This window comes from Eleutherodactylus coqui, chromosome 13, assembly GCF_035609145.1.
Source record: "Eleutherodactylus coqui strain aEleCoq1 chromosome 13, aEleCoq1.hap1, whole genome shotgun sequence".
Classification (NCBI taxonomy): Eukaryota; Metazoa; Chordata; class Amphibia; order Anura; family Eleutherodactylidae; genus Eleutherodactylus; species Eleutherodactylus coqui.
In genome coordinates this window covers 51,307,271-51,451,449 of record NC_089849.1, presented here as the reverse complement: position 1 = coordinate 51,451,449, position 144,179 = coordinate 51,307,271, and the positions used below count along the sequence as shown (strand labels likewise).

The 144,179-nt window shown below is 45.5% G+C and overlaps 3 protein-coding genes across 4 annotated transcripts; 1 reads left to right on the top strand and 2 right to left on the bottom strand.

Moving 5' to 3' along the window:
- Positions 1-31,028: 31,028 nt before the first annotated feature.
- Positions 31,029-77,266, bottom strand: MYBL2 (MYB proto-oncogene like 2). 2 transcript variants are annotated; one of them, XM_066588091.1, is made up of 14 exons: positions 77,163-77,266; positions 67,386-67,479; positions 65,546-65,617; positions 64,493-64,585; positions 64,175-64,395; positions 61,632-61,776; positions 59,719-59,937; positions 58,083-58,445; positions 57,826-57,965; positions 51,440-51,539; positions 44,178-44,291; positions 43,936-44,049; positions 38,427-38,801; positions 31,029-33,243 (listed from the first exon to the last, which is right to left on the bottom strand). In XM_066588091.1, the coding sequence occupies exons 1-14, from the start codon at positions 77,180-77,182 to the stop codon at positions 33,115-33,117; spliced, it is 2,199 nt and encodes a 732-aa protein (XP_066444188.1). In that variant the 5' UTR covers positions 77,183-77,266; the 3' UTR covers positions 31,029-33,114. The 2 variants fall into 2 exon arrangements, with proteins under 2 accessions (XP_066444188.1, XP_066444189.1); XM_066588092.1 differs by lacking the exon at positions 43,936-44,049.
- A 9,515-nt stretch (positions 77,267-86,781) lies between these two features.
- On the top strand, positions 86,782-87,582 carry LOC136587365 (uncharacterized). The gene has a single exon (XM_066585934.1). It carries the CDS (start codon positions 86,800-86,802, stop codon positions 87,580-87,582), a length of 783 nt encoding a protein of 260 aa, XP_066442031.1. The 5' UTR covers positions 86,782-86,799.
- Positions 87,583-94,799: 7,217 nt separating this feature from the next.
- On the bottom strand, positions 94,800-119,279 carry IFT52 (intraflagellar transport 52). The gene is made up of 14 exons (XM_066586330.1): positions 119,008-119,279; positions 115,366-115,478; positions 114,537-114,624; positions 113,506-113,635; positions 111,261-111,336; positions 107,827-107,898; positions 107,209-107,335; positions 106,515-106,601; positions 102,666-102,734; positions 102,412-102,566; positions 102,212-102,299; positions 100,183-100,291; positions 97,711-97,856; positions 94,800-95,003 (listed from the first exon to the last, which is right to left on the bottom strand). The coding sequence occupies exons 1-14, from the start codon at positions 119,050-119,052 to the stop codon at positions 94,959-94,961; spliced, it is 1,350 nt and encodes a 449-aa protein (XP_066442427.1). The 5' UTR covers positions 119,053-119,279; the 3' UTR covers positions 94,800-94,958.
- Between the last annotated feature and the right edge of the window lie 24,900 nt (positions 119,280-144,179).

Sequence of the window (144,179 nt, the reverse complement as noted above, 5' to 3'; positions counted from 1 at the left end):
CAGATCACTGACTGTTTCATAATTATCATCTTTGCAGAGTAAAACAATATACAAACACATATCCCAGCCATAATGCTGCAAGGCTTTCTACTGCCAAAAACTAAGTATTATAAGTGATTATTTCTCAATTATGGAATTATAGTTGGAGAGATGCAAATTATTCTTTAAATGTTCCAGTGGGCCAAAATACATCAAGATCTAATAGATCATAAATGAACTCCATAAAATAAACCTTCTGCACTAGTATATTTCTCTATGAATGAAGCTGCACCTTAATAAGAGCCAAGCACATATGTACTATGAAGATAGGCCCCTGTGCCTACAATGGGGAATGGAGGACTCCATCTGTGGTTGCCTTCTTCTCCATGAGCATAGTCAACCTTCCAGACAGATTGATTGGCAGGTGTCTCAAAAAATTATATCAGGCAGATGGATGTGGATCAACCTTGCCACATGCCTTGACTTTGGGTTATTAAAGGAAGCAGTACTTGGGAAACCCTGGCTTGCACCCTTGACTGCTCCAAGAGGGATTTGGTCTTCGTTGAAGAGTCCCCAAGACTTTATTTGCAGAGATAGTCTCAGTTGTGCGGCTAATGATGCTGCTCAGGGTCGGGGCGTGGTACCTAATGGTGTGAACTGAGATTTTCACGTTTAATTAGCACTGGTAGAAGCACAACTTCAGGAACTATATGCAGGCAAAGATGAGGGCAGGTAGCAGGTAAATCACAAAGTCCAATAACATGGCCGAGATCAGGAAAACAGAAGTCAAGATAGTCAAGAAACAGGTGTAAGGGTGGGGGGGGGGGTAGCGTTGCCCTGCACCCCCCTATACTGTTAGGAGCACCCCATCTGCTCAGATTAGCAGCATAGCTGCTTCTGAATTAGCACCCTTGATAGTTACACTTCAAGGATACAGAGGAATATCACACTTGATAGTTCTTTCACAGAGAGGCACAGTTCTTGTAAAACCTGGTTTACTGGGCCGCAGCTCCCGGGCATTTGGTACAGAATTGACTCCTACTATAACAAGGTCAAGCTAGGTAGCCATACTGTGCCAGTGGCATAGAGCGAACCTTTCCTATTGCAGATCCTGGTTTTGTTAACTCTGTCAGACCAGTGATAGTTCATCCACATTGAGGTCCATTCCACAGAGGGTTTAGCATTGGGTCACACTGAGTGTGTGTTACATGCCAATTATCAGGCCCAAACATTACTACGAATGCTTGTTCACCCAACAACTGGGCCGTGAAAAAGGATGAATGTTTTAACAATCAGCCAACAAACAGGCAAATGCTTGTTCACATGCTCATTGTGTCACTTGGGTGAGCAAGAAAATGCTTGCTGGTCGGCTGCACATCTCCCCAATAACAGCCGGACGAGGACGAACTATCATGGTAACAAACAGAATACACTGTGCATATACTTTTAGATATGTTAGATATACCATGTATTCTTCATGGGGCAACCCAGGTGGAAATAACTCTATTGCGTTATATGTGTAGTTAAACGCTGCTAAAGAGACATATCTCCAATACTATAGTTCAGTGGTGATGACTATAGCATCATACCCCAGCACACCCTGAATTACGTATACTTTGGAGCATGCATAGAAACAAAGAGGTTAGCCAATAGCTATTGATTACTCTCCTCCTTACTGCTATGATCAATATTTCCCACAGATAGTATTCACTTAGGCAAAATACTAGCGTAATGGGTTGAAGAATAAAAATGATGGCAATGTAGCAGTTTGCCCAAAAGTAGGGCTATCCTTAAAATAATACCTACATTTTCAGATGACTTTTGAGAATAAGTTGCAGTTTGAACATGAGGACTAGCACTATTTCTGGCTATTATAATGACTTATATTCTGCTTTTTCTCCTCTGTGGGCTGTATTTCTAATTTTGTCTAGGTTTTTTATACACATGAAGAAAACTGCAGATTCTACTCCATAACTCTCTGTCGTGCATACACACAGAAATAACATCAGCATGTAGGATAGTGTACAGCATACAGCAGTACTGAGCAGTATGAATGCAATTCCAGTAGCTGTAAATCACTCACCATTAGCTTCAGCAGCCACATCTATGTGAGTCTCTCTCCCTCTTCCTCCCCTCTGACCTCTTCATATATTTCTATGGACAGCATCATCTTTCTCCACTTATTGTTATCCGTGTTGTTACCTCTGTTACTAGAGACAAGTATCACTTGACAACAGGCAGTAGACAGCAAATTAGAAAGTGGGGGGATAACTAGTGGTCAGCACTTTAGAGGGATTTTCAGTACAAAAATATCATTTAAGTTAAAGTGACTTGCATTTTTGCTAGTGATCACATTGCGTATCATACTTACACAAGTTGTCTCAAAGTACGATGACCATTTACAGCTAGATATATTATTTCTGTTCATTGGTTGTACAGTCATAATATACACATCTTATATATTGCATAATCTCCATTTGTATTAAATGGTGGAATTTATCATAGCTAGCTAGATAGACAGATAGATAGCTAGCTAGCTAGATAGATAGATAGATAGATAGATAGATAGATAGATAGATAGATAGATAGATATGAGATAGATAGATAGATAGATAGATAGATAGAGCCCACTGTACAGCAGCATGCAAATATTACCTGAACCCCATTCGTAGATTTACAGCTGCTGCATTCTACATACACTTCAATGGAAAGGTGACTGCATTTGTGTGCGACCTTGTCTCCATTGAAGTATATGAAGAATGCGGTGAGTGGGTATTGCTCAACTCCCATTCACCCAATAGATGCAGATTCCAGAGTTGACATTTATGAAATACTAGTATGATACAACCTGTAATGGCCACAACATGATGGAAAACTGTGGCCAGGTTGTGTGTCTATATAAATAGATCAACTACCCAGTTTATTATATAGAGATATAGGCTGGCTGAGATGCTGTACACTTCCTATCTGTATATACAGTTGCACATCTTAGGCATTGTGCCATGCACTGCTCGTGTGGGAAGCTGGGAGCCCACTCCTGGTTCAGTGTCCACCGAAGGGATTCACCTATTCCCCTATGGACCAGTCCGAGACTGGGTAGATAGATTCAGAGGAGGAATGAGTTATTTCTATTTGGTCTAAGCGTTGGATAATGGACAAGGAGGTTTATTTTAGTGCGTACCATTCAGTCCTAGATTCAACCAGTGATCTATGGAGTGATTTTACTACCTCCCTCTCGGTGTAGCTAATGCTTCTTCCTATACAATTTAGTATCCTGCTGGTTTTCCCCTCTGCTTTGCTGCACTGCTTGCTTAGCTCTAAGTCATCTGAAATAATGGCTCCCTGGATCCTTCCTTCTGTAGCAGTTGACATTATAGAGCCATTAATTCTGAATTCTGGAATTTTATGACCCAAGTGGAATACTTTGTACTCTCTATACATTAGCCTGTAGTTGCCGCACTCTTGTCCGTATCTCCATATTCCCATAAAAGAAGTTCAATCACAATGGCTGACAATCATCTCTTTTGTGCTAACGTTTAGATTACCCTTAGATCATTTTTAAGAATGTCTTTCATCTAGTCTCAGCCTGTGGAAATGTTCTTTGGTTCATGATGAATGGAAATCACATTTAACCACTTCCAGAGTTCATCCAAATAGATTAGGCTACCCTTTGCATCTCTGAATCATACACTAAGCTTATCTATAAAAGGCATTCGGATATTGTTTTTTATGAAGCTTTAGTGGTCATTCCTGTAGAAGCACATACAACAGGACCTTCCAACGTCCATTTCATCCAACTTGTTTTTTTTCTTGAATGAGGCTGATTTGCAATACCCGACACAGCCAGTGAACAAGATGGGCGCTGTTTCAGCAAAGAATCAAAGTCTTCCTTTATACTTCTATAAATCCCCAATAAAATAGTCTTCTAGATATTTTTCATAGACCAGCAAGCTTTTAAGATCATTGAATGGCAGATTTAAATGAAAACAGTTATATTCATGCTCCCTATGTGCTATTCAAATTTGGCTACCGTTCTAGATAGGCCAGAGTCAGCAGGGTGGCTTAAAGCCTACCATAAAAAGTAAATTAAAGGGGTTGTACAAGAATTACAAGTTATCCCTATCCATAGGATAGGGCGTAACTTGCTGATCAGTGGGAGTCTTATGCTTGAGATGCCAACTGATTCTGAGAATGAAGGTCCCGTATCCCACTCTTCTCAACACTGTAGGGATGCAGTGTGATGCCACATTGAATGGAGCGTTGGACGATCATGAGCAGTCGGCACCCCATTCATTTTGGTGGGGCTGACGGAAATACCCAATCTCTTACACTCAGCTATTTCCGGTAGGCCCATTGTAAATTAATGAAGTGGCGGCGAGCTTGCCTGACCAGCATGCCATTCAATCTCCTCCTCACTGCGGGGATGCAGAGAGCCCACAGTGTTCAGTATGGTGGAAGGGGTCCCAGGTTCTCAGAATTGTTGGGGGTCTCAGCGGTGAGATTCCCACCGATCAGAAAGTTATCCTCTATCATATCCTGTGGATGGGGGGAAAACTTGTAATCCTGGTACAACCCTTTAAATGTTGATGGCCCATGGACACTCTAATGTGTATGGGGGGCTCCTGACTATCCCCTGATGATATGAGAAAAGAAGATTGGGTATATTGGATTTCAATATGCCCAATCCTTTCTTGTGCCGAGAGATAAGCATTGTAAGTCAAAAGTGTTTGGAATCGGCTTGACTCTGTCTGCCCTAATGAATAAAGCGTTAATTACCCATATGCAGAACTGGGTTACTTTTAATGCAGAACTCTTAAAAGATGTGGCTAAAGTGCAACACCACAAACAAAAGACAGAAAAAGTTTGGGCTCCCTTACCCGCCATTCAGCATCGTTCTGTGATGCAACCTGCCCAAAGATGTCATTACACCGCCTGCATCACTCTGCAGTATCCAAGCGCCGGGCCTGCATTGCTGGATGATGGGATTGGAACTGGGAGAGGTGAGTATTTCCTTTTGTTCAGGGTGATATCTCATGCACTATGCAGGGGTTCTATTATCTTTCTGGTGGATAATATTTGGTATTTATCTTTCAGTGGGCACTATGTATGACACTTCTCTGGAGATAGCCCCTGTATAGCACTGTTGTTTTGGAGAGTGCCATTTTCATGGGGCACATTGTGCGGCAATATTAAGTTTCAGAGAACAGGGATTGTGACATTTATTTTTCATGGGGTACAGTGTGTGGTGCCATAATATAAAGGGCCCCAAGCGTGTGCTGGTATTATATACAGGGGACACAGTTTGTGGCAGTATTTTCATGGGGCAGTGTGTGGCATTATTATATTCAATTGGCATAGTGTATGGCATTATTTTCAGGTCACAGAATCTGGCGCTATTATATTCAGGGGACCTAGTGTACAGCACTATTATATTCAAAGGACCTAGTATAAGGCACTGTTATATTCAAAGGACCTAGTATAAGGCACTATTATATTCAAAGTACCTAGTATAAGGCACTATTATATTCAGGGCACCTAGTGTACAGCACTATTATATTCAAAGGACCTAGTATAAGACACTGTTATATTCAAAGGACCTAGTATAAAGCACTATTATATTCAAAGTACCTAGTATAAGGCACTATTATATTCAGGGCACCTAGTGTACAGCACTATTATATTAAGGGGATCTAGTGTACAGCACTATTATATTCAAAGGACCTAGTATAAAGGCACTATTATATTCAGGGCACCTAGTGTACAGCACTATTATATTCAGGAGAACTAGTATAAGGTACTATTATATTTAGGGGACCTAGTATAAGGCACTACTATATTCAAAGGACCTAGTATAAAGGAACTATTATATTCAGGGGATCTAGTGTACAGCACTATTATATTCAGGAGAACTAGTATAAGGTACTATTATATTCAGGGGACCTAGTATAAGGCACTATTATATTCAGGGCACCTAGTGTACAGCACTATTATATTAAGGGGATCTAGTGTACAGCACTATTATATTCAGGAGAACTAGTATAAGGTACTATTATATTCAGGGGACCTAGTATAAGGCACTATTATATTCAGGGGACCTAGTGTACAGCACTATTATATTCAAAGGACCTAGTATAAGGCACTATTATATTCAAAGTACCTAGTATAAGGCACTATTATATTCAGGGCACCTAGTGTACAGCACTATTATATTAAGGGGATCTAGTGTACAGCACTATTATAGTCAGGGGATCTAGTGTACAGCACTATTATATTCAAAGGACCTAGTATAAGGCACTATTATATTCAAAGGACCTAGTATAAGGCACTATTATATTCAAAGGACCTAGTATAAGGCACTATTATATTCAGGGCACCTAGTGTACAGCACTATTATATCAAGGGGATCAAGTGTACAGCACTATTATATCAAGGGGATCTAGTGTACAGCACTATTATATTCAGGAGAACTAATATAAGGTACTATTATATTCAGGGGACCTAGTATAAGGCACTATTATATTCAGGGGACCTAGTGTACAGCACTATTATATTCAGGGGGCCTAGTGTACAGCACTATTATATTCAGGGGACTTAGTGTACAGCACTATTATATTCAGGGGAACTAGTATACAGCACTATTATATTCAGGGGACCTAGTATAAGGCACTATTACATTCAGGGGACCTAGTGTACAGCACTATTATATTCAGGGGACCTAGTATAAGACACTATTACATTCAGGGGACCTAGTGTACAGCACTATTATATTAAAGGGATCTAGTGTACAGCACTATTATAGTCAGGGGACCTAGTGTACAGCACTATTACATTCAGGGGACCTAGTTTACAGCACTATTATATTCAGGGGGCCTAGTTTACAGCACAATTATATTCAGGGACCTAGTATAAGGCACTATTATATTCAGGGGACCTAGTGTACAGCACTATTATATTCAGGGGACCTAGTATAAGACACTATTACATTCAGGGGACCTAGTGTACAGCACTTTTATATTAAGGGGATCTAGTGTACAGCACTATTATAGTCAGGGGACCTAGTGTACAGCACTATTATATTCAGTGGACCTAGTGTACAGCACTATTATATTCAGGGGACCTAGTGTAGAGCGCTATTATATTCAAAGTACCTAGTGTAGAGCGCTATTATATTCAGGGGACCTAGTGTACAGCACTATTATATTCAGGGGACCTAGTGTACAGCACTATTATATTCAGGGGACCTAGTGTACAGCACTATTATATTCAGGGGACCTAGTGTACAGCACTATTATATTCAGAGTACCTAGTGTACAGCACTATTACATTCAGGGGATATGTGAGTGACATTACTGTTTGCAGTGCATGCACTGTGCTCCACTATTAATTTGAGGGTCAGAGTACATGGCCCCGTTATACAAAGGGAAGTAAAAAAATGATGCTTTGGTGTCTGTAACATTTTATCTATCCCAGTGACTGTGAATGACTATGAATGATGTTATGTAGGTGTCGCTGCTCTACTGATACATGCTTTCCTTTTTCACCCGGAGTGATTAGAACCACGGATCGGAGGCCAAAACAAAGAGCTGTCATTGAATTCCTGGTGAAAGAGGGGTGTGCACCTAGGGAAAACATAATCAGCTGAACATTAGCAATGTGCGGCATTGGGTGAAGAAGTTTCAAGCAGGAGAAACTAAAATTGCAGATAAGCCAAAATATGCGCAAAAATCCAAAATATGCAAGAAATACTCGTATTTAGGTCGCATATTATGTGAGCAAAATACGAAAAGCTCGTGTGAGTGCTTAACTGCAGCCACACCACAGCCGTGGGGATGAGACCGCCGGGCACCTTTACACGGGCGTATTTGCACATGCAAAATTTGCGGAATACTTAGGAAACAGCGACCTTATTTACATGGGCAGCTAATTATTTTGCAAGCGCTGATTGTTAGCCTTTTATCTATATACCTTTTGCATTACTACTACCTATCATGATTCTGAAATCACTTCATTCAAGGACCCGCCAAGGTAGTTTACAGGACATTCGAGGCAACATCGCTGGTACAAAAATACATCAGTGAATGAACTTGTCCTTTATGTATTCTGCATTTCATATAAAATGAAATTATTCAGAGCCATCAATGCGGCAGAGTAAGTGGTCTCTTTTTAATAATTGGTTTGGCTGCTACAAAGGAAATTTTCAGGGTCTGAAAAAGTGCCGTGTGATTCAGCTGTCTATGGGGAGATCAGCTTGTTTTTAAGTGTACACAAAGTTTCTGCATCACGATTTGAGAATGGGAACAAAACATTCCCCCGCACAAAAATGTGCCCTTATGTGAAAGAGCGAGGCAAGTATGGCAAGCCGTAATCTGTGTATAAAGTAATAACGCATTCAGCTGGGGCTTTTATATGAAGAGTCATTATTAGTAGCCTGGCTGTGACCTTGTATAGCCCATTCTAATACAGTTCTGGTTGAACTGTCCATACAAGAGTGCTTTCACAGCGGCGTTAGGGTCAGTTCAGGGTTTCCATCTCTCTGTTCTGTCTTTAGATAAAAGAAACTGAAATGAAACTGGAAAAAAATGATCAATTTTTTCCCCCATTGATTTCAATGGGGTTTAAAAAAAGACGAAAAAAGGCTTTCGCTTGCTTCCATGCCGACATATTTTCATTTTTTTTATGGAAAAATAGTGCAGTCTGCAGTGTTATGTCTCCATTTTAAATAATGGAAACTTGGCAGAATGGAAGCAAACGGAAGCCTTTCCGTTGCTTTTTTTTTTTTTTTTTTTTTAAACCCCAATTAAATCAATGGGGGAAAAAATGGATCCCTTTTTTTCAGATTTATTTTAGTTTCTCTTCTCCAAAACGGGGCAGAGAGACGAAAACCCCGAACTGACCCTAACACCGGTATGAAAGCAGCCTAAGCAAATATTAAATAGACTTATTTTTGACTGCTACAATGGCACAGGGAGTAGGATGGTGTTTGCAAATTTCAATATTCTACCACCTATGACCTTGTCTGGCAAGTTTTTCTCAGAGAAGATAGTTCATATTTCCTGACCCAGTTAATTTCAAAGATGTTCAATAAGGTTCAGATTGGGACCAGTCCCATCATGGAACATCCATCTCTTCAGACCAATGTAAAACAGTGTCGGATTTGTGACAAGGTGTGTTGTTCTGTCAGTATTGCTAACCTTTTCCAGAGTATGGCCAGATTGTTGCAGCACATTTATGTTTAGAATGACCAGGTACACCTCCATCCTCATGGTTCCTACTACTACAACCAACGGACTGAGACTATGCCATATAAAACACCCCAGATCATAGCAGAACCATCATCATATGTAACTGTTGGCATAAGACACTGCGGCAAAAGGCATCCCAAGCCATCCTCCACACCCAGGTACGTCCATCTGATCTGAAGATTGAGTAGTGTGGTTTGTCACTCCATAGAACGTTCTTCATTGTTCAACTGTCCAATAATGATGTCCATTCTACCATTGTAGACAGACAATGCATTGTGCTTCATGCTGGACGGCTTGTGTGTAGCGGCATAACCCGTATATCCAATAGTGTTTAGTTCCCGTCACAAGCTATGGGCTTATTCACACGATCATATATTAACCGGCATTTTCACGGGTCGGCTGATATACACTAACATGTGATGTATTAGATTCCAATGCATCAGATCACACAGGCGTATTCCCGCAACGTAAAAGCCCCCTTTCGAGCACTTTTACACCGGGCAGGAAAGATAGTCCTGGAACTATCTTCCTGGCCGGACTACGGCCGCTACCATAGACTCCTATGGGAGCCAGAGACAGTGGCGGGAGAATGGAGGTGGGAGGGAGTTTAGCAGCGTTACTGCTAAACTCCCTCCCCCTTCTCTTCTCCTCTCCGCCCCTTGCCGTTGTTTGCAATGAGGGTGGGCAGGATGGGGATGGAGGGGAGGAAAGAGGAGGTAGGCCGGAAAGGGAGAGACAGCTTAGCAGAGCAAAGCTGTCTTCCCCTTCCCAACAGCAAACATGCCAAGCCCATGCATTACATGGTAGCATATATCGGCCGTCCGTGAAAAAGCTGGCCAATATACGCTCGTCTGAATAAGCCCTATGGCTGACACCTCCAAGATTCTATATCATATGTAGCATGGTTTAGGACATGCAATATGCTAATAAGACACGATCCATTCTACTGACAGGGGTGTCCAAATATTTTTGGTAAGATAGCATACCTACTCATGTACTCAGCACTGGCCAATCATCTTGGCCACCTGGAGGCGGCAAAACTGAAAGATGGCCAACACAATCAACTACAAGTAATGCATCTACTCCGCCCTCCGGTCCGGGAACAGAATTTTCTCTTTGAAACCATAGAGTCGCTTTAACTAGTATTCTGCATTGTGTGGTTCTTCTGTTACTCCACCTGGAAACGTGTGAATGAATTGAAATTTGGGTGTTACCATTCCATTTGTCAATGGCGTGTCCCTGCAAACTAGGAGATTGGCCAATCAATGCTGTGAGGGTCAGACTGGGACCTACCTCATCAATAGGAGAAACAAGAACAACAGAAATGGCCAGTTGTCAATTTATTCATAATTTTCATATGAGCTCTAAGAATAGATGCTCCAGGTTTGTTATTTCATGAAGATTACAAGTATTTACTTAGGCTCTGTTCACATCTGCGCTATGACTCATAATGAAAACCATATTACCGTGCTCGATCTGTCACATGGCGGATTCAGACGCATTCAATGGGCGCCAATGACTGGTAATGAATTCTGTCTGCAAGCTGTGCTCATCTTCTCAACAGAAGTGACTGAAACTGTGAAAGAACTCCCAGTGAAAGGGGCGAATACAGGTGTGAACGTCGTCAAAAGAGCTGACAGGTCGTCTTTAAATATAAGCAAATGATAGAATAACATATTAACCAGCAACCATAAAATAAAAAACATCAAAAATAAAAATTCACAGCTGATTTAGTATCCATATGTTACACATGGTATATACTATGTAAAACAACAAGCGTGATGTCAATGTCTTTGTACTATTTTTATTGAAAAATATGCAAAATCAACAAATAAAGAGAAGTTTGAAAAAAAAATAATAAAAAAATTAAAATTCTAGACATATAAATCCATCAGATCTCTCTACTTCAGAGTTAATTTTTACTACATACATTAAAAAAACACTACAGAGTTACCAAATACACCACAGCCCCTTATTTCTGACCCCCAAAAAGTAAAGTTCTAGAAGGGACCCTCAGTGAATGACACAGATGTTGAAGTTGAACAAACTTTTTTACTTAAATGGAACCTGCCATGTTTCTGCAGCACCATAAAGTAAGTTACAGTGCCATTAGGAGATGTGGCAGGGAGACGGGTGAGGTAGGTTTTATATTTGCTTGCTCTTTGGTTCCTGCAGTGTCTACCTCTGAAGTTTGCGCTGGTACTGCAAACCCAACTCTTTTCACAGTGCCGTGCGTACTCTTCCGGAGACTGGTATAGAAGAGCATGCACACGGCACTGTGGTAAGAGTCGGATCTGGGTAGACCGCAGAATTTATTGCAGTGGTGGGTTTGAGAGCTGACAGTGGGGGAACAGCAGGGAAACTCATATACTCGGACTCAGTGTGTCAACTAACTGGAGTTAAGGGACCTCACCTTATGCCAGAGCTCCCACCAAGTTAAAGTGACTATTGGCTCTCAGCCAGTCCTACTATGCCATTATGGGACCCTCAGAGGCTATTCTCTGCTACAGGCAGCCCCAGCAATACAGAACGTTGTGTCAAGATTGCAGCAGTTACTTCGCATAGGGATTACTATGTGTCTCCAATGGTTTGTGTGGCCGCTACCGCTCAAGGAATCCCATGCTGCCATAGCACCTTACCCCTCAGTCAGTGCCATGTGGCTATTGGCTGTAGTTGCAGGGCATTGACTTCACAGCACACGCTCTCTCTAATGAAGAACATTATACTCTCTTATAACTTATTCCTATTGCATTTGGTTACACTAGGAGGGAGGTTGCAGGACTCCCCTTTATGGGAGGCCTTGGGACTCCCCTTTATGGACTTGAGCTTTCCCTTGCAAAATCAGCTGTTTGCAGAGGATATTGGCACCTGACCAATCACCCAGCTTCCCGCATTCTAAAAGGAGACCGCCCCTTTAAGAAAATGTTTGAATATGTACTTTTATTATGAAAGTGGAGTGGATGAAATGCACAGCCGCTGCCTTTACTATATTGTGCGCATATTATGACTCTTGCTTAAATTACAATTTACTCTTCTTTTAGTTCGCAATGTTACTCATGGTTTCCCTCCTACAAAAGGATCACAATTGATGAGCTCACCCATTAGGAACTGGGAAAATCCTGAGCACATTTTGCATTTTCTGCCCTCTTGCAGTGGTAGTACTGCAGTGATCATCTTCAGTAAACCTCCTCATTTATATTGTACATTTCTGCAATAACTTCCAGTTGTATGCATTTTTTTCTGCATAGCAAATATTCAGTTATTGACATTTTCACATGTGCTGCCATCTAGAGGCCAATCAGGCGGTACTGCAGGAAGAATTTCCAAGTAATTCTACAGAGTGATTCAAAAGTCAGGGCCAAGAAGCAGGATATCTTCTAAATGAAAAGATGTGCAAGGAAGAAACCTTGTACAACACCTAGATGGGTGGGGGGAGAACATTTTAGTTGTACTTGTTAGCCATTTTGGTGGCAGCAATGCCCCGAGGCGTTACTGCTGTGAGGTGGTAAGGGGGTCAGTGTACATCCCCTTGCTCACTGCCTCTGGACTGTACTTCTTGGCTTGCGAAGGGACTGTTCACACAGAGGTGATTATTATTGACAAATGTATATGCGAACATTATTTTTACATCTATGAAGTATTTTGCAGAAAGAAGTTTTGTCGTTTGTTTTTTTTTGTTTTTTTTTAATATATTGTTTGCAAATGTGGAGACTGGAGACTGTGAAGCCTGATCACTCCATATCGTGACTACAGTGAGCGCACAAACTGTCAGGAAACGGATTCCGAAGTTCAGGAAAATTGGTAGTGCCAGTACAAACTGCAAACTTTTGAATCCATATTCTGACAGTTTGTGCACTTACTGCTGGTATTCCTGGGTAATTTATGCTATATGTGAACATACCCTTAAAGGGGTTGTCCAGTCGTAAATAACTGATGGTCTATCCTTAGGATAGGTCGTGAAGACTGGCAATGGTCCTCAGCCCAGAAGCCCACTGAGCAGCAGTTCTCTGGACTGCTGTGTTCAGGCACCAAGCTGATTTCTGTAGGAAGCAGCCAGCTCTGTTCCCACAACAGTGGTCATACTTGGTATTACAGGCAAGGCTCCTATTTGAATTAATAAGAACTTTGACTCTACCAAACCTGGCCATCTGCAGTGGGAACAGAGAAAAGCATCTAGTAGAAGTTGTCGTTTTGCCGCAAAACTTGGCATGCAGTTACATCTCAGGCAGATATGCAAATGATTAGAGTTGTGGAGTGATTACATGAGGCCCTGAAAATGTTCTCGAGGCTCCTTGTGTGTAGTGGACTCTTCTTCCGCTTGTGTAGAGCTTGTTGACTACTAGGCATGACTTTATGGTGCAATTAAAGAGATTTTGTCCAGTTAACAGTTCGAGAGGGGCACATTGTTGAAATATGAGAAGCTGGATGGTCATATCGACGAATTGCCCGCAACCTGGACCGCTCTGACCAGACTGGTAGGAGGTTTTGGGACCTGTAGATGTGTGAAGGCACACACATAAGATGACCGGGCTCAGGATTCCCTCGACAGACCACAACTCCAGCTTTTTCATTATCTGCCCTCCAGAGACAGGTGGCATCATCATTACAGCCCACTGTGTCTGTCAGCGTCATTTCCAGAAGCTTGGCTGAAGGACATTTGGTCTCACAGCGCCCATTACGTGTACTGCTTTTGACACTCACTCACCGTCACATGTGTTGCAATTGTGTCATGAAATAAGAAACTGGATGCTACAGAGTGGAACCGGGTTGTCTTCAGTGACAAATCCAGATTCAGTCTAGGCACCGACAATGGCCACATGCGTGTCTGGAGACCAAAGGGAAAGCACTTCAATCCTGCCTTTGCTATGGAGGGGCACAGTATCCCACTGCTGCTGTGATGGTCTAGAGAGCCATTGCACATGACAGTTGGTCACCCCTAGTAGTTGTACAAGGGACAATGACAGCTCAGCAATAGGTTCAGAACATCCTGCAGCCACATGTGTTCCTCTCATGGCGGCTTCCAAGAGGCATTTTCCAATAGGAATGCCTCTACAACATTGTCACACTTCCGTGGCCTGCCCAATTGCTAGATTTATTACCAATAGAACATGCATGGGACCATCTGGGACGCCAACTTTGACAACCTACAAGTTTGCATAATCTAGAGGCTCAGTTACAGCAAATGTGGACCAATATACCTCTGGATACCCTACAGAACCTGTATGCCTACATGCCCGCCTGTATGCCTACATGCCCGCCTGTATCACATCTTGCATCCAAGCTAGAGATGGTACAACAGGGTACTAGAGTCTCCATGCCCACCTGTATCACATCTTGTATCCAAGCTAGACGCGGTACAACAGGGTACTAGAGCCTCCATGCCTGCCCATATCACTTCTTGAATCCAAGCTAGAGGTGGTACAACAGGGTACTAGAGCCTCCTTGCCTACGTATCACATCTTGTATCCAAGCTAGAGATGATACAACAGGGTACTAGAGCCTCCATGCCCACCTGTATCACATCTTGTATCCAAGCTAGAGGCGGTACAACAGGGTACTAGAGCCTCCATGCCCACCTGTATCACATCTTGTATCCAAGCTAGAGGCGGTACAACAGGGTACTAGAGCCTTCATGCCTGCCCATATCACTTCTTGAATCCAAGCTAGAGGCGGTACAACAGGGTACTAGAGCCTCCCTACAAGTCTTCAGTTTCCCGTAATATATTCTCCTTTTGCTCTGATATGTAATCACTTATTTATCTCAACATTCCAATCACACAGAGAGAAACTTACATTGCATTCTATGGGATGGATTTTTTTTCTTTTTGACAAGGAGTATATATGGCTGGGCTGGTGACACAGGAATGAGAGGAGTGTCCCGGCCTGACTGCGGATATCCTAACCTAAACTCTGAGCATCATAGATTGCTATGATCCTTGGAGTTTGGTTCAAGATACCTGCAGTCAGGCCGAATTATGGACAAATAAAGGGATGAGGTTTGTATCTTTTTAAAAGTTAGCCATGTATCAACCAACATTCTTCAATGTAACATGAAAAGTATCAATAAGCTTTTCTACCACCAAAGATCCAATAGAGAACTGCTACAGCTCACAGGTGTTACTTCATACTGAAACACTAACTTTGCAACTGGCTGCATGTAAAACCTCCGTCTTTGCAAAACATTATAGTACACAAGTGGCATTAATACATACATAAAAGTCTACATTTCTCACTCGGGCTCTGAGGCAGCCTGCAGTTTTGTTCATCCCACCTCTATTCTTATTACTGCGCTCCCAAGATTTGGACACACATCAAATGGAATCCTAAAAGCCTACAGAAAAATAAAAGTAGGTTGGCGGCATATGATGGCTTCATAGATAACAGGTGTTCATCTGATCTCTTCTGCAGCAAGGCCGGGTGGGAATTATTTAGAGGTGGGGAGATATTGGCATAGAGTGGACTCTACAATTCAGCTTCTAGCAAGTAATGACACCAATGTGCAGAAATCAGTTGCCTTAAGACAAATAAAAGATTAAAAAGAAACACAAAGTCATAGAACACACAAATAATATATCGTTTTCAGACTGCCTCCCTAATACAACTATAAAGATCATGGAAAAAGACATTATAGAGCTCGTGTGGCTGCAGAAGAGTACACTGACATTAATGCGCCCAACAACGGGCGCAAATCCTTGGAGCAGGGCATAAATCACCAGCTCTAATCCAGATGCATACGGTTTTTCCTAGTCAATTTTACTAAAGGTTTAAAAGTTGAACAAAGCTGCCATCTAGTGGTGGAATATCATAGGTGCAGGGGTGGTCACAATGCAGCTGTTCTCTCATAACTGTTGCAATTAGTCATTCAACCCACATTGCAAATTAGGTTTATTTGCAAAGTTTACAAACTTTCAGCTGTTTGGGGAAAAAAAAACAAAAAACAAGAACAAGTTAAATAACAACACAAATAATATAACAAGCGGTTTCTCCAAATTCAACGCAAGATACCACTTTCACTGACTACTGCAGTCCCAATTATTCAATCTCCTGAATAGCATCACCCATAAGACTTCTATTACAGGAGTGCTACCACTTACATTTTCCTGATAACGGCCAGATTGAACCTGGTGTAGCCCGGCAATTAGCGCTAACACACGACTGTTAACGGGGTGCAATAGCACTAATTGCCAGGCTGCACCTGCACTGATCGCAGAGTTTCTTCCACTTTTTTCAATGGGAGACCTTACATCGCGTGCATCCAGCATGTAGTGCGATGCTGCCGCCAGCCCCTTTGAAAACAATGGGCGCTGCTATGCAAGCAAGATAGAACATGCCGCGATTTGTTTCCTGCATCGCATTGGTGTCATGAAGGAAAACATCGCTCATGTGTATTGGTGAGTTCAAAAAGGATCCAACCTTTATTTTTTGTGCGTAAACACATGAAGCTAGGGAGGCGCGGTTCGGTGCACGTATTTAGGCGAGCCTAATGCGCATGCCAGGATTTTTTTTCCTGCCTGCAGAAGCTGCCAGTCACCGGTAGACAGCCGATGAGTGAGGAAGTGTAAGTGACTAGAGATGAGCGAACGTACTCGTCCGAGCTTGATATTCGTGCGAATATTACGGTGTTCGGGATGCTCGTTACTCGTAATGAGTACCACGCGGTGTTCCGGTTACTTTCAGTTTCCTCTCTGAGACGTTAGCGCGCTTTTCTGGCCAATTGAAAGACAGGGAAGGCATTACAACTTCCCCCTGTGACGTTCAAGCCCTATACCACCCCCCTGCTGTGAGTGGCTGGGGAGATCTGATGTCACCCGAGTATAAAAGTCGGCCCCTCCCGCGGCTCGGCTCAGATGCCGTGTGAGTTAGTGAGGGAAAGTGCTGTTCTATTGGAGTTGCTGTAGGGAGAGTGTTTGTAGTGAGTGTAGGCTTCAAGAACCCCAACGGTCCTTCTTAGGGCCACATCTACGTGTGTGCAGGCTGCTGTTAGCAGTGGAAATTTTTTTTTTTTTTCTCAAAATCGGCAGTGCAGAGCATTGCACCCGGTATTAGGGACAGAAGTGGTGCTTAGGCAGGGAGAGTGTTAGGAGTGAGTGTAGCCTTCAAGAACCCCAACGGTCCTTCTTAGGGCCACATCTACGTGTGTGCAGGCTGCTGTTAGCAGTGGGAAAAAAAAATATTTTTTTCTCAAAATCGGCAGTGCAGAGCATTGCACCCGGTATTAGGGACAGAAGTGGTGCTTAGGCAGGGAGAGTGTTAGGAGTGAGTGTAGCCTTCAAGAACCTCAACGGTCCTTTCTAGGGCCAAATTTAACCGTGTGCAGTACTGTGCTGGCTGCTGTTAGCAGTGTTGCATTTTTTTTTTCCAAAAAATCGTCTGTGCAGAGCATTGCACCCTCCATTGATACTACAGGGACAGAATTGTGTAGGCAGGGCCACAACACAGTTATTGTTCATTGAATATCCGCAGTGGGGCCCTCCCTTTGCAAAAAAGCAGGGAAAAAATTATATTTGGCCTGCCTGTGTCAGTCCTAAGGTCTCCGTGTACGTGTGTGCTGCGTGGAGAACGTACAAAAATCAAATGCAACCAGCTACGGTTTACTGCAGGCTTGCGCCATTGTCTTTCCTGACTGGCAAATACCTGCTCTGCCAGAGTTAATAACTCTGCTACACTAAAGTTGTGTGACACTTTTTCAGGGCCACACCACAGTTATTAAACGTATTGTTCATTGAATATCCGCAGTGGGGCCCTCCCTTTGCAAAAAAGCGAATTCAATTAATTATATTTGGCCTGCCTGTGTCAGTCCTAAGGTCTCCGTGTACGTGTGTGCTGCGTGGAGAAGTACAAAAATCAAACGCAACCAGCTACGGTTTACTGCAGGCTTGCGCCATTGTCTTTCCTGACTGGCAAATACCTGCTCTGCCAGAGTTAATAACTCTGCTACACTAAAGTTGTGTGACACTTTTTCAGGGCCACACCAGTTATTAAATGTATTGTTCATTGAATATCCGCAGTGGGGCCCTCCCTTTGCAAAAAAGCGAATTAATTATATTTGGCCTGCAGGCTTGCGCCAATTTATTTCCTGCCTGGGAAATCAAATCACTGGTAATACAGCATGCTGAGGGGTAGGGGTAGGCCTAGAGGACGTGGACGCGGCCGAGGACGCGGAGGGCCAAGTGAGGGTGTGGGCACAGGCCGAGCTCCTGATCCAGGTGTGTCGCAGCCGACTGCTGCGCGATTAGGAGAGAGGCACGTTTCTGGCGTCCCCACATTCATCGCCCAATTAATGGGTCCACGCGGGAGACCTTTATTAGAAAATGAGCAGTGTGAGCAGGTCCTGTCCTGGATGGCAGAAAGTGCTTCGAGCAAGCTATCATCCACCCAGAGTTCTGCGCCGTCCAGTGCTGCAAATCCGAATCCTCTGTCTGCTGCTCCTCCTTCCTCCCAGCCTCCTCACTCCACTACAATGACACATGCTCAGGAGCGGGAACACTCCCAGGAACTTTTCTCGGGCCCCTGCTCAGATTGGGCAGCAGTGGTTCCTCTACCACCAGAGGAGTTTATCGTCACTGATACACAACCATTGGAAAGTTCCCGGGTCCGGGGGATGAGGCTGGGGACTTCCGGCAACTGTCTCAAGACCTTTCAGTGGGTGAGGAGGACGATGACGATGAGACACAGTTGTCTTGCAGTGAGGTAGTAGTAAGGGCAGTAAGTCCGAGGGAGCAGCGCACAGAGGATTCGGAGGAAGAGCAGCAGGACGATGAGGTGACTGACCCCACCTGGTGTGCAACGCCTACACAGGACAGGTCTTCAGAGGGGGAGGCACGGGCAGCAGCAGGGCAGGTTGCAAGAGGCAGTGCGGTGGCCAGGGGTAGAGGCAGGGCCAGACCGAATAATCCACCAACTGTTTCCCAAAGCGCCCCCTCGCGCCATGCCACCCTGCAGAGGCCGAGGTGCCCTAAGGTCTGGCAGTTTTTCACAGAGACGCCTGACGACCGACGAACAGTGGTGTGCAACCTTTGTCGCGCCAAGATCAGCCGGGGAGCCACCACCACCAGCATCACCACCACCAGCATGCGCAGACATATGATGGCCAAGCACCCCACAAGGTGGGACGAAGGCCGTTCACCGCCTCCGGTTTGCACCGCTGCCTCTCCCCCTGTGCCCCAACCTGCCACTGAGATACAACCCCCCTCTCAGGACACAGGCACGACCGTCTCATGGCCTGCACCCACACCCTCACCTCCGCTGTCCTCGGCCCCATCCAGCAATGTCTCGCACCGCACCGTCCAGCCGTCGCTAGCGCAAGTCTTTGAGCGGAAGCGCAAGTACGCCGCCACGCACCCGCACGCTCAATCGTTAACCGTCCACATAGCCAAATTTATCAGCCTTGAGATGCTGCCGTATAGGGTTGTGGAAACGGAGTCCTTCAAAGCTATGATGGCGGCGGCGGCCCCGCGCTACTCAGTTCCCAGTCGCCACTACTTTTCCCGATGTGCCGTCCCAGCCCTGCACAACCACGTCTCCCGCAACATTGTACGCGCCCTCACCAATGCGGTTAGTGGCAAGGTCCACTTAACTACGGACACGTGGACAAGCACAGGCGGGCAGGGCCACTACATCTCCCTGACGGCACATTGGGTGAATTTAGTGGAGGCTGGGACAGAGTCAGAGCCTGGGACCGCTCACGTCCTACCCACCCCCAGAATTGCGGGCCCCAGCTCGGTGGTGGTATGTTCGGCGGTGTATGCTTCTTCCACTAAAGCACCCTCCTCCTCCTCCTCAACCTCTGTCTCGCAATCTAGATGTGTCAGCAGCAGCAGGACGTCGCCAGCAGTCGGTGTCGCGCGGCGTTGCAGCACAGCGGTGGGCAAGCGTCAGCAGGCCGTGCTGAAACTACTCAGCTTAGGAGATAGGAGGCACACAGCCCACGAACTGCTGCAGGGTCTGACAGAGCAGACCGACCGTTGGCTTGCGCCGCTGAGCCTCCAACCGGGCATGGTCGTGTGTGACAACGGCCGTAACCTGGTGGCGGCTCTGCAGCTCGGCAGCCTCACGCACGTGCCATGCCTGGCCCACGTCTTTAATTTGGTGGTTCAGCGCTTTCTGAAAAGCTACCCTCGCTTGTCAGACCTGCTCGTAAAGGTGCGCCGGCTCTGCGCACATTTCCGCAAGTCCCACACGGACGCTGCCACCCTGCGCACCCTGCAACATCGGTTTAATCTGCCAGTGCACCGACTGCTGTGCGACGTGCCCACACGGTGGAACTCTACGCTCCACATGTTGGCTAGGCTCTATGAGCAGCGTAGAGCTATAGTGGAATACCAACTCCAACTTGCGCGGCGCAGTGGGAGTCAGCCTCCTCAATACTTTTCAGAAGAGTGGGCCTGGTTGGCAGACATCTGCCAGGTCCTTCGAAACTTTGAGCAGTCTACCCAGGTGGTGAGCGGCGATGCTGCAATCATTAGCGTCACCATTCCTCTGCTATGCATCTTGAGAACTTCCCTGCAAACCATAAAGGCAGCCGCTTTGCGCTCGGAAACCGAGCCGGGGGAAGACAGTATGTCGCTGGATAGTCAGAGCACCCTCCTGTCTATATCTCAGCGCGTTCAGGAGGAGGAGGAGGAGCATGAGGAGGATGAGGAGGAGGGGGAAGAGACAGCTTGGCCCACTGCTGACCGTACCCATGCTGCTTGCCTGTCATCATTTCAGCGTGTATGGCCTGAGGAGGAGGAGGAGGAGGAGGAGGAGGAGGATCCTGAAAGTGATCTTCCTAGTGCGGACAGCCATGTGTTGCGTACAGGTACCCTGGCACACATGGCTGACTTCATGTTAGGATGCCTTTCTCGTGACCCTCGCATTCAACGCATTCTGGCCACTACGGATTACTGGGTGTACACACTGCTCGACCCACGCTATAAGGAGAACCTTCCCAGTCTCATTCCCGAAGAGGAAAGGGGTTCGAGAGTGTTGCTATACCACAGGACCCTGGCGGACAAGCTGATGGTAAAATTCCCATCCGACAGCGGTAGTGGCAGAAGGCGCAGTTCCGAGGGCCAGGTAGCAGGGGAGGTGCGTAGATCGAGCAGCATGTACAGCCCAGGCAGTGCAACAGTCTTTAAGGGCCTGGCCAGCTTTATGGCTCCCCAGCAAGACTGTGTCACCGCTCCCCAGTCAAGGCTGAGTCGGCGGGAGCACTGTAAAAGGATGGTGAGGGAGTACGTAGCCGATTGCACGACCGTCCTCGGTGACGCCTCTGCCCCCTACAACTACTGGGTGTCGAAGCTGGACACGTGGCCTGAACTAGCGCTGTATGCCCTGGAGGTGCTTGCTTGTCCTGCGGCTAGCGTCTTGTCGGAGAGGGTGTTTAGTGCGGCTGGGGGAATCATCACAGATAAGCGTACCCGCCTGCCAACCGACAGTGCCGACAGGCTAACACTCATCAAGATGAACAAAGCCTGGATTTCCCCAGACTTCTCTTCTCCAACAGCGGACAGCAGCGATATGTAAGCAATACGTAGGCTGCACCCGCGGATGGAAGCTACGTTCTCTCTCACCATCCAAAACGGGGACATTTCTGCTTCATCAATCTGTGTCTAATATTCCTCCTCCTCCTCCTGCTCCTCCTCCTGAAACCTCACGTAATCACGCTGAATGGGCAATTTTTCTTAGGGCCACAAGGCTCACTCATCTAATTTTTCGAAACAATTTTTATATGTTTCAATGCTCTTAAAAGCGTTGAAACTTTAACTTGAACCAATTTTTCGTTAAACTGGGCTGCCTCCAGGCCTAGTTACCACTTAAGCCACATTAACCAAAGCGATTAATGGGTTTCACCTGCCATCTTGGTTGGGCATGGCCAATTTTTACTGAGGTACATTAGTACTGTTGGTACACCAATTTTTTGGGGCCCTCACCTACAGTGTAATCATAGCAATTTGTATGTTCTTCGCCTGCACTCATGGTACAGAAGTGTGTGTGGGGTTGGCCTACACTTTAGCTACATAAATGTAACTTGGGCCTTGGCTATACTGCAGCTACTGAAATGGAACTAAGACTGCGCTCCCGCTATACTGCTGCTTCGGAATTGTTACTGGGGCCTGTCTTGAGTGCTACTATTGCTGACATGGAACGAAGACTGCGCTCCCGCTATACTGCTGCTTCGGAATTGTTACTGGGGCCTGTCTTGAGTGCTACTATTGCTGACATGGAACGAAGACTGCGCTCCCGCTATACTGCTGCTTCGGAATTGTTACTGGGGCTTGTCTTGAGTGCTACTATTGCTGACATGGAACGAAGACTGCGCTCCCGCTATACTGCTGCTTCGGAATTGTTACTGGGGCCTGTCTTGAGTGCTACTATTGCTGACATGGAACTAAGACTGTGCTCCCCCTATAATGCTGCTAGTGATATGTTAGTGGGGCCTGTCCTAATGCTACGGCTGAAATGTTACTAATTATGGGCTCTGCCTATACCGCTGCTAATGGTATGTCTCTGGGGTGTGGAAACAGAGGCTTCCCAAAGACATGATGGCGGCGAGGCCATTTCCCACCAACGCGGTTACTGTTAAGGTGCATATAACCACGGACACGTGGAGAGGACACGTAGTGCCTCAAAAACATCCCCCTCCTCCTCCAACAGGGAAAACATTCTTGGCAAATGCCTTTGCATTGGTTCGTCTGGTGGCAGTCCAAGAATTTCACCTTTACCGACACTACAAGAGAGCCCCCCCACCATCCCCCCGCCACGGCCCACTTAATCCTGGTCACATTCCGAAAACCAACAAAATAAAACCGCGCTACTAGGTCCGCAGTCACCACCACATTACCACCAACGCGGTTACTGTTAAGGTACATATTACCAGTCTGACTGGGGCATGCAGACACCTTGACAGAATGAATAGTGTGTGGCACATAGGTTCCCCATTGCTATGCCCACGTGTGCAGCTCCTGATGGCGGTGGCACAGGATTGGATTTCTTATTGCTTCTGTACAGCATTGTGGGCTATCGCCCCGCCCCTTTTAAAGAGGGTCGCTGCCTAGCCGTGCCAACCCCTCTGCAGTGTGTGCCTGCGGTCCCTCGTCATGGCAGACGCACTTCTAAATAGACATGAGTGTGGTGTGGCATGAGGGCAGCTGAAGGCTGCGCAGGGACACTTTGGTGTGCGCTGTGGGGGGGAGGGGGGGCGGTTGGTCAGCATGTAACCCAGGAGAAGTGGCAGCGGAGTGTCATCCAGGCAGTGATTGTGCTTTGTTGTAGCTAGTGTGGTGCTTAGCAAAGGTATGCCATGCTAATGAGGGCTTTTCAAAAGTAAAAGTTTTTGGGAGGCGGGGGGCCCACTCTTGCCGCTATTGTGGCTTAATAGTGGGACCTGTGAACTTGAGATGCAGCCCAACATGTAGCCCCTCGCCTGCCCTGTCCATTGCTGTGTCGTTCCCATCACTTTCTTGAATTGCCCAGATTTTCACACATGAAAACCTTAGCGAGCATCGGCGAAATACAAAAATGCTCGGGTCGCCCATTGACTTCAATGGGGTTCGTTACTCGAAACGAACCCACGAGCATCGCGGTAATTTCGTTCCGAGTAACGAGCACCCGAGCATTTTGGTGCTCGCTCATCTCTATAAGTGAGCGCCGTCCGATTTTCCTTTTTTGACAAAATGACGCAAAAACATGAACAACGCTACTGCATTAAATGTTGTATAAAGCTTGGTGATTCCCAAGTGGAAACGATCCACAAGATTCAAAAGGCCCTTGGGGACGAAGCAATGGGCACCACTCACATAAAGGAGTGGTACAACCGCTTCACAAATGGGCGCACATCAATGAAGAGTCAGCCTCTCTATTCTCCCCGCGGCTCCATGGGACTTCTGGAATTTCCATAAGCTGAAAATGCCGAGAAAGGAACCAGATTTCAGTCCAAAGTAGACATCATCCAGAATGCGACGGACCAGCTACGCACCATCTCAAAAGAAGCGTTTCAGCACTGCTTCTGACAGAAGCGTTGGGAGAAGTGTGTGGCTGCCCAAGGGGACTACTGTGAAGGAGATTAGTGGAAGATTGTTGGATCTGAATACAATTTTTTTATGAATAAGGGTTGGATACTTTTTGAAGACCTCGTAGGACCTCACTAAAAAGAATGAGGTTCATATGTGTGTGAGACTTCTGTGTTTCGCAATGCACAAATCTCGCACGATTTTCTTGACCTTGTGAAGGCAGCCTTAGTGATCATATATTACACACACACAGACCTTTTTCCCCCTCACATCACATTGCTGTGCAGGAAAAAAAGGCGGCATGTCCTATCTTTGGGCTTTCCTCGGGAAAACCTCACCCATTAATTCCAGGTGCACGTGATGTGATGTGATGTTTCCCATTGAAAATAATAGGAAGCACTTGCCGATCCTCCCGCTAATTTACACACGGGTGAGTACGATATTGGGCCATAAAACTCCGCTCAATATCATGCTCGGGAATGTGTGATGTCCCAGCGGATGGGAGGCAGCTTTTAGTCAAAATGCCTCCCATTCAGCCATGCCGGAGGATCGGCAAGTGCTTCCTATTGTTTTCAATGGGAAACCTTGCAGCGCACTCGAGTGCACATCGCACGCCGTGCAATGGTTTGTCTGTCTGCATTGAAAACAATGGTTGAGGCATTCTGAGGGAACGCCAAAAGATAAGACATGCTGTGATTTTTTCCCACACTATGATGGGATGCAGGGGAAAAAAAGGCTCATGTATATGACCCCATTCAAAAGAATGGGGTTCATATTCGAGCAAGATTTGTAGGTCTCAACGCACAAATTTTGCGCAGTTTTCTGTCGTGTGAAAGCAGCCATAAGCTACTATTACACTAGTGCTGTTAGCTAGTGTAATAACGCTTACTGCCATGCTACATGTGTGCGTGCTGGTCGGAAAACCAATAGGCAGCTGCTAGCGCTCTTATAGTAGCAGCTTTAGGGACGTTCCACACACAATGGAATATTTCGCAACAGCACTGCAGAATATACCATCCCAGGATTCCGCACTACTAACTGCGGATTTAGATGCGGAATTGAAAGCAGAATGCTACTACTTGAGATTCTGCTTCAAAATCAGCGCATTAGTAGTGCTGAATATTATGCAGGAGGGCATATTCCGCCACAGTGTGAAAGGTCCCATAGGGCTCCTTCACACAGGTGTATTGGGCATGTAAATACATAGCGCATAGAACACATTGATTTCAGTGGGTTCACTCACATTTCCATATTTTGCGCACGCATTTCTGTTGCAGAAAAATAAATGCAGCATGCTATACTCTGTGCATTTGCACACCAAAGAAGTCCATGGGAAGTGCACGCTGCGCTATTTTGCTGCAAAACGAACACATGTGGAACTCATTAGACTATGGCCTCATTCACACAACCGTATATATGAGGCTAATTTAGCCGCGTAAAAATACAAATCGCGACCAATTGAAGCAGTGGATTCCAATGTATTCAATCTGATGAGCGATTTTCAGCCACGTAAAAGCATCGCACCTGGAAAAATCGGACATCGGCGGCAAAAAACTGCGACTGATTTTATATGCAGCCAGAAAAGATAGGCCTTGCCCTTCTATAGAGCTAAAAAAAAGGGGGGGGGGGGGGGACGCTGCAAAATGATTACAACAGACTCTATTTAGCCATTAGAAGGCATTCTGAGAATTTATCCTGACGGAGGGTTTCTGGTTTTCTCGCTAATACACCACAGCTGCCTGTGTGAATGGACGAGAAATCCCGAATTCTGACCGTTATTCGATCGTGGATTTTCCCTCTTCGTGTGATTTTCGATGTGAAAATGCTTTGCTCGTAGGAATTCCAAATTAGCCATTTCACGCAGTGGGTCGTTTGCCACAAGAAAATTATCCTGGACTGAGTGCAGAAAAAGCACAGTAACATATGCTCAAAAAAAATGAATAGCTAAGCCCTTCATGTAAGTGGCTAAGGGCTCAGCCAATCAGCACAGCCCTTTCAGGAGGCGGGATTTTTAAATCCCCGGCTGCCAAAAGTGCTGGACAGCAGTGCAGGGGAGCCAGCCGGAGGACGCGTCTGAGCGGCGGAGAGGTGAGTAAAGATTTTTTTTGTTTTTTTAACCAGCTAGGGATGATTTTCAGGGAAGGGCTTATATTTCAAGCCTTCCCGAAAATAATGCTGCTGGGGTTGCCACAAAACCACTTTCAATGGGGCCGGCAGCAGCGGTGCCGACCCCATTGAAAGCAATGGGATAGCATCCTGGACTTCTGCCACAGCTATCACAGCTGTGGCAGATGTCTACGGTATCCTCCCTATGTTTTCAATGGGGTTAGCGCTGCTGCTGCCGGGCCCCATTGAAAACACTGAGCGATATCGCAGATTTCTTCTCTGCGATGCGAAGCTCTACTGAAACATCGCAAATGAGTATGAAACCATTGAAAATCATTGGCTTCATAATCATCGCTGTCGCATCGCAGGGAAAAATATCGCTAGTGGGTGTCCACCCTTAAACACATTCATGTAGCAAACAGAATAATGCGTTCTGCTATGATTAGTGAGGGGCGTGGCTCATCAAAAAGGGGGTGTGGCTTACATGGCAGCCAAAATGTTGATGCAAATTAAACTAACCAATAGGTGGTATAAAGTTAGACAAAATGTCTAAGAATTACCAATTTCATCATCCGGCATGAGCCACTGTGATAAATGTGTCAATTAGACAGGAATAGTAAATTTGCGAAGTCCACATCTATAGGTAAAACAAGTTTGTGCTGCAGACAGAACTCATTACTAAAGGGGTATTCTGGGCTCAGTTCAACTGATGAACTATCCTCAATAATTGATGGACCGGGGTCCGCCGCTCAGGATCGGCATCCATCAGCTGATTGTCTGGCATGCGGCACTGGACATTAGTTGATAGGGAATGAAGTGCAAGCGCCGGCTTCACTCCCATTGAAATCAATGGGAAACGTGCTGCTATGCTTCCTGCGCAGGACAGGATGATCAGCTGTCGGATAGGGGTCCTGAGCGGCGGACCCCATCCATCAACTACTGATGATTATCCTGAGAACAGGTCATCAGTTGAAACAAGCCCAGACAACTCCTTTAATACAAACTTGTATGGGGCGAACCTGCAATGCCAGACTCAACCAATGGTCAGGAACGGCGCTGTTCTTGTAGTTCCTGCATAGGCTGCAGGGAGGCTGTGGACGACTTTACAACTTGTTCCTACTTGCTGCAGGAATAGTGATCATTATACTAGATAACTACAAATAATGCAATTCCATTGTGCATCTCCAAACACTTAGGCCTCATGTCCGGATTTGCACATTGGAAGAGCAGCGTGCCAATGCGGAAATTATTCTTAAACGCTTGCCAGCGATCGCAGATGCAATTTTTTTTTCCGCATGGATGTACGCAGAAAAAATCTGCAATGCCACCCCCCATATTGATTTTAACCTTCAAATCCGTAATTGTATTTGTAGATGCACAGTGGATCGTCCGCACCCATGGACTTCTATTGAGCCCATCCGCGGTAAAATGAAGCATGCTGCCATTTCTTTTCCACACTTGTCATTAGCACACTTGTTTAAAATTAAAATCTGCAGGTGTTAAAGTGCGGATGCCCCATGCTTCTCTATAAGCGGCTTAAACTGCGGATCATCCACGCCGGTGCCACCCGTGGATTCCGCAATTCAATTTTGCCCGTGGACATGAACCCTTAGGAAGACTATGCTGCTGAGTCCTGCATTGTTCCTAGCCGTCACTAGAAACCATTCGGAAAGCAAAAACAGCGCATTTAATTACAGTGATGAAGTTCCAACGGTGAGAAATATTTCCTTATCAATGTGCGAAAGCCCCAGAGAAATAGCTGCAACGGCACAAGCTGTGCCTGGCGGGATCCTAGCCAAGATTAATACCTACTACACAGCTAATGGAGCAATAACATTTCAATTACTAACTGTCCATCCACAGCATGCAGCGCTACTTATCCGGGCAAAGCAACGGACATCTTGACAGAACCCGCCGGAGCGCGCTGTATGGCTGTATTCACACAGCTAAGTGCCAGAGATTCTCAGTAGCAACTCACATCAGACATCATGCGGACCCAAACCCCCTGATGAAGCTGCCATGGAGCAGCGTGGGAGCTTCTCCATACAGCTACCTTGTCACGGTTGTATTTTGGCACATCTATCCTTATTTCTAAGGGATGGAGAACTTGCTCATATCACTTTGCAACATTGTAACTTTCTGGTTTGGTAGTGTTACTCCCTGGTTTCTACTTTGATTTTGGCTTTTTTTTTCCTGGCCGCACCTTATATCAGGATATAACATGGACAGAGCTTACCTCTAGGGTCGCTGAGGGTTGGGACCGCCTACCAACATATCAGGATGGGGTATGCCATTACACCTCTCATATGACTTACGCCATCCAGGCTGATCTTATTAGTTGGCATCTTCTGTATACACTTAAACAATATGTATCACCCAAAGAATAACATGTGTTAATTGCTGGAGTCCTTAATGAAGGTTATCTAGGTCTGTTCATTAGGTGTGTGTGCGTTTGCATGTTGGTGTAGCTTTTCTTCCGTCATACCTATTATTTGAACACAAGTTGAACCTCCTTTCGGCTTATTGGGTGCTGCCCACCCATGTTGTCTAGTCCCATCCCCGTGCTGTTCGATACCGGCGGGCAGGAAACATTGCACGTCCAATTCATGAATAAGGCCACAATAGGACCTGCTGCAATTTTTTTCCACCTAGACCATTGGTCTGTGTGGGGCACAAAACAGCTCCGGTAAATTGTCCAAGTGCGTCCGTACATAAGAGGCCATTCACACGGATGTATCTTCCCATCTAAGTGCTGGCCATAGGTTTTACTGACTGAATGCAGACAGCAGACTCATGGGGGCAGATTAATGCATCTGGAGGGTCTGTCTTTTTTTTTGCTCGGGATAAAGGACATGCCCCTTCGTTAAGGCCGGCCTCACATGGGCATATGCGTATTTACACGGGCATGAGTGCAGTGTTTTTGTGGAACGGTTTTGTGTGCACATTGTACTTTTTCCACGTACAAGGCGTGGGCATTGGCAGAAGAAAAAACCACTGATTGATTGAAATGGCTAATTACTCTAATGCGTGCCAGATGCATTTCTTATATTTCTTAACATTTTGCGAACATTTGTGCATCCCTTTTGACATCAATAGGGACTTTTGGTGAATAAATGCGCATAAAATGGATATTTTATTTTTTTTGTAGTGCAACCAAAATGCGCAGGAAAATATATGCACATGTGAACTAATCCATTGAAATCAAGGCGTTCTATTCTCTGGGCATTGCGTTCACAAATAAGCCGTGTGGCGCCAGCCTTACTTGCATACCTATACCTGATATGGCTGCAGTATGGAGGCTATGCGTTGGAATAGATAAAGCTCATAATAAATTATATATATATATATAGCCCCCAATAACATTTTTGTATTCTTATGTGCAATTCACGTAGACTATATTGTATATAAACAGGCTGTCCAGAAGAGCCTTTGTGAGTAGCGGAGCAAGCCCAATCAGCTGCTTCTGTAACTCCCATAGACTGCAGCGCACATTCACATCCAGCTCGCACCCACTTTGCATTCACTTAGTGGCCACTGTATGACTTTTACAGGTACACAAGGCTTGCAGACCCCAACCCCATATGACATACCCTTGAAACCAAAACATCTAAATTTCAATTTAAAGGGGTCTTAACCTTTTTATATATTTTGCAGGTTTTTAATACCCCAAGAGCAGGCGGTAACATTTATCTTAGTTTATAGTCAATGGGCTGTTCTATTTGACCACTGGACGCTGATGTAAACGACCCTAGAAATCCACGATCAGAGTCAGTTTGTGGATTTTGCCCACAGCCTGTGGAGGGGTTTTAAATATCTCACCAATTTTTTTGCTTTGGTAAATGCTGTGGACTTTCTGTACAGAAATTTTTGCAGAAAATCAAACAACCTGTGAGCTTCGTGTCTTTGAGCGATAATCGTGTCTAAACCAGGGTTAAGGGGGACTCACTGGCAGTGCGGGGGTGGAGGGGTGGGAGGAGGGAAGGGTACAGTAGTATTCACTGGCTTGTCAACTGGTGAAACATTGCCTTCGGCACACTACCGTAGCTTATTTTAGGCCGTGTGCTGTCCATGTCAATTCAACCGCTGCACATAGCCCTATTATAGCCCATGAGGCTATGCAGATTAACTAATGGTCTCCGTGAGAAATACTCAACAAAGGTCCTAAACTCTGTCCATATCATAGACAAGAAATAGGACATGCTAATGAACGTCTATGTGCCCTGTGTAAATCGCACAGCTCAGGGACAAGTGTCTGTGTGCTGCACAATACAAGCTGCAACTGAACCTCTTGGGTGCAACTCTCACACACGGCAAGCATGCACCCAGCCATGGGCCACAATGGGCAGTATGAGGACACCCACCTGTGTGACGTCTCATATTCACAGACCCACACATTGCATTTCCTATGCTCTTCCACCGATGAGAATAGCACGTGCACCCTCGGGGCTTTCACAAGAATGGCGAGCGTGATACCCAGGGGGGGGGGGGGGGGGGGGGACGACTCAAGGCCCCAAATCGTGCTCGCCACTGTGAAGTTTGCCTTCGGCCCTTCTGCAGTTTTGTTATCTGTGAAATAAGAGAGAACACGGCCCAGATATACAGCCAGAGCTGCTCTTTAAGTGTTTCAGCAACACGGGAAATAAAAGTACTCACTAATCCAAGAACACAAGAGAGTATCAGGCCAGGTCATAGTGAGGGGACAACGCAATTCTGGAAAGAGCACTTTATTCACACTGGCTACTCAAATATTGTCAACTTCCTCGGTCCATGAAGTACAAGTCGAAGGACCCCAGTATAAATAATTTCCTTCTTGGTGCGGACTCCAATCATTAAGCACTGTATGAAAGTGGCTGCGATAATGTAACCTTGGAGAAACCAATGGTGGGTGTGGATTTATGTAAGATATGTCCGAGATCAGAAATAAAAGGTCGCCACAGTCGTGTCCATGGGCAGTGTCTGGTATTACAGACCAAAGCCGGCTTCACATGGGCGCAAGTGCAGGCCTTAGCGCAGCTTTTTTGCGTGCATGTTGGCATAACATACCGTACTTTTTCTACCCGCAGGGCATGTTTATTTGCAAGCTACAGACAAACACACCGATTGAAATTACTAATTAGTTCCAAATGTGCTCTTTTTCCAGCAGAATTAGTGTTTCACGCATCTTCTTTCTCATCTCTCTCCCACCCCCCCCTTATTGACGTTTATGGGCACAAAGGCAAAGATAAAGCATGTTCCATTTTTTTGCACATCTATAAAAACGTGCAAGTGAAATAACCAATTGAAATCAATGGCTTCTATTCACTGCATATTACACATGCAAATACATCCGAGCGAAGTATTAACCCTTTCCAATCCACTGTCTGACCTGTGAAGACATTATGATTTAAGGCTATACAGCTCCGATGTTGGAAGATATCCATCGGGGTACTCTTACTGTATATTGCCAGCCTCTCTGCTGTCGAAGCCTATCCAACATGTCACCTCATGCAGTACTGGCTTTAGCCAGCAGATAGCGCTGTTGTATAACAGCAGTAAAAGAATAAGCCCCCTAGGAAAACCAGGATACAAATTGGACTGGAAAGGGTTAAGGGACCTTTCACTGAGGCGTATTTTCTCTCCAACAGCATACTGGCCCCTTATAGTAAATTGGTGTATGCAGGCAGGCAGGGGTGGAGAGTGTGTTTTTCATTTAAATACACAAAAAGGAGGCTATACCTTCCAGCAAAGTTACTAGCTAGTAGACACGATAATAAAACAGAGACTATTTTTTTTTTAGCGGAGTTGAAACAAAGTGACTTGTGAATTAATTATCACTGGTCACCCTTTGGGTGGCTGTTACTTCCACTCACTTTTTTGACCAACTCTGCAGACAATAGTCGGCCTGTGTAAAGGCACCCGAAACTGAAATACTTGGGGAGGAAGAGCAAGAAGCAGACCTTTATTTCCTAATCCCAGACAACCTTGTAATAGTAATTGGAATCACTAGTAAATAAACATGTGATCCCTAAATGGCGGTCTCCGCCTTGGGGGTTGTGCCTACGGAGTTTGTGTTTCCTGCAATAGCTTTGCTTTGTAAGGATGCATATGTTTACCTAATCCCAGAGAAGTTGTATTAATAGTAAATATAGATCTACTGTTAGTAAAACATCTTTCCTACATCCTCTACTAATCTACATTAGAATTCGCAATTAGGATAAGAACGGGAAAAGAAAAAAAAAAAAAAAGAATAAAAACACAAACCACTTGCACACAGCAGCGTCGTCCATAGCTGCCACCAGATACCGATGAGGCTGAAAAGTAAAGAGCAATCCAACCGGTTGCTACAGACATTTCCATCAGTTTTTATAAATTGCCCCGATCAGCATAGGCCCGGGTCCTTAACACTAATTAGAGGTCAGTTTCAGTCGGGTATTAGCCCTTACTTTGTTTTTGTTTCTCCTTTTAATGGAGTTGTTCAGTATTAGCAAAGTGGGGTCTTTATTTTGCACCTCTCTTGTCCACCGGCTTGTAGCGCAGCTCGTGGACAAAACGCATTTCTCAGGCCAGTCCACCCCTTTAAATAGAGAGACAAACTGAATGATGTGGTTACATAGATAATAGTGGGAAAGCGCTGGTGGGGTAATACTCTTAGCCATTCTTAGCACTTCTGTTGAACCTTTAAAAAACCCGCACAAGCCTGGAGGACGAGGCAACGGCCAGAACCGGTTCTAATTGGAGAACGGGGGGCTTTGTTGCTGCACGGCGAGGCGATTCTTCTACACCCGGGTGATGGACGAGTCCAATGCTTCAGACTATCAGGACATGATGAGAGTCCGTGAAGTAGAGCTGTGTTTGTGCAAGTTCAGGATTGCTCGCGCTTTCTCCTGCATGAGCAGCTGGTCCTGGGAGCCGCCGAAAGCGATGATTTTCCAAGCCGTACTCATCTGGGGAAGAAAGTGAACAGCAAGTGAGAGTCGGACAGAAATGGCAACGTGTGCAAGCCTCTTGGACTTCACCATTCGATAAACACACCACTGCAATAGCAAGTTTGTATAGACTTTTTTTTCTCTTTTACTACTATTGAACAATGAAAACATGTTTTTAAAGAAAAACAGCTGAATTTGTTTTCCCGCATTCAAAGATGACAACATTTTCATTTTCCTGAAAACGGAACTCTGAGGTCGTGTTGTTTTCCGGGAAGAGTTGTAGTTTTTAATGGCTCCATTTAAGGTCCATGTGACTTTTGGATTGTTTTTTTATTGCGGTTTTGGGGAGGTGAACAAAAGAAAAATAGCAATGCTGGTGTTACTTTTTAAAGTAAAGGCTCATTTACACGAGACTATCCGCTTTAAAAAAAAAAAAAAAAAAAAAAAAAAAAAAAGAACACACAGTGTCGTTTGAGCGATCTTTGAGCAATCATCGGCTCGTGTAAATGGGCCTTTATTTTTACTGCGTTAACTATGAGAGCTAAAATATTTTTATTGTCTGGGTCGTTACCAAGGCGGTAATATCTATTATGTGCTGCATTTTCAAAAATTTGGGGATTTTATCCAGTTAAAAAAATAATTAAAAAAAGATTTTTGTAGGAAAATTTTTTAGAAAAATTTTTTTTTATATTTCCCTACAACAACAAAAAAATTCCACAGTATTTGCTGCTGAATCTGGGGGCAGCCGCCGGCCCCGGATTCCGCACATCAAATCCGCTCATGTGCAGGAGCCCTGAGGCAGTTACAAGATACGTAAAGTCTGCTCCCCCGATTACACCGTGTTAAGGTACCTTCACCAGGGACACCCAGTAGCCAAATAATTGCTCGAAAAATCCAATTCGGAACGTGTAAACATGGCCACCAACCGGTCGGCGAGTGGTAAGTCGCTAGTCATTTACCAAAAAAAATAAAAAAGCACTGGCTGATCAAGTGTCTGGTGTAACATCAATTGTTTGTACTTGGACTTGCGAATGAATTTACATGGAGATCTGTCTGTGATCGATATCCCAGCACACTAATGTACCATCATCGCTCTGCTCAGAAAAGTCGTTAAAAGCAAACGAACGGTCATTCATACACCATTTTTTTTTATATGCTGGAAAGATAAATCTTGCAGCAAAGTGCATCCTTCTCCTATTCCATTACTAGATCCCCTTGGATGAAAAGGAAATGTCCGCGGATCAATGGATCCCCCAAATGCATCTACGCTGCTCCTACAGAAAATGTAGCACTACAAGGCTTCCACTAATCTCAATGGGCCGCCATGTAATACTCGACCACGTTTTTCTGGCATCTCCTACTCTTGCCTGCCAGTAATGGTTAATACTATGGAGTCTGTTGGAGACAATACGAGAAGTTAAAGACAATGACTTCCTAGTGCTAATCACTCGCTATCCCTAACCCCTCCTCGTTATCGCAGCAAGAGTCCACCGCGGCGTGCTGTGACATTTTCTTCCGACATTCATTGCGCTGGAGCAGATTCTTTGAATTAAGCCTAGGATCCAGGTAAAACAGTAGGTCTAGACATCAGAGGGACGAGCTTTAAAAACACGGCTGTCGCTTTAAACGATCTCAAAACGGAAGAGGATAATTATTTAAATTCCTCTAATTATGAATCTGTGTGGGAGCCACGGGTGGCATAGTAATAGCGAGATGGATGTTGTTTGGTAAGAGAACACCTGCAGTCAATTCTTTTCTCGCTTCATAATCTGCACAGAAATCAGCGTGTGCGCGTTAACCTTTTTATAGCCCAACTTAATCGCGAAGGTTTATTACCTGGAAGCGGCTACGAATCACTCACTACAAATTGCTATAACAACCCATTCTTCTGTACATCAGAAGGCCTGGAACTCGGACCAGGATGTTGTGTTACGGTGCTATATGCGACATGAACTGCCCATAAAGTTACTGTATACCGAGGCAGCAGAGGTTGGGCCACGTACGGAGATGGCATATGGAATTCTATCAGTATGTGCCGCATCCTTCATCATTACCAGTCCGTGACATTTTCTAAAAGCTATGAAAATTACAGTCAGACATTTCTTGGATCGGTTATTTCTAAGCAGCGAAGTGCCAGTCAAAAGGGGAAAAAAATGGAAATCTAAATGGACCCCATTAAAAGTCAATGGGAAGCCTCATATACATAACGGCTTCAGTAAAAATGAAAGCCTTGATGACGGTGTGAACACGGCCAAACCGCCAAGTATTACAATTAGAGATGAGCGACCGTGCTCGGCCCCGCCCCTTTTTCGCCCGAGTACCGCGATTTTCGAGTACTTCTGTACTCGGGCGAAAAAATTCAGGGGGCGCCGTGGTGGCGCAGAGGGTTGCAGCGGGGAGTGGGGGGGGGGGGGGGGGGGGAGAGGGAGAGAGAGAGGGCTCCCCCCCGCACCGCCGCGCCTCCCCGCCCCCCCCCCCCCCCCCCCCCCGAATCTTTACGCGCGAGTACTGAAGTACTCGAAAATGGCGGTACTCGGGTGCGTAAGTACTCATTACGAGTACGTTCGCTCATCTCTAATTACAATTGAAGAACGTCAGAAAGTTTTGTATCAACAACTGCCTCAGACAGCAAAAGCCAGCAGAGTCTTGTCAAAAGTTTTGTAAAGTGTACTTGTTAAACTTTTTGCACATGTCAGGGCAACATGTCAAAAGTTTGTAGTCAGTGGGGGTCCCACTACTGACAGCGCATCTGATTCCTGAAATACGAGGGCTGCAGCACTCACCCGAGCGCCGTGCCCCTTCGGCAGTCTTCGCTGCCTGTCGGCTCCTCTCGTCAGCTGAAGATAAGTGCATCGAGGTTACTAGACACCTACAGACCTTTGAGCACCCGTTTTCAGTTGCCAAGAGGCATGAAGATAGTCGAAAGGGCCCAGTGCTGCAGCCCTCTTATTTCAGCGATCAGCAGGAGTTCAGCAGTAGGAGCTCCACTGAATCAAAACTTTTGACATGTGAAGTTTGTATACAGTGCAGTTAGGGTATATTTGCATCGCAGACTTCGCCACAGCAGCATTAACAGAAAACAAAGCTTTGTGGTTTTTCGTGCAGATCCGTGTGAGGAATTTTCCCTGTCAATGTCACTTCTTGATGCGGAGATGCAATATTCTGCATCTGAATTCGCAGAGATTTTGCACATTGACCGGACAAATTTCCTGCACAAACAACTGCATTTATTTTTTTCCGATGGAATTTGTCACAGAAAACACACTGCCGTATCTCTCCATGTGAGCATACCCCCCTTACTATATATATTAAAGGGGTTGTCTCACGGCAGCAAGTGGGGTTATACACTTCCGTATGGCCATATTAATGCACTTTGTAATATACATCGTGCATTAAATATGAGCCATACAGAAGTTATTCACTTACCTGCTCCGATGCTGGCGTCCCCGTCTCCATGGTGCCGACTAAAGCTGCCTTCTCCCTGGATTAGATGCGCCTGCGCTGTCTGCCCTCTTCTGTCTGGCTCCGGTGCGCTCGCGCTGCATGCGCAGAAGACCTCTGCAGCGCGAGCACACTGGAGCCGGACAGAAGAGGGCAGACAGCGCAAGCGCGTCTAATCCCGGCAGAAGGCAGCTTTAGGAGGGGTAAGTGTATAACTTCTGTATGGCTCATATTTAATGCACAATGTATATTACAAAGTGCATTAATATGGCCAAACAGAAGTGTATAACCCCACTTGCTATCACGGGACAACCCCTTTAGACGCAAGTTCACACATTGCAGATTTTCAGACGGACCTGTACCAAAATCCACAACATAATCCGTTCTGCGGATCTGGAACACATTTCTCCATTTTAATTGAAGGAGTGACTCCTGCTGTAGATCTGTACTAGTGGTGCGACATTTGAAGCAGATTTTCAACAAAATCTGTGTGCAGAATTCCGATGTGGAAATGCGTTTCTGCATCAAGTCACGTCACTTCTTGATGCAAAAATGCAATTTTCTGCTTTATTTCCACATGCACATTTTGCCAACTGACAAGGCTAAATCTGCACATGGATCTGCGCCAAAAAGACAGATTGAATTTCGACCAAAATTTGCGTCAAACAGAAAAGCGTTGGATTCCACTGTGTGAACATACTGTAAAAATTATAGCAAGAAGTGGCTGGCCCGATTTGTTTCAGCAACTGTAAGACACCTAAATAACTGCAAAAGCAGAGTTGGAGGAGATTCCAGCACCGTAAGTACTTGCCGTCCCACTGACTACTAGGGTACGGCAATATGAGCCATACAAGCTGCAATTTTTAAAGTGCTTTCCATTGAATGTGCAGGAAAAAGCGGATGAGATGTAAAAAACAAGTCTTCATCCACACAATGAGGAAAAATCCTCTGCATAATACAAACGGCAAAACAGACCTGTGATGTGGGTTTTAAACCCAAAGCATATCAAAGTATACTGCGGATTATCAGCATGGATATCACCTTTTGCAAAGGGTGAAATATGTGATAAAGCCGCAGCATTTCTGCAATGAAATCAGCAACAAACTGCACCATTTGGCACGGTGTTCGCCATCAAGGATTTAAATAGATGCTCCGTCAGTAAACTACTGGTGACCCATCCTCAGTTTAGATCAACAGTTGATCATTACAGTCTGCTGCTTAACATCACCGTGAATCAGCCAATTTAACAAGCCGCAGCCTCTTCTCAGGCCAGTGACGTCACATCCATCGATCACAGCCCGAGAGCAGCTCAGTTCCACTCAAATGAATGGGGCCAAGCTGCAAAACCAGGCAGAGACGCTATAAAGCAGCACTGTGCCTGGTATGGACTGAAGTGACAGCAGCATGGTCATCCCAAGCAGCTGACCAGTGGGGATCCCAAGCAGCAAAACGTCGACAATTATTGATAACCTACCCCAAAGGACAGGTCATTAGTAGATTATGCTTTAAGGGTTTTTTCCAGCACTATGAACTGAGGATCATGCCCTTCTGACAGGAGACAGAGGTGGCCTCACGAAACTGGACTACCTTATGAGATGATAGTCCAACACTTCACATTACTCTTGAAGAAACAGCTTTTAGAGAAGGAGTAACGATCACAACAGATTTAAAGTGCCATTTCTTGATGGCAATAGCAATTCAAATAGCTCGATATTCTGCTGACCACATGGTGCTCTCCGGCTTTATTAGAAGGCACTTACCGGTTCTGGAGTCCTGAGCGTTTCTGTTCCTGAGGGTTTCTCAGCATTACAAACTAGAGATTTATCAGCCTTCAAAACGGCTCCTGTACTCCTGCTATAAGAGCTCTTCACCTCCGCAGGCAAGCTTGGGCCAGAGTCTGTAATTAAGTGTAGGGCTGGTTCAGCTTTGACGAGTACACCTTTACCGGTTTTCCGAAGTGATGACTCCTGTGTTTTCACCAGCTCTCCAATGTCAGTATGTGAGGTTTCTTCGTGGATATAGGAGCTGCTGCTTGGCTTGACCTGGACAAATCCCTGATTTAATAAGCTGTTCTCTTTACTACTGCAAGACGACTCATTCAAGGACATGGATAAGAAGCTCTCGCAGGTCTGGGGCTTGGAGAGAGAACGGAACATTATTCAAAAGCCATCAAAACAAATGACAATATGCACTTGAAACAAGCAGCAACAATCCAAACCCCATCAGCACTAATGTCAGATTGCAGTTAAGTCTCCAACTCTGAGCTTATTATACAGAGGCGGGCCGTGATCTCGTTGCGTTGGAAGTTAGCGGATTCTTACCCACCACCAACGCGTTTCAGAATATAACTATACGTATCAGAGGATTTTAATTGTATTTTCTTTTCTAATCCCTTAGACCGCTTTCACATGGCTGAGAAAAATCGCACGAGATTTGCGTGTTGCGAGACGCATAAATATCACGCGAATATGAACCCCATTCTTTTGAATGGAGTCATATACAGAAGTGATTTTTTTTCGCGATTGAAAACACTTGCCGATCCTCCTACGCAGCTGATAGTCGCACCGGAGGATTGCTATTTTATTGCAGTGACTGGAGACGTTTTTAGAAAGATGTCTCGCAGCGGTGAGAAAACACTCGCTGAAAGGACGATACTGGGCTGAGTTTCTTGGTACGAGATCGCACTTGCCTGTGTGTAGGCAGTCTTAAGCATACAACTTTTTTTTTTTTACTAAAACTACTATTAGTTTTTCCTCCCCACTTTCAAAAAGACATTTAAAAAAACCAAAAACCTTATTTTTCCAGCAAATCCTAACTTTATTCCCTTCAACGCAGCTATCTTACTTGTTTTTTGCGAGATGCGTTAGCCCGTTTTCACATGACTGAGATTTGTGCATTGCAAGACGCAAGAATACAAACTTTATTCTTTTGAATTGGATCGTACACAGGAGCAACTTTTTCCAGCATCGCAGCTTACTATGAAACAAATCACAGCACATCCTATCTTCGGGCATGCCCTTGCATCGTGCAAGGTTTTCAATCGGGCACAAAAGTGCAATGCGAGGTCTCTCATTGAAAACCGAAGTGATACAAGGCGGTTTTGATATAACTACGCCTCACATCCACAGGAAAATAAATAAATCACATTTTGGCAAGTGCGATAATCAGATATCACACTCACCTGTGTGAAGTTAGGCTTAGATTAGTTTTTCAGTACCTTATATGATACTTTTCTATGGTACTAAGTAGGCTGCAATGAGGGGGGGGGGGGGGGGGGAATACACAATTTCTTTGCAGGGTTTTTTACGGCACACACTGCGGCAAACACGACATGAAACTTTATTCTGTGGGTCAGTACACTTCAGATACCAAATTTAGGGGGTTTTTTGCGACTATACTTTTAAAAAATAAAAATGCAAAAATATTCTTTCGCCATTTTCTGACTGCCATAATTTTATCTTCCAGTCAATCGGGTAGTGGAAGAGCTCGTCTTTGCGGAACAACCTGCAGCTTCCATTAGTACTAGAGATGAGCGAACGTACTCGCTAAGGCAGACTACTCGAGCAAGTAGTGCCTTATGCGAGTACCTGCCACTCGTCTCAAAAGATTCGGGTGACGGCAGGGGGTGGGGAGCGGTGGGGGAGAGCGGCAAGTTGTGGGAGTAACCGGGGGGAAGGGGGGAAGAAGAGTGATCACCACCACCCCCCCCCCCACCCCGTTCCCTACCGCCACCCAAATCTTTTGAGACAAGCGGGCAGGTACTCGCATAAGGCACTACTCGCTTGAGTAGTTTGCCTTAGCGAGTACGATCGCTCATCTCTAATTAGTACCATTTTGGAATACATACAAATTTTGAATACTTGTTTTGAAATTATTTTCTGGGAGACAGAAATAAATTAAAACAAAAAGAAAAAAAGCTCAATCCTAACATTGTGTATTCGTTTTCTGACAACGTTCACATTCCGGCATAAATGCGTTGTTTTAAAGATCGGACGCAATGTATGCGGCAGTAAAAATGCGTTTTGGGTTTTCAGTTTACATTTTTTATTATAAAAATACAGAGAAAGGTTTTTGGTTTTTCATTTTACCCTTACCATCTTTTATTTATTTTTATTTTTTAATAAAAAAAAGTTTTTGTTTTTTTATTAAAGTCTCTATACGGGACTTGAACTAGTGATTGTTTGATCACTTATACCTGGGCTGCCATGACAACCTAACAATACCTTGCAATCTCATCACAGAGGGCTGCTTGGGACTCCCAAACACCAATCAGTACATTTATATGCCACTGTCAGAGTTGACAGCAGCATTAAGAGTGTTAAAAGCCCCAATCGGCATCAAACACTATTTGTGGCTATTGCGGGTGTCAGCTGTCAGACGGCCGGCACACACCATGCACAAAGCGGGGTCGGTTCATGAGCCCACACCATACAGATCCCTGTCGCTGGTGTTAAAGCTATGTTTTTAAGTACACCTTATCTTTGAACATACAACGAATATAATTCACATAAAAAGTGGAGTAACTTTACAAACACTTCGCATTTCTGCATCTTATGCTGATAGAGCTAAAAACCCGAGTTACATACTGGAGCTCCATTCACAATATTGCTAGTTGACAGTGGAAACAATCATCAAGCTTTCTGACCAACACAACTAAAAGGGGTTGTCCAAGTTAGAGCTTAAGAGTACAACACCTTCGGCATACAGTAAAATAGTCATACGCACCTCTCCAGCTCTGTCTCACGCCGCTGCTGGGTCCTCTGTGCCGCTGTTTACAGGCTACCATCCTACCCAGTTTATGGGACGTCACAGGCACTGCAGCCAATAACAGAGCTCAGCGACTGAGTGCAGCACCTATGATGTCCAGTAAACAGGCTGGGAAAGCCTATAACAGTGCTGTCAGAAGAGAGACCCGGAGCAGAGAGCCACGGGACACAGTGGGAGTGGGGAGAGGAGCGTATATGGCTATTTTACTGCACGCAGAAGTGGATTTTTTCATAAGCTATAACTCAGACAACCCCATTAAAGCAATAGAAAGGTTACTTTATCAAATCATTAAAATACAATGTTTTATACATATATAAAAATAAATGACAAGACACTGGAACAGATATGTCCGCTCTGGAGCCTTAAGGCCACTCTCACACATACCATTTGTTCAAAGGCGTTCCACGGGTTTTTGTTTTTTTTCAAAACACACCCCATCATCACAACGGGTGAGAAGGTGCGTTAAAAAGGGTTGAAACGCATGAAAATAGAGCAGACAGCATTTGAAAATAGCGGTGTTAGAAACGCCACAATCAAACGCTCGTCCGAGAAGCCACAATGGAGGAGTTTTACAGCATTTAGCGTGGAATTTAAAATCTCGCGCTAAACGCTGTAAAACCGGTGTGCGAGAGCGGCCTTAGGAGCCTGGAGTGCAGCTTTCTACTGTAACTTCTATCTGGTGCACAAAAAATAAAGAAAAAAGGAGACTTGACATCTGACACACTTGTCATCAGCATTATAAAGTTGTATAACCATGTGAAGCTCTGAGGAAGGGGGGAGATGGGGCAACACCCTTTATAACCTCCAGTCCAGCCTTTAGCTTGTGGCCAAATAAAGCTATATCCAATACATCTAATCTCTTCACAGATTGAGGTCATCAGTTGTCGGCATGACAGAATTTGGCTAATACTCAGTTATTTAGGCCAACATTTCTCATGCCTGGACCTAGCTTTACTCAATCAAAAAGGGTGTGACGGGTATGCATTTTATTTCAAAACTGTAAAATGGGATTTAAAAGGGTGAAGAAGAAAAAAAAAAAAGGACTTTTCAATCGAGTGATGACTGCTAGGTTTGGCTTCTCAGACCCCTAGCAAACAATTGTGCAGGTGGAAACTGTTGTTGACCGCAAGGAAAATATATTTTAGATACCCCCCTCTCTATGGCTAGGAGCATACGTTTATTGAAAAAAAAAAATTTTTTAAAGCCCGTTACGTCCCCACACAAAAAAAAAAAAAAAAAAACACGACTTTTCTGTGTGCAGCTCAATGTGGGCTCGTTATTCTGTCCTATGTCATCCATCTTTGAAGCCCACAAATTGAATTCAAAATTGGATTTCAAAGGGTTGTTTTTTTTCTGAGTTTCCTAGGGGGCTCTCTATTATATAGTGGTGCCATCTGCTGGCTAGAGCTAGTACTGCAGTATGTGACATGCTGGAGAGGCCCTAATCAACAGGCCGGCCAGTAATCTACAGTAAGAATACCCTGCTGGACGTGTTGTGACATCGGAGCTATACAGCCTTCAATCAGAATGTCTCTAGACGTCAGATAGTGGATTGGAAAGGGTTAAGAGGCAGGAAAAAAAATTAAGAAAACCGGTCAGCACATGGACTGTGCAGATGGCATCAATGCACTGTCCGTTTTTTTTTTTTTCTTCTCAGCCCTGGAAGCTTTCACAAGACCCAAGGCCACTACGATGAAGGAAAGGCCCCCAGCAGTTCCCTTATGGCCAGGTTGATCGTGTAATAAAGGGAGTATTCCCTTCTCTGCGGCAGTTAAAATGCTGCTGTCAGAAATGACTGTAGCATCTAAAACTAAGAGCCACAGAGTTCCCAGATTACAGCCACTGTGGTCGGGTGTCAGTTGTCACAAACAGCCGACACCTACAGCTTATTAAGCAGGCTCAGCTCTTGAGTCCATGCTATATAGGTAAACACAGGGGGGGAAAAAATGGCATAGCCATAAGTCTCACTGATAGCAGCACTTTGCCCATGGATGGGAGTGTCAAGCACAAGTCTCCCTCCAAGATATCCATACCCTGTCAGGGAATATACACAAGAGGCAATTTACTTACCTTGATCCAATTTGAATGCAGTAGTGCTGGTATCTCCACTTCTGGGCCGTTTCCAGACACCGGGTTATGCGATAAGTCGTTCTCCTTTCTTCCGGGATCAGTGATGTCATTGCAGGAGAGCGGGCTGTTCGGCTCATTTCAAGAAGTAAAGCCAAACCCCTTTATCAGAGAGAAGAGGGTTGGCTTTAGTTCTTGAAATGAGCTGAACAGCCAGCCCTCCCGCAATGACATCACTGATCCCGGAAGAAAGGAGAAATACGTATCACGTAACCCGGTGTCGGCAATGGGCCAGAACTGGAGGTGCCAGCACTACTGGCTGCAGACTGGTTAAGAATATTTCTCCAGATAACCCCTTTACAGCTGTCAGTGACCGATACCTTAAAGCAACTAGCATTTTCTACAGGTGTGGATAATCCTAACGTAACATTTTACCTGGACTTGTGGAGAGACAGTTGAAGAAAGGGAAAGTGTAGGAGGCTTGATCTCCTTGTCAATAACATCTAAAGCAAGAGACTTTCGTACCTTCTTGATAGGACTATGAGAAAGCTGAAAGGATAAAATAGAAATGCCAACTATAACTGCGTAAAGGAAACAAACACAATGTATACAAAGGATTGGTCACCTACAGGATGGCACGGACTGTATAAAATGTGCGGGAATGATCTATTACTTACTCCAGGTTTCCGCTTCTGACGTTCATGCTTGGAATCCTCTACAATGACCAGTTCTATACCAGATTCGTTGCGCAGAACTTCTTTCAGATCCTCTTCGAGGTGAGGCGTTGGAGGCTACAAGTTTACAGCATATCAGTCACTACGGTATCTACCAAAGACTACACTGATGGTATTTTACAGCAAAATTAACATAAGCTTTTACAAGTTTTCGAGTTGCAAATTTGGAAGCAAAATCCACACCTTGAAATCTTTGTCCCTTCCCTCAAACAATACCTGAGCACTTTCTGCAGTGTGGTAGGGTGCACTATCCTGCTGAAAGAGGCCACTGCCATTAGGAAATACTGCTACACTATGGGAGGATGACAACTTGGCAGAGGCTGTGACACTGGGTAATGTTCTACTAGGGAACCATGGGTCTGCAACAATGCTTAGGTAGGTGGTACATGCCAAAGTGTCTAAATGAATGCCAAGATTTCCCAGCAGAACATTGCTTCGAGTGCCTCTCATTTTATGCCGTGCCCAGCCGTTGAAATGTTTTTATAGTGGGAAGGACACGGATTACTTACCGGTAGTCCCTTTTCCAGGAGTCATCACGACGGCCCCATTACATATGGAGGTTGCCCTCTGACCCAGGTAGGGACAGGAAGAGTTTAAAAGCACCTCCCTTTCCACCCGTGCTTCAGTGACTTATAAATCATTACGGTGGACAATGTTTACTAAACCAAATTTTACCTTTATTCGGTCATATTTACATTTGAAGAACATAAATTATTCTTAAAGGGGAGGGAACTATGGGCCGTCGTGATGACTCCTGGAAAAGGGACTACCGGTAAGTAATCCGTGTCCTTCCAGAGCGTCATCCCGACGGCCCCATTACATATGGAGTATACCAAATTATACGTGGCCCTAGGGTGGGACTACTGCCTGAAGGACTTTACGTCCGTAACTCAGGTCTTTGTCCGACTGGACGTTAACCCTGTAATGTCGGGTAAATGTATGTATACTCGACCAGGTCGCCGCCTTGCAGATCTGCTCGGCAGACGCCTGGCCTTTTTCTGCCCAAGAGGAGGAAAGAGAGCGAGTGGAGTGAGCTCTAATTTTTCCCGGAGGGTCGAGACCCCTGGCTTTATATGCCTCTTGGATGGCGGTCTTGATCCACCTCGCGATGGTGCTCTTAGTTGCCGTCTTTCCTTTTGCCGGCCCCTGAAATTGAATGAAGAGGTTATTATTTTTACGGAAAGAGCGGGTGGCCTCTAGGTACGCTAGAACAGCTCTCCTAACGTCTAGGTTATGAAATTCTCTCTCTTTCTCGTTACGGGGATTTTGACAGAAGGAGGGCAGAGTGATCGTCTGCTCCCTATGAAATTTTGACACTACCTTCGGAAGGAAGGCTGGGTCTAGTTTGAAGGTAATCCTGTCGTCTTGTATTACCATGTATGGTTCAATACAATGTAATGCTTGCAATTCCCCTATTCTCCGAGCCGATGTTATGGCAACTAAAAGGGTAACTTTTAGTGTGAGCAGCCTCAAGGAGAGTTGTGAGAGGGGTTCGAAGGGGGATTGGCAAAAGCTAGTTAAGACTATATTTAGGTCCCAGGTAGGAAAGGTTTCTCTAACAAAGGGTCGAAGCCGTTCTGCCCCTTTGAGAAACCTACGCACCCAGCGGTGTTCTGCCAAGGGAAAATCTAGATAGGACCCTAGTGCTGCTGTATGGACTTTAAGGGTTCTAGGACTAAGGCCTTTTTCTAGGCCTGCCTGCAAAAATTCCAGGATTACGGGAATGTCAATTCCTGGGATTTTCCCTGGCTCTATTTTACAGAACTCTGTGAATTTTTTCCATATCCTATCGTAGATAGCTATCGTGATAGGTTTACGGCTTTTTGTTAGGGTAGTAATTACATTATGGGAGAGTCCCTTCCCACGCAGTATCATGCTTTCAGCATCCATGCTGCTAGCTTCAATTTCTCGACCCCTGGGTATGTTAGTGGGCCCTGGAGGAGAAGATCTTCTACGGCTGGTAGTAGGAATGGACCCTGGATCGCCAAGGCTTTTAGCAGGGGATACCAGGGCCTTTTGTCCCACATAGGGGCAACTAGTATGACTGACGCCCGGCTGGTTTGGATTTTCCTGAGGGTGCGGGGGATCAGTGGGAAGGGAGGAAAGGCGTAGGCTAGGTCCATGTCCCAGCTTTGGGACAGGGCGTCTACCCCGCGTGGATTGTCTCTGGGGTTCAGCGAGTAAAAGTCCTGGCACTTTGAATTTCTCTTCGTGGCGAACAGGTCTATCTGCGGTTCTCCCCACTGGCAGATTAGTTGGTCGAAGACTCGCTGATTCAGTCCCCATTCTCCTGGATGGATGCTCTGTCTGCTCAGGAAGTCGGCAGCGACGTTTGTGGACCCTTTTAAGTGGATCGCTGAGAGGGACAGCACGTTGGATTCCGCCCAGCGGAGTATCTCTGTTGCCAGTCGTTGCAGGTGCGGGTGTCGCGTTCCCCCCTGGTGACGAACAAATGACAGAGCTGTCATATTATCGGTTAGGATTTTGACATGCCTTCCTTTTATAAGGGGTTCTGCCGCCTGAAGGGCTTCCCAGATTGCCCTTAGTTCTCTGAAATTGGATGAGCGTTTAGCTACTTGGGGGTCCCAAATCCCCTGTAGATTTTGGTCGGCTACTTGGGCTCCCCATCCCGTTTTGCTGGCATCTGTTGTGATGGGTACGGTAGATTCTTGTGACCAAGAGGTACCTTTGCTTAGGTTCCTCTGTGAGGTCCACCAGCGTAGGGACTCTTTGACTCGGACGGACAGGCTCACCTTCTTATCCAGGGATGTCTGCCGTTTGTCCCAGTTGGCAAGGATAAATCCTTGTAATTGCCGGGTATGGGCCTGTGCCCATGGGACTATCTGAATGCAAGCCGTCAGGATGCCCAGCACCTTCATTGTTTCTCTAATGGAAACCGCCGTAGCCTGACAGAAGGATTTTACTCTTTGGGTGAGGTCTTCCTTCCTAGATGATGGAAGCCGGGATTCCTGGATGTGGGAGTCTAGTAATACTCCCAGGTACACCTTTTGTGTACCAGGGTTCAAGTCGGACTTCTGCTTGTTAACTATCCACCCTAAACTGTTTAGGGTGGATAAGACCATGGATAGGTCTATACGCATGGTCTTCTCCGTCCTTGACACCAACAAAAAGTCATCCAGATACGGAAATATGCGGATCTGATTCCGCCTGAAGTAGGCTACCATCTCTATAACGATTTTCGTGAATACCCGAGGGGCGGTGGAGATTCCGAATGGAAGGGCCGTGAATTGGTAATGTTGGATCTTGTCTCCCTCCCGCAGAGCAAACCTCAGGTACTTGTGATGGGCTGCCGTTATTGGGACATGGTAATATGCATCTTTAAGATCTATGGTGCACATTACACTATCTCGATCTATTAGTGGGACGATGGATCTTACTGTTTCCATCTTGAATTTTTTGTACGAGATAAATTGATTTAGGGCTTTAAGATTAAATATAGTCCTAATGGAACCATTCGGTTTTTTTATTAGAAATAGGGGGGAATAGAATCCCTCACCCCTTTCGTAATCGGGGACTTGTGTAATGACCCCTAGGTCCTTAAGTTCCTGAACGCCTTTTATGAGGTTCCCTTGTTCCTGTAGGGACCCCGGGGAGGTTATAAGGAATCTCCTAGGGGGTAGCGAGTGGAATTCAATTTGGTACCCTGCTTCGATTATTCGGAGTACCCAGGGGTTAGACGTTACCCCTTGCCACTGGCTTAGATAGCCCGCTAATCTACCCCCTGTTTGTTCAGGGGAGGGTTGGACTTCCTTACCCCGACCTCCCTTGGGGTACGACCATCTTCCAGTCTTCCCTTTCCCTTTAACTTCGGGAGGAGGCTGGCGCGTCCTCTTCGGGAAGGATGGTTTCCTGAAAGGTTGTCTGTCAGGCAGGGTTTTACTCTTGTCGCCGACTTTTTCCAGGATTTTGTCCAGGACGGGCCCAAACATATATTCCCCTTGGAAGGGGATGGCGCAGAGCTTATTTTTGGATGTAATGTCTGCGGCCCAAGTCTTCAGCCATAGTGCCCTTCTCGCTGAGTTGCTGAGGACTCCGGTTTTTGCCCCGTATCTTACCGTCTCCGCTGATGCGTCAGCCAGGAAGGCGGTAGCCATTTTTAAGAGGGGGAGACAGCTGGCCAACTCCTCTCTGGGGGCCCGATCCTTTATGGAGGCTTCTAGCCTGTTTAGCCAGAGCGCCATGGATCTAGCCACTGAGGTTGAGGCTATGTTAGCCTCGATGGTGAGGGATGTTGCCTCCCAGGCTTTCTTCATTAATCCGTCGATTTTTTTATCCATCGGATCGGATAGCTGGGAGGTGTCCTCGAAGGGCAAGAGGGTCTTCTTGGCCACTTTTGCGATCTGGATGTCCACCTTGGGGGTTTCCCTGTACAGGCGGACGTCCTCGGTAGCGAATGCGAGCCGGTTTCGGATCTCTTTTGGAACAGTGATCCTTTTTTCCGGTTCCTGCCATTCATCTATGATCACTTGCTGCAGCGTCTGGTTGACTGGGAACATGATCTTTCTTCTAGATCGGAGGCCGCCAAACATCTCATCCTGGATTGTTCTCGGCGGGTTATCTTCCTCAATTTGCATTGTTTCCCTCACCGCCTTGATGAGGTGCGCAATGTCGTTTGATGAGAAGTAATATTTCTTCTCGTCTTCTATGGGAACCGGTGGGTCCTCTAATTCCCCTTCGGATAGGAGCTCCAGCGATTCACCGGAGATCGAACTCGCCGACTCGGTCTGTCTAGGTCTTTTAGGGACCCGTGACGGACCTGGCTGGGCCTGGGGAAGGGACGCCATGGAAGCCTGCAGCTCTTCCCTTATCATGCAGCGGATATCGGATTTGAATGCTGCTTTCTCCTCTGCGAGAATTTTCCCCGTGCATCTGTGAAGGCAGAGCAATTCACTGTTATAGCAGTGCAAGCGTTGGATTCAGGAGCATTACTTGCGGTAATACACTCACTCCTCGCATAGGGGTTTTTTATAGCTCTCCTCGAGCCTTTTGTTGCAGAGGACGCATTTTTTCGATTTTTTCCTCGGGTCCATTTTCTTTGGACCCTCCTTATCCATCTACCCATGAAAGTGGGGGAGAGGGGAGACAAGAAAGGGAACATATATGCATCCGCTGTACAAGTGACCATTTGCGCATGTTTTGGCGTATAGCCTACTTACAGTTGGTAGGGTGTCAATCTCTCCCTCACGTGCTGAGCTGTCGCGGGTAGACATACTCACATACACTTGTCTGGCAGTCAGCAGGAACCTCCATGGAGTTTAGCCTGCTTTTATGGGGAGGATTTTCAAATTTGGCGCCATTTCCGGGTTTTCGCCGGTAGCCACGCCCCCTACGTTGTGCGCGTGACGTCAACACGCCGGATGACGTCACCGCTATGCGCCCGAGGTCCAGGGAGGCCGCCGCTGCCGTTCCCCTGCCAGGAGGAACTATCCCATCACAGCAGCGGCGGCCCGAACATGCGATCCGCGCGAGGGAGACCAGCGCTACTGGGCGACTGACGGCTCCGTCGGCAGCGCAGGTCGGGGATGCAGGGACTCTTGAGTGTGCGGCCCCGACCTCTACCCCTCCAGGGGGGCCGCACAGCGTGCGGTAAGTATTTCTTTGCGGTAAGTCTTCTTGCCTCCGCAGCTTCCTATCTCCTGCAGCTCTGGAGCTGCTCCTCTGTCCCACCGTAGGGACAGGAAGACACTGAAGCACGGGTGGAAAGGGAGGTGCTTTTAAACTCTTCCTGTCCCTACCTGGGTCAGAGGGCAACCTCCATATGTAATGGGGCCGTCGGGATGACGCTCTGGAAAAACTCTTAACCCCTTGATGTGTTTGTGAGTACATCTATGCCCTCCAGCTTCAGCGTTTGTATGGAGTGGGATAAGAAGCCAATCATGCTACATACATGGTAGGTTCCAGCTGCTTTTGGCAGCTAGCACCCACAGTGAACAGTTGCGCTCAGCGCAAGTTGATCATCCTTTAAATGCTACTGTCAATTCTGACAGCGGCATTTAAATATCCCAATCGGAGTCTGGGGGGGGGGCCTGTGGCTTGCCTTAATTGTTTGTATTACACTATATCGCAGTCTAACAATTGCAAGTTACCAAGTGGTGGGGGGGGGGAGGGTGAGAGAATGAAAAAGTAAAATAATTTAAATCGGAAAACATTTTTTTTTTAAAAAGTTAACGGGGGTTGGGGAGGGGGAACACTATTCGGAATCGCAGTGACTTTCAGAATAATGCCGTAAAAATAATATGCCCGCAAAGATGGCGAAATCGCTTTTCCCCTATTTCAATCCAATTAGGAACTCTTCAGTACATTATATAGTACCATTGAAAAATATAAACTTGTCCCGCAAAAAACAAGCTCTCAGACAGCTACGTTGAAGGAAAAAGTTACTAGTCTTTTGAAAATAGGGATAAGTAACCAGGGGAGAAAAAAAAAAAAGAAAGACGCAAACTTAGGGGGGTGTTAAAGTAAAAACTTTTATTCAAGAAATTCACTTTCAGGAAAATGTTTCAATATGTTCTTTATTATTTGATGTATAATTTCCATAAAGTAACTGCAATCAGTTTCCTCTCACTATACAGGAACAATATTACTGCGCTTTGCGTACCTTCTATAAAGATAGCGCATTACAAAACCTTTTAGTCCAAGTGAGCACACAATCCCTAGCCCAATAGGAGCAGAGAGGCATAAATTTACATGCAACTTAAGGCTGGGGTCACACCGGGCAGAATTGCCACCGAATTTCCGCGCAGACTTTCTGCACAGAAATTTCGCCGGCAGTTTTAATCCCAGAATATAGCAGCAAAGTGGACGAGATTTGCAAGAAACTCGTCCACACGCTGTAGAGAAGCTGTTGCGGCCAAGCCGTGATGAAAGGGTCATGCTGTGCAAAATTCAAAGCCGCGGCATGTCGATTTTATTGCCGTCTTCGCTGCGGCCCCTCTCCTCTCTATGGAAAGAGACTGCCACAGCAAAATGCAGGTGGCGAAGCAGTTTGAAAACCATGCCAAACGGCACGAGTTTTGAAGCTGCACTTCTGCTGTGGAAATCTCGCGGTATTTCCGTGCAGTCATTCAGCGAGATTTCCGTAGGATTTCCACCCCGTGTGAACCCAGCCTCACCGTTTAAGTCGTACAAATGTCACTGATATCTATATTCCATGCAACAAAATGATTTTGTAATAGAACACTTACCAATGGCTTCAATGACCCAAACTTCTCTAAAGCGTTCTTGAAGGGTGTTGGTGTGTGGGGTGCATTATCCGCCATAAATTTATGATTTGGCGTCACAAATCTGAAAGAAAAAAAAAAGGGATGAATTTTTGCATACATGTGTTCCCATCTAAATTAACTTACAGCAGTAAACGTTATAATGCTCGGACATGTTAAACAATTGAAATACAAGATACGTAAACATCTGAGGATAGTCACGCCTTATTTTGTAGCCGTTGTAGTACCAAGTCTTTAACCCCATCCCGCTCCAGGACGTACATTTACGTCCTGGAGCGTCAGGGTATGTATGCAGAGAGGTCGCAGGCGTCAGCTGTTTACTATAGCTGACACCCGCGGGCAATAGCCGCGATTGGCTGTTCGGCCCATTGAGTCTATTAACCCTTTAAATGCCGCTGTCAATTCTGACAGCCGCATTTAAAACCCCCGAACGATGTTCAGGGGTCCCGTACAATGCAATAAAAAGCGATGAAAAAGTCGTATGTATTCCAAAATTAGTACTAACAGAAAATACAGGACATTCCGCAAAAAATGAGCCCTTGTTGAACTACGTCGACTGAAAAAACGGGAATTTTTTCTTACCGATAATTCCCTTTCTTGAAGGCATCATGACAGCATACATCTGGAGGTTGCTCACCTGATGGGACAGGAAAAGGCAGAGCATAAAAGAAACCTCCCCTCCACCAAACACCAGTGCGTTCCAAATAACCACAGTGACAGAATACTTAACCAGAAGGTGTGTTTTTATTGACCTCACACACCTCAGACAAAGAAACATAAGCATGCATATTACCTCATGTGTTGGACAAAACAAGGGTAACCATGTCGGTAGGGGGGGGGGGGGGGGGAGCCCGTATGCTGTCATGATGCCTTCAAGAAAGGGAATTATCGGTAAGAAAAAATTCCCGTTTTCCCTTCGACATCATGACAGCATACACTGGAGGAATACCAAATAACTGGCATGGGCTTTTTTTTAGGGAGGGTTTACCGCTTGGAGCACCTTCCTACCGAAGGTTGCGTCCTGACTACATTTAAAGTCCAGCCTGTAGTGTTTAATAAAAGTATGACCAGAAGTCCATGTGGCTGCGTTACAAATCTGCTCGATTGACGCGTGCGCTCTTTCTGCCCAAGAAGATGCCACCGCTCTCGTCGAGTGGGCCTTCAATCCTTCTAGAGGAGGGATGCCCTTGGCCTTGTAAGCTTCCTGGACCGCTCTCCTGAGCCACCGGGCGATCGCATCTTTAGAAGCGGCCCTTTCTTTGGCCTGCCCCTGAAATTGAACGAAAAGTTTATCAGTCTTTCTGAAACTTTCCGTTGCCTCAAGGTACGCTAGATTATGGAGCTTCTGCTCCTTTTCGTTTTTGAAATCTTGGCAGAAGGCTGGAATGACTATTGGCTGGCCTCTGTGGAAATCTGACAAGACTTTAGGCTGAAAGGACGGGTCTAAAGAAAATACTATTTTGTCTGGGTGAATAGTCATATATGGGGCCCTTCATGAGAGGGCCTGGATTTCACCCACGCGTCTAGCCGACGTGACTGCCACAAGGAGGGCTACCTTATACGTCAGCAAGGCGATGGATAGATCTCTAATAGGTTCAAATGGGGGAATCGCAGAAGGCCTGAAGGACTATGGTCAGATCCCAGGGGGGTGCCGTAAGCCTTGTAAATGGATGCAATCTACTTGCCCCTCTAAGAAATCTCCTAATCCACCTGTGCTCCGCAAGCGCGAGATCAAAGAATGCCCCCAAAGCCGCAACTTGGACTTTGAGGGTATTCGGACTCAACCCTTTATCCAGGCCCGCCTGGAGAAAATCTAGGATTTTACAGATGTCTGGCTGATGTTACTGCTGAATGTCCTGGCCCATCCACTCCGAGAATTTTTTCCAGACTTTGGAATAGATCTTTTTTGTCGAGGGTTTAAGGCTCTCGCTAATAGTGGAAATTACGTTAGGAGAAAGACCCTTCCCCAAGAATTTTACCCGTTAAAGATCCAGGCCGTAAGCCTGAACTTGTGAACCTCCGGGTAAAGAAGAGGGCCCTGCAGCAATAGGTCCGGTCTTGGTGGAAGGTGGAAAGGCTCTCCTACTGACAGAGATCTCAGGAGGGGAAACCAAGGTCTTTTGGGGCAATAAGGTGCTACCAGAATTACTGACAGGCTTGACCGCAGTAATTTCCTTAGTAGGAGCGGAATTAATGGTAAAGGGGGAAAAGTGTACGCCAAGTCCCAAACCCAGGGGTGAGAGAGAGCGTCCGTGCCCAAGGCCTGTTTCTCCGCGCCTCGGGAAAAGAAAAGCCGGCACTTGGTATTTGCGCTTGACGCAAATAGGTCTATTTCCGGTACCCCCCATTTCATCACAAGCAGGCAGAACACCTCGGGATGGAGTTCCCACTCTCCTGGGTCCACTTTCTTCCTGCTTAGAAAGTCTGCGGCTGAATTCTCGGCTTTTTTTATGTGAAAGGCCGACAGTGACTTGGTTGTGAGTTCCGCCCACTGAAGGATCCTTCCCGCCAACCGCTGCAGTAGAGGATTCCTGGTGGTACCCTGGTGGCGAATGAGTGACACTGTCGTCATATCTGAAAAGATCCTCACATGCTTCATCCCTAAGAGCGATTGCAGGCCACGTAGGGATTTCCACACCACATTAAGTTCTCTAAAGTTAGACGAACCAGATCTCTCATGAGCGTCCCAAGTACCCTGTATATGACCGCCTTCAAAGTGGGTCCCCCACCCTTTGGCGCTGGCATCTGTTGTGATTATTATTGCAGGGTCCAAGTTCCATTCGGATGCCCGTGACAGGTTGTCCGATGACAACCACCAGCGGAGTGAAGCTCTGGCTTTAGCAGAAATAGAGATTGTCTGGTCAAGTGAGGACTGTAACTTGTCCCAATTCTGAAGGATTAGTGACTGGAGACCGCGACTATGGAACTGGGCCCAGGGAACCACCCGAATACACGAAGTCATTAGCCCCAGGATCCGCATTGCGTCTCTTACTGTTACTCTAGATTTTTTAGAGTGGAACATTCCTCTAAAATAAGCTGTTTCCTTAGAGGAGGAAGGGACGAATTTTGGAGACTGGAATCCAGAATGACTCCCAGGAATTTTTTCCTGGTTTCTGGTTCCATGTTGGATTTTAGATCATTAATAATCCAACCCAGGTCCTTAAACAGTTGAAGCGTGGAACCCAAGTGTGACCTAAGAATAGTCGGGGAATCTGCCACCAACAGGAAGTCGTCCAAGTAGGGGGATGATAATACCACGATTGCGCAAAAAGGCAACCATTTCTATCACCACCTTGGAAAAAATCCGCGGAGCAGAGGAAATTCCAAATGGGAGGCAAATAAACTGAAAGTGACAGATTTCCCCTTCCATTCTCAGCGTAAACCTCAGGAACTTTTGCGAGTTGGCGTAAATAGGGATGTGAAAGTAAGCATCCTTTAGATCAATTGTAGCCATTACATTATCCCTGGCAATTAGGGGAGTTGCAGTTCTGATAGTCTCCATTTTAAATTTCCTATTACTCAATGAATTTATACAGTTCTTTGAGGTTAATTATTGTGCGGTGGGAGCCATCTGCTTTGGGAACCAGAAAAGGGGGGGAATAAAATCCCTTCCCCTGTTCCTTCTTGGGGACAGGGATAACCGCGCCAAGATCCAGCAGGTTCTGTACACCTCTCAACAGAGCCTGCTCTAGGGCTGGAGACTGGATTGAGGTTACAATAAATCTGTCAGGGGGGGCGAGATTCTAGTTCGATCTTGTACCCCTCCGCCACCAGGTGTAGCACCCACTCGTTAGTCGTTATGTTACGCCAACTAGTGGCAAAACGAGCCAGTCTACCGCCCACCGGGCACGAAGATGCGGGCTGAGGGACAACAATAAGTCTTACCCCTTCCACCCTTCAGATAAGACCATCTTCCGGTCTTCCCTTTCCCAGCGTATGTAGACGAGGGACGTGGAGTGAAGGGTCTCTTGGGCGGTCTGATGGCTGGCAGTCCCTGGTTCTTGTCAGCTGCTTTTTCCAGCAGGCGATCCAGGTCCGGTCCAAAAATGCGTGCGCCCCGAAAGGGTAGGGTACACAGCTTGTTTTTGGATGTTAAGTCCCCCAACCACTCCTTTACCCAGACTGCCCTTCTGGCGGTGTTGGATAGGGCTGCCATGCGAGCTCCGAAGCGGACCGTTTCCATAGAGGCATCCGCCAGAAACCCCGTTGCCATCTGTAGCAGAGGGATGCCGCTCGCAAACTCTTCCCTGGAGGCTTTTTGGTCAATCAGGGACGTGAGCTGATCCAGCCAGACCGCCATGGAGCGAGCCACAGAAGTGGCCGCAATATTGGATTTTATAATAAGGCTGGACGCGGACCAGGCCTTACGCATGGTCATGTCCACTTTATTGTCCAAGGAGTCCTTTAAGTGGGACGTACCTTCAAATGGTAATCCAGACTTCCTGGACACCATAGCGATAGCCGCATCTACTTTCGACATTTCGTCCAGAAACGCCACCTCGTCTCCCGCAAATAAAAGGCGCTCCTTGAACTCCCTAGGGATTAGCGGAGCCTGATCCACACACTCCCACTCGTTCAGAATTAGTTGTTTGAGTGTGGCATTTACAGGAAACGAAGATTTCCGTTGTGGAAGCAATCCCGCAAACATATCGTCTTGCGCCTTGCGGGGGTTGCTGCACATCTTCCTCCACCTGCATGGTTCTACATACAGCTTTTAAAAGTTGATCCATGTCAGCGGTGGAAAAAAGGTACTTTTTCTCCTCATGCAACACTTCCCCAAGATTATCAAACTCCAAATCTTCCGCCATGTCAGAGTCGGACTCTGACACAGCCGGAGAAGACCTTCGTGTAACCCCTGAGGGCCCAGGTTGGAGGTCCGAGAGGGAGGACTGAACTTCTTCCCGGACAACCGACCGAATTTCGGACATAAGGGAAGATTTTTCCTCCTGCAGAACTTTTGCAGAACAAACTGCACATAATGTTTTGGTGTAGGAGTCGTCGAGTTTGGCCAAGCACACTGGACACCTTTTACTCCTCCTCCTAGCCTCCCTAGGTTTTTGAGTATCCCTGTCCTGAAATGACAAGGGAGAACTCTGTTAGTCAGGAAGTGTATGTAGTGCAGGTGTCTGTAGGTTGGCCCACTGGACCACTTACAGTTTGGAGATTCTCTGGGTCCTCTCTGGCCGACATCCTGCGCTTGTGGGATCAACTCCTGTACTTAGGATCGATTCCCCGGCGTGAAGAAAAAACCAGCCGCTTCCCTGGTGCAGAGGAGCTTTAAAAATTGAATCCGGCGCCAGCCGCACTAGGCCACACCCACTTTCCGATATGTCACGCCCCTTTCACGCTAGGCCACACCCCCTTGCGGAGCGTCTGCCGTCACTGCGTCACTCCCGGAGCTCCGCCAAGGCCACGCACCCCTGAGGAATGCTGCTGCTCGGCCCTGGACCCAGAGATGGCGGCCGCCGCCTAAATGACGGCCGCAGTGGTGCCGGAAAGCCCGTACTTGGACCCAGGCCCACGCAGTTCCCGGTTAGCTCCCAGATGAGGTACTTCCCACTGGGGCAACCGGGGCTGCCAGGAGAGATGCCGCCGCTCACCGGTAAGCCCTGGAACCTCCGGCATGGGACAGCATCGCTGGAGCTCTGCCGCTGCTATCCTGAAGGGACAGGAAAAAGCACTGGTGTTTGGTGGAGGGGAGGTTTCTTTTATGCTCTGCCTTTTCCTGTCCCATCAGGTCAGCAGGTGAGCAACCTCCAGATGTATGCTGTCATGATGTCGAAGGGAAATAAGTTATTGCCCGCAGAAGATGACCACAGAAAGTAATTGAAAAAAGTTAAATGACTGAAAAAAAAAAACCAAACAAACATAAAGTAGTACAGTAAAAAAATAAATAAAATAAATATACACGTTTGGTATCGTAGTAATTGTACTAATCCATAGAATAAAGTTATCATGTCGCTTTTGTTGCAGTTTGTGCGCCGTAGAAACAAGACGCACTGAAAGATGGCGGAATGTCGTTTTTTTCTTCATTTCACTTAGAATTTTTTAAAGTTTTTCAGTACATTATATGGTACATTAAATAGCACCATTAAAAAGTACAACTCGTCCCGCAAAAAACAAGCCCTCATACAGCGGCGTCAATGGATAAAGGAGTTACGATTTATTTTAAAGGGGAGAGGAAGAAATGAAAATGGGAAAAAAAAAAAAAGGGGGGCCGCGTCATTAAGGGGTTTTTAAAGTGCCACATTCTCTGCTCCCTGGCAGCTAGGATTGATAACCATAAATTGACTGGTAGAGGTGTGCAAGAGGAAAGTGTAGCAAACACAATGAAGGTGTTTACAACTTACGCAGAGTTCTTCTGTAGCAGTGGAGTTTTGTCTCGATGGAGGGGTGTGGTTACAACAACTTTTTGGCTACAAACTGGTGTAGAGGTTAGAGATGGGTTTTCCAGCTCCAAAGCATCATGTTTCGACAAAAAATTCAAGAACTAAGGAAGGAAAAAAAAATAGAAATAGTAATTGCTCAAATAGATTTGCTTTTTTCTTATATAAGCTCAAAAGAAGTTGGCTTATAATACCTTTATCTTCTCATTGCGGAGTCATACCTGTGATGGAGAGAAGGGCAGTGATTTAACAGGAGTGCTTTTAGGCGTCATGCTATTTGTATCTGTACTGGAGACACTATTGTTGGCCATGCTTTCTGTGACAGGCGACAATGTGATTTTCCTCTTCTTGTGCTGTTTTAGCAGAGATGGCGGTGTTCCAAATCCAGATTGTGTACGCGGAGATATAGGAATTAACTCCCCCTTGCTACCCTTACTGAGGTCAGACAAGGTATGTCCATCTAGACGATATTCAGTGATGTTGGTTGGCAGGGGCTTTGTGGAAGAGTTAGGACTGCCAACGTCCGTAATTGCAGATTCTTCAGCCAAGTCAAAACTTGTAATGTCACACCAACCTTCAGCATCCTGAATAAGACAGACAATGTAACATCAATATAACGTAAGTTTAAAAAAGGAAGAAAAAAAAATATATATATATTTTTTCTGCACCATAACCATTATGAGCTATATGTATAACTATATGTATAGTCCTAGTGTCTTTGGCATGAAAATCTCTACATGTAGATTACAGGATACTTGTGGATGAGGTGTTCAAAAAAAAGATATTAGTGTAGTGACCCACAATAAGTGACAACCCGTGGGCTCACGTATTTTGGCCAAAATATCAGCTAATACCTCACATCTATCAGTATTTATCTATAACATGCAGTGCAGCTTTAAATCCGGGGGAAGCCCCGGGTGCAGGGCAACTCGCTGGTTTCAGATATGGCGTCACTAATAAGTTGTAAGCCTGCATGGTGCACTACATGTACCATGTGGTCCAACACCCTGTATCTACTTTTCTGTGTAGGAGAACAGCCACCCCCCCCCCCCCCCCCCCCCCTCTCAATATTAAGGAGGGTTTGTGAGTGGCTGCCTCAGTGTCCTTACATGTTTCTTGATTCTCCATTTAGCAGTCTGGATCTCTGCATGTTGGGGGTTACGCGGTGTATATACCTGCCCTCTTATACCAGCATATCAGCGAGCATATGGTCTGTTTCTATGATATTTTTTTGGTCTGTATCTTTCCCTTTCTGTAATTTTAATATGTATACTCCTAGTCACTTTGGCATGAAAACCTCTGTATGTTGATTACAGGATACTTGTGCATGAGGGGTTCAAAAGAGATAGTATCAGGTTAAAGGGATTGACAATTTGTTTTGTAAACATTGATCACCTATTCCCAGGATACATCAATATTAGATTGGCAGAGCTAGGTCATCACCCAGGACCCCTGCTGTTCAGCTTTACTATGTGCAGGTGCACTGAGCAGATTTCTGCAGAAAGCAGACAATTCCGTTCCCAATGCAGTGGCTAGGCAGGGTAATGCAGGTAAAATTTCCAATCATTGCAATGGGAACTACAGTAGGAATGTAGCCATCTGCTTCCTGTAAGAATCAGCTCAGGACACCAGCCCATAGAACAGCTGATAAGCAGGGGTCCGTGGTGACAGTAATCTGCCAATCTACTATTGATGACCTATCCCAAGAGTAGGCCATCCATATAACTTACAAATGGAAAACCGCTTTAAAGAATTTATATTTTCTGGAAGGTTCCCCAAAATTGAGAACTAACCAAAACTTGTCAATACATAAAAAACAGATTTACTGCACATGTAAAGCCCCTGTATGCCTCTTACCGACTCCATGTCATTGCTTGGCACCAGATAGTTTACATACTCCACCATCCATTTCTCTGGGGCAGAGCTCACAGAGGCAACGGCAGATGAAGGGCTGGATCCGGCGCTCTCTTCATCCTCGCCATCACTCAGTTCCTCAGACTTTACCTCAACTATTTTCACTTCCACTATGTCAGAGTTGAGGCCATTTTCTACAGTCTCTACCTTTGACGGTTCTTTCTGCAATTAGAGAAAAAAAATTAGCAAAATCCTCTATTTGAAATTAAAGGGAACCTGTCACGTGCCTTAAAGGGGTTGTCTCGCGAAATCAAGTGGGGTTAAACACTTCTGTATGGCCATATTAATGCACTTTGTAATATACATCGTGCATTAAATATGAGCCATACAGAAGTTATTCACTTACCTGCTCCGTTGCTGGCGTCCCAGTCTCCATGGCTCCGTCTAATTCTGAGGTCTTCTGGCGTTTTTAGACGCGCTTGCGCTGTGCGGTCTTCTCCCTTCGGCTCCGCTCGGCAGCATCGGTGTTTGGCTCCGCCCCCTTGTACGCGTCATCGCGTAGCTCCGCCCACGTCACATGCCGATTCCAGCCAATCAGGAGGCTGGAACCGGCCATGTCATGGGGCGGAGCTACGCGATGACGCGTACAAGGGGGCGGAGCCAAAACACTGATGCTGCCGAGCGGAGCCGAAGGGAGAAGACCGCACAGCGCAAGCGCGTCTAAAAACGCCAGAAGACCTCAGAATTAGACGGAGCCATGGAGACGGGGACGCCAGCAACGGAGCAGGTAAGTGAATAACTTCTGTATGGCTCATAATTAATGCACGATGTATATTACAAAGTGCATTAATATGGCCATACAGAAGTGTATAACCCCACTTGATTTCGCGAGACAACCCCTTTAAGCACTATAAACTAACGTATGGTGCTGTTAGGGCAGGTGACAAGGAGCCGGGGTGCTGCAGTTCACATACTGACCCGCTTCCTGCGGTGTCTGCCTGTGAAGTTCATGGAGACAGATTTTCAACCAGCGCACCGACTTCACAGGCCGGCACCAGGAAGTGGGAGAGTATGAAAAACACACCACCCAGCTAACTGGCACCTGCCCTAACAGCACCATAAGTTAGTTGATGGCGCTTTAGGCAGGTGACAGATTCCCTTTAAAGGGGGTTCTGTCAGCAAAAATAAATAATTATACTCCCCTCCATCCTGCCCTGCATCACTTTATAGTCTAAGCTGTGGAAACAGAAGTTAAAAAAAACAAAGCATACTCACCTAATCCCATTGTATTTCCTCCCTTTCTTGTTTACTTGCCGCGTGAGGGGTTAACTCATCGGCACCCGCACGCTGAATCTTGTGTCTTCCTGTCAGCACCGGTCTCTCAGCGCTGACATACTTCCTGGTCTCGGAGCGATGTGAGGAGAGCGATGTAGCCCCACCCACAGCAAGTCAGTGTAGCGAGGCTGCATAGCCTTACCTCACATGAAGAGACAGGGAGGACTACAATATTAAAATTTACTAAAGACCTCACCAGTGACGTCTCTCGCATCACACCGTAATATGCAGGAGTCGATGGCGAGTGCGCATGCGCACTGGAAAAGGGAGTGCATGCGCACTCAGTATCAGCTCCGGGGGATAGACGCGGCCGGCGTAGGAGTGACGCATGAAGCGTTACATGCCAGCCGCTGACCCGGGCGGAAGTAATTGCCGTCTGGCAGTGGTCGAGGCAGTTGCAGAAGCTAGAACTTTTCCAGCTTCTGCACTGCCTTATACAGCCTGCAGAGGGACACCGGAGGACAAGGAGGTGTCTGATGAACGGCCCAGTGAGGTTCAGGTGAGTATAGAATTTTTTTATTTTTTTTTGCTGACCGAACCCCTTTAAGTATATGTTGCAAGTAATGTATATGAATTGATACCTCTTCTAAAGCAGCTGGATAACCAAAGTCTTCCTTTTCTTCCTTCCCCACTGAGATGCTGCTCTTCATTCCATTCAGATAGCCTCCTGTCTCTACCTTTCGCTTGATAGTTGAATTCCAGTGGTTTTTCACTGCATTGTCTGTCCTGTGGATGAAATGTAAATGTCCATGAGAAGCACAAAGGGGAAGGGGAATAAGCTTGTCAGTTTTACTCCTAAAGAGGTTTAGATGTTGAATTAGAAGTCCCAAAATCTTGCTACTGGATTTAAGTTCATTTTATTTTGGAACCACAAATGCTTGCAGCTGTACAAACATTATAGATGTGATCTGCTGTGGGGATCTGGTTCCACTGAAGTCTTTGCTAACCAAGATGGTCAGAATTATGGTCTCACTCATGTTAGACTTAGTTTTTTTTATAAAAAGCTGCTGCAGGATGTCATCTTGCCATGAAAGAGCACCCATTCACATGCACACTTGGCCAAGAGTACGTGTTCTCAATGTAGAGGGTAGAAAGCCGCCGTCATACAACAGCTTCTCTCCCTTGAAATATGCCATCAGGAGGTCCCCATACACATTTAATGATCGTAGAGTTCTGATCTAAATCTAATGTGAAAAGCCCCCCACAGACCTTCTATGAGCCTGCAGAAGTGGAAGAGAGACTACAGCTGTGGAGATACAGTACTCAACCAAGCACTTCTGCCTTTTCATTATTAGTGGACATTCTATAACCAAGATTTTCATCGATCAATGCTTCTGGCGTGTCGCTGACTCAACAGAAGTTTTTTTTAAACTGATAAAAATCACTTGAAACAGCCCTGTCATATTAGAAATGCTTTGCAATACACGGGCAGGCTATTGGAGTAATGAAGATCAGTTGTAGTTCCAACTGAAAAAGCAGGCAGCTGGGCAAAAAGCGGGCAGATCCCATTATAATCAACGGTGTCCGCCCAGCACTTTTTCGTTCTGCCCAGAAATGAAAATGGTCAGCCGGAGATTCCCCTTTCCTGTTCCCCCGAACAAAGCAGGAAAGTGGAATCCCCAGGACAGATGTAAAAGTACCCTAAGGGATGCTGGGCAGGAATGCCATCTTGTACTTCTAGGTCACCATTATGTCACTTAGGTTTTAAAAAGTATTTCCATGAATAAGAGTTCTCTTTATACTTTTTTTCATTTGCCCACAGTGTAAAAATACACATTTTAGGACTCTTACACGCGCAATAACTGAATAAAAATGCATGATTGTTCTATAAACTAAATGCATAAAAATGCACGGTTCTTAACACATTTTCATCAACACATGTGCATACATCTGGCACGTCCAGCAACCATTGCTTTCTTACCATGGGTACTTAACAGACACAGTCACCTGGATATGAAGGATAGGTGCATGCATTTATATCAAAACGTGTGTCAAAACCTTATACTTTTATGTGGTTTGAATCTAGAACAGCTACATATTTAATATCTGAATAAATGCATGTAAGAGTGCCGAGACACGTTTGTTGCTACTGTATTTGCCGTAGCCATGGTTTACATGCGTCTGTACATGTAATATATTTGTAGGAACTGTTGACTATCTTATTTTGTTGCTGCGTTTGCGTTGAAGTGGCTGTTATGCACTCATCTGTCCTAAGCCTTTTAGACTATATGGCTTGGTATCCTACATTCACTGAATGATGGTCACCTAGATGTAGCAGATGGACCTACATGTTTTGATCATAAGTTATTGTATAAAACGGTTATTAAATCTGTAAGTGCCGAGGCACACTTTTTTGCCATTTCGTTTGTTGAAGTCATGCTTACGTGGACAGGCATATTTCATTTGTAAGAAGTGCCCCCAGTCATGTGTGACTTGTGAAATTATGTCCCTTCTGCGTGTGACTGCAGTGGCTAATTACTATGCATGTACTACTTTAACTTTTTTTTTTTTTTATAGAGTTAATCATTCAAGTATATCTAGTTCCATTCATATGGGCGAGCACGATACTAGGCTGCGAAACGTAGCCTGATATTGCGCTTGGCAACGTGCATTTTTCCCACACAGATCTAAAGCATTTTTCATTCAAAAATGCATCAGTCCTGTGAAATCCAGATTCTCAGGAGCGTGTTTCACGCAAACCAGAGGATTGCAAGTACTTCCCATTGATTTAAATGGGAAACATCACATCGCACGGCATGCAAGTGTCATGCAATATCCTACGGTCCCATTGAAAACAGAAGCAATTTTTTTTCCTTGCAGCTTTGCTGTGGAGGGGTGAAAGTCACTCATGTGAATAAGTCCATTCAAAAGAATATTTGTGCGCGTTTTGAACATCTCGCCCGTGTGAATGTAGCCCAACTTTATAACACGCACACAGAGCAGAGTTCGTCATGTAATGTGTGGGCTATTAAAAGTTACTTTCCTTGCAGTAAATTGAAGTTTCATCTATAGAAACTTATTCTTGCTTTGACAGATTTGAATAAAGTACTAGTCGATTTAACCAATTTATTAGTTTAACAACAAAAGGCATAAAAGAATGTCAAGTGTTAAACATATGACATACCGTCCAGGCAACAGCTTTGCTATTTCTGCCCAGCGATTGCCTAGCAGTTTGTGTGCTTGACAAATAATGCGATCCTCCTCTTCAGTCCATGAGGACTTCTTCACCTCAGGATTGAGGTGGTTATGCCAGCGCTCGCGGCACTGTTTACCCAACCTTCCCCTCAGCTGCTTTGCAATGAGTGTCCAGTGCTTGGTTCCATACTTTTTCACCAGCTCAATAACCTGCAGACACAGGAATTTATGTATTCACAAAAAATAACTATTATGGTGAATGGTTTCAATGGCACCAGAATAGTTGATACTTGGTTCTAACTCTTACCTTCTCATCTTCTTCCTTAGTCCAGGGTCCTTTGACACGGTCAGGATGAAGAACACGGTGCCATCTGTGCTGACATTGTTGCTCTGTCCGTGTCTGATAAAATAAAAACGAGTGAGAAAACTCCAATAACACTTTCCATAAGGTGGTTCAACTAACTGTATAAAAAAATATTTATTAAGACTATGTGGCACATAGAAGCGACTTGTTATTAGTCTAACGCCAACTTATTCCGCAGCACGTTCAGGTAATTTATTACCAAGCTGGGTACTCATTTTACCGACCTCGGAAGGATGGAAGGCTGAGTCAACCTTAAGGCGGCTACCTGAACCACACAGGGATTGAACCTGCAACCTTCAGGTCGTAAGAGCTTAGTCTGCGCCACATGAGGTGTGGTACCACAAATTGAAAAATGCATTATCCCCGCATACATTTATGGCATATCTACAGGATGTGCCACAAATGTCTGTTACATAGGGTCCTTCTATCTCTAGAGCTGCCACCTCTTATCTTCTGACTGCCTTAACCTTTTTTTTTAATTCTTCAATCGACTGTGTGTGGGCACATTTTTTGCAGTACACCATGTAATTTTTATTGGTACCATATTAGAGTACATACAACTCTAAAATTGCTATTTATGAAAATTATTCTTGAGATGGGTTAATAATAAAATGCAATTTCGTGTTGTGCATTTTTTTCTTCTGACGACGTTCACTGTGCAAGACAAATTATGCATTACTGTGATAGATCATATGGTTTGGGGTTTAAAGATATATATATATACACACACACGGAAATGTTTTTTTTTTTACATTTTTCCAATATTTTTTTTTCTTTTAACACATTAAATTATTTTCTCCTTCGTGTCCCCACAGGGGACTTGAACTTGCAATCATTTGATTACTCATGCTGTGTATAATGTATTAGATTATACCATGATCTGACAGACATCCTATGAAGAATGTCTATGCAGGACTTCATTCAGCATTTCATGCAGGATCTGCACCGGAGCCACGTCGCAGATGTGAAAATTAATCAAACCACAAGACTACTCACAGGCATGAGGCTGGCTATGTGTTTCCATTCACCCTGCCCATACTTTTTCACCAAAGCTCGCAGCGTTTCATCCTGGTAAAATAAAAGCAGATATTAGGAGGCTTGTAATTTGCTTAGTAATTTATTAGGTGAACCTTACTTCATTTCAAAACACAATAGGCTTTTAAAAAAGGAAAGGCAACTGATTGCATCCATACATACTACGGTTGTTCAATACCAGTCCTCAGGGTGACTAAAGTCAGCCCTGGTATCCAGGTTTGGCTTACTGCACTTTAAACATTCATCAGCAAAGTGTTTTCATGTATGATTACAATGAGCTGGGAGTTATGACTAACATCTCTACAGAAGAATTCACAGCAGCTGTCAGCCTAGACCAGGCCTGATGTAAATAGTAATGCCTAAGGCCGCTTTCCCACGGGCCAATATCAGCCGCCGTTTTCACGGCCGGCCGATATACCCTACATTGGGGGAGCTATAACTGGTGAACGGACGCAAAAAAATCAACCGTTTGTGCGCCGGTTAAGATGGCATGGGTCCTGACGCACATATGCCGAGACTACCATGCCATCGCCCAGCTGGCTCTCTGCAGTGGAAGGGCGGGACAAGGGCGGAGCTAAGCTCTGTCCCACCTCCTCCCATTGAGAGCTATTGACAAGAGGCGGGAGCTTAGCTCCACCCACATCAAGCCCATTTTGTCCACAGCCAGCAATGGTAGGAGGCGAGGCGGGGCGGGCCGGCGCTTAGCTCTGCCCCCGCCCCTCCCATTGCAGAGAGCCAGCGGGGAGGAGAGGACAGGTGAGCCTACACGGGGAGAGGAGAACAGAGGGAGTTTAGCAGCTACGCTGCTAAACTCCCTCCCATTTGCGGTCACTACAATGGGCTTCCATAGGAGCCCATGCAGCGGCCGATGTATTCCGGCCCCAAAAATAGTTCCAGAACTCTTTTGGACCAGACGTAAAAATGCCCAGCGCAGTGCTTTTCCGTCTCAGAAATACGGCCATGTGATCTGATGCATTGGAATCCAATGCATCAGATCACAGCGTATATCAGCCGGCCGTGAAAACAAAAAACAAAAAAGGTGTCCCATACGATCGGAACACATCGCCCATTGTTTTCAATGGGGCCGGAAAATAAATTGCACAGCTTGAGGTGTTCAAGCAACGGCGATGCGAGGTTTCCCTGTTGAAAACAATGGGAAACACTTGGCAATCCTCTTACACGGCTGAAAGACGCGCTGGAGTATCGCAACTGTACTGAAGTGATGTGTGGAGTTTTTGACACAAAAATGCCTTGCATCTGCGGGGACATTGCATGTGCATGAGCGTGATATCGGGCAGAGTTTCAAAGCCAGGTATCGCGCTCAGCCATGAAAAACTAGCCTTAAAGGCATATATCCACAATTCACTAACCGTCTATCCACAGGATAGGTGATAAAATTTTGATTACTGCAAGTCCCACCAGTAGGACCCTACCAAGGAACAGAAGTCTCACATCTCACTTTCCTCCTTACTGCATTCTCCACAGCAAAGAGGAGCTTGAGTAAAGCGGCAGCTGAACATGTACTCTGCCACTCCACTCATGTCAATGGGACCATCAAAGACAGCCAGGCATAAGCGCTCAGCCATCTCCAGCAGTTCCATAAAACTGAATGGAGAAGCAGCGCTTATGCTTAGCTACTGCTCCAGTCACTTCAAAGGGAGCAGCGAGGAAGGGGGACATGGGACCGTGCCTTCGTGGTCAGTCCGGAAGGAAAGGGGGGGGGGGCCTACTGATCAGACTTATCCCCTGTCCATGGGATAGGCAATAAGTCGATTCTGAGAACACTCTACAACAACCTCACCTCCTCATGCGTCCATTTCACCTTGACTCTGTTCTCCCTGTGCTCTGGAACATCAGAATCTGTGTCTTGATAATGGAAGTCTTCCAGATCGTCACTGCAGAGAGAAACGTTATGTTACAAAGTTGCTTAAAATACAACTAGACAACATGGCCTAAAAATAAAAACTCATTTATTTCACATATTTAGACGATTCAATTCTAATCCTAATTTTCTCAAATGTTAAAACAAAAGTGCCGTTTTCCGCTTGTGCTTTATGCAAAAAGTAAAGCTGGCGACACACATCAGATAGAAGTAGGTTGATTGCTGATCAATTGCCTGGTAACTGATCGTTTTGCGGACGCGGCCGCACATTTTACTCCTTAATGACAGTTACATTTGTTCAGACTGGCCGGACACGTTCAGCGACACCGGACATCCTTCAAAGAAAAATCATTACTGGAGGAAAGATCTTTTGTCCAACTCTAGATGAAAGTGTCAGGCACAGCTGCTTGCCAGACAGGGTCATTGATTGCCCAGAACAATCATTGTTATATTTCACTAGAGGAACGGCTGTTTTGGTTGAAATGATCAAATTTTATCAACTTCCCAACAACCATATGGACCCAGGAAGTGCTCGGTTTTCTTGTGATGCACCAATGCTGCAATGTACAGTATCCTCTAAAGCCACGAGCACCACATGTAGTGGGGCATGACTGCCTTGTGCGAGGTCATCATCCCATCTCATGTGCATGGGGCTCTACTTGATTCAAGAGTTTTGAAGTAGAATATCCACAAATTCATCACACGGCTTAAGAGTAGGTTTACTTCATTAGGATTTCTATAGGAATACAATATAAACCACAAATTTATAAAGTTTTATTTATTTATTTATTTTTTTTTATACACACACCTCTATGTAAGGCCTCCTGCACACGGCCGGATCGGTTCCCGCTGCGAGAATTCTCGCAGCGGGATGTGAGCCGTGCCCCTGCAGTGACCACCGCAGCTCACCCCCTTACGGCGTCTTCTCCGCTCTGCTATGTGCAGTGTCGGCATGTCAGAGGTGACGTTTTTGTGCGGGCCTCTGCTCGCATAGAATTACAATCCGTGATTTACTGCGCAAGTTTTCATGCGGTCAAATCATGGCTGTCTGCATATGATTGCATTAGATAATGCAATGCTACGGCAGTATGCACGAGCGGAGATTCTGGGGGAAATTCTGCCGCGGGATTTCCACCCTTGTGCAGGAGGCCTAAAGAAAAAAAATTAAACAGAACTTGTAAGATCCCCCAAAACTACAGTTCCAGCTTTTCTAAGACCCCAGTATAAGATTTCCAAGCTTAGTTTTCCAATGAATTTGATAACAGTGCAGCCCTTTGTGAGCACAGCCAGGCCGGTCCCAATAGCGCTACGAGGAATAGGTGCAAGCCGGTTTCAAGCGAGTGTTTTAGGGATGCATTTTTGTGCTGTTACAGGGAAGAATCCTGACCACACTGCCATCTACTGACAAAAGGATATCACAGGACTCCACGGCTGGGCCACTCATCCACAATACTGGTGCAAAAAAGCCTCCACATTACGTTTGTGTAAAAGTGGCTCACAAATATTCCGAGTAGCAGTGTTGGTGCGGGCCTTGCCACGTTTACACAGTGGATGCTGAGGGTTGTACTGTTATCGAAGTCCTGTAAAAGACACACATACCAAGAATTAAAGGGGTTGTCCCGCGAAAGCAAGTGGGGTTCAGCACTTCTGTATGGCCATATTAATGCACTTTGTAATGTACATCGTGCATTAATTATGAGCCATACAGAAGTTATTCACTTACCTGCTCCGTTGCTAGCATCCTCGTCTCCATGGTGCCGTCTAATTTCAGCGTCTAATCGCCCGATTAGACGCGCTTGCGCAGTCCGGTCTTCTCCCTGGTGAATGGGGCCGCTCGTGCCGGAAAGCTGGTCCTCGTAGCTCCGCCCCGTCACGTGTGCCGATTCCAGCCAATCAGGAGGCTGTAATCGGCAATGGACCGCACAGAGCCCACGGTGCACCATGGGAGAAGACCCGCGGTGCATCGTGGGTGAAGATCCCGGCGGCCATCTTAGTAAGGTAAGGAAGAAATCGCCGCAGCGCGGGGATTCGGGTAAGTACTAAACGTTTTTTTTTTTAACACATGCATTGGGTTTGTCTCGCGCCGAACGGGGGGGCCTATTGAAAAAAAAAAAAACCGTTTCGGCGCGGGACAACCCCTTTAAGGGTGCTTTCACATGGACAGAAAGTCTGCCCGAGGTCATGAGTGCAGACTGTCAATAGGTCAAGAGGGGTGTCGTCTCTCCTTAAGGAGAGCACCCAAAAACTGTGTGGCGATACCTAGCGGATGAATGGGTCAGGGGAAGGCATAGTCTCTCCCCAAGGAGAGCACCCAAAAAGGGTGCAAGAAGACACCAGAGAGGGTAGTGAGGAGACTTATACAGTCATGCACGCTCCTCTGGGTAATTTATGCAAATAAGGAAGATGGAACAATACCTCTGCAGCGCCACCTTTTGGATGACAGCATTTCTGACATGGATTTGAAGGAATGCTGTCATCCAATAGGTGGCGCTGCAGAGGTACTGTTCCATCTGACTGGCAATAAGCATGTTGATCCGCACTTGTCAATCATGTCTACATGGGTAGATTATCTGCAGTGTAGACAGTTGGAGATGTGCAGCCAACCAACAAAACGTAAATGATGGGACAATGAACACGATGATCAGCGTTAGTTCGTTTGTTGGCTGATCGTTGGCTACTGTGGAGTCAGTAGAAAATGTTCCAACTCTGGCAAGTATATCATAAATATGGTAGAATTAATTCCATGCAGAATTTGTTGCATATTCCTTTTATGGGAATTTAGGAAAGTTTTGAAAAGTCCTAGAAATATACCGTATTTTTCGCTTTATAAGACGCACTTTTTCCGCCTCCAAAGCGGAGGGGAAAAGTTCCTGCGTCTTATAAAGCGAATGTGCCGAAAATTTGTTCAGACCGCCATTTTTAGCGCGGACGCGATTTATTTAGCACGATTGCACGTTAAATTCGCGATCGCACAAACAAATGTGCCATCAGTTAGAAGATTTCTCTCCTCCTGTCAAAAAAAAAAAATCATTACTCACCTCCCCCGGCATTCTGCGGCGCTGCTGCAGGCTGTCGCTCCCTCCTGGTCCCTGGCAGAGCATTGCTTTCTGTACGCGGGGCTTGAAATCCCCGCCTCATGACATCATTGAATGGCTGTGATTGGCTAACACACGTGCGCCTTCAGCCAATCACAGCCATTCAATGATGTAATTGAATGGCTGCGATTGGCTGACGGCGTGTTTTAGCCAATCACAGTATTAGCTTTCTGGAGGCGGGGATTTCAAGCCCTGCATCCAGAAAGCAATGCTCTGCCGGGGACCAGGAGGGAGCGACAGCCTGCAGCAGCGCCGCAGAACGCCGGGGGAGGTGAGTAATGATTTTTTTCTCCCTATTTTCCCGCTCTAAAACGGGGGTGCGTCTTATAGATCGGTGCGTCTTATAGACCGGTGCGTCTTATAAGGCGAAAAATACGGTAATGTTCTATCTAAGCCCCTGTTTATCAAAAACATTGCTAACTAGGATGTGGAGTGCAGGATGTAGCGTGACCATTTTATCATAATGGTAGCCTGATGGTACCACTGTAATACAGTTAAGGTATCATCAGTCATATGAAGGGGTCGGCAGTTGGAAGTTTGGCTTACAGACCCCACGGTCCGTAGCCCCTTAGTGACCGCCCCATTGCCTTCTTACATCCTGACTAAGTGGGCTTTAATCCTCAGGGACGTACGTAAAAACACATTCGCTCTTTGAGTTAAAGCCCCGGGGGCCTGTAGACGTGAAAGCTCCCTGCTAAAATATGACATTTTTGTTTTTCTCCTCTAAATTGCATAAAGAAACCGCGGGGTCAAAATACTCATTTTTTAAAATGGGGTCATTTATGGGGGTATCTATCATTCTGACACCTATGAGCCTTTGCAATCTTGGCTTGGTGTAGGAAAACAAAGTGTTAATAAATTAATGTTAAATTTGTACATCTCCTAAGAAAAAAAGACTCCATATCCACCTCCGGATCCACTGCGTAGCTCCCGCATGATGCCCCGGCACGCATGTGCAGTACACTGCATGACGCACGAGTGGTGTCATATGACGCGGCCGGCGGTGAGCGGGGCGCATGTTCACGCTATACTTCCGCAGTGTGACTCCATTGACTACAATGGAATTCGTCCGTACGTATTGCCGCGGCAAATAGGACATGCCGCGGGTAATTTCAATAGAACCTAATAGCTGCGGTGAAACACCGCAGATTTCCGCCGTGTTTCACGCAGCGGAAATCCGGCCGTGGGCATTAGCCCTTACACAGGCCAACTCTTGGGCGCTTCAATCCCCAACAGCCGCCCCAGCGATAGTTGCTCCTGACGTTAGGATGGCTTGCTGAATGGAGGTGGCGGGCTGGAATGATCTCTGGCCCAACCGACTCCATTCACACTAACAGGCAGTCGTTCATAATGGACGACTAACACGGGACCACTGGCGGGCGGCTCTCTCCCAGCGATGCTCGGTCCCTCTGCTTTTACACAGGAGCGACCATTGCTCAGCGAATGGAGGCAGAGCGGGACGGGGATCACTCCAGCCCAACCGCCTCCATTCCCAGTAAACAGATTAACCCCTGCCTGTTTACACGGGAGAAGCATTGTTTGATTTCTTTTTTCCCCCACACCTCCGCGGTCCGAACAAGAGATGATTAATCATTAATCGTTCAGATTAGTGGTTTCTAATGCCGCAACATCTAAACGCCGTCTGCTACATTTTGGCCCTTTTTAAACGCAGCTCATCACCCATCACATTGATGGGGTGCGTTAAAAGCTGCAACAAAAACGGCACTAATATAAAAGACAGCTTGATTAAAATCATGGTGTTTTGCCAACGCTGTGCATGACAGTAGCCTTCGGCCGCTCATACCGGCCGCTTTTTACTGCGGCGTCTTGAGCGCCACGCTTATCAGCGCTCTTGTCGATTTCAATGGGGCCTCGCATACCTGGGCTCGATTGTCGAGCGCTGTCTGTTTTATTTGCCCCCCACCCACCCAAGACAGTACCCCCCGCAGATAGAAATTTAACAGGGTAATTCCTAACGAGGAAAAACTAACTTTGAAGGATGAGAATTGCCTAATTAACTTGTCAAAAGGTCAAACGCTTATATGGGCAGCTTGTCTGCCCGTCTTAAAGAGGATCTGTCATGGCATAGAACCAGCTGAACTGACTGTATGGTCCTGCTGACGTAGCGCCTGGCTTCATCCCTGCTATCCTTCTTCATTTGCCTCCCTACACCCAGAAATTCCTTTCTAAATTGCATTGGGAGCTAGAGCTAAATGTGTCAAGTGGGCTGTCCCCGTCACTCACGCTCAATGGGCGATGTCAGACTGTCAGGCACACCGAATGTCACAGAGTACAATCAAAGGGGCAAGGGTTCAAAGAATCTGCTTGTGAATGCAGCATCTGAGCATGTGCATCAGACTGATAGACCCTCCTTGGTATATGGGGTGGGAGGATTAGGCTATTTTCACACAGGGCGGTTTTGCTGCGGATTACCGTTGCATTTCCGCACTGCGGCAAAACCGCTGCGTTTGCAGTGCGACGCAGCACAAATGAGATTCGCCAAAAAGCTGTTCTCACAGGACTGATTTTTTTCGCACAGCCGCAGTGCGGAAATGCAACTGCGGCGCGGTTTTAAAAGATGCAGCATGTTCAATCTTTGGTCTTTTCCGCAGCGTTTTGTTGTCCATAGACCTCTATAGACGCAGCTAAATCCGCACCAAAATACACAGCAAATAGTAAAAAAGCGCTGCGGAAAAAAACACTTGCGGATTTTTCCGCACGAAAATCATCAGCAAAATCCGCAAGCCCAAATTAACCTTTAAAGCGGTTTTGCCGCAGAAGCAGTTCGGAAAAACCGCGGCAAATCCACCCTGTGTGAACCCAGCCTTAGACTGTCCTTCACTGAGACGTGTAGTTGGGAGTTGAGGCCCATTTAGACAACCATTATCGCTCAAAATTCACTCAAAAGCCGTCTTTTGAGCGATAATCGTGTGTAACTGCACCTACATCGTGCAGTTTTCGTTATACCGCCGCTCATCGTTGTCTTTCAGCATGCTGACGATGAGCCTTATCAGGGATTCACAGCGGGATACAGCTGATACTATTGTTTCGGCTGTATCCCACTCCCTGATAACAGGCTGTGTATAAAGAACAGAGCGGTCCAGCTCCGTTCTCCATACCTGGCATGGAGCGCTCAGCTGTATAACAGCCAGGCGCTCCGTGCAGAAAACATCTGGATGCAGAAGACAAGCGGGGACACCCTACTTGTCTTCTGCATCCTCCGCTCGGAGCACTCGGCTGTATAACAGCCGGGCGCTGGAGCAGGGGGAACAGCTGTATGCAGAAGACAAGCGGGGACACCCTACTTGTCTTCTGCATCCTCCGCTCGGAGCGCTCGTCTGTATAACAGCCGGGCGCTGGAGCAGGGGGAACAGCTGTATGCAGAAGACAAGCGGGGACACCCTACTTGTCTTCTGCATCCTCCGCTCGGAGCGCTCGTCTGTATAACAGCCGGGCGCTGGAGCAGGGGAACAGCTGTATGCAGAAGACAAGCGGGGACACCCTACTTGTCTTCTGCATCCTCCGCTCGGAGCGCTCGTCTGTATAACAGCCGGGCGCTGGGGCAGGGGAACAGCTGTATGCAGAAGACAAGCGGGGACACCCCGCTTGTCTTCTGCATCCTCTGCTGGCAGCGCAAGGTGATCGCTCATCTTGGGCTGCAAATGACACAAAGATTATCGCTCAAAGGTCGCTTGACCGACATCTTTTGAGCGATAAGCATTGTGTCTAAATGGGCCTTTATGGATACACTTTAGGAAAGGTGGTTCGGGGGCCGACAGCTTACTGGGGGCTTCTTTAGAATTCTTGTGCCCAGATGATGCCCGCTGCTCATATGCCTTACGAGGAAATATGCCAGTCAGAGTGTGGTTCCTCCCTCAGGACCTCTATGCTGCTCAGTAAGATCGTCTCCGTCCTGGCGGACCTTCCACCGTCCTGTAACACTTGACCTTTGCAGCACCGAGTATGACGGTTCCATTCAGACAGATGTCGCTATTTTCCTGTGACCCAAACAGAAACCCTTCCGAATGACGCCGAGCAGACCCCAATTACTAAGGCTGGGTTCCCACGGGATGGAAAACTCGCAGTCTGGACACACCGAAAAGCTGCGAGATTTCCACGGGACAGCCGAAGCTTCGAAACCCGCGGCACTCCACTGTGGTTTTCTTTCCCCATAGAGAGGAGTGAGGCTGCAACAGAAAAAAAAAAAAAAAAAAAAAAAAAAAAAAAGAAAGGACATGCTGCGGCTGTCAATTCGACGCATCACCAGTTCCGCCTGGCTTTGCCACAACAGATTGGCTGCCACGTGTGGATGAGATTTTTGCAAAATCTTGTCCGCATGGCTGGCTTATCACGGGATTAGGAGCCGCGGGCAGAGTTGTCCCACAGAAATTCAGCGGCAAATCCGTCCCGTATGAACCCGGCCTGAGGGGGTCCGGTCCATTCAGCATCTAACAGGACACAACAGCGCTGCATATGTTATCCTGTATATTAGCAGGTGGCTCAGAACACGACCGCGGGCCCCGATAGGAACAAGCCCTGAAGCTGGATTCACAGACAAGGGCCAGTTGGGTTAAAAACTGACCATTTTCCGTAGGACTTTTAACTGCAATTTTCATGTGTCTGTTGTGTGTTTTTGCCATTTTTAACACATTTTCCCCTGCATATTTTTTTCATGCGGTCGCCTTGTGTTAAGAAAGCATCGCACCCGTATGTGGCGACTGCAATGTGCGCTTTATAGGCTCCCATACAGAATGTGTGATTCTTGAATATAAATCACACACCAAAAAAAAAAAAAGAAAAAAAAACGACATCCATGTGTAAATTAACCTGTTGAATGAATGGCGCTCCTGTCCCCTGCGGCTTCACTAAATAAAACTCACACGGAAAAAGTGGCAGTCCAAGGTCGGGCTCACACGGCAGGAAGGTAAAGCGCTGTGATGGCGTCGGCCTGTACCTGACGGCGTCTTTTACGCACACTCCTGTGCCACATGTTATTTTCACACCCCCTCCAACTTTTAAGTCATGTTTCCTAGCAACATGCATTAAAAACCGCCATGTAATTGAGTATGTACAGCGTTCTCATAGGCACCCATAGAGAACGGCTCTATCGCACGTAACACGCAGTAACCTACAACACGCGCCATTCTTCTTTATGTGCGCATTATGTTTGGTGTGAATGAATCAATGAGAATCAATGAACGTCCGTTGACGCCATTTACCGCGTATTATGAGCACAATGAAATTACGCTCGTGTGCGCCCGGCCTTAGGGCGAGTTCAGATTGGAAACCAATACCTCAGATGGTCACGATTTTCGGCCAGGTGCAAACGCATTTAAATAGCAGCGTAAATCCGCTCGTCGGAATGAAGCCTCAGGCTGGGTTACCAAGGGTCGCGGCTTGGGCGCACGGAAAAGCTGCAAGATTTCCACAGGAGAGCCGCAGCTTCAAAACCTGCCGCATTTCGCCGCGGGTTTTGAAGCGGTTCGGCTGCCGGCATTCCGTAGCAGCTCTCTTCCCATAGAGAGGAGGGAGGCCGCGGGGGGAGGGGGGGGGCCATGCTGCGGCTGTCAATTCTGCGTCGCTGGTTCCGCCCTGACTTTGCCGCAACGGATTGGACACCCTGTGTGGACGAGATTTTTGCAAAATCCACATGGCTGGCTAATCCCGGGATTAGGAGCCGCGGGTGGAACTGCCGCACAGAAATTCCGCACGGAATTCCTACGGCCAATCCATCCCATGTGAACCCAGCCTTAGGCCGGCCGCACACGTTTACACACATCCTACGCAGTGACTAGATCCCACAGATTACTAGGGGATCCTTTACATGCGTGTATTTTTTGTGGGCACATTTCAGCAACACAGACGTCAACGGGAAGTGCAAATACGCGAGGAGATGCGCAAAACCCTGCGTAAGTGTGCTGGAAACACACGCCCGGAACTAATCAGTCATTTCAGTCACTGCCTCCGTTCGCCACGGGCAAATGAACCCGGCCCGTGGCGCAAAATGTACGGTAAAATACACTGAAATGTGCGCAAAAAGCCTTGTTCTTTCCGCAAAGTCTTACTCTTATGTGGAGGCGGCCTTACGATCGGCGCGTTGTCATGACAGCGCACGATTACTGCGCTCCCCGATCAGCCGCCGTGCAGAAGGCCTCATTGTGGAGCACATTCGCCGCAGCGGGACCAGCAGACGGCGGGCGATGACCACGATTTGTCGCAAATCTGTATTTCGAAAGTAGATTTAGTGCCATATAACGAGGGAGCGCAGCGTGCGGCGCCCTTACAGCGCGGTCCATGGAGGCCATGCTTGTCCAGTCCCATTTGGTGCAGATGCAGCAGACGGGTGAACGCATCCTCCCAGGGCAGAGAGCTGGCAGGCCGGGCACTGCCCAGGGGGGCACAGCACCAACTCACCAACACAAGGTCAGACAAGTGACTAGTAAGAGGGCACAATGGTCTCCTGATAGAGGAGGGTCTCCCCGCCTGCAGGGCGGACCGGCTCTTATCACCCTACAGCCACTACTAAGTTCTATACACGGCACCGCCAGGCCCTGAGAAGTAACAAACACCGGCCTAAGCTCCCCGTTCCCCTCCGTCTCACCTCCGTCCCATCCGGGTCATGACTGGGGCCTGGCCGCCGTCTCGGGCGTTATTGTTTTTCCTATCTCCCGCCCGCTGCGCGCGCAGCTCCGGTCCGCCCTTTCCGGGGTCGGAGGGCACGCGATGACGTCACGCACGCGACACGCCCAGAAGAAAGCTGATCCCAGCCAGAGAGCAACGGTGCTGGCAGGGGGCGGAGCTGACACGGCGTAGCGGTCCAATCAGAGAGAAGGGCGGGGAGGAGACTGAAAAGGCGCAAAATCTGAAATGTGTGAGGAGAGTTGTGTGTGGCTGACAGGGCGCGGTGCGGCGCCCCCTGCTGGCGGGCTCATACAGCCAGCTCTTCTCATTCCACAGTTATACGTTAATCTAATAAAGGACTTTACACAGAATTCTAGATACATCCATCGTGTTATTCTATACAAGCCTCCTATATGGGTTATGGCCACAGCTGTGTGCAGAAATACAGTCACGTCAAAGCGTAACTTCATTTTTTTTTTAGTTGAATGTGCAATACAGGCGATTCTAAGCTTTTTGGCAAAAGATTAGCCTTTTTTGTAGAGCGCCCTCTGCTGGTCGGTCAATACGGATTTCACTAATTGCGCGCTTTAAATACGGATCGTTAGTCGCTCTCATTCGTTTCTACACAGAATGTCAGCGACTGACGGATTTCTGTTATGAAGGAGCCGAGACGTATCTGGTGTATAAACTCCTAAGATACATTGGGGTAAACAAGGTTGCCATGGAAACTAATGGCTTCATTGTAGGGAGATGAACAAAAGAATTAATTACCAGGAGGACTTGTGAAGTCACCCCGCAGAACAGCAGATGCTTCTTGTGGATTCGGAATCACTAATTGCTGCCATTTTCAGTTAGTTGAGGGTCAGTAGCAGATTAAAGGCACTAAATGTATCCCTTTAAGGCCTTATTCACAACAACGCTTTATCGCGGCTGTTTTGCCGCAATAAAACGGGTGAAAATCGCAGATATCTGAAGCGTTGGATTCCCACGCATTTGTTCAGATGGGTGTTTTCCGGTGCGTAAAAGATAGCGCATAGACTGCGGATTCCGCACGGCTGCTTTTACGTGCAGTCAGAAAAGACACGACTTGTCTTATCTATTGGCTGCGATCAGCCGGCAGCTCCCATGGAAGACAATGGGAGTTGTCGGCAAGAGAAGGGAGTTTAGCAGTGCTAAACTCTTCTTCCCCAGCCGACAGAATTCCAGGCTCCATTAACACTATCACCTACATTTACTTGTAAATGGCCTCCAAGAGCTGTTTGCTGAGCCCAGCATGTGGGCTGGGCTCTGCACACAGCTGCATTGTTCTCCTCAGGGCAGTAATGCGGTCTATTGAGAGATACTTTATCTCTCTGCAGGTGAAGAATGGATTTTAAGCTCACCTCAAAATCATCATTTAGACGAAAAGTGCACAATGGCTGAGTTTGCCCACAACCATTATCACTCATTTGTGGTCGTTTGAACGAATTTTGAGCAATAGTCGTTGCGTGTAAATGGGCCTTAAAGAAGTACCTGTGGTAAGGCAGACATAAGGCTGCATTCACACGAACGTATATCGGCTCGGTTTTCACGCCGAGCCGATATAGGTCGTCCTCCTCTGCAGGGGGGGGGGGATGGAAGAGCCAGGAGCAAGAACTGAGCTCCCGCCCCCTCTCTGCCTCCTCTCCGCCCCTCTGCACTATTTGCAATGAAAGGAGGTGGGACAGGGGCGGGGCTAAGTGTCAATAATTAACCCTGCCCCCGTACAGCCTCTGCCCCCGCTGCGTCTGAAGGGATTTCCTTGCTGTGTCTATAAGGGATTCCCCACGGGGATGAAGGAATCCCCTGCTGCTGCTGTCACAGAGGATTGCGGAGTTCTCCCATTGCTTTCAATGGGGCCGGCGCTGCTGCCTCAACAATAGGCAATATGGTAGGAAATAAAACATGCTGCAATGTGTTTCTCGCATCGCGGTGCCATGTGGGAAAACATTGCGCAATTGTATGAACCCATTCAAATGAATGGGGTTTATATTTGTGCGTCTCGCACTGCCCAAATTTCATGTGATTTCATCGCCCGTGTGAGACCCGTCCTTAGTGTGTTTTTGGTGTGCATCCCTTTTTTTATTTTCACTCTGAGTCACATGCACAAAAAATGCCAGAAGGCCAAACTGATGCCTGGCTGCACATGTGCAAAAAACACACAGCAAAAACTAATGTTACATACGTGTTCACCACATTTTTTTTGCGCCCGCATGGACTTCAATGGCCGATTCTGGTCTGTAAATACAGACCAAAGTAGGACATGCTGCAATTTTATTTGCCATGCACATAAAAATACAAGTCTGAATACAGCAATGCAAAGTAACAATGCTGTATACTGTCCATACTACATCCATAGAAAATGTGGACAGAAGAGCACCTGTGTGAGTGAGGCCCAGAGTATACATTCCTTGCACTCCTATCCTCAGTGTAGAATCCTTTATAGGACATGCACCCTACAGTACGCCCCCTATTTCCCCTTCACACACTGTCCTACACCACACTAGTAACTGCTGAGGCAGCAACTGACCTGTTCTTGCTCAGCACCGCACAGGAGACTCAGCAGCTTTTCATGGGTGTAGGGAGAGATGGAGGAGGAACAATAACACTTACCCTCCTCTTTCCTCCTCCAATTGCAAGCAATTACCAGTAGGGGCGTAACTAAAGGCTCAGGGGCACGGGTGCAAAAGAGCCTCCATGCCCCCCAGTAGTAATAGTGACCCCTATATTGTCCCCAGTAGTAATAGTGACTCCTTATTGTGGGCCCAGTAGTAATAGTGACCCCCAAAGTGGCATTAGTAGTAGTATGGTCCCCCATATTGGCCCCAGTAGTGATAGTGACCCCCACAGTGTCCTCAGTAGTAATAGAGACCCACACAGTGGCCTCAGTAGTAATAGTGACCCCCCACAGTGGCCTCAATAACAATAGTGATCCCCACAGTGGCCCTAGTAACAATAGTAACCCTCAGCAGTAATAGTGACCCCACAGTAGCCCCAGTAATAATAATAACCCTCTCAGTAGCAATATTAACCCAACAGTAGTTGCAGTACTAATATTAACCCCCTTAGTAGCCCCAGTAGAAATATTAACCCAGCAGTAGCCACAGTATTAATATTAAAGCCCTCAGTAGCCCCAGTAGCAATTTTAACCCCACAGCAGCCCCAGTAGTAATATTAACCCCACAGTAGCCCCAGCAATAATATTAACCCACAGTAGCTCTAGTAGAAATATTAGTCCTCCCAGTACCTCCAGTAGTAATATTAACTGCACAATATCCCCAGTAGTAATATTAACCCTCTTAGTAGCCCCAGTAGTAATAGCCCCCCTCCAACCCATATACTTACCTCCTCCTAGTAGTCCTGCTCCTCCTTTTCTCAGCGCTAATCCCGGGTGCACACACTGATGGCAGAGTGTGTGCTCGGGATCAGCGCCGCTAAGTGATTACCTGCAGGGGAGCTGCAGCACCCCGGCCGGCAATCACTATCGTGGTGAGCAGCCATCAGCGCGCGTGCCAGCAGACAGGGCTCTGTGTGCCATAAGTTTGCCACCACGGACCTAGACCCTCCGTCGGAGCCCCTGGTAATTGCATGCCTCTGGGCCCCCTCAGCGCAGGGGCCCAGAGGCATGGTGACCCCTACTGGTAAGCCTATGAATTGAGGGGCATAGACACTGACCCTCCCATAACAGACCTTGAAACTAACCTGTATGGAACAGAGTGGCCTAAAATCTTTTCTAAATGGACGAGTGACCATGTAACTAAATTTTTTCAGTGCCTCCACCAAGGATAAAGCCTCCAAATGTAATGGAGGGTCTTTTCCTGGTAATTAACTATTAATAAACAGATATGACAAGAACTGCTATTCGGATTACGCAACATCAGTAGATCAGTACAGAAATACCAAATAAGGTTATAACAATAACTTTATAGGCATATACATGGCTGCAGTAAATACATGTAATATAGTGGAAATAACAGCATCAAGTACACGAGTCAGGAGTCCTGCATTAAATATAGACATACACCGGGGTATAAATAGAGAGTCCCGTGCACAATACCTCCAGACCAAAATGGAAGATGATCCCCATGCAGGGGCACCTGTGGACGACTGTAGGTACAGGATTCCTCCAGAAGACGACCAGCAGTGGAGCAGGAGATGGTGACAAGGTTTTGCTTCCTCCAACTCGACAGACAGGGATGTAGGTGGTGGGAGTAGATGCAGGTCGAACTAACTAACACTTCATCCCTAACAACCAACTAATCTAGCATTGCAATCGGGCGGCTAACTCCCTATTTGTCATCGGATGCCTACTTGTCTTTATCCTTTACTGCATATTGTTTCCTAACAAAGCTACTATTATTATCACACTGAATATACTATATCTAAGGTGACCAGACTTCCCGATTTAGACGGAACAGTCCCACTTTGGGACCCTGTGTCCCGCTTTCCCCAGGGTCCCAAGCGGGACGGCCATTTGTCCCGCTTTTAGGACACGTCGTCACCATGAAGGTGATTACCAGCAGGGTGCAGTAGCTCCCCGGCTGGTAATCATTCACTGCCGCTGCTGCAGGATGCACACACTGACATCAGTGTTTGCACTGGGATCTTCTTCCCCTGACCTCACTACGTTGGTTCTACAGGAGGAGAGAAGGGAGGCGGCGTCCGGGTGCACACACTGCGGTCAGTGTGTGCATCCTGCAGCAGCGCCGAGCAAAGGAGCAACGGCGCTCTCAAGACAAAAGAGAGGTAAGCATGTTGGTCTGGGGGGGTGGTTCCATTACTACTAAAGTCAATATAGGGGACACTATTGGAAATAGTGTTCCCTATATCAGCCCCAGTAGAAATAGTATTATTACTGAGGTCACTTTAAGGTTCACTATTACTACTGAGGCCACTGTGGGGGTTATTATTACTACCGGGGCCAATATAGGGGACACTATTACTATTAGAACCACCGTGGGGGGTCAATATTATTACTGGGGTCAGTATAGGGGTTACTATTACTACTGAGGCTACTGTGGGGTTACTATTACTACCAGGGCCAATATAGTGGAAACTATTATTACTGGGGCCACTGTAGTAGTCACTATTACCACTGAGGTCACTGTGAGGGTCACTATCACTACTGGGGACAGTAGAGGGGTCACTATTACCACTGAGGCCACTATGGGGGTTATTATTACTACCGGGGCCAATTTAGTGGAAACTATTACTACTGGGGCCACTGTGGGGGTCACTATTACTTCTGGGGCCAGTATAGAGGACACTATTACAACTGGAGCCACTGTGGGGGACACGATGACTACTGAGGCCGATATAGGGATCACTATTACAACTGGGAACAGTATAGGGGTAACTATTACTACTGAGGCCACTGTGGGGAGTCACTATTACTACCGGGGCCGCTATATAAGAGTCACTATTACTACTGAGGCTGCTCTGCACGTGGCAGCATACCTTCAGCTGAAGCTGCAAAGACCCTGGTTTAGGTGGCACTGGGGCCAGATAACAGTGGAGGCAATGGGCTGTAGATAAGGGCTACTTCAGACGACCGTATATCGGCTCGGTTTTCACTCCGAGCCGATATACGGTGGCCTTGTCTGCAAGGGGGGGGGGGGGGGAGGATGGAAGAGCCAGGAGCAGGAACTGAGCTTCCGCCCCCTCTCCGCCCCTTGTCACTATTTGCAACAGGAGGGTGCGAGACCGGGGCGGAGCTAAGTCCCGGTGCTTAGCTCCACCCCTGCCCCTCCCATTGCAAATAGTGGCAAGGGGTGGGAGCTCAGTTCCTGCTCCTGGCTGTTCCACCACCCCCCCCCCCCCCCTGCAGACAAGGACACCGTATATCGGCTCGGAGTTAAAACTGAGCCGATATACGGTCATCTAAATAAGCCCTAACACTGAGGCTAGTTTCATACGGACAATTGTGATTTTGCCTTTGTTCACATGATTTTTGGCCGTCAGCAACGCTAATTTTGTTTATCACGAAAGTCAATAGGGCTTTCTAAGTTAAAATCACAAAACAAGTTTGCTGCATTGCATTTCGAAAAAAAGGAGGCTCCATAGGGAAACATGGAAGATAAAAAAATGCACATCGCAGAAAGATAGAGAATACTGTGATTTTTTGCTCTCGCAAAATTACATGAGTGAAAACATCGCAGATGAGAAGGAAAGCATTGAAAATCATTAGTTTTAGGCTGGATTCACACGAACGTATATCGGCTCGGTTTTCATGCCGAGCAAATATACGTCGTCTCTCTCTGCAGGGGGGGGGGCTGGAAGAGCCAGGAGCAGTGCTCTGAGCTCCCGCCCCCTCTCTGCCTCCTCTCAGCCCCTCTGCACTATTTGCAATGGGGAGAGGCGGGATGGGGCGGGGCTAATTCTTGGGACTTAGCCCCGCCCCTATCCCGCCTCCTTTCATTGCAAATAGTGCAGAGGGGCGGAGAGGAGACAGAGAGGGGGCAGGAGCTCAGTTTCTTCTCCTGGCTCTTTCATCCTCCCCCCCCCCCTGCAGATGAGGACACCGTATATCGGCTCGGCGTGAAAACCGAGCCGATATACGTTTGTGTGAATCCACCCTCAGGGTGGTTTCACACGGGCGAGAAAATCACACGAAACGAGATTCAGTAAAAAGGCAGATTAGAAGGCTGGATTCACACGAATGTATATCGGCTCGGTTTTCACGCCGAGCCGATATACGTCGCCCTCATCTGCAGGAGGGGGGGGGAGGATGGAAGAGCCAGGAGCAGGAACTGAGCTCCCGCCCCCTCTCTGCCTCCTCTCCACCCCCTCTTCGCCCCTCTGCACTATTTGCAATGAAAGGAGGCGGGATGGGGCGGGGCCAAGTTCACCGAATTAGCCCCACCCCCATCCCGCCTCTCCCCATTGCAAATGGTGCAGAGGGGCGGAGAGGAGGCAGAGAGGGGGCGGGAGCTCAGAGCACTGCTCCTGGCTCTTCCAGCCTCCCCCCCTGCAGAGAGAGACGACGTATATCGGCTCAGCGTGAAAACCGAGCCGATATACGTTCGTGTGAATCCAGCAAAGACAGACTACTAGACATCTTCTACAGACCCCTATATCACTCTGACATGTCAAAATGTTGTAAAAAGCACAGCGACTGTTTAACATGATGGGCAGTTTTGACAACCAAGAGACCCCCAGGAGCCTAAGACCCCAGCCGGCTACCCGAACCACCCGCATTATAATCTGCTACTTTGTAGTTTAATTAATTTCAGAAAGAATCAGCGTTGTACAAGACTGTTAAAGATAGCAGCTTATTTATTTTAAACCAGATACTCTTGTTAGGCCTTATATTCAAGTAAGGTCATATTGTAAGCTGTTCCTAATAAACGCAGACGCAAGTTGCATCAGACACATGGACGTGTGCTGTTCCATCTGCACAGGCAGCGCACGTTGCATGTCCGAGAATAGATCCAGCCGCCTGCCTGATCTCCCTATAGTGCAATGCAGCTACAAACCTGTGCTGGAAGAGGCAGCTGTGATACTGATTACACCTGACTCCAGGTGAGTGATTGCATATAAAGCAATAGGGTGGAGAAATCACTGAGGGCTTTTTAGTAAAGGACACAAAGGTAAGTGGATGGGTGTGTAAGCTGCAAGTTGTTAGTATCTGTATATGATATTCTGTTTTGTAATTAGTGAAGGTAAGTTGGTAAACAGTTATGATACAGTACTATGTAGTGCTGGGTGGCTTGCTAAACTAAAAAATATGTAACAAACTGGATTTTAAGCCCTTTTTTTAAAAAATATCATCTACACAAGTGTTGTCTTTGCCCTTCTGGTAACTTTTAAGGTAGATTATACAAAATGTGGTTTTGTTATAGCAATAAACTGTGATAAAAGTTGATGTGTAAATACACTTAGTTTACAGGTGTGGGAAAAGGGCTTTAGGTATGAGAAGTAAAACTAACTTTAGGGCTAGTTCACATCAGCACTTCTGGACTCCAGTGATATAACTACAGCTGTCAAAAAAAAACGAGGTGTTTTTTCTTGTTGGCCTGTAGTATTTTGGGGTACAGATCACTTTTTTTTTTGTATTGTGTCATGGAAGGGGTTAAATGATCAGGAAGGGAGGTTTCTTTGCTCCTGGCTATTAAAATTGAACCACAAAAAATAAAGTTGCAAGTCTAAGGGCTCCTGTCCACGGGTGATTATTCGCTGGCGGTAAATCACGGGCAAATCATGCTGTTTGAAGCTTTCCATAGCGTTTCTATGAAAAGCCCCCCCCCCCCCCCCCCCCGGTCCCTGAGCGGAGAAGCATTGCGATTCGCATGCTGCAAACTGCCACGATTCTCTGCGGTCAGACTAGCTGTCAGATAGGCTGACAGCAGAGATCCGTCTGCCGGCGGCGGCGATCTGCTGCAGGATGACGCAACGCCCGTGCATTGCATTCCCCGTGGCTGGATTATCACCATGGGGACCGCAATTCAAAAATGCCTGTGGACAGGCAGCCTAAGGGTGGATTCGGATGACTGTATATCAGCTTAGTTTTCACACCGAGCCGATATACGGTGTCCTCATCTGCAGGGGTGGGAGGATGGAAGAGCCAGGAGCAGGAACGGAGCTCCCACCCCCTCTGCCTCCTCTCCACCCCCTCTCCGCTCCTCTGCACTATTTGCAATGAAAGGAGGCGGGATGGGGGTGGGGCTAAGTTCTGAGAATTAGCCCTGCCCCGTCCCGCCTCTCCTCATTGCAAATAGTGCAGAGGGGCGGAGAGGAGGCGGAGAGGGGTCGGGAGCTCAGAGCACTGCTCCTGACTCTTCCAGGCTCCTCCCCCTGTAGAGAGGGATGCCGTATATCGGCTGGGCATGAAAACCCAGCCGATATATGTTCGTCTGAATCCAGCCTAAAGCTCCTCAGTAAAGTCATATTGGTGGTTCTCAAGGGGTTAATCATGGACAAGGCAGTCTGCAAATGTGCCAAAGTTATCAGCGGTGCATGTGATGTAATAGATTTGGCTGCATTTTGCTAGAAGTTGGCATGAGGAAAACAAGTACAACTCTAGGATGTTACTGTAACCAGTATCTAGCACTAAACTGGCATGTGCCATTAACCTAGCACATCTTTGACTTGACAACTATGCCCAGCAATTTTGAAGTGTGTCAAACAAGGCACACTGGGGCAGACTTGGTATTCGAAGTACAACACCTCTTCTGGCTTGTCAAAAAGGTGGTCTAAATTGCACAACTTTTGTCACAATGTTTTGCCCCAACTAATAGGTGGTATAGATGTAGACTAGACAGTCTTAGAATTTGACAAGTTTATCATCCAGCCTGAGTAGCTGTGATAACTGTCGCATTTTAAGACTGTCTGCCTTAGTTTACACAGTTTGACAGTATTAGTAAATATGCCCCAGTGTCAAAAATGGCTATTAAATCTTGTGCACTGCATGTGTGCCAGTGTGTTAGTGCATTTTTGCCAGAATTTAGAATTGTAAACTTGTTCACATACATGCCTACCATACTGTATGTAGTACCTCTTTTGCTATTGTCATTGATCTTGTTGCCTTTTCCTGTTTTGTAGTGGTGGTAAACTTGAAATAGATGTCGTCCGCCAGGGATAGCAGTAGTGCAAGCTTCATCATGTCTGCCACCAATCTTACATTGACTGAGATTATGGACATGGGATTTGTTGCTGCAGCACAGACTAATTCCATGCCATACCCAACACTTGAGCAGCTGGACCAGAGAATCAAGTCTGGAGGATCCCCATTCTTTATCGAATCATTGCAGACCCCACCACTGGCAAGTGGAGGGAAGCTGTGGCTGGGAGTGGAAGACGTTGGACTAACTGTTTGTAGATCCCCACTTAATCCTGATGGTCCCATCTTTGAACAATCGATAATTTCTGAACCCGTTAGCCAATTTAATAACTCAATTGTAGGGGTCTTCTATGGAGATAAAGCATCTACACCGTGTAAAAAAGAGGGTTTGGAGAACTCTGACCCTTTATTAGATGTTACCATCTCAAAGCTGCAAGATTCAGAAGTGGTTGTCAATGCACAACACAAACCTGCCCCACCGATGTGGGAGATCTCTGGAATAAACTCTGCCCTGGAAGAGAACACTCCGTTCTTGGATGTCTCAATCTCTGATTTGAGGTTTCCAAATGGCTCTAGTGAATCTGAACCACTGGTACCTATTCTACCATCTACTTCTGCTTCACTTGCTCCATGGGTAGGTGTCAAGCTTAAAGACGTGGGACGCTCTTTCCTTCAACCTTTCCGCTACCAGCGTCAATTGAGTGCATCAGAGATCCCAATTACTGGTCTTGCCCCTTCACTCTGCTCTCTTCATATTTCTGCAGTGTCTCCTGATAAACAAGGAGAGTGGCAGCTTGAGGTAATGGGGGCGCAGGCTCCCTAAACTTCAGGAGATCACTTGGCTTAATGCAGGATTTTTATTGTGTTCCATTACATTTGGTGGCTTCTGTTGAACTCTTTAATTCTGCCACTGAAACTAATATATTGTCAAAGCTTTTATATTACAAGAACTGAAAATGCCAACTGAACTGCCTGATGTTGTGACTTGTCTTATTTAATTCCAGTGTTCTAAATAAATAAACTATAACATAAAAATAAGGACTGTTACTGTTTTTTAAATAGAAGCTTCTGCTTGGTCACGTTGAAAAATCCTAGTCCTGTAGCACATGGAGGATGATTATTATTGCACAGAGGTGGGTCTTAAAAATGTCTGCACTATGGTTTTGTGGTATTTTTACTCATTAGTGGCTTTTTTGCATATGCAAACCACAGAAGTAGAATCAATTGTCTTCAATGGGTTCCCTCACAGGTGTTCTCTATTATTTAGGCTGTATGGCCTGTTCAATCATGATGTGGGTGTGTTCCTCACTGAAAGGGGCTGACAAAATGAGCACTTAAGTGCAGCTAAAGCAACAAATAAAGGGGGGGGGGGGGAGGGGGGGAAAGCATTGGCCCTGGTTTATTAGGGTGGGAATGGGTCTTGTAGCCATAGTAAGGCTGACTTCACATGGGTGAGAAGCATGAATATGCACCTAATTCTATAGAATGGAGTCGTACACATGAGCCATGTTTCCCAGCACTCACAGAAAACTACCATATACTTACTAAGGAGTGCATATAGCTGCATCCTCTCACCATGCAGGTAGCAGACTATCAAATGAAGGAGCTAATTGCATCTGTGTTGGACATGATGAGACAGCCACTCACACTGCCTCTTGGTATAGAGGGGGGGTGGCTGCTTGGTGTATAATCCCACACAGAGTGGATACAGGGTGCCAGACCATTCTGATACATGTAGTGCACCATACAGACTAGCAACCTCTTAAAGGGGTTATCCCGAGAAAGCAAGTGGGGGTATACACTTCTGTATGGCCATATTAATGCACTTTGTAATGTACATTGTGCATTAATTATGAGCCATACAGAAGTTATTCACTTACCTGTTCCGTTGCTAGCGTCCTCGTCTCTATGGTGCCATCTAATCTTCAGCGTCTAATCGCCCGATTAGACGCGCTTGCGCAGTCCGGTCGTCTTTCTTCTGAATGGGGCCGCTCGTGCTGGAGAGCGGCTCCTCGTAGCTCCGCCCCGTCACGTGTGCCGATTCCAGCCAATCAGGAGGCAATGGACCGCACAGAAGACCTGCGGTCCACCGAGGGTGAGGATCCCGGCGGCCATCTTCGCAAGGTAAGTAAGAAGTCACCGGAGCGCGGGGATTCAGGTAAGCACTATCCGTTTTTTTGTTTTTTTTTTAAACCCCTGCATCGGGTTTGTCTCACGCCGAACGGGGGGGGGGCTATTGAAGAAGAAAAACCCGTTTCGGCGCGGGACAACCCCTTTAATGATGCCAATAGTTTAGTAGGTTGTCCTGCACTTCAAACAGTGAACCCCATTGGTACTGCCACCCTGGGCTCCCTCTGGAGTTTTAAAGCCACACTGCATGTGAATGATGGATAATAAATGCAAGGCCATGTATTCTTTTCCTGCAGGACCCGACACCGGCATCTGCGTGCCAGATATCATTACGTTGTGCGCAGAGGCCCAGGAAATTTAACAACTCCCTGCTCCTGTCTAGTATGAGTAGCAGAGAGCAGTCACATGATTGCTGTTCTCCATTGGAAAGTTTGTTTCATCTCCCCTCATGGATCATACCCGTGAGGGGAGATGAAACTAGGTACCTAAGGCCCCTAGATTTATCTGGCCCTTACCCTGGGTTCTGTGCATGTGCCAGTCGACAAAATGGCAGATGCATGTGCAAAAGCCACAGATTGCCAGGGTAACTTAAAATTTCCCTGTTCCTGGCTACTAAATGTAGCCAAGAGCCTGGAGATCTCACAGGGGCTGCAGTACGCGGTTCATGGTCATGCAAAATTAAACAAACTAAAGTTTCACCTCCCATCATGGAACTGAAACGAGAAGGGGGGTGATGTTCCCTGACGCGATCCTTATCCGTGGACGTTTCCCCACCTTTGGCGCAGGCACCACTCAACCAAAATGGCGGATGCAAGAGCAGAAGCTGGAGAGGGCCTGGGAAACTTAAAATTTCCTGGCTATTAAAGGTAGCAGAAAGCCTGGAACACTGACCAAGGTCTGCGGTGAGCAGTTTCCAGTCACATGATCGCAATTATCCAATGGATATGGGTGATCATGTTAAAGTTAAAGGGGTTGTCCCGCGCCGAAACGGGGCTTTTTTTTTTTTTCAACCCCCCCCCCCCCCCCCCCCGTTCGGCGCGAGACAACCCCGATGCAGGGAAGTAAAGGAAGCTTACCGGAGCGCTTACCTTAATCCCCGCGCTCCGGTGACTTCAATACTTACCGCTGAAGATGGCCGCCGGGATCCTCTGTCTTCGTGGACCGCAGCTCTTCTGTGCGGTCCACTGCCGATTCCAGCCTCCTGATTGGCTGGAATCGGCACGTGACGGGGCGGAGCTACACGGAGCCGCTCTCTGGCACGAGCGGCTCCATAGAAGACCCGGACTGCGCAAGCGCGGCTAATTTGGCCATCGGAGGCCGAAAATTAGTCGGGCTCCATGGGAACGAGGACGCCAGCAACGGAGCAGGTAAGTATAAAACTTTTTATAACTTCTGTATGGCTCATAATTAATGCACAATGTATATTACAAAGTGCATTATTATGGCCATACAGAAGTGTATAGACCCACTTGCTGCCTCGGGACAACCCCTTTAAGACTGTTCGGTTTGGGCCCCGTTGTGTAACCAGGCAGAAGATTAGGGCCACAATGGGTATGTTTCTGAACACGGAACAAACAGCATTTATAGCCATTTTCATGTGCACTATAGGGGGGAAAAAACTCTTTGAAATGACATATTTGCAGAAATATGAAGTTTTACTTTTCCTTCTAAAGTGCATTAATTCCTGAAAGTGTTGTGGGGTTAAAATACTCATGACATCCCTCAATATATTCAGGGGTATAATTTTTTAAAAATAGCATTTGTGGGGGTATCTATCATTCTGAGCCTTTGCAATCTTGGCTTGGTGTAGGAAAACAATGTTCCTCAATGTTAAATTTACACGTCTCTTAAATGGTTAAACAAACTGAAGTTTTTCCAATGTGTCCAGAATAAAGTAAAGAGATGGAAATATATCTGATCAAAAATTTCTCTATTTGCACATGATATTGCAGTTAATGTGTAAATTTTCCCAATTTTGGTGTTTTTCATAAATGTACACAAATTTTATTGGTCTGTTTACAGCATAAATGAAGCACAATGTCAGTATCACTTGGATATGCAAAATCTTTATGGTGGTAATCCATGTTAAAGTGATGCGTGTCAGAGTCCCAAAATTTGGCCTGGTCACTAAAGAGTTAAATCAATTGGGAGGCTTTCATAAAATTGTTCAATACAAAGTATGTAAGGCTGAAAAGACTACATATGTCTATCCAATTTAGCCCAGTATTCCTCACCTGTTGATCCAGAGAAAGGGCCCTATGATGCAGAAGCCAATTTTCCTCATTTAGGGGAAAAACAAAATTCCTTCCTGACTCAATCTGACAATAAGAGCAGAGAAATCCCTGGATCAACAACCATGCTGGAGTAATCAGTGACTATAACCTGTAAGGCCTTAGTCAGACGGGCGTTTTTAGCCGCGATTTGCGCATGCGTCCGGCGATTTTATAAAACCATTGCTTTGCAATGGTATCGGACACATGAGCGCTTTTTATGCGCTCGTCCGATAAATTATAGAACAAAAAAATCGCAGATCGCACCTATCTGCGATCTGCGATTCCTGTTCTCTTCTCTATATGCGCTCAATGGGGCCGGCGGCAGCAGCGCCGACCCCATTGAGAACATATAGAAGACAAATCATTCTTCTCTGCCACAGCTGTAACAGTTGTGGCAGAAAAGAACGATGTTTGCCCATTGAATTCAATGGAGCGGCAATACAGCCGCTCCATTGAAAGCAATGGGCTGCCGGCGTGCGCGGGGTGAATTGTCAGGAAGGGGTTAAATATATAAGCCCTTCCCTGCAATTCATCCTAAAATGTGTTAAAATAAAAAAAATTTGTATACTCACCTTTCCGCTGCAGCCGGAGTCCAGCCGTGGCCGCTGTCAGTTCTCCTGAACTGCTTCTTGGCACTATTCAGCCGGCGGGGCTTTAAAATCCCCGCCTGCTGAATGATCTGCCTCTGATTGGTCACAGCCCTGACCAATCAGAGGCTGAAAACACTCACACACCCATTCATGAATTCATGAATGGGTGAGTGACTGCTGCCTCTCAGCGCTGAGCCAATCAGGGGGCAGGTCTGACTCACACCCCCTTCACACCAATTGAATGCAATGCGCTGGACAGCTCCGGCCCGTTTCTAATGAAACGCGGCTAGGAGCAGATTTTCAGGCGATTTGCGGGCGACTTGCGCGCACCGGTCACGCGATTTGCGGATGCGAATCCGGCATGCGATCCGCAAATCGCGCGAAAAAACGCCCGTCTGACTAAGGCCTAATACTGTTAGACTCAAAGGCTTCCACCAAGCCCCTCTTTAACTCTTATCGAGTTTGCCATCACCACGGCGTCAGGCAGGGAGTTCCATAGTCTCACTGCTCTTACAGTAAAGAACCCACTTCTATGTTGTGTAAAAACTCTTTCCTCTAGATGTAGAGGGTGCCTCCTTGTTAGTCACAGTACTCGGTATAAAAAGATGTGAAAGATCCTTGTATTGTCCTGATATTTATACATAAGGTCGCCTCGCCTTTTAGCCATTTTTCTTTATAAATCCCAATTTTCACACGGTTTGGAACACACGTTATTTTGTCCATCTTTGTACCCAGTCAAGCTCAATTTTAAACATTTTCTATGTGTGGTCTCCTCAGTAACTTGTACAGCGGAAGGCTAATGGTCTCGTCATGTGGCCCTATACCTCTAAATGCACCCAATGTTCACATTTGCCTTGGCAGCAGCTGCCTGACACTGGTCGCTCCAGTTAAGCTTACAATTCACTAAAACCCCCAAGTCCTCCATGTCAGTGGTCCCCAGTGGTTTCTCATTTAGTATGTAATGGTACATGAGGGTATGTGCTGCTGGCAAATTATGTCCATATAAGACATGCGATGACTGCCAAATAAGACTGTCAATCGCTGAATGAGTTTACATGGGGCAAAACTCGGGGATGAATGTTCAGATGATGCAAGTCTTGTGTAAAAGGCCCTTCACATGCTGAACTTGTTCTTCCCTATAAGTGTGCAGTTATTGAAAGTTATCCTCCATCCACAGGATAGGGGTCACAGTGGTTGGTTCCCCACAAACCTGAAAGTTATTCCCTAATAATCCCCTATACACTAGAGCCCCATTGTCCCAGAGGTTGGACCCCATCAATCTGAAGATTATCCTGGCAATAACATTTTCATTTATGGCAAAACACTAATTTCTAGTGCTCCATGCACCTTGGAAACTTGCATTTGGGGGGCCCAACATGAAGAAAAATAATGGCCCTGGTCTATTCCATGACTCTAGTACCTCATTTTACAAATTCTGTAGATGTGCCCACAATTTTTTTTAAAGGGGTTTTCCAGAATAATACTATTGATGAACTATTCTCAGGATAGGTCATCAATAGTTGATTAGCTGGAGTTCATTGCTAGGGATGCTGGGCGATCAGTTGGTCAGGCGCCCACTGTTGGTGTTGCTACACAGAAGCATAGGCGAAGCTGTTGCTATGACCCCTGTGTAGTGTCTGGCACTTGTAACAGCAGGTGCAGCTCCCAATGATTTTACGGAGACCCTCGCCAGCGCTTTTAACTGCAGGTTAACTACATAGGCGTCGGAGCAACAGCTTCCACTCCATACCCGTGTGTAGCGGCACAGACAGCAGGTACCAGATCAGCTGCTCGGCAGGGGTCCCAAGCAATAAACCCCAGCCGATCAACTATTGATGACCTATCCTGTGACTGGTATTTAGCTGGAAAGCCCCTTTAAAAGGAGTTTTACAAACTGATACCCTAGTAATAAAGAGCTTATACTCGCTGCTCCTAGTTTCCACTGTGCTGTTTTGCTTACAAGCTGCAGTCAGCCTGTGATGTCCCATAAACCTGCTGCTGCAGCCAATGACAGTGCAGTAATCATTGCTGCAGTTGCCAGTTTACGACACGACTCAAGCTGACTGCAGCCTGCAAACCTAATTCCAGTGAGAGGATCCAGAGCCACCGCAAATGGGGAACAAGAAATAAGGATGAGCTCATTATATTTACTCACTTGGGGACCTAGTTGTAGAAAAAAAAAATTATATATATTTTATAATCTTGGACGACCCATTTATACAAGACCGGACCATCCTTTCAGCTTTCTTGAGGGTGAACGGATTTCAAATAGCTTTTGAGTGAGTTATAATGCATGACCTCGGCCAACGGTAACCTTTTCATATCCAGTATCCAGCTTGCCATATTATACCTTAGGAATCAAAGTTTTTTTTTTATTCTACAAAACCCTTCCCATACGCTGCTCGCTGCCTCCGCAGTATTCACGTACACGGCGCTGAAAACACTGGATTGTCTGCATTATAAATAATAGCCCCAGAGGACTTTATAGAAGGCAGTGTGTGGGCGAGCTATACGCTTAAGCTTCTTTGAAATTCCCTGCCATTTTTAATAGAACAGGCTTTCCTGCTGTACAAAGCACTCATTAATTTTTACAGATCAAGGTATTTTTTGTGTGCGGAATATATTGAACAGACCATTTCTAAATCCTCTCTAGCTGAAAAACTTCCACTCTTGTAATGTGAGATAAACAAATTCAAACAACTTTGTGTTCCTGCGGATCAAGCGCCATAGCAGGTCGGCCAGCATGGAAGGGGTCAGCAAGCACTGAGGACACCGGAGGATGAATAATTTGCATGAGAACATTATGTGCCTGAGGAATTTTACCACTGCTATTCCTGGCACATTACTACAGTCCGGGTAGACCCAGCCTAACACTAATACACTATGACATGTAGCCAGAGTACAGCTGCAGCGGGCAGTGCCAGTCTAGCATAACAAATACCCACTATGCCACACCAACCTTCACCCTCAGCTTGAGCTGCACTCTAGAAGATCCCTGCCAAACAGGAGTTGAAGTGTACAGGAAACGCAAAACCACTGATCCCATGTACTGTATATAAAGCAATTTAATCTTTTTTTTTCTTCGTACAAATAGCATATTTACAATGTTCCTACACGCAACAATACAAAATTATAAAAAGGTGAATAAATAGGATTTCGTCGTCTTCTGGGAATCCAGCTGGTGTGTATGGACCACTTGTTGAGTTTCAGCTGCTGTGGAAACCCGTTTCGCTAGTATCCAAGTCATGTTCCTGCAACAGAGTGACAAGTAGAACTGTCATTTGAATCTAGGACAATAGAGCCATTATACTCGTAAGCCTAGGCCAATTAGAACATTACTAGAAGTGGACGAAAACACCAAAACAAATGGATTAGACAGTGATGATCCTCATAACACATACTGGGCATCGTTTAAGCGGTGTCTCAATTACTTGTATAGCTGATTAGTAGGGATTTAACACTGATGACCTATCCTAAAAATTAGTGTAAGGCCTACACAGCTTGGTAAAATGCATGTGTCCAAATTATGCCCGGATGGTCACATGATTTTGCAGGTAAACCATGCAGCTCTTCGCCACTGTAAATGGGTGTGGTAAGGCTGCGCGTGTCCAGCTGGTTTGTATGGTTTCGCTCTTAAGTGCCTTTTATACTGCCAATGACCGGACCTGAATGTTTATTTGCGTGAGGCAGATTCAGCGGAATGTATTTGTGGAGGCACATCCGTACGTGAAAATCTCACCAGTATAACGCGATACAGCAATACCTTGGATTTCAATAGATTCATTCAGACGAACGTGTTTTTTTCGTGCAAAATCTTTGTCCGAGAAAAGATAGGTCCTGCTTAGAGATGAGCGAACGTACTCGGATAAGCACTACTCGTCCGAGTAATGTGCTTTATCCGAGTACCGCTGTGCTCGTCTTGAAAGATTCGGGGAGCGCCGCTGCTGACAGGTGAGTTGCGGCGGGGAGCAGGGGAGAGCGGACGGGAGAGAAGGAGAGAAAGATCTCCCCTCCGTTCCTCCCGGCTCTCCCCTGCAGCTCCCCGCTTCGCGGCGCTCCCCGAATCTTTCAAGACGAGCACAGCGATACTCGGATAAAGCACATTACTCGGACGAGTAGTGCTTATCCGAGTACGTTCGCTCATCTCTAGTCCTGCTCTATCTTTGTCCGTGTTATGCAGGAAGCTGCCATAGACTGATATGGCAGCTCAAAAAAAGGGAGGGAGAAAGTTACCCTGCATACAACGCTGGGAAAAGACAACAGCTGGCCCTAATTAGGCATTTAATTGCCATTCTATTTCACAGGACGGGTGTAACACGCAAACGTGTGAACTGGCATTTCGATCGCAAAAAAAAAACAGATTGATCTGCTAGCACGGATGTATCAGCCTGCTTCCCGCCATCTCCTAACTCTGTTCATGCAAAAATATGTTCCGTACTGGCGAATGTATTTACGCATATGCTCGTCTGAACAAGCCCTTAAGGGCTGTGTGAAGGTGCCGCCAATCACCTGATAAGTGAGCAAATGCTCCTTTGTCATGTGAACACATCTTTCATACAACGTCAAAAATTATAGTCAGCAACACATCGGTCTGTGTAAAAACGATGAAACCGTACGGAGGACGAGCGATCACATGAACCATTGAAAGACCTTTTTCAGTGCAGCTTTAGTCTGGCATAAAGCATTACAGAGTATGGAGTAACTACTTGTACAGTGAGGTAGAGCAGCAGGTTTTAAGTCTGGTGCTTTTGAGCACTTTTTCCTCATTGATTTCATAGGCTAATACACAAAATTTGTAGGTTTGATTTTTTTTTTTTTTTACTCCTTTTAAGGCCTCATGTCCACGGGATAATTAATATTTAAAATCCGCAGCGTTTTTCCCGCACACGCGGATTCGCGCCCCATAGGGATGCATTGGACACCCGCAGGTAGTTAAATACCTGCGGATGTCATTTTTCCCTTCAGGCGCAGATCCACGTGCGGGAAAAAAAACAGCGACATGCTCCATTTTCGTGTGGGTCTCCCGCGGGGACGGCTCCCACAGGCTTCTATTGAGCCTATGGAAGCCATCCAGATCCGCGGAACACCCGTACCAGATTTAAAACTTACCTGTCCGGACGCTGCGGATCTTCCCTCCATCGCGGCCGGATCTTCTTTCTTCGGCCCGACGGATGTGCCCAGCACATGCGCGCGGCACGCTGCTGGCGTGCGGAGCGCATCCGCCGGGCCGAAGAAAGAAGATCCGGCCGCAACAGAGGGAAGATCCGCAGTGTCCGGACAGGTGAGTTTATTCTTATTTTCAGCCTCATGTCCCCGGGAAAGGAGGGACCCGCTGCGGGATTCTGCATGGAGAATTCGCGGCGGGCCTGATTTTCCCCATGGACATGAGGCCTCAAGACTAACTTCATACGGCCGAGGGAAAGAAAAAAAAAACGCACAAGATTTGTGCATTGCGAGACACACAAGTCTCGCACGAATATGAACCCTATTTTTTTGAATGGGAACATACACACAAGCAATTTTTTTTTCCCACATCACATCGCAGCATGTCCTATCTTTGGACATGCCCTCGCATCGCCCATTATTTTCAATGAGGTCGGTAAAGCATTGCACCACTGTTAGGTAAACGCAAGTGTGATGTGATGTGAGGTTTCCCACTGAAAACAATGGGAAACACTCTGTGATCCTCCGCCGTGGCTGTCATCCTCGCCGGAAAATCGCTACTTCCCTGAAGTGATGCGATGCGGTTTAACACAAAAACGCCTCACATCCACGAGGATATCTCATGTTGACTTTCATGGCCCAATATCGCACTGGCCCATGTGAAATCAGCCGAATACAAAACTTTCCTAAGAATATTTTCAACTTTCTGTTCCATTTTCTGTGATATTTAATGTCTTTTTCAATCACGCTCAGTATGTAAAATAGGCCTTAGAAGTACTTTTATGTTCTTTATACCTGATTAAGCTTCTTGAATTCAACAACTTGGAAAAAAATGTGCTGAAGAATGTGTTTGGCATCTTGTTCTTCCTTTGGTAAGCCTCCAGTTACCCCCAAGATATCGCCACACTTCCGTACATAGAACTCCAGGTCATCCTCAGTGCCTGCATGGAAGCAAGAAACAGCAAGCATAAAAATTCTATAAACTGTTGATGAATCTGCTAGGCTGAAAACTGTGCATAGTAAGACTCAGAAACCAGGCCCACTTTTCCTGAATCATTTATGTCTGTTTAAAGAAGTGGAAAGTGGGCGTTAAGCAACATACTATATTACATTATACACTTTTTGCAGAAAACTGGTTTAAATTCATTATCAAATCTGCCCTAATGTTTACCAAAATACAAACTAAAGACTATGCAAATGATATAAACCAAATGTACGGATGGGACACATTTTACCTCTATTGTATTAGCACAGTGCAGAAAGCTATTGTGCTCTAAACACAACAAAACCCATTGTAAAAGTGTAAAAAAAAAAAAAAAAAACCCTGATAGCATGCCACACTGGGATATCCCATTGCGTTAAGGCCCTTTAACACACAACGATGAATCGCTCAAAAGACATCTTCTGAGTGATAATCGTTGCTTGTAAACGTGCGCCCATCGTGCACTTTTCGTCCATCGCTGAGTGCAGCTCAGCTTGAAATCTGTTGTTCCTGATATGAGGGACCGCACGCCGAGTTCTCCGCAGACAGTGCTAATAACATTCTTTCAGCTGCTGTCCCACTGGAAAACAATAGTGATATATTTAGAGAACAGACCACCCGCTGTTCTCTAAATACATGCAAATGAGGCTAGTTAGCTACTAATAGGCTGATTAGCCCATTAGTAGCGAATGCAAAACGATCACTCAAAACTGTCAGTTTCTGATGAATTTTAAGCAATTATCTGTGTGTGTAAATAGGGTTTAAGCTAAAGAGTGAAGGCTCTTTTACACAGGACGATTAGCATTCAAAATCTCATCCAATTGAGAGAAAATTAATGATAATCATTCAAGGTAAACGCAACTAACGATCGAATGGCAAACGATAAATCATTTGCTATTTGTCCATTTTCTACAGGCATAAAAAACGTTGACTTTAGTTTAAATACTGATTGCTCAGTCGCTCTCATTGACTTATACAGTGAATGTGAATGACTGAACGATTTCTCATTTGGGTTTTTAAATGTATTTATTGAAAGCCAGGTTATGTATCACTTCTACACAATGAAGGCACAATAAAGCAATAATTTGTACAAATCATCGCATCGTCTCTTCTCCTATTTTAGTGACAATAACAGCTTCCCACTTATATCAAAGACTAATAACAAGGCAGGTGCCATCTGCTTTGAGGTCTCGTCTACGTCTGGCATGAGTCTGAGGAGATATGTAATGGACAATTTGGAAAAGGGGGTATCCAAATAAGACACCACTTTGATTTCCTAGTGATGGAGGTGACACCTGGAAATAACATAAGAAACAAGCATAAAGGAAAAACCAAAGGGAGGGAGGAAGAATAAGAAAGAATAAAGTAGGACGATAGAGAAAGTAGAAGAGGTGAGAAGGTATGATGTACCTATCAGAGGCAACCCACAAACCACACCCAATTGATTCGCATCATGAAGTAGAACCGTTAAATAACCAATTAGAGAAAAAGAACGAGCCTCTGAAGTCTGGACCACATAGAGAGGAACCCCTTCCAGGTCCTCGTTGAGGTCCGAGCATCTACGTTCTTCCATGTATCTCCGATAATTCAGAACCTCCATCCATACTATTCTCGGGTTAGCAATGCTTTGTTTCCAGTGCCTGGGAATGACCTATTGCATTAGCCGTTACAAAGCGACGTAGAATTACCTTTTAAAACTTAAAGATTGAGCCTCGGAACAAATATAAAAGTGCAATTTTAGGAGGGAAATCAATTGAGGATCTTCGCAACTTTCTGTAAACGATTTCTCGTTTGAACGAGCCAATGATGTATCTACCTGTATAAGCAGGCTGCCTGAGCGAACTCCGACATTGCTCACACGGTCTAAACTGATCCTAAAGGAACATTTACATGGGGCGGTCATTGCTCAAATTTTTCCCGAAAACAGTGAATTCAGGCGATAATCGTCCCATGTAGATGCGACCTCTGACACCGCATTGAGAAATTGCTCACTTGTCAGAGTTACTTGGTTTTTAGCAGAACTAAAGCGACCAGCGGGCCGTGTAAATAGGAGAGCCATTTAATGTTTGAGCAACTAGTGTTTACTGTGAATGAAGGCAGGCGGCTAAAATGATCCCTGGCCGCTCCACCTCCATTTACTTAAATGACTATCACATAAGCAATAGTCGGGTGGCAGTCCGTGGGATGGCTTCCGGGCACTTATGCACCACAGTCGTCCTGTGTACAGGTACCCCTACCCATCTATATGGCTACAAGGTAAAGGTATTAGTCTATAGAGTACTTACAACGATTTGTTATCTGTGCAAGACGTGATTTTTCAGAGGAGAAATTCTCGTCCAAATCAAACAGCTCAAGGGCCGGAGCAGGAGGTTCACGGAATGATGGAGGGAATACCTAGAGGAGGCAAAAAAAAAAGATGTATGTTTAAACTCCCCATTACAGTGTAGCTAAAGTCAAGATCCAGTTTGGAGCCGCTTTATAATATCTAAGATGAGCATCAGCATACAGTATATCTATAACAAGTGTCAGCACATTCATACAGCCCAATTCGGATTTTGTTTTTAAATTCTATACTGATCAGCCCCTGCCATTAAAAAAATAAAGAGAGGAGACTTTCAATAAAAACAAAATTATAATTATTTTGCACAGTTCCCCGCACTATTGACAAGATGAATACTAGAGAATTGTATTATTCCAGTCTTCTTATATAAAAATTAATGGGGGGGTGGAGGGGTTGTTTAAAGGGAACATATCACCTGGCCATGTCCTTTAACGCTATATGCCCTGTTAGTTCTAAATTATCTAGGAGGACACAATTGTGCCTAGTATATATAATATATATATATATATATATATATATATATATATATATATATATATACATATACACACATACATACACTAAAACAATCAGGTCCTGGTCACAGGTCTCTTACCTGGCCATATAATATACATTAGTGGGATAACAGGCTGGTCCTTGTGTCTGCAATCCAATAATCTAAGTGAAAAATCTGATGGCACTGTGTGCTCCGGCACATGATGCTATTAGCAGAATGGGGCTGTCACACTGTCAGCCGATCCTGTAGTATGGCAAGGAACCGAAATAACTAGTTCCCTGTCATAATGAACCCCAAACGTAGTGCTCTTACAGAGTACTGTGCTCCAAAATGTGGAAGATCTGCTTCCACACTCGGGCACTTGCTAGGGAATTCCGTGAGGTCAGTAATTACGTCACAAGGACTTCCTCTGCAGAATGGTGCACGGAGGCATGCAAAGAAGAAGGCGATGTGCATCCTTTCTGCATGTGTTTGCATACAGATCACTGGTAACAGTGGGTTAATTGGCTGTCACAAATGTATGTCTGTTTCTCAGTGATCTGTATGTGGGGAAAGCAGGAAACACATCGATAATTGGCTCCCTGCTAACTTGTGCCATTAAAAAAAATGAGAAACAAAAATAAGGTCAAATAGGCCCTCCCCACCAAGAAAAAAAAAATCTGTGCATCTCTCTAAAACCCTATTTTAGATATCCTGTATAACAGACAAGATTCTGCACTTGGATGTTTATGATCTACGGTATATACAGTGCCTAAAGCAAGATGGGGAGATACAGTTAAAGCAAAAATAGGGGGGGGGGGGGGGGGGTCGGCGCTATAGAGCTGCATCCAATATCAGACAACATGCAAATATTTGATACTGGTATGCAAGGGAGAATTAGAGAATTACATTGTGGGGTAAAGATTACTAAATTAAACATAACATGGGAAAGTGAGGAAACTGTATATATCTAAAAATTTATTTCTGACCATTTTTTCCTTAAAAAAGACCCACAATTAATTTTTTTTTTATATGAAAGCGCCATATGTCCTTTAAAACAAACAAACAAAAAAACCACAAAAATTTTTCAGCTTAGACTAATGTTGCTTTTACATGTGACGACTGTAAAGCATTCAAGCACCGGACAGTCGTCCCAACATCGTCGCTCCTGTGCTTTCACACAGGAGAGATAAATCGCTCACTGAATGGAGATGGAGTGTGTAGAAGGTCTCTTCCTGCAACCCACCTACAGAGTAAACAGGCAGTCCTTCATAGATGAAGGACTGCCTGTTCACCCCAGCCAACTATCAGGAAGTTTTTGTGCCTGCATAAACTGATCGACAAACGAGAACAGAAAATCATCATTTGTTTGCTTTAGTTGTTGGCCGTGTTTACACTGAATGATCGTTCTGTTTTTCCACAAACCTACAAATGATACTCGTTCTATGTAAAAGGGCCCTAAGTAACACGATTAAGGATAACTTTCTATAGTGCTTACCGCGGGCTCAAGAGCAGGGAGCGGAGCCTCAAATTGTGGCTGGATAAGCTGCAGCGTTTCATGCTTCACATTCAGTTCCTTATAAGCTCTGCAAAGTAACAATGTGGGAGATTAGAAACTAATGGTTGACAAAGAAGGGACAGGAAAACGGAGAGAGGTATAAAAGGAGAAGAGAATACAATAAGCAGCCTGACACATACTTGATGACTTTGGCTAGAGAAGAAGTATCCAGCTGATAGATGTTCATGTCAAACAAAGTAGTGAAATCCCGAGGATTTTCGTCTCCTTCCTGCAGGCAGACCCGCAGCTGCTGCGATAATTTTCTGGTGTCAGGGATCATGGTGTAATCTGAAATCTGGAAGCATGAGAAGTTTAAAGCAGGAACAACCAAGAAGACGACCACTGATGTGTTGCTGACAACCCCACAGGACTAAGCATGTTCTGACACACTTACCTCTGGAGCTTCAGCATCAATTTGGTTTAGCTGGATTTCACTAGTCGTGAGCCACTGCATGAGCACATCCTGTTGGTAAGAAGTTGGAAACATTACTGGGTGTGACGGTAGAAGTTGCTAAACTACATATACAGGGTGTCTGAAAAGCAAGTCCTACTTTAATAAATGCATTATTCTGCAACCAACATACATGAGAGGCAGTTTACTGATTGATGTAACTGTACAAGTAAAATCTGCAGGTTAGGTTGGGCAGTCGCTTCTGGTAGGTAGGCATGAACTTGAAGGTTAAAATGGGGTGGTGCACCATCCATCACACTCATGCTCAACCATGGCACGGGGATTCTCAGTTCAACTTCCCACAGACATGGATGAAACCTGGGATCCTAGTGTATTATACAAATCAGAAAACAGCTTCTCATGTACGCTAGTGGCTGAGCAATACATTTATTGAAGTGGGATTTCCTTTAAAGACATCCTGTATGAAGCTACCGAACCTTCCTAATAAAACTGATATGGAGGACCTGGACGGTGGAAGTTGTACTGAAAGCTGAAGTATTACAATGCATTGTATCAGCGACCAACAGCAATGTGTCAGTAAAAGTGTATCACTGTATTTGGCCAATAAGCCTCAGCAGTGTGTCCATTTACCTTCAGATATGATATGCTGCTATTTCTCTGTCTTGTCATGATGGCCAAAAGTGACAACAGTATGTCACCTTTGCTTTAGTCTCTCAGAAACTGATGGTAAATTTAATAATTGAACATGCCGATATTATACCATCAGTCTGAGAAGATCATCTGAAGTGGCTGTACCTCCTCTTGTCACGTTTGATTAAAAAAAAGTTGCCTGTCCTAAGGCCAATGTCTTTGAAGCAAGCAAAGAACAGAATTACTTGGCTCCTCTTCTAATTTCTCATTTACTGATATATATGGCCATATCAAAGGTTTGATGGAAATCCTCTTTAAATCAGACCCATTGTGTTAACGATAAATTGCACATTTATCTTTAACCCTAAACATAAATGTGCAATTGTTGTATTTTTACGTTCCCCCTATGAGAACAATGTATACATTTCTCAATACATTTTATATATGTGGAAATACTGCCACTAGAATACTACGACTTGTCCAAACAAACAAACAAATAAAAAAAACAAAAAAAAACACAACATATAGCTACACTGATGGAAAAACAAATAAATTATGGTTCTCTGTTAACCCTTTCCCTGCCATATTCTAAGTAGATCGCAGCAGGGAAAAGGTTCACAGAGGGAGGGAGGTCCCTCTGTGACTTCAGCCGCCTCTCGCGATGTGATCGCAGAGAGCCCGGCTGGTTGCTATGGCAACAGGACGCCAAATAATGGTGTCCTGTATTGCCATTGCCTCTGATTGCTGTATAAGCGATAAGGCATTACAGGAGAGAAGTCCTGTAATGCCTTATCACAGCGATCATCAGTGCTACAGTGCAAATCCCCAGAAAAAAAACAAAATCAAAATACTGTACAAAAAATAAAAAAATGCAACCCCCCTTTTTATGCTTTTTCTCATATTAGCATTAAAAAATTCCACATATTTGGTATGTGTATCCGTAAAAACCCGTACAATAAAATCGAACACGCTTTTTATCCTGCACGGCAAAAAGCGCAAAAAAAACGCTAAACTGAGGCAAAATGCTAATTTTTAGCATTTTGCCTCCCAAAAAACGCAATAAAAGTGATAAAAAAAACGTATATACCCCATAATGGTACCAATAAAATCTACAGCTTGTCTCACAAAAAATTAAGCCCTCAGAGCGCCGTACATGGAAAAATAAAAAAGTTACAGGACTTTGAATACAGCGATTTAGAAATTTTTTTTTCCAAAAAACGTTTTCAGAAAAGTGGAAAAACCTATGGCAAAAATTTACAGCAGAATTTATGCGTTTTCTCTCCCTACGATCATTAAAAAAAAATAAAACGTTTTAGGATATAGTCTATGTACCCAAAATTGGCACCAATAAAAACTACAGTTCGCCACGCAAATAACAAGCCCTTATACGGCCGTGTCAACGGAAAAATAAAAAAAAGTTATGGCTTTTGAAAAATGGAGATGAAAATCTACCAAAAATCGCTTGGTCCTCAACGCCAAGATAGGCCATGTCCTTAAAAGGTGTCCTCCAGGCCTTTTACTATTGATGACCTATCCTCAATAAATGCAATGGAGAGCAAGTGGTGTACTTTGGTCATTAGGGCAGTTGTGTCATCATCAAAGAACCTCTTTAACCCTTTAAAGGGGCTGCCCCAGACTTTTGATATTGATGACCCATCCTCAGACAGCACTGGAGGTAGACATAGATAGCCGTATTGAAGCCACCATATTTTCTACTGCATGCACAGCTCTATTGAAGTTAATAGGAGCAGCACCTATAGCACGAAACTGAGCTTCTACAATAGTATCTGCTTCCAGCGCTTTTCATATTGACAGATGGCCCAGCGATCAGCAGACCTCCACTGGTCAACTACTGATGACTTATTCAGAGAATAGGTCTTCAAAATCAATAGTCCTGGGCAACCACTTTAAAGGGTTAAAGAGGTTCTCTGATAACACCTGCCCTAATAGCCAAAGTTCACCACTTGCTCTCCATCACACATGAAAGCACCAATCCATATGAATACTAGGAATACTGTAGTTCTGTTGTATCACTTCCATATTCCCAAAGCGGTATGGACATTCCTGCATACAGTGAGTCTGGAAAGTCATCAGACCCTTTCCCTTTTTTTTTTCATTTTGTTATTATGTTGTGTCCTTGTGCAAAAAAAAACAAAAAAACTTTTTCCTATTTTTCTGCACTCAATACTCCATAATGAAGGGGGTCTGTGTGTTCATGTAATGACCCAATTCATGCAGGAAGCAGACAGCTCTGTTACCACTACAGTGGCCAGGCTTGGTATTGCAGACTAAGCTCTCACTCACTTCATTGCAAGAAGGGCCTACAATAGCAAGTCTTGGCTACACTGCAATGAGAATAGAGCCGTCTGCTTCCTGTAGAAATCAGCTCAGTGTGCAAGTACACAGGCCCAGTGAACATTTGATTGGCAGGGGCCCCTGGCAGTGGACTCCTGTCAATCTACTATTGGTGACCTATGCTGCTGATAAGCCATCAATAGTTTACAACTGGAAAACCACTTTAAGACTTATGGAGGCCACTGTGTTCTTGGGAACTTTCAGTGCAGATTTTTTTTTATAGACTTCTCCTGATCTGTGCCTCCACACAATCCTGTCTCTGAGCTCTACGGGCAGTTCTTTCCTCCTCATGGCTTGGTTTTGGCTCTGATATGCATTGTGAGCTGCGATACCCTATATAGACAGGGATATGTCTTTTAAAATTATGTCCAATCAGCTGAATTTACCACAGGTGGACTCCACTTTCAAGGTGTCATATCAAAGGGTCTGAATACTTATGCAAAATGTTAAATGTTTAAATGTTTTTTTTTAAAAATGTACAAATATTTCTATCATTTTTCCATATTGCCAGAAGCAAACAACTCTATACATTTTGCAGTGGTCTGCTTTGGTATTGCAGGCTGAGTCCCCTTCACTTCAAATGAAACTCAGCCTGCAATACCATCATTGCCCAATGTACAATGTACGGAACGGTCTGCTTTTGGCATCACAGCAGCTCCTTACAGTAGAAGAGTGCCCCCCCCCCCCCTCCCACGTCAATGTGCTAGTAATGACCTATCTCGAGGCTAGGTTATCAATAGTTAGAAGCGAGACAACCCCTTTGTCTTCCGTGTCTCACAAAAGCTCAAAAAGAAGGTTATTTGATTTGTGCTATGGTAACATATAATGAAAAATCAGAAATCTCACCAGAATCTTTGCATTTTCTTCTTTATCCAGGTACTGATCATTAAACATGTGAGATGAGCCCACCACAGCCAGTTTCCCTCCATGTGACTGAAAGGATAAAAGGTGAGATAAATGAGCTTGTGTCTATGTAAAAGGCCAGATAAAATGAGTTACTCAGGCTGACATTCAGGCACAAACGCTCGTTTGTCCGATTGTTAACCCGCGCAAAACTGTCAGCCCTAAGGGGTTTTATAGAGAAAGAGAATGATTTTCCCCTTACACAATTCTTTAAATATTGAAAAACATTTAAAAAAAACTTTATATGATTGGTATTGTCAGATCCATAAAAACCTGCACTATAAAACATTACACTATTTATCCAGTACAGTAAATTTCATTAAAAAAAGCTAAATAAATTAAATACAACAATATAGCAGTTTTCTGTTCAACATTTTTTGCCAAAACATGAATAAACAGTTATCAAAAATCTTATAGTTGTAGTGTTTTTGGTCATAAAAAAAAATATTAAAATTGTGGCATTTTTTCACAGAGACTCTGCATGTGAAACCAGACTGATAATGTACTTTCAGAATTTATTTAGATCCTTATGTAAAACCGCAAGTCAGCAAACAGTAGCCACAATCCGTAGACATGGCAAAGCACAATATAGAGCTGGCATTCCAGTGCCATCTATGGACATCCTCCACTCATTTACCTTGGTATGGTAGAACGCCATGACTGGTCTGTTCAGCGGAAAACACACTGACCCTGTAGACAAAACAGCCACTGCTGGCTTCATAACGTTAAGTGTGGCACCAAAAGGGTAAACGAATGTCAGGCCCCTGTAAATGAAGGAGAGGAACATAAGTAGAGGGTAAGTAGCATTGTGACCATCATGGTACAGAACCGAAATTTACATAGACAGAAGGAGGTGTGCTCTGTTCATTTCATTTCCATACTTCTATGTCGGTGAAGAACAGCATTGTACACAGGTTTAATGAAGATTAACTCAGATGGGCATATGTACCATAGAGGGAAACATCCCGTTTGGTACTGGGTATTGAGAACATATGCAGGATCTTCATTCAAATAGGAACTGCTTTGTTAGCAAACAAGGAGGTGGAGAACTGTCTCAAGGATCATTTAAAGGGCATGGAATGGAAACTAAACACTAGGTCCTCCGGTCCTGGATGGCAAAACTGGACACCAAAATGGGTGTTTGAGTTTTTGCTATGCGGCACCCATCTCTTTCATGTATGCCATGCACATATCATATCTCATTTTACGTCACTTTTCAGATACATTCCAATTGTTCTTTCTTTCAAGAACCTACTGTGAATTGTTCCCTTCACCCTCATCATCAGTTACTGCCGAGACGTTCTTTCCAGCCGCTCTAATGATCTCCCTGTGGAAAGAAATGACAAAAAACACCAGTGATTTATCCTATAAAACACAATAGACACATGTTTATCAGTCTTAAGTGAGATCAGCGCTCATCTATTGGGCCTTTACACGGGCTGATTCAGAGTCGCATAAACAAGTTGATCAGCCGACAAATGAGTATTTGCCCATTTGCCCTTTTACACAGCTTCACGATCAAACAAAAAAACATTCTTGCCCAATTAAGGGGACCTTGAAAAAAGGCCCTTTAGTGTTACTGTACTAAAACTGCATTAAGAACTACACTTCCCAGTTGCAAATCACCAAGAATGCCATCTGCATTGCATTGCTGATCCCATGTTTGTTTATGATCTGCAAAGTTGTGGTTTCCATATACAACAAAAAAAAACAAAAAAAAAAAAACAACACACATTTGCACACTCACATACACTTAAAACTCCATTTACACTAAAAAGATGATCGCTCAGATGACAGTTTGAGTGACAGTTTTGAGCCATCATCTTTACATAGTCTATAGTAGCTAATTAGCTACTAACGAGCTATGCAGCTATCCCTCGGCGAACAATACAGCTGTTTTGCATAAGCAAACAGCTGCATTGTTCTCTGCTCTTACAGCTTGCATCCCGTTGTGAACTACCAGCGGGACATGGGCTGTAAGAATCTTATTGTGCTGCCAACTGCGATAACCGTCTTCACCGCCAATAAGAGTTCATTGCTCAATTCTAGAAAACTAGAATTGAGAAAGCAATGAATAGTGCACGTAACTGCACGATATCCGTGCATTTAGACGCAACAGTTATCACTCAAAAGATGGCTTTGAGCGAATTTTGAGCAAGAATCGTTATGTCTAAATGGACCTTAACTCATCTCTGTCCAGCAATCTGGAACTGGTTCTTTTTAGTGTCTCTTACCACAATTACTAGCCACGACTACCTGCCTCCCTAGCATATTCCCATCTTGAGTACACTTTATACCTGTGCTTGTACAGATTGCATCTGGATATCTATCTCCTCAGGTGTCATATAGTACCTCTGGAAGGCTCTTTTCATGTTATTTGTTTCCTGGTACCAGTATTTTTGATGATAATCATGTAAACTGCATGGTCTGTTCTCACAATCAAAAGTACTGGAATCCCTTCAAGGGAAACTGACCGACCACATTATAAGCCAAGGGGATCTGCAACTGGTTTGAAACAGCTATCCCAGCCCTGTAATGAACAGCAAAGATGGTGCTGGCGTGTCCTCATACAGGGTTGCTTCATCGTCCAACCAGTTCTACTTTCAGTATCGTGATCCTTGTTCTTCTTAACTTGCACTCTCTAAATGTCACTACAACTGTCATCTAGTGTGTACTTGGGATTTCCCTATACTTTGCAAAGTCCTGTAGTATATGTAAATGCTAAATAAAAGCATATTAACCTACTGTAATTACACCATTTACAAAATGCTATAATCGCACTATTATTAAAGTGCCCTTGGAAGCAACATTTTGGTTACCTTAATCATTAGAAACGTCTAAGAAAATCTGTTCATAGTTCCTGATCACTTGCATAATTATGTTACAAGGGTTTTCCCACTAATAATAAAAACGATCGTTTATATTATATCAGTCGCTCATTGATTTCCGTTTTAGGTTATTCTCTGACCAGTGGTTCAGGTTTTAGTTCTGCTGGTCGTTACGTTACCAGCGGTTACGTCCACCACCAGGTCTTAAATAGATGGGCACATAATCACAGATTACTTTTTCTCTCTCCATCCGGTCCTTGCATAGCACTAGGTAGTGTACAGTAACTGGTCTTCTCTATGCTTTGCCATCACATGTGCTGTAGTAGTGTCACTGCCTGCACAGTGCTCAACGTAGAGGCACTCGGCGCATGGATACTGTTACATGGGGAGACTAACATCGCTCCTGTGCTTTCATACAGGCGCGACAGTCATTCAGTGAATGGAGGGAGAGTGCACTGGAGGTCTATTCCGGCCACCTTCATTTATAGTGATCAGGCAGTCGTTCACAGATCTCATAAAGCCTGTTTACACAGAGAGAAGTCGCTCCGTAGTTGCTTCATTTCATTGAACAGAAACAAAGCGACTAATGAGCGATTTCTTGCTCAGTACCATTTCGGGTCCCGCTTTCACACCGGACGACTATCACCGGAAACTGCTAATTTGAGCACCTTTCCAGCCAATAGTTTACCTGTGTAGAAGTACCCTAAGGCTACATTCTGGCCCTATATCACGTTTGTTAACATGCGTTTTATCCGCTGATGCAAAGTGTTTTTCATGCAAAAATGCCTCACATCACTTCTGGAAAATTGAGATCCTCTGGCGCTTGTTTCACGCTCGATGGAGAATTGGCAGGCATTTCCCATTGATTTCAGTGGAAAACACCACATCGCACTCGTGTGCCCATCTAATGACATGTGATATGTTTGACTGTCCCATTGAAGACAATGGGTTATGCGTTCCAAAGGGGAGTGAAAAAAAATAGGACATGCAGCGATTGCTGTGAAGGAAAAAAAAACAAAAAACGCTCATATGTCCAAAAGACTGGGGTTCATATTCATGCGAATTTTATTCTCGTGTGAACATAGCAAAAGGGGATTTTCGGCAAAATCATTGTGGATTTTCCTTTCCATGCTTCTGGTATCATATCTATGCAGTAAGCTTGGTTCTTCATCGCATCTATGCAGCAGACAGAGTTTTGCTATCTGTGTAGTGAGTGTAAGATCATTTTATATCTGAACACTGGTGGAGGGCTCAAACCTTCATACAGTATAAGGCCTATGGACGTCTTAATCCTCCCCTTGCTCCATATGCAGCAGCACCGAGGAGTTCCTGTTTTTAACGATCACTGTGCTATGTGACGGCAGTGTCTTCATCATCCTAGACCAGGAACTGGCAGCAGTAGTTTTCCTACTACTAGACATGGCAAATATTCTCGTTGTAAATGACCTCAACACAATGGAGCACCTTTTTGGTCTCTTGTCACACTGTGCGATGATGCATGCAATCCTCCTCTCTGGATCTCCAAAATGAGACTAACATAAGGTAATGATAATGAAGGTAGCACCCAACACTGTAAGCAGAAATTTGACTGCAGAGTTTCAAAGTCTGCATTCATTCTTCAGGTTGGACTAGTGATATATGAATAGTTCACGTGGAACTAGAAGAGTTTAGCCTGAGGTTAAGCCGCTTCGCTAGAAATATGTCTTGGGTGTGAGCCTTAAATACACAATCAAGGGTCATGCTACAAATGACTAAGCTTGCTTTATCACTCTTGGCTGGCAAAGTACTAAACTATTAACAAACACCCTTCATATTTGTTGCTGATTGCATACAGCCAAGTGTTTATAATCCGTGGACTTACCGGTTCAGTACTCCATTGGAAATAAGCGCCTCCTTGGGGTGAAAGTATTTGTAGTAAACATTTCTTACAACAGCATCTTCAATGTTAAATGGAAACATAAAGGAAATATGAAGGAAACATGTAATAAAATAGATTCTTCCTCAAAGTCATAGTAAAAAAGAAAAAAAAACAAAAAAAAGCCAAAAAACACATTTTTAAATGCGTATTAGTCCTTAGGGCTCAGGAAAATATCCTTTGTAGAGTAAACTTGCTACTTCTGCAGCCTCCTATATGATATGCTCCTACTGTTATGATCCACAGCCGCCATCTTGCCTCATCTCTCCGCTGTTGGTGCATGCTAGCCTGAAGGTGCTATTTACTTGTGCTGACTTCCTGGTTTCTGACTCTGGCTATACCTGACTTTGCGGCTTTCTCCACTACTGACTTCAGCTTGTTATATTCACCAATTCTCCTGTCTGCCCATGATTCCTGGCCTGTTTGTAGCGTGCTGAACCCGTTCTATGTGCCTTGACCTCTGGCTTGCCTCTTGTTTTGAGGTTACACTACCTGCCCCGGCACTAGGAACCGCACAGCGAAGCCCAGATCCTAACTAGAGGGGTGAAAGGGTGAAACCCGTTCCTCGGGTATCGTCCCTAGATATGCCTCAAATCCAAACCAGTGTGTGCACAACAGATCCACATCCACTGATCCTGGCAACTACTATATATTATTGGATGTGTAATCCACCTAGGATTATATTAACTATTTGTTAACATTGGGGATTTTGGGTCATTAAAAGGTCTCAGCTCAACAGCAATTACACTTTTGAAACCAAGAGTCTACTACGGACACAGTGCATTTACTCCCGTCGCTGTGCGACCTCCGAAACCCATACCTGCAAAGCTAATTATCATGTATGGTATCCACTTGTAGATAAATTTATACTATGAAACATGGCGGCCATAGCTTCTCTATTGAAGTTTCTCCCAGGGAAATATGGCCGAAATGTTAAATTGGATTTCCATCTGGGAGATCTGCACTTTTACTTAGCCAGTCTTCGATGAGGTCATGAGGAGGACGGTGGAGGTGGGACCCCGGGGGACTTTAAAACTAAAGGGGATCTTTCCCCCATTGACGGACCTAGGAGTTGCATCTAAATGCAGGACTGTCCACCTTTCCGTGCGCTCCTTCCCCAAAACAATTTGGGCTCATGCCCACGGACGGAGCGGGAGTACCACGTTTAAAAACGCTAGTGCCCGCGAGTGATCGCGTAATTCTGCCGCGGAAATCCCAAGGTCTCCATTAATTATATTAATGGAGACCTCCCACTGCGGAAAAACGTGGTGAATTAGAACATGCTGCAGTTTTTTTACCGTGGCGGAAATCTGCGAAAGAATCACGCATGTGAGGACTGAGCTATTAAGTTTAATAAAACCTAATAGCTGCGTTATTCCGCCGAGGGGAACGCGGCAGAAATCAGTCCATGGGCATTTGCCCTTTGACACAACTTCATAGGCTAGCATTTTCTTATATTTCTTTCATTTTTGTTTTCATATTGTTTTGTGTGTATTTGTATGCTTCTTACCGTTTTGTAAATATCTCCTTTTGTATATTTTTTTTATCAACGCACTGCTAACTAGAGATGAGCGAGCATACTCGCTAAGGCAAACTACTCGAGCGAGTAATGCCTTATTCGAGTACCTGCTCGCTCGTCTCTAAAGATTCGGCTCCCGGCGCGGGTGAGAGGTGAGTTGCAGCGGTGAGCAGGGAGAAGCGGGGGAAGGGGGGGGGGGGAGAGAGGGAGAGAGATATCTCCCCTCCGTTCCTCCCCGCCCCCCGGCCGTCACCCGAATCTTTAGAGACGAGCGGGCAGGTACTCGAATAAGGCACTACTCGCTTTGTAGTTTGCCTTAACGAGTATGCTCGCTCATCTCTACTACTAACCCTTTTTAGAATAAAGCTTTAAACTTTATTTAGTAGTCCTTGGACGCTTTAAGCAATCCATAACCCCGAAGTGTGTTGTGTGTTGGCTGGTAGAAATCGAGGTGTCTGACACGGTGAGTGGTCGCAGTGAAGTGTGTTGGGGCATGATAGGCTGTGCAGGGTACGATTTGGGCTCCAACTTGCATAAGTGCAGGATCTGGGGAGCTGAAAATAAGTGGAACCTGCGGTCTGCCCCTGGGTGTTGTACGTCACAGACTGGTGACTATTGGCCCCGTAAACCCTCTTACTGTGTTACCCTTGTAGTAAAAGAGTGAATTCTTACCAGTATTTACCATTATGCCATATTCCTCTAGCAAAAAGTTGATATTGGTATCATATTTGGCCTCTCCTCCCTCTCCCAGCATCACTAAGATGTCACCACCTTTCTCCAGAAACTGCTTCAACGCTTCAAACTGTGGAATAAGATATAATGGGTGAGTTGATATTAGATTTCTGAGCCATAAATAGTGTATTGCATTCCTAAAAAAATCCTCTGGCATCAACAACTCTTATTTTCAGGAAAACTACCCATCTTACCACTATTGTGTTAAAGTGAACCTGTTACCGGGTTCATGCTGCCCGAACCATGGGCAGCATGAACCCTGGACAGATAAGCCCATTCGGCCTATTAAGTTTTATTCTGAAACGCTGCTGTGTTTCAGAAAAAACGTGCTTAGAAGTACCAGGCCCTCCCCACCCATGTCATCAAGACTGACAGTCCTCTCCCTTAACACAAGCAGAGAGAGGACTGTCAGTCTTCCCGCTACAGGCCAGGAAAACCTGGTGCAGCAGCAGCATTTCAGAATAAAACATACATGGGCCTAATAGCCAGGCAACATCAACCTGGTGACAGATTCCCCTTGGGCTCCTTTTAGAAGACACAATCTCGTTTGCATGGGTGAACGAACTGATGACATCATCACCAGCTCGTTCGCTCTCGTGCAGCCTGTTTAGACAGGTAGATTCATCGTTGACTTGTTCAACCAGAATCGCTCACTTTTCGTTCAGTGTTTCACATTCACTATGTGAAACACTGAACAAGAAGTGTTTAAATGGAATGTCAAATGAACGAGCCAACGTTGGTTTCTATGACTATAGAAACGGAACGATTCTCGTTTGTCATTGGCTTGCGTTTAGACTGAACAATTATCGTTCATTTACATTCGATTGAACAATTTTTAAAACCCTAATCATTCTCTCTAAAAGCACCTTTAAGGTGACATTGTTCTTTACAGATGATAAATTGACATGCAGCTAGTGAGAGCGCATGTAGGCCTGCTTACAGTGACCGCTTCAGTACTCCATAAAGCTCACCTCAGCCGCTGTGAATTTCTCCCTGGGTCCCGCAGTGAGCCACAGCCTGACACCTGACAACTTCTCAGGTGTAATATCTTCTTTCAAACTAAAAGGAAGAAAAAAAGAGAAGAAGTTGCAGAAAATAGCTAAAATAGTAACACCTCAGATAGAAACTGTGAGACTTGACTAGACTCTTGGATTACATATTTTTCATACTGCTAGGCCACCAGCTTTGAAACCTGCAAACTATCCTAAGGTATTGATTAGGTACAATAGTGATCAGGCTCATAGACTATACCATCACTAGGTTATTGGTGGCGATCTGAACACTGAGACACCCACAAATGTAAAGTAAAAGAAGTCACTGCATTCAGTGGAGCACTGTGGCCTTAGGGCTTTTACCAAACCCAGTGTTGTCTATCAGCCATACACCTTGTCTGGTAGTGCAGCTCTGTCTCACTTGGGTGAATGCAGCAGAGTTACAATTAATAACCAGAGAGCGCAGAAGACCTCTAGTTTGGAAAATCAATAGACTCCCACATATTCATGGCATATCCTATCAATATACCAATCAATCACTATTGATATCAGCCCTCTAAGTGAGGCATATGGATATCATAGAGGGAGATACTCTTCTAGATGGGAGCCACCAGATAGAATGGCTCCTGCGCTGACCGACTCCACATGGTCATAAGATACATGGTGGCTCATTCATTTGTCATAAGATACCATATTTTCCCTTTTAAAATTCCCAGTAATCAACTGATTGGCGCTTTATTCTAAGAGGGGGATGCCCAGATGGGACACGTCATGGTTGCAAATTATCTTTAAATTTTCCACTTGTCACCTCTGAATTTTCCAGTTGGTCCTGAGCCTTTTCTGTAGAGACTTGTACCCTCCGCTCTCATTTTTTGATACATTAAACAATACGGTATTTCGATTCTCCTGATCAGACGCAACCTAAAAACAAGAAATAAAAAGGGAATAATTAAAATTGATAAAGTAGAGACTGGCAGAACTAGAAGATATAACAAGGAAGGGGGACGCTGTCAAACATAAGAGACCGTGCATACTAACGTATTGGATGAAGAACAATAGGGAGATTCATCAGGCTAAAACAGGAGTATTAAAGTTGCAAAATTCAGCAAAGTCCTCATTGTGGAAAAATGTTGCTACTTTTTGCTTTCTACACCCGCCCACGGCCCCCCGTGTAACTTATACCAGAGATCTACTCCAGCTCGTCGTGACAAGCAGTCTATGCTGGCCGCCTGAACCTCTGAGATGAGTAAAACAATAAACATCATTAGATATAGGATTATATGATATCCTACCAAAGGTATTTGGCCCCCCCATCAGAGGAATGGATCATGTCTAGAGATGAGCGAGCATACTCGGTAAGGCCATATACGAGAGAGAGCATGGCCTTTTTCGAGTACCTGCTGACTCGTCCCTTAAGATTCAGAGGGGCCGTGTGGGTGAGCAGGGGTTGCAGAGGGGATCGGGAGAGAGAGGGAGGGAGGGATCTCTCTCACTCTCCTGCCCCTCGCTGCCTCATGCCGCCCCTGACCCCCGCAGCCCCCCCCCCCCCCCCCCCGAATCTTCAGTGACGAGCCAGGAGGTACTCGAAAAAGGCGATGCTCTCTCTCATATATCGCCTTACCGAGTATGCTCGCTCATATCTAATCATGTTGTATTAGCTTGTCACATGTCCTAAACTAGGCTGCATAAGATCTAGACACTTGGAGGTGTCAGCCATAGTTTGTAATAGGAACTGCACGCTATTGGATACATGCAAGGGCGTAACTATAGGGCATGCGGTTACACCCGGGCCCAGGAGACTAACGCTGGGTTCACATGGGACGGATTTGCCGTAGAAATTCGGTGCGGCAAATCCGCCCGTGGCTCCTAATCCCGGGATTACCCAGCCATGTGGACAAGATTCTCAACCACACTGGGCAGCCAATCCGTTCCGGAAAAGCCGGGCGGAACCAGCGATGTGGCGCAGAATTGACAGCCGCAGCATGTCAATTTTTTTTTTTCCCGCTGTGGCCTCACTCCTCTCTATGGGGAGAGAAAGCTGTAATGGAATGCCGGCAGCCAAACCACACCAAAACCCGCGGCAAAATGCCGCGGGTTTAGAAGCTCAGGCTCTCCTGCGGAAATCTCGCAGCTTTTTGGTGTGGCCAAGCCGCGAGATTTCTGCGGGATTTCCATCCTGTGGCAACCTGGCCTTAAGGGGCCCACAAGGCCATTTTTCTCCATGTAGCCCAGTACTATGAATAAAGCATTATAGTTGGGGCCCCTGCTACAGGTTTTTGCATTGGGGCCCAGAAACGTCAAGTCACGACTCTGGATACATGGGTTATGGCGCTGTGCACAAGCTGTCCATCACCAAGTACACTGCATAGGCCCATCTACAATGGCGCAAGGGCAATTAAGCAATGGAAGAACGTTCTATTCACTGACAAATCATACTTCATGTCAGATGGACGTACGAGGGTGTGGAGGCCGTCTGGGGAACACCGGCTGTCTGAGCGTGTTGTGCCAGAAGTTAAGTAAGACGGAGGTCTCAGTCCATTGGTTGTAGTGGCAAGAACCATGAACACGGAGGTATAACTGGACATTCTAGACTATAATGTGCTGCTGACAATGTGGTAATACTCTGGGAATGGTCGGCCATACTTCCAACAAGACAACGTGCCTTGTCACAAATCCAACACTGTTTATGTTGGTTTGAGGATATGGATGTTCCATGATTGGACTGGCCTGCAGAGTCCCAATATGAACTGTACTGAACATCTTTGGAACGTCATGTCAAGAAATATGAACAGCATCCATCTGCTTTGAGAAGAACTCACCAAATGTTTGCAGGATGGATGGAGGGAAGTACCATCTGAAGTGTATCAGATGTTAATAAAAGTATGCAACGCAGAGTATGTGATGTCATTAGCCCCACGAAGTATTAACCTAAGGAAATAGATACTATTGATTCTTGTTCTGATGTCCAATTACTGTTAGGGCTCCTGGCGATAGCGATATCGCTGCGAGAAAATCGCAATGTTAAAATTGCATCGCAACGCTGCAAAAATCGCAAGCTTTTGTGTTGCAATGCGAGAATCTGTTTTGCCATTGCACTGTATGGGCGACAGAAAAATGCAAATCGCTGAAACAATCCTCCTGCTGCGATTGTTAATCCTCGCCTCGCAGCTTCCCCTTAAACATCGCTAGTGGAAAGGTTGTCACTCTCGCAACGCACTGAAAACGTGCGATTACCTCGCCGGTGGAAAGGAGCCCTTCGTAGGATAGTACATTTCTATTTGTGACATTTCCCCCTCTCAGAAAAAAGGCCGGCGTCACACATATGTAAGCGCAACTGCACTCGCCTTGGGAGGCCGCCCGACCCGCAGTCCATACTCTATTAAAATTGCGTATAGGCTGCAAATACCCGCAGGAAATATAAACATTGAAAAAAACCCAAACTGTCCTGCACATGACCAACGGCGAGCCGCGGCGGGCATCCGCAATACGGAATATTCAACATGATCGGCCATGCTTACAGCCGGAATCCGCTGCCGGCCTTCCGCGTTTGAAATCTGGTCCGTTCGTTTGAGCTCGGCTTTAGCGTAACGTGTTTGCGCTATGAACGGGGATTTTTTTGAGCGCATATCGGCGACTTTTATTGCACTTTTTTCGCCCACAGAGCATGATGATTTGCGCGCGGCGAACGCACCAATTGAAATGGCTAATTACTTGCAGACGTGTTCTTTTTGCCTGTGCAATTATGTAATGTTTCGCGCACCTCTCTGCGTACTGCGTGCGTATCGGAGTATACCCCGTTGCTTTCTATGGGGCACAAATACACAGAGCAGGTTTTTTGGGGGGTTTTTTACGCGGCCGAAATGCGCACAGAAAATACGCGCATGTGAAGGAATCCATTGAAACCAATGAGCTCCATTCACCACGTATTGCGCGCAGATACGTCCGCGTGAAGCTGGCCTTGGGGCAGGCTAACAAGCATATGCGTAGAACGTATTTTACCGCTGTTAGCTGGCGTTTCGCTACGTATGGCAGCGATTCTGGACTGCCCATAAAGCGGATTTCGTTCACGCCGTCAGACACAGCCCTCCTGTTTTCCTTTTTTTTCCGTTTCCCGCTCTATCGCTTAGCGACGGTGCGTATAAACGCTGCGCAATGTCATTGTGTATGTACAGCCGTTATTACGCTCCCATAGACAATAATAGGAGTTTATCACGCAGTACTCATATGATATGATATAAAACCACCGATCCCCTACAAGCGGCACATATTGTAACGACTTGTAACTACTCAGTGCCGCAGACTAGCAGCAGGGCTGTATCAGGGCATGCTGGGACTTGTAGTGTGCAGCGGGTGTATGGAACATAACACAAGGGTTGTACTTGTATCATGCCCCCGTTATTACCTCCCGGCAGGACAGCACTGGACACCCAGGAGCCCCCGGTAACGTTACCTGTTTGCTGACAACCATCTTCCCACCGGCGCCTCCTCGCTGCATTACAGGTAACCAGGAGCCGCTGCCTAGCAACAGTCCGCCGTCACGTGACGTGGGCCTGCGCTCCCCGAGCCGCTGTGTGAAGCCGTTCTCCCGCCAGAGCGTCGTCCGGAGGGTCCGGGGTGAGGATGGAGCTGCACGGATACAACAGGCCTGACGGCACCGAGGGGGGATAGGATAAAACCCACCCCCGGGCCTCAGGAGTATCAGGCTCGAGTAGCCATATTAGTGGTGGCAAGCTCAGAGTTCCCAGCATGCTCTGCGTTCCTCCCCAGCAGCAACGATGAGGTGAATGTAATGCAAAAAAAGCGTGTAAACTGCGCAGAAAAACCAAGTGCCGCGCCTCAGGAGGCAGGCGCCATTTACACGGGACGATTATCGCGCAAAATACAGCAAGCGAGCAAATGTGAGCGCTAATCGTGCGTGTAAATGCACAGAAATGGCTGACTACGCGCAGTCCGTTATCACTGACGCTCAGCATAAGAGCTAGCAGGCTTCTCGTTCAGTGTAAGTGATCAGCGCTTCACGTAGAAGGTGATGCGCTGAGTGAGGAGCCCGCCATCCAGCGGGGAAGTCGTGTAAACGCTCTGCACGAGCCCCGACAACCTTAGCAGTGAAATCAGCATTCGCGGAGTCGTTCACTTGACGGTCCGCGGAAGAGGCCATAAGGGCCCTTTTAGACAAGCCGGTATATCGTCTGCTCGAGCGATCAACGTTCGCCCAAGCAGCCTGTTCATACAGCGTCGGCTCGTTCAACAGAAGTCGTTCAGTCGCTGTATAAGTGACTAAGAGGGACCGGAGGAATGCGGCGTAACCCGAACGATACGGGTACGAGCCAACCGGGATATAGGCCTGGATACAATGAGCAAAGAGAGAACCATGATTGTCGATGGATCGCGTTTAGGCTGAACAATGTTCACTGCTGCTCGTTTGACTGATCGTCCTTCTAATGTGTCATGTAATTGTCACATATATATGTGTGTGTATATATAATATATATATATAACCCTGCAATCTTACTGCCATACACAGCCTATACATGATCAGGGTTCATACGCGTTATAGAATACCTGGAAATGTCATGGAATTTTCTGATTTGTCATGGATTTTTGTTTTTTGTCATGGACATTGGGCCTATCACTCAGAGATTACTTTTTCTTGTAATTAAGTTAATTGACTGCAGTTCATACGCTAAAGATGGGGGGATCGACAGAATCGGAGGAGCTGGTTTGTCAAAATATTCCAAGTTGTTTTCTATCTGAGAGTAAAGTCTGTTAAAAAAAAAAAACTTTTGGCAACTGGCTTAATGTAATTCTGTAGTAGTGGGGGTGTAGATTCTGTAATGTTTAGGTAACTACTGTCAGAACAAGAGTTCACTTAAACTGATTAGCCAGTTGGCCACCATCAGGGCTGCAGGCCACACTATCACTTTCATCTCTATTCTCTAGAGCTCCCAAGACTGAACTATGGCACTGCTTTTATACTATCATAGTGAAATGTCTGTAGATTAAAGGGATATCTGTAAGCCAGGGTCACTAGCCCAGTTAGCACCTACGACAGGGCCTTGTTGTCCTAGTCTAGTCTAGAATATAGGATTTAGCATGGTCTATGGAGGGAAGAGGATAGGTTTCTCTTGTCCTTCTGGGAATACCCCTCTGCTTACAGCAGGACATTTAAAACCTGCTGCCCTTAAGCACACTTTAAATGTCCCGCTGTAAACTCCTGTTAGTCCCTGCGGGGATGAGGGGACTTCCCGAGGGGTTAATCCTCCATAGCCGCCCCGCTCTCTCTCAGTTATTGGGAAATCCCCAAGCCCTGCTGGGCTTGCTCTCTCTCTCTCCTCTTGGAGCAGCTGCTTTTTGTTAAGCGCAGCTGCCCGTTCGCGTGATTTTTATCGCAGTACAGGTGCAATCTTTTTAAGTGCGCACCTATACTGCGCTAAACGAGGCCTCAAAGTGTATATACAAGTGTATTTTCACTTGGCCATACCTCATCCAGGAACAAGATTTCAGTGACTAGACCCTATATCTATTATAAGATGGCCAGGTCGGATTCCGACTGCGAGATTATTGTGATAGACATGATGATTAGTTAGTATAAAATGTCTATCAATTTGTACTAAATTAGACGTATTATGTGTGTTTTGTGACTTCAGCCTAATGTGGAACTCTGCTGCATAAGGAAAGAGTTAAATCAGTGTTATATGTCATTGCTCGTGTTCATCTTGAGTATTTCCCCAGTCCTTTCCCATCCTCCACACAGAAACTTCTCCATAATCCAGCTCACAACAAAGAGATACAAACATGTGCTCAAAACTGAAAGTACGTAAGACAAAGACTTGCTTATACATTGGACTTGAGAGAAGGTGGGCAGGAAGGAGGGGGGTTTCTATATGATCCGACAAATGAGAATCCTATATGTTACTGATGTAACCTGTTGCACGCCCATTGTATGCTTTACAATAAAAGGGGCTGTCTGGGTGTTACTGCCCAGAGAGCCATTTTGAGCATGAGACTGATACCTCGTGTTTGACTTGGTCAGTGTGCGCATACTGCTTCTACACAATTAGGAAGCTACAAAATACCCCGAAACCTGCTGGAGAAAACCATATCCAGTTCATTCTCACAGTGGGATATGACCCGTGCCCCTGCAGTAACCCGCGGCTTAGCTGTCCGGCATCTGCGCTCTGCTCTGCGATTGTGCCGGCTGGCGCACAGCCGCACATGCGCAGTGCAGAGCTGGCACGTCAGTGATGACACGGTAGTGCGAGCCCCACAGAAGCATGGGACATGCTGCGATTTTGTTATCATGCTAGTCTTCCGCGATCAAAATCGCGGCTGTCTGTATAGGGTTACATAAACCAATCCAATCCTAAGGCAGCATGCAACGGCGGAAACTTTGCGCGGAATCTCGCTGCGGAATTTCCGCCCATGTGCATTCAGCCTAAAAAATGCTGAAAATATTTTCGATTTTAAAGTGCATTGAAGTTTTGTTCTCAACCGGCCCCTCATGGTTCAGGATTTTTTATTTAAAAAAAAAATTATTTACCTAGAAATAGCTTGAGTTAGCAGGGTGTGTCTCTTATTATTTTTGTATCTAAAACAATAAGCCTTTGATTGCGTGTATTTCGAGTTCCGCAAGAATCTTTGAAAATCAAGATTTTGTCATGGAAAAGTCATGGAAATATTTAAAAACAAACAAACCTGTGTGAACGGTGAATATGCTGCCATATAGTGCCCAGATGAAACTGCCCTAACCCACATGTGATACGGATATGAGGAATATGCATATATATTGTGAAATAATCCTTTCATAAAGTGCCCAAGTTATGCAGTATATACTCTGACGTTACAGAAGCCCTGACATAGCCAGGTGTAAACAGATTATGAAGTGGCGTCACCTCAGGTGATGCTTAGGAGCGCCCACACCTGTATAAGTTGTGAGGTTGGACACCAGCCAGCGGGCTCATGGCAAGGCGATGCGAATTCTAGCAGTTTGAACGAGGCATGATAATGGGTTTCAGATGGATGTGAAATGCCGTTTCCGAAGTTGTGCGGGCATTTAACATTCCTCAATCCACAGTGTCACGTGTGAACCAGGAAATACGTCACGGAAGGCATTACCACCTACAGTGGACAGCGCAGTGGCTGCCCAAGGGTGCTAATGATCGTGACTGATGCATCTGGCTAGGATTGTCCGTGCGAACAGACAAGCGATTTCAGTAGAAATCACATCAACATTCAGTGCAGGAGACCCCACACGTATATCCCGCAGGTCAGGGCAGTGGTGTTTTGCTTCTATGGAAAACAGAAGAACACCAGAGAGCCTCTGGTTCCATACTGGTGTGGGATGTGTTCTCCTGGCATGGACTGGATCCACTGGCCCTTCTAAACACATCATTGACTGTTTGCCATTACGCTTCTCTGCTCGGTGACCTTTTACAGCCCTTCATGGACTTCACTTACCTCCACAATGATGGGTATTCCATCAGGATAATACATCATGCCATTGGTATCAGGTTGTTCATAATTGTTCTGAAAAGCATTCTGGAAAGTTCTTACAAAAGGTTTGGTTGCATGTTCACCTGACATGGTGCCCAATGGAGAATTTATGGGATGTGGTGAAGATGTCTATTAGCGCCCAAGATCCAGCACCTACAAATACCACGGAGCTATGGGTCGCTATCCAGATGGCATGCTCAACATCCCTCCAGGCAACTTCAGTCTACTTGTGGAATCGATGCCACATCAAGTTGCTACGCTTCTCTCGGCTCCATGAGGGTGGCATAAGGACCCAATGCCCTGTAGTGGGACCTGCACACACTGTGGTGGAAGTCCAGTATTTCTATATTTTGGATCGGTGGGCCTTGGCAGTAGACAGTTGTCAATTTAACATTCTGTATACATATTTGCTTTCTGTCTTGCTACAAATATAGTTCATGACAGTTGTGCAATAGGTACTTCCTACATATGAAAGTATCTGTTTTATAACTCTGCTGACATGAAACTTCTGTACTCAAAACGCTGACAAGATAATATATAGTATAAACACGTTACATTTTCCATCTGTTTCGCAATTTTGGAGGACAGTAACTCAGACATGGACAACCGCAGAAATTACCCAAGCAATTTTACTGGAAACGTATGCAAATAACATGGGAGGTTTGTGCAATTTATAGTTCATGATGTATCATCCAATCATATCGAAGGAACCCCACGTGGCTCCAAGACAACCCACTCATTTCATCCACCACCTGATGGCCAATCACAGATGACCGGAGGATGGAAGAATTGCAAGATGCTTATCCAATAATTAAACAATACGTTGTATCTATGTAATCTTTGACCTGCCCAGATGGGCGGATTTGTTAAACTCTTAAAATAGGCTACACGCCGATCATTAAAGTTAGAATTGAGGAAGCTATGCATGCTGAACCTCGTGTCAGTGTGAAAAACTTCTTATGCGCATTATCAATTCAGAATTAATATGGAAGGGTGTAAACATTCCAAATTGAGTAAGCCATGATTCCGCAAAGGAATTCTACGACAGTGGTGGCCGGTACGGGGACTGTGATCGACAGGTTCCATAGAATTCGGACAGAAGACACGGACATATGCGACCTTGGACTTGGTGGGCCCAAAATATCATCAGAACACGGTGAGATAAATTAATTATCTATACCTGTGTGGCTAAGTTCAGGCTCGCCTATGTGCCGTGCCAGGCCGAATGATTTGGACCCGATCGACAGGTACTTCTTTAAGTCTCGATCACATGATAAGAACCTGTCATAAGATATAAAAGGAATGTTTGCATGCCTGTTGTCTTGAGAGTACTAGTTAATTGGTGACATCAATAGCTGCCTCTAGGGAGGGCCTGTACGGGGTGTTTCCACTCCTGAGGGAGGAGGGAGCCGTTCAGGTGGCCTGTCGCAGAGACTCAGCAGTCCTGAGGCCCGTTTGGAGGGCCCAGGGAGGGAGAGACTGCCAGAGAAAAGTCTGATATGGGATTTCCGCTCCTGCTAGGCCTGCTTGTAGGGTCCGGGAGAAGGGAGCTGTCAGACACGTATCCCGAGGGGCAGTGAGACTAAGCCAGCCGTACTGGTGCTCTGTCTATTTGTGTGTGTCCAGAAATATTTGTTTATCGTGTAAATGTCCACGAGTAGATCCCTCTGTCTGAGGGTAGATCGATAAACTGTGTAGCGACAGAAATGCTAGAGACTCTAGGGCGGGGCATATTATGTCCGGCATCTGAGGAGACTTTTATAATCATGTTGTTATATAGGAATAGTTTGTTTGTCTGTCATATAGAAGTAGTATCAGTCCTGCTCAACTGTGCCCGTAATTGTTTAGAGAGAAAAAAAAAAAAAAGCTGCTAACTTCATTTAAAAAGAGGAAGTGGAACTCTTAATAGAAGCGGAGCAATTCTTGTGCTGTAACATTTGTTAGTTATTTAACTAATATTGGATGTTAAAACTACTAGTATGTCATCTAATCTTTGTCATACGCCCGTCATAAATGTAAAAAGTTATATGCCACTCACATCCTGAGGGGGCTCTTAAGAATACAGACTGCGTAGCCCACCATGCCCACAAGAAAATACATCTATGTTTGCCAAGTCCCCAACAGCGTACATGTTAGCAGTCCCCAATTCAATTGTAACCACATACAATGTTAGGTGGTCACCGCTGTGACAGAAGTTACAACTTAATATATGTGATTTATGCATTAGACGTTAGAATTTCCCTAAGAGACTTAAAAAGAGGAAGTGAAGGTGGGCTGCAATGGCGTCTGTATTAATACACAAAGACACCAGTTTAGTGAATATAGAGAATTGCAGTACATTACCAATCAGATGGAGATGCCCGGCATCTAAGACTGCATCTGCCCAGTCGCCGCGTGCAAAAAAAAAAAAAAACTGTTGTAAAAGTAAAAATTAGCCGTTCTCCCTTATAATCCTGTCGCTGGGCTGTCACATGAGCGAGGGACTTAAAAAGAGGAAGTTACTTGCCCTGTAGTCCCAGCACAAGTAACGTATATTCACAGACAATATAAAATAAATAAATAAACTACAGGGAGAAAGAGAGACTGTAGAGAAGCCAAGGGATAGGAAACAAGCAGGTAACGTTAAGGCCAGGTATCCACAGGAGGAACGGGGCAGATTGACCCGTAATTTGTAAAATGTAAATTGTGTGATGCATAAGACTTTATCTTTATTGAGTTGTGATGTGTACCCAAGGACTGCCAAACATTGAATGAGAGAATAAGGAAGTAAATGATTAGCCACACTCAGAGGGGTGGAGCTAGATGATGCAAGAACGCGTCTCTTATCCAAGGAGGGGGTAGGAATCATAGATAGCCAGAAGAAAAAGTTTTGTTTTTTCTCCTGTCCCAAACTCAGCTTTCCACGGTTCCTGACAAATTATGGGACACCCACAAGACAGGCATAGGGAAATTGAATGTATCGACCATGATAATATATACGAGACCCAGATACACACCCCTGGGTCAAACAGTATCCCCCTAGTTTATAAAAAAAAAAAAAAAAAAAAGGGGTGAAGGGTCAGCCACACGTTAGGTGCTGTGTGCTGATGCTTTGGAAAAAACTGCCAACCGGCCACAATTTCACTGTTAATTTCTCTTGCAGAAGGCTGTAAGGCCTGGAGGCCTCCAAGGACTAACCAAGTTCTGCAGGCCATACCTGTACATACACCCGTTGCCAAATTCCGCACCTTTTCTGGGCCTTGTTTCATACTGCCGGCCATATGACAGTATTGACACAAAAGCACGGAGGACAAACACAGCAATGAGGTTAGATCCAGTGACTTGAGGAGCTCCCTCATCTGTTTTTGCGGTGGCAGCAGTACAGGCAATGGTTGACAAATCTTCTAAGTTGGTATTGGACTACCCCCTAGTGGTCCACACCCCAAATGACACCCAGAACATACTCATGCAAGTGCAACCCAAGCACTTATCTCTGGCCTATTGAATCCGACTACAATGTGCTCTTTCCATGCCTCCCCCAATATTTCTTCCCAATGTTGTAATACCTTGAATCCGGCTACTCTTCTTTTAATCAGGTATTCCTGGGGGAGGGGAGGCATAGGTGATTTGAGTATGGCAGATCAGCTATTTTTTAAATAGCATTATTGTAGTGATGTACACACTGTTAATGATGCATATTTTGAGTTTTCTTTTGTAGATGGTATCAGGGTGAGGATTGATGATTCCGAACCAGATATGCAGAGGTCACACAACAAGATGTCCTAAACGCAGAAGCTCTGCCTCCGCATGTCTCAGGGCAAGAAGCGGAACCGGAGGCCCTCACTGAGGCGTGTGGAGTGGTAGAAGGTAAGTCGGCAACTTTTTACACTGACTCCTGGAATGCATTTGGCATAGCTCATGATTATGGCCCAATATGGAAGGCCAGACAGCTTGTTATCTCAGTAGGACAGCCAATTAAGAATGGTGCAGCGGTGCAGAGTCTCATGGAAACCCTACTACTACTACCTGGCAATGGAGAATCCACACCGATTTCTACAACGGAGAAGCGAGAGATGACACCCTCGCCGACAACACAGCAAAGGCAGCGGCCCTCAAGCCGTGGAAGAAAGAAGAATAGATACTGACAGCATGAGTCAGTGATAAGACTTTGGACTTTGATAAAACCTTTGGACTTTGATAAGACTTTGGACTGTGATAAAACCTTTGGACTTTGATATGTCAAGGACTTTACAGTTACAAGTCAACGAGGAAAGAAAGCAGATGGGCTAAAAGACGGGAGCGACAGAACAGGATGGCGTATGGCGAACAATCAACAGAACTTGCCTACAGAGGTCCCTGTCCCCCATGATGGCCCAACTGGTACACAGAATCAAAAGCAGCGATGACGGCGACACTGAACAAGAATGGGTGACACCTGGGTTCTCTGTAGCTGCTGCATCATTTGTCCAGTTAGCATGATCTTTGCCATATGCGAGTCCGGACAGAAGTAAGGTGGCCATATAACACTTGTCTTGACCACTCTACCCATTTCAGGGATTGCCAATTTGACCACATTCAGCTCACACCTGTTGGGGAGTATGAATATGTGCTTGTTGTTGCTCGAGTCTTTTTCAGGTTGGAGGCCCACCCGGATACTAAGGTAAATGAGCAGATAACCACACAGAAGCTCATGAATGAGGTAATCTGCAGATACAGGGTACCGGAAGGGAATGAGGTAAACGAAGGTACACAGGTGTTCTCTTCCAGACTCAGAGGCAGACACTGGGACACATATCTTGCAGCCTGGGGATTGGGTGCGCATCAAGAAGTTCCCCAGGAAGCACCCTCCTGAGCCCCGATTTGATGGCCCCTACCAGGTGCTTCTGACTACTGCCACAGCTGTGAAACCAGCCGAAAGACTTACATGGATCCATCCATGCTTCATACTGTAAGAAAGCTTCAGATCCGGGAGACCAGTCTTAGTTGTGCCAAGGACATTACTCTGGATAGGGCTAGTGAGAGAGGAGGGTGGCAACTGGAATCCTTAGTCGGAAGAATATGGGGGTATGGTTACCTTCTAGTATAACTCGTTCAATGCTCAAGTAGCCGCATATTCCTTCGACTATTGTACTGTGGTCCCGTGTCTTGAACTTAGAATGTTGCTTGGTTTTAATGCGGTTTTTTCATTAACCATGGGAGATCCAAGCCCGGGGGACGGGGGGACTTACAGTCTGGGGACATAACCGGTACGGGAGGACAGGTCCCTTAGGGAAGTTTAAAATAAGGGGTATGGTAGATGCAGCCGAATGGAAGCCTTCACTTAGTCCCATGCCCATAATTAACCCCCTCCGCCGTAAGATAAAGACCTTGACGAACATGATGATCATAGCCGACCCTACCTTTTGAGGACACCTTGACAGTAGCGACTGGCTACTCTGACCAGAATCTCTGGTTGGAGTTGATGAGGTACAATGCTAACAGGAGCAACAAGTCTAACTGTTGCGTGTGCGGTAGTGCCCGACTACACTCGGGGATGGTCCCCCTAGATCTCCCTGTAGATGCTGAAGAGTGGTTTATTAGTCTCTTCACGAACACCGGAGAGAGTATTACTGACTACCCTGGAAACTACACCTGCCAGGCAATTAGGCAGGGTAGAGGGAGATTTTTGGGGAACTCACCAATATTTCCCTTGTTTAAAAAGATGAAGAGCCAGTTCCGATAATGCCAACCACATACGCTACCAAAGAAAAGGAGAAATGTACTAGTACGGTGCCTGCCCCGATCTCCTAAGATGGATTGTCAGTGGAATTCCCATTTGCCAAGGGATAGTGCAGAAGACCTTAGGTTCCGGCGAGGGCACACCCTGTGGGGTGTTAACTTGTACAGATAGAGGGTATGGATGCCCGGAAATGAGCCCAGGGAATCCATGGCCTCCCTCTGAGGTGAGGTAGGGATTCCCCCCCTCCTAGGAGTAGGGACTTACGGGCGGTGGGAAAACCCTGACGCAAGGGTGAGGCGACCTGGACATGTTCATATAAGGGACTATCTCCAGGAGGGACATTGGTGTGGGTGAAGATTAGGGAGTCCCACGCCGTGCGTACCTGTGCACGCTACTAGTATTGTAACATTATGCTAGAGCGAGAAGAGAGACCCCTGGTGGTAGTTTTGATCTACACGTATACATTAACATCATAGGATAGCCAAGGGGGGTACCTGACAAGTTTTAAAAATTAGAGACCAAGTTAAAACTGGATTCGAGTCCATTTTCCCGATCATTAGGGTAAATAAATGTTGACTGGATTAATTATGTTTATTATAATTAACAGCGGTTTATAAATTATACTAGAGACGCCTTATAGGGACTAGTCGACCAATAGGACCTACCTCGACTATGACTTTTCAAAATAGAATGGCACTAGGTACGATTTTAGCCAAAAAAGGGAGTGTCCGTAAGATGATAGGGGAGACTTGTACCTACATCCCAGACAAAACGTGACCCGCAGGTAAAGACGCAGTTGCCATTAAGAAGCTGACCGCACTAACTAAAAAGAGCTAACCTTAGTCTGGTTTCCTCAGTAAGGTACCTAACAGGAGAAGGGAAAAATATATATAAAATAAGTTTTGGAACATTGTGTATTTAGAACACTGTGATAGGTTTTTGCTAAGATTTTGCTTTATTTTATCTACAGTGCACTCTGCTTATGTCCACGCAACATGCCAGTGTTACAACGCCCCTGGTCCTGTTACCTTGCCGCCTCTGGAAAAGGGAAGTGGGAATAATCAGCTTGTAGCTCTTTCCTTCCAGACTAATATATATGATCATGCACTTACTAATGAGACAGGGATTCAGTCATGTTGATCAGTCATTAGATAGTCCTGACTTTGCACTCTTGTTGATGAATCGAGGTAACGTCAAGAAGGCGGGGTTCTATACAAGTTATGCAGTGTTTACCTGAGATAGTAAAAGTCGCACCTCTCCTAACCTAATTATGGTTGTCACCTTTATAGTCATTCTAATTTCTGTTTGTCGTTGCATACAGTGTATTCCGACCCTGATGACTGCCTGGTCCACCTGTCCCACTACGACGTCCAATAAAAAGCCCACTGTCAGCGCAACCGTCGTCATCATGGATCCAGAATGTGATGATGTCGAACCATCCTATACCCCCATGGCAGTAGTAGGCCCAGTCGTCTACAACACAATGCGAGTCTAGGGTCAGCGGTGGGGGATTGGGGTGGGACGGAGCAGGGCGAGTTTAGTGAAACAGATAGTTTCAAGGGGGGTCTGTGGTGGAAGTCCAGTATTTCTATATTTTGGATCGGTGGGCCTTGGCAGTAGACAGTTGTCAATTTAACATTCTGTATACATATTTGCTTTCTGTCTTGCTACAAATATAGTTCATGACAGTTGTGCAATAGGTACTTCCTACATATGAAAGTATCTGTTTTATAACTCTGCTGACATGAAACTTCTGTACTCAAAACGCTGACAAGATAATATATAGTATAAACACGTTACATTTTCCATCTGTTTCGCAATTTTGGAGGACAGTAACTCAGACATGGACAACCGCAGAAATTACCCAAGCAATTTTACTGGAAACGTATGCAAATAACATGGGAGGTTTGTGCAATTTATAGTTCATGATGTATCATCCAATCATATCGAAGGAACCCCACGTGGCTCCAAGACAACCCACTCATTTCATCCACCACCTGATGGCCAATCACAGATGACCGGAGGATGGAAGAATTGCAAGATGCTTATTCAATAATTAAACAATACGTTGTATCTATGTAATCTTTGACCTGCCCAGATGGGCGGATTTGTTAAACTCTTAAAATAGGCTACACGCCGATCATTAAAGTTAGAATTGAGGAAGCTATGCATGCTGAACCTCGTGTCAGTGTGAAAAACTTCTTATGCGCATTATCAATTCAGAATTAATATGGAAGGGTGTAAACATTCCAAATTGAGTAAGCCGTGATTCTGCAAAGGAATTCTACGACAACACAACCTAGCATCATGCAGCTCCATTGGCATTTGCCATAGTATAATTGTCAGGTTTGGCATTGGTGCCCCGTTTTCTTCACACTGAACAAGTGTGAGAGAGTCTGGATATGATGGAGATCATATGGATCTGATGTGTGGATTTTAAGTTTCCCCTTAATTTTAAAGACATATTCCTATTTCATAAATTAATGGCCGTTTTCATTAACTCTTTTTATGTTTCTTCAGAAGACCTCAGTGAGGACCAGCGTTTGTTTAAACGTAACCTAAACATTCAGGAGTTTAGACTTTGCCATAAGGGCAGTTAAACATGTAGATCACATTTCTGCAATTGCAAGTATAATATTCTTTAAAGGGGTTGTACTAAGCTTTAGACTTATTCTGTATTCAGAGGATAGAGAATATGTGCCTGTTTGGTGGAGTACCGATCACTGTGACCCCCGCAAAATTAGGGTTCCAGTGTCTCCCTTTTTGAATGGAGTAGCAGTCATGCACGTCTACTACTGTTGCATTCAACTCTGTATGAGTGCTGCACCATTCAGATGGAAAACATGGGACCTTCATGATCGGCACAGGTCCAAGCAGTGGAGACCCCACTGATCAGGTACTTATTCCCCATGCTATAGATAGGGAAAAAGGGGAAAACTTAGCACAACTCTTTTAATATAATATTTAATGTGACTCTGGTCCCAGGGACCAAATTTTGGGGGAAGTAACATTATTTGCTGCTTTACTTTTGCGGTCTTCCTCTGGAGATCCACTGTTCCCCTGTAGGTCTTCCAATATCGCGGTACCACTCCTCACACTACCCGGGTGCGCACTGTTCATCGTTAGTCTGAAGCACGTGATGCTGATGTTACATCAGAAAGATATTTCCTACTATCTTAATATGTAGGTGTGTACTGTTGTTTACAGGAAAAGCATTCAGATATTACAATATTCCTCTATCCATAGTAAAAGACTTGTCTAAGGGCTCAAGGCCACGGATGTTTTTTAACCGCGTATTACGTGTGCGTTGCATGCATGTGTGATTGTTCTCCGTAAGAGAAACCAAGTAACCTTGTAGATATGTTACCTTTTAATGACCAACAAAAATACATGATGTTACAGCAAGCTTTCGGATCCCCTGTTGATCCTTTCTCAGGCTAAAATGGAACTGGTTTGGATAGGGCACATATATAATACACAGATGCAGAGAGGACACCTCCTTTTGATTGAAATGCAAATGTTCATATACAGAAATTTGAGACTGTTTTGCACTCATAACTTAAAACAACAGCCAAACAGAGCTGAGACACTACTTAATCAGTCCATTGAGCTCAGGAATATGACAGTTTTATGATGTGTCTTATCTCTCCTTCAACCTGCACATGAAAGATGCAGCATCACCTATTGGATGGTAACATTATTACAAGTCAAGTTCTGAATTTTTATGAAGTTTAAAGAAAAAAAATGGGAAGAGGACATCCCTCTTGACCTCCTTCAGACCTTTCATATTTTCCACTTATGCAAGAATCCCGGGCTGAGGTTCATTCCATTCTGAGAGGCTGCAGAATCACCTTATCCACGTCTTCTACAGCAACAATAAAAAGGCCTGCATGGAGATACGAACTTTAACTTACAGAGGACTTGAAACTGAGAATTCAACACTATTACACAACACTACGATGCTGCTTCATTAAAAACAAGGAAAAGAAACTCCAGAAACTTTAAAGCAGAGCACGCCTGTACCCAAACACTGATCAGGAACATCCTGGGTCTGGCATGATCGAACAGAACCCCCAACAGGAACAGACAAAGGTAAAATTAGCTGTGTTATCAATCTGTCATCTCACAACCCCAGTAATGTGGAGCTCAGTGTCCTCTCTAGGGGACTTTCATTCTGTCTTACTAAAACGCTTGACAAAACAAAACTCTGTAGCGACATGGAGGAATATTTCAGGAGACAGACTGAAAGAGTTCTTCCATGACAAAGAGCACTCAAACACAGGAGAAGATAGGGTCCGGGAAGAAGTCTGATTGGACACACACCACTGGCCGCAATCCCACCTTGGATAAATAGACTGCTTTAGACATGTGGTGCAATCTACTATACTGGACAAGCAGAAAAGGGAAACATTTAATATCAATATGCAGGAAATCTATGCTCTTAAGAGGAACAAGGAGATCACCATTAAGCCTGCAGATAAGGGTGGAGCTATAGTCCTCATGAGTACATCAGACTACACGAAAGAAGCAGACAGCTGACAGACACCAGATACTACACCAAACTGGATCAAGGCCCAACTCAAAAATATGTGAGGGAATTGAGAAGGGTCATCAGAAGCCTGTCTGTGGGCTCCACAAGACTTTTGGACTTGATACCGGAGAACCCCAGGGTTGGAGTATTCTATATGCTTTCCAAACTACACAAAGCTGGCAACCCAAGGAGGCCAATTATCTCAGGTGTTGGAACCCTCACTGAAAAAAATCTGAGGATGGGTGGAAGGTGTCCTCAAACCACTGGTGAGGAAGACAACTAGCTACTTGCAGGACACCACAGACCTACTGAACAAACTCAACCATAGGTCCCCTCCCAGATGGCGCAATCCTGGCCACAGCGGATGTGGAGTCCTTATACTCCAACATCCCACATGAAGATGGAGTGACTGCCCGCCAGGCACCCCTTGAGGCCAATGGGGTTACCTCTGAGTTGGTGTTACAACTCACAAGATTCATACTCGCACAATTATTTCTCCTTTGACGAGATATTCCTGTAACTCACCGGGACTGCCATGGGCAGTAAAAGGGCACCACAATATGCCAACCTTTTCATGGCAAAACTGGAGAGTGACTTTTTAGCCTCCTGCCCAACAAACCATTGGCCTACTTCTGCTACATTGATGACATCATAATCATCTGGACAGACACTGAACAAAAGCTAATAAAATTCCATGAGAAATTCAATGCATTTCACCCCACCATAAACCTGACATTAAGCTACTAGTATACAGAAATCAACCTTTTGGACATCACCATAAAAATTTTGAACAACTCAATACAGACATCCCTGTACCAAAAATTGATTGATCGGCCCACGTACCTCAGATGGGACAGTTCCCATCCTAAACACATGAAAAAGTCCATCGTCCACAGCCAGGCCATCAGATACAACCAGATCTGCTCCGACCCAACAGACAAAGAGGAACATTTACAAAATCTCAAAAAGACATTTTTGAACCAGCGCTACCTTCCCACCTCAATTGATGACCGAGCCACCAGGATACCCAGAAATCAACTACTCCAATACAAAGAGAAAGAAAAAAAAATGGACGTGTGCCTCTAGTAGTGACCTACAAGTCACAGCTAGAGGTACCGAGGAAGACTGCAAAAAAAACTCCCATCATACCCTACACAAGGATGACCGTCTGAAAACCATATTTCCGGACCCTCCCCATCTATGTTATAGGCAATCTCCTAATTTGAAGAACTTTATAATCAGGAGTGCATTGCCTTCTAACACACAAAAAGGAACTTATCCCTGTAAGGTAAGGAGCTACTCACATATACTAACTGCGGACAGAATACATAACCCCGACACACAGCAGGACTATAAGATCAACATGTGCCACGTCTGATGTTGTGTACCTGATCCTATGTAGTAAATGTCCTGTTGGGCGGCTTTATGTTGGGGAAACAGGACAAAACTGAGAGCCAGGATGAGATCTCATCGTCACTCAATTAGAGAGGGAAAGACTGAACTACCTGTGGCAAAACATTTTTGTGGTCAAGGACACAGCATAGAGCAGATGAGGGTTATCATACTGAATGGCAATTTCAAGTCGCAGCCTCACAGAAGAATTTAGGAATACAAATTTATGGCCGTGTTTGATACCCTCAAAAATGGAATGAACCTTAGCCTGGGATTCTTGCATAAGTGGAAAATATGAAAGGTCAAGAGGGATGTCCTCTTCCCAATCATTTTATTTATTTATTTTTTTAAACTTCATAAAAATTCAGGACTTGACTTGTAATAATGTTACCATCCAATAGGAGGTGCTGCATCTCCTTTCATGTGCAGGTTAAAGGAGAGACAAGACACATCATAAAACTGTCACATTCCTGAGGTCAATGGACTGATTAAGCAGTGTCTTAGCTCTGTTTGTTGTTTTAGGTTGTGAGTGCAAAACCGTCTCAAATTTCTGTGTGTGAACATTTGTATTTCAATCAAGAGGGGTGTCCTGTCTGCATCTGTGTATTATATATGTGGCCCATCCAAACCAGTTCCATTTTAGCCTGAGGAAGGATCAATAGAGGATCCGAAAGCTTGCTGTAACATCATGTATTTTTGTTGGCCATTAAAAGATATCATATCTACAAGATTACTTGGTATCTCACTGTGAACAATCACACTTTGCTCTACTGACTAACACGGTACCAACACACGATGCATGGAGGTAGTGAAAGACAATGGACTTTCATTGTTCCATGCACATCGGAGTGTGGACATTGCGTATCCATACGCAAGATAAAATTGCATATGATACGCAAGCCCTTCTATGGGCAGCATTTCCATACGCATCCCTGCTTTGTTCAGAGAGGGGAATTGTAAAAATAACACTGCGTATGTCTGTTACATCAGATTCCCAGGCATGCGCAGTGTCACATGCAGCCCATACGTGGTCTCTGCCAGCAGAGCATTTGGGCTGTGTATGTGTAAAACACTACAGGAAATCCACGGGGTTTCACACTTATGTGAGCATGAGCCCTAAAGTTGACTTCACACAAGCATATGCACATGCCTGAGCACAACTTTTTTGCGCTATGACCGAGGCTTTTTTGTGCGCTATTCGGCATATTGCACAGCACCTTTTTTGACTGTAGTGCATATTTTTTTTCCATGCATTGTTTCATGCATCTCCTTGCATATTGCACACTCATCTCAGCGCCCCCCATAGATTTCTATGGTGACCTTTCTGGTGTGCTAATATGCAAAAAAAATAGAGCATGTTTGGGGGTTTTTTTTCCAAATGCGCGCGCCAAAATACAGAAATGTGAACGAAACCCATTGACATCAATAGGTTCTATTCTCTACATATTGCGCATGCAAATATGTGTGAAGGAGCCGTAGAGGTACCTTCACACAGATTGATTATCGCCTGAATAATCTCTTGAAAGAATAATTTTTGTTGAAAGCCGTACTGTATGCACAGCCACCGACAGGGCATTGAGCGAGAAATTGCTTATTAGCTCCTAGTCGCTTCGTTTCAGCCTACTGAAACAAAGCGACTAGTGAGCGACTTCTCACTTAGTGCAAACAGGAGTCCTTCAATGTTTGAGCGACTGCCTGTTCACAGTAAATGGAGGCAGGCGGCCAGAAGAGATCTCCAGCGCGCTCCACCTACATCCGCTGAACGATTACCGGTCCTGTATTGTGATAGACATGATGATTATTTGGTATAAAATGTCTATCGATTTGTATAACGTAAATGTATTTTGCTATTGTAATGACTTTTAGCTCTGAGGAGTTTAAAGGACACACACACAATCTAATCATGGTATTTGCTAGACAATGGATGTATGATGTTAATGTTAGCTAAGTACATAGGAATTACACAAGAAGCCTCTAAGAGTTAAGGGTCATAGTGTTGTGTATATCCTGTGTTCAATACTGAGTGTTTACCTAGGCCCCCTTCCACTCCTCACACAAGCTAGTTAAACAATGATTTGTCAACTACACAGAATTCCTTAAGGCTGTCTGCATGCTAAAGAAGACAAAGTCCATACTATGGCGGACGTGAGGGAGGGTGGGCAGAGAGGTGGGAGATTCTATATGATCCGACAAATGAGAATCTTATATGTTACTGATGTAATCTGTTGCACGCCCATTGAAGGGCGGTTGTCATGTGTTATAATAAAAGGCTTGAGCCTCTATACATTGTAGAGACTCTCCCAGTTTTAGACCAGCATTTGTGTCTGATTCTGCGCGACGATGTGTGCACACGATACAATTCGGAAGCGGCAAAATACCCTGAAGCCTGCTGGAGAAACCATAATCCAGAACAGTGGCGTCCTTGGGTGGGCGAGTGGATCTGTGAGGTCACAGCCTGGAACGTACAGAGATCGGCAGATAGCACGCGGAACTCAGGGGCCCGAAAATCTACAGAACACGGTAAGATTGCTTTATGTAAATCTACCGATGTGATCTGGGTTCTGACTGCTAAATCTGCCTGTATCTGATCCAGACTGGACCTTCACTGAAAGACAGGTCTGTCCACTCGAAAAATCACCATGTTACCTGTCTAGGGGTATTTTGTATGCTGTGACTGTTATGTCTGAGACGGTTAAAAATTGTGTATGCAAGACCAAGAGACAAATTCTGTGAGGGTTAATGTGTCAGAAGGGCGGACTCGGCTGTTTAAGTCTGAGGGAGCACGCCAGAGACTTACTCCTAGGTAAACTAGTGTGAGGTTAGGAAGATTTATGATACGCATATTTACTTTTTATGATTGAGCGTGTTATGTTCTCATATGTGAAAAGGTATATACGCGGGAATATAGCCGTGGTGTGACGGCTGATGTCTCCAGAATATTGTTGAGGTCTTGGTCATTGAAAATAATCGTCAGTCTCTGTGTATAGCTAAAATGTCCTGTCCAGACGGATTACTAGTAGAGGTTGGTTGTTATAAAGGTAGATGAGATATATACCTTGAGCCGTTGTGGTTATTCTCCAGTAATCCCGTCTGTTTGGTATTATAGAAAGAATGTGCAGTGTTTATTATCAGGGGGGAGGGGTGCTGATAAGAGAGTCGACTGAAGTTAAGCCACTGAAAGCTTTTTCCAATTAACCCTTCCGTTCCTTTTGTCTTGTAGAATTAATGTGCATTGTAATCTGAGTGGGAAAGAGAGGTTATATTGGAAGGATTTGAAGAAAGCAGATTTTACAAGAGAAACACTACTGTGTCCAGAAACTTCGAATAGAATAGAGTTGCGCAGATTGAGAAGGTTAGGCATAGACGCAGGTTGTTTAGAGAATGGGGAGCAAAGTGAGCAAGGGCAAAGGTCATAGAGCTAGTGATCTGGTTGCTGAAGGGAAGGGAGCAGAGTTTACTGAACAATGGGAAAGGACCAGGAAAAGTTGCAGAAAGAAATGAATATGGACAGATAAGATAGGCTGTAGAAAGTTTTCAGAAGATGAGCAGGAAGCCTAGCAGAAAGAAAGGTGTTTTTAGATTGCTAGGAGGAGGTATAACGTAGTTAAGAGATTAAAGAGGGGAAAGCAAGTGGGGGGGTATGTGTATTGCTTATGAACAATGTAATGTCTTTGTGTTGACTACAGCCCCTCCCTGTAATGGCGGCCGCGCTTGCAATGTTTACAACCCAACATAGTGTGACTCTGCAGTAAATGTAGTGAGGCCTGCCCCCACCCTGAAGTTACTTCCCCCCATGTGCTCACTTTCGGGGTGTGTGATGTTACTTCCGGTCCCTCCCCATCTGGGACAGGACCTGGCCCCGCCCCTTCCTCCTCCAGCGGCCATTTTGCCTCACCTGGAAGTGCTGCTGCCCCTGGCCCCGCCCGTTCCTCCGGCAGCCATCTTGCCTCACCTGGGAGATTTGTAGCCCCGCCCCTTTCTGCCTCTGGCGGCCATTTTGTTGTATTTGGGAGGCCTACATTCCCCAATGCCACTGTATCCAGTGCTAACATCATGATTGTCTGAAGTAAGGTTTTGTTTGACCAGACTTTGTTACGCTCCAAGATGTGGCCACTTTGGATGTGTGATAAGTTCAGGGAAACAAACCTTTGTGAAGATGCAGCTTGGGACATAGTAGATGACTAAGCTGGTTTATAGTGCATGGAAGATTGGAGTTGATGCATGGGGGGCAGAGACCAGGAATACATGACAGGGGACGCTCTCTCATGTTCCCAGGGGCTCTGTTTTCCACTGCCCGCTTCTCCAATGGATACTCAGACAGATGATGTTATGGAAGGCTCCTACAGATGAAATAATTTCCCTATAGTCACCCAGCAAACTTTTTCATGCAATTTGGTGAAGTAATTTTACTTTTTTATGTGAAGAAAGAGGGACTGAATTGCCCAGAGTAGGATGTTAATTCATCCGTATTCTTTAGTTTTTCTTTAAGTCTTTTGTATATTCTAGTGTCAGTCTACACTGAAGCTATAATTATATTCCGACAGAAGAGTAGAAGCTAAACGCTGGCCATACCCTGAAATACTATTACACTTGGTGACGTAAAATTTTACTTGTGTGGCGCCCCCTTGTGTTAAAAAATGCTAACTGCGACCTGAAAGGAAAAAAAATTTTTTGTAAGGAGATTTTCGCTCAGACTTCGTTGCATACAATGTCACCTTGACCTACAAAGTGCTTGTTTTTGTGCCTCTTGGTTTACTAGTTTGAACGCAATTACTCTTTTTCCATTGAGTATTCCGGTTCGAAAGGGGAGAGGCATAGGTGATCTGGGTCATAGATGATCTAGGTGTTGTAGATCAGCTATTGGGTTTGGAAAATAAATAAATAAATGATTTTGTGCTACAAGATTCCGAGCTATGTGAAATAGAACATCAGCACGATTATTTAGTACTAATTCAGTAAGAAACTGCAGGTATGCAAACAGTTACCAGAACCCCTGTTGATAATGCATATGTTGAGCTTTTTGCAGATGGTACCAGGGTGAGGATTGATGACTCCACATCGGATATGCAGTGGTCACACAACAAGATGTCCTAGAAGCAGAAGCTCTGCCTCCGCATGTCACAGTACAAGAAGCGGAATTGAAGGCCCTCACTGAGGCGAGTAGAGTGGCGAGAGGTAAGACGGCAACCCTTTACACTGACTCCTGGTATGCATTTGGCATAGCTCATGATTACGGCCCAATATGGAAGGCCAGACAGGTTTTTTACCTTAGCAGGACAACCAATTGAGAATGGTGCAGCTGTACAGAGTCGCATGGAGGCCCTACTTCTACCTGACAAAGTTGAGAGTTCGCACCGATTCCTACACTGGAGAGGCGAGAGACGACACCCTCGCTGACAGCATAGCAAAGGCAGCGGCCCTCAAGCCGTGGAAGAAAGAAGAAAAAGATACTGACAGCATGAGTCAGTGGTAAAAAAAACTTTGGACATTGACAAAAATTTGGACTTTGATATGCTAAAGACTTTTTACAGTTACAAGCCAGCAAGGAAGAAAAGAATAAATGGACTAATATGGGAGCAGCAGAAACAGGACAGCGTGTGGTGAACAGTCAACAGCACTTGCCCACCACAGTTCCTGTATCCCATGATGGCCCAGCTGATGGACGGAAAGACCCACCTAGTAAACCAGCAATAACGACGACGCTTGAAAGACGATGGGCGACTTCTGGGTTCTCTGTAGCTGCTGCATCATTTGTCCGGTTTAGCATGATCTATGCCATAGGTGAGTCAGGGCAGAAGTAAATTTGCCACATCACACTTGTCGGGACCACTCTACCCATTTCAGGGATTGCAAATTGACTACGTTCAGCTCCCACTTGTTGGGAAGTATGAATACGTGCTTGTTGTTGTTGATGTCTTTGCAGGTTGGAGGCCAACCCTGTTACCAAGGCAAACAAGTAGGTAACCGCAAAGAAGCTCATGAACGAGGTAAACTGTGAATATGGGGTACCAGAAGTGATTCAGAGTCAGACAGAGGTACAAACTTCGCAGGTGAATGTAACATGTCATGTCTGCTCTGGGTGTATCCCAGGCCTTTTACATACTCTACCATCTTTAGAGTAGTGGAAAGGTGGAGAGACGTAGTGGCACGCTAAAAAGTAAGATACTTAAAAATGACGCCACTTTGGAAAGACTGTCATCCAATAGCCTTATACAGTGTTAGATATGAACCCAGGGGGGATTATACATTATCTCCCTACGAGATTGTTTGGGCTAGCTCCAAGGCTAGGTCGTTACTATCCTCAGTAGTTACAATTACAATCTGATGTGTTGACTGAGTATGTGATTTCCGTTGTTAAAGAACTAACCAAAGCCTATGCACAGGTGTTCTCTTCCAGACTCAGAGGCAGACACTGGGACACATCTTGCAGCCTGGGGATTGGGTGCGCATCAAGAAGTTCCCCAGGAAGCACCCTCCTGAGCCCCGATTTGATGGCCCCTACCAGGTGCTTCTGACTACTGCCACAGCTGTGAAACTAGCCGAAAGACTTACATGGATCCATGCTTCATACTGTAAGAAAGCTTCAGATCCGGGAGACCAGTCTTAGTTGTGCCAAGGACATTACTCTGGTTAGGGCTAGTGAGAGAGGAGGGTGGCAACTGGAATCCTTAGTCGGAAGAATATGAGGGTATGGTTACCTTCTGGTATAACTCGTTCAATGCTCAAGTAGCCGCATATTCCTTCGACTATTGTACTGTGGTCCCGTGTCTAGGCGCAAGATCCCACCGCAGGCCAGATTTAGCTCAGTCCAGCTGGTTATATGACTTATATACCCGGGGAATACAATATGTTTGCGCCACTGATAACGTCTGGGGAGAAGACTGCCGTTATTGGGGATTAGTGGGATGTAACACAGGAATAGACTGGTCCTATAAACCGCGAAGTGCCTTAAAAAAGAAAGACAAGAGCGGGAAATCCCTAATTAGTCGTATAACCCTCCTTGAGAATAATAAGGACAGCAGGTATTGGAAGGCTGAACTTAGTATGTTGCTTGGTTTTAATGCGGTTTTTACATTAACCATGGGAGATCCAAGCCTGGGGGACGGAGGGACTTATAGTCTGGGGACATACCGGTACGGGAGGACAGATCCCTTAGGGAAGTTTAAAATAAGGGGTATGGTAGATGCAGCCGAATGGAAGCCTTCACTTAGTCCCGTGCCCATAATTAACCCCCTCCGCCGTAAGATAAAGACCTTGACGAACATGATGATCATAGCCGACCCTACCTTTTGAGGACACCTTGACAGTAGCGACTGGCTACTCTGACCAGAATCTCTGGTTGGAGTTGATGAGGTACAATGCTAACAGGAGCAACAAGTCTAACTGTTGCGTGTGCGGTAGTGCCCGACTACACTCGGGGATGGTCCCCCTAAATCTCCCTGTAGATGCTGAAGAGTGGTTTATTAGTCTCTTCACGAACATTTCCGCTAATTACACTGTCCGTGAGAAATGGAAGAAGGAATACTCTATAACTACTTAAGTGTTTTGCACCGGAGAGAGTGTTACTGACTACCCTGGAAACTACACCTGCCGGGCAAATAGGCAGGGTGGAGGGAGATTTTTGGGGAACTCACCAACGGGTATTGCTCCTCCTACGGTACGATAGGAGGGGAATGGACACAGAATCAGGTTCAGTCCTTAGGAGACGTTTACTGGTTTTGTAGTGACATGAGGTAGAGGACCCGCCTGGAGGGTAATTGGACAGGGGAGTGTGCCTTAGCAAAAGCCCTTATGCCCCTTCACATCCTGTTAGATAACGTTGAGGATAATGAGGTTACCCCCAATAGTTACTTTATCTCGATCCAACTCAGTCTGTGTTTTGTGGTTATCCTGTCATGTTGGTCTATCCTTGTTTTCCGCATAGGTACGGCGGTTCCTTCCAGTCTTGTCACTAGGTAGTGTAGGGTCAGGGTGAGGCGACCTGGACGTGTTCACCATTAGGACTATCTCCAGGAGGGACATTGGTGTGGGTGAAGATTAGGGAGTCCCAGGCCGTGCGTACCTGTGCACGCTACTAGTATTGTAACATTATGCTAGAGCGAGAAGAGAGACCCCTGGTGGTAGTTTTGATCTACACGTATACATTGACATCATAGGATAGCCAAGGGGGGTACCTGACAAGTTTTAAAAATTAGAGACCAAGTTAAAACTAGAATCGAGTCCATTTTCCTGGTCATTATGGTAAATAAACGTTGATTGGATTAATTATGTTTATTATAGTTAGCAGTGGTTTATAAATTATACTAGAGACGCCTTATAGGGACTAGTCGACCAATAGGACCTACCTCGACTATGACTTTTTTAAAAATAGAATGGCCTTAGATATGACTTTAGCTAAAAAGGGGAGTGTCTGTAAGATGATAGGGGAGACTTGTTGTACCTACATCCTAGACGACACGTGACCCGCGGGTAAAGGCGCACTTGCCATTAAGAAGCTGACCGCACTAACTAAAAAGAGCTAACTTTTGGGACCAGCACTCGCCATGGATGAGCGGGTGGTAAAGGATCCTGGCACAGACGGGCGTCGCTGTTGTATGTGAACTGATGGTTACCTTTTCTGTTCTAGTCTGCTGTGTTATCCCCTGTGTCAGAGAGACCTGTGAAACTGATGCTGGAAAAGCCGCTCCCACCATGAGTTTGCTGAATGCATCCCCAGAAGGAGTGGACAAGTCCTACACCCCCTTGAAGACCCTAAAACGAACCTTCAACGCGCTCCTGTTATAGGCTCATGCGCAGAGAACTGTGAAAATTAGATAATTAGAGGATAGACATTTTAAGGGGGGATTGTGATAGACATGATGATTATTTGGTATAAAATGTCTCGATTTGTATAACGTAAATGTATTTTGCTATTGTAATGACTTTTAGCTCTGAGGAGTTTAAAGGACACACACACAATCTAATCATGGTATTTGCTAGACAATGGATGTATGATGTTAATGTTAGCTAAGTACATAGGAATTACACAAGAAGCCTCTAAGAGTTAAGGGTCATAGTGTTGTGTATATCCTGTGTTCAATACTGAGTGTTTACCTAGGCCCCCTTCCACTCCTCACACAAGCTAGTTAAACAATGATTTGTCAACTACACAGAATTCCTTAAGGCTGTCTGCATGCTAAAGAAGACAAAGTCCATACTATGGCGGACGTGAGGGAGGGTGGGCAGAGAGGTGGGAAATTCTATATGATCCGACAAATGAGAATCTTATATGTTACTGATGTAATCTGTTGCACGCCCATTGAAGGGCGGTTGTCATGTGTTATAATAAAAGGCTTGAGCCTCTATACATTGTAGAGACTCTCCCAGTTTTAGACCAGCATTTGTGTCTGATTCTGCGCGACGATGTGTGCACACGATACAATTCGGAAGCAGCAAAATACCCTGAAGCCTGCTGGAGAAACCATAATCCAGAACAGTATGAAAGCAAAGGAGCGAGCACTAGTCGTTG

Bases quoted from the DNA above. Each gene is read 5' to 3' on its own strand.
- MYBL2 (XM_066588091.1), bottom strand. From the start codon at position 77,182: ATGACCCGGATGGGACGGAG. The intron at 65,618-67,385 runs GTGAGGTTGTTG...TTATTTTACCAG, and splicing joins TGAAATGGACGCATGAGGAG to GATGAAACGCTGCGAGCTTT. The intron at 59,938-61,631 runs GTATCAATTCAT...CTCTAATTGCAG, and splicing joins ATCCAGCTGCTTTAGAAGAG to AAAGAACCGTCAAAGGTAGA.
- LOC136587365 (XM_066585934.1), top strand. From the start codon at position 86,800: ATGTCTGCCACCAATCTTACATTGACTGAGATTATGGACATGGGATTT.
- IFT52 (XM_066586330.1), bottom strand. From the start codon at position 119,052: ATGCAGCGAGGAGGCGCCGGTGGGAAGATGGTTGTCAGCAAACAG. The intron at 114,625-115,365 runs GTGACAAGTGGA...TCTTCCTTTTAG, and splicing joins ACCAACTGGAAAATTCAGAG to TTTGAAAGAAGATATTACAC. The intron at 97,857-100,182 runs GTAAGTACTCTA...GCTTCCATGCAG, and splicing joins TGCACAGATAACAAATCGTT to GCACTGAGGATGACCTGGAG.